The sequence below is a fragment of the Moschus berezovskii genome, chromosome 12, assembly GCF_049115385.1.
Source record: "Moschus berezovskii isolate FMDL1 chromosome 12, NW_MosBer_1.0, whole genome shotgun sequence".
In the NCBI taxonomy this organism is placed as follows: domain Eukaryota; kingdom Metazoa; phylum Chordata; class Mammalia; order Artiodactyla; family Moschidae; genus Moschus; species Moschus berezovskii.
Window position 1 is genome coordinate 78,316,197 of NC_142471.1, and position 144,179 is coordinate 78,460,375.

The 144,179-nt window shown below is 42.8% G+C and overlaps 2 protein-coding genes and 2 long non-coding RNA genes across 9 annotated transcripts in view; 3 read left to right on the plus strand and 1 right to left on the minus strand.

Moving 5' to 3' along the window:
* Positions 1–3,427: 3,427 nt before the first annotated feature.
* Positions 3,428–75,176, minus strand: GPAM (glycerol-3-phosphate acyltransferase, mitochondrial). Of its 6 annotated transcripts, none has more exons than XM_055424664.2 (21): positions 74,789–75,176; positions 43,879–44,009; positions 42,532–42,654; positions 38,535–38,608; positions 36,182–36,295; positions 34,265–34,411; positions 27,146–27,242; positions 26,358–26,494; positions 23,692–23,791; positions 23,168–23,380; positions 21,302–21,415; positions 20,116–20,201; positions 16,638–16,753; positions 14,955–15,025; positions 13,704–13,968; positions 13,021–13,157; positions 11,745–11,822; positions 10,940–11,080; positions 9,436–9,625; positions 7,914–7,972; positions 3,428–7,228 (listed from the first exon to the last, which is right to left on the minus strand). In XM_055424664.2, the coding sequence occupies exons 2-21, from the start codon at positions 43,978–43,980 to the stop codon at positions 7,112–7,114; spliced, it is 2,481 nt and encodes an 826-aa protein (XP_055280639.1). In that variant the 5' UTR covers positions 43,981–44,009; positions 74,789–75,176; the 3' UTR covers positions 3,428–7,111. The 6 variants fall into 6 exon arrangements, with proteins under 6 accessions (XP_055280639.1, XP_055280636.1, XP_055280638.1 ...); XM_055424661.2 differs by lacking the exon at positions 74,789–75,176 and adding an exon at positions 63,283–63,466; XM_055424663.2 differs by lacking the exon at positions 74,789–75,176 and adding an exon at positions 46,284–46,423.
* LOC129555349 (uncharacterized) lies at positions 62,836–74,803 on the plus strand. The gene is made up of 5 exons (XR_008685738.2): positions 62,836–63,002; positions 63,119–64,838; positions 65,565–65,649; positions 70,879–71,194; positions 72,024–74,803. It is a non-coding gene; the product is annotated as an uncharacterized LOC129555349 (long non-coding RNA).
* Positions 75,177–78,594: 3,418 nt separating the features above from the next.
* On the plus strand, positions 78,595–101,270 carry LOC129555953 (uncharacterized). Its single transcript, XR_008685856.2, has 3 exons — positions 78,595–78,766; positions 94,030–94,225; positions 101,199–101,270. It is a non-coding gene; the product is annotated as an uncharacterized LOC129555953 (long non-coding RNA).
* Positions 101,271–136,943: 35,673 nt separating this feature from the next.
* The window catches only part of TECTB (tectorin beta), an 18,154-nt gene continuing 10,918 nt past the window's right edge, over positions 136,944–144,179 (plus strand). Inside the window, exons 1-4 of the mRNA XM_055424659.1 lie at positions 136,944–137,019; positions 138,228–138,418; positions 140,056–140,198; positions 140,304–140,376. Coding sequence (XP_055280634.1) covers positions 136,944–137,019; positions 138,228–138,418; positions 140,056–140,198; positions 140,304–140,376 — 483 coding nt within the window. The remainder of the gene's footprint in view (positions 137,020–138,227; positions 138,419–140,055; positions 140,199–140,303; positions 140,377–144,179) is intronic.

The following is a 144,179-nucleotide window of genomic DNA, read 5'->3' on the forward strand; positions in this document are numbered from 1 at the left end:
TGGAAGCAAACTTTATGTAAAACCTGACTTGCTATTTAGAGCCTTCCAGCATTACAAACGTGTGGGCCTGCTACCACCATTACTGTCTTAGGATTGCAGATTTAGAAGTGATTCATGCAGTGTCCTGGAGGGAGGGGATAGCTCCTGACTCCAGGTGGAGGGGCCAGGACTGAGTCTGCAATGAGGGAGGCCAGGCTGGAACTGCCTCCTCTTCTTTCTGCACAACAGGCAGAGATTTTCCAACTCCGTGAATATAGTGGAAGACTTCAGAGCAAGCCCAGCCAGTCTGCCCTGTGTTCAAAACCCCGGTCAAAGAAACGCCATCTCCAGATCCTGTTCCAATATTATTTATTCTCTCTTCTGGACATGGACCCTCAGAGAAGGCTGAGTGCCTCTACTGAGTGCTTGTAAAACAGTTTTGAAAATCAAGTTTGGAAACCAGCCCCACAGCCTGCCAGCAACACGACCTCGAGAAACTGCTTAGTTTCCTCTTAGGGTCTTTAGGATCCCTCCTACATGATCAGCATGGTACCCAGCCCACATGATCATAAAAACACAAGCACACTGTTGGTTTGCAAACTGGCCCCCATACACAGAAAGCAAGGAGAGAATAGAGGAAGAAGCAGACCGCCAATCGGTAGGTGGCAGGTTTAGCAGGCAAGAGAACTTATCAATGAAGATTGTCATGGACAGCACAAGATTAGTGGATCTCCACCCCCATGGGCCAGAATCTTGTTAGAGGCTTTAACTGGGTTCAGTCACGTATTCACTCAGTTCAGTTGGTCTTGACAGCATCTTACTCTCTCAAGGTCACATCCTTGTCACAGCTGCCAGCATGGGAATAGTAAGCAGCATGGACATTCCAAGGAAAAGGAGGGGATGAGGAACCTCCTATCGCTGAGATATAGCTCTGCAATCAACCAATGATCTCCTCTCCGTGATCCCCTCGGAACCATTGCTGAATTTTGGCTCTGCACCATGACAAATCCACAGCAAATGGTTGCAAATTTTAGCCATCTTTTCAACCTCAGAAACTCTCCTTATGCTTAACTCTGGGCAAATGAGAGCTTCTGAGAAATCCTTTGAGCTGGACACATCACCCGAGTGACGTGGTTGCTCTCTGAACTGTACGGCAAAACCCTCACAATGGACTTTTAAAGATGAAATTAGGTGGGATGAAGGGAGAGAATCCTTACATTCTTTCCCCCGAGCCCGGATGAGACGTACTGCTTTCTGCTTTACTCCTCTGGGCCTGTCAGCTGTTCCAGGACAAGGGCAGAATTTACAAACCCAGGAAAACTTGTGTCACTATGACAGAACAAATCTGATCTCTGCCTTGACAGAAGCCTTCGGCAAACTGCCTCACCCTGAGCCTGTTTCATCAGTGGTAAGATGGAGCTAATTAATGGTACCAACTCTAAAGGATCGAGATGATACATAGAAAGTGCTGAGCACAGTGCCCAACTCTGCACCCACAAATAAGTCCCGGGTACCAGCATGTCCAACATGTTGTTTTGCTGGAGCCAATTAACTTCCTTCCACTTTCACATCCTTACGTAATTTGCCAAGTGCCACGCCAAACACAAGGACTGCCCTACTTCACTGGATGGGACTTGATCATTTTACTTTCTCGTGCTTTTTCATTTGGTTGGTGGTTACGGGACTGAAGTGTAAAACAATGCTGCTTCTGTTCTAGATTCTATTGTCACTTACTGTGTGAGCACCAGTGGTATTCTCTTCTGCAAAACATGGGTGCCGAATACTAGGTGACTCCTAAGTTCCCTTTCAGAGCTAAATTTTCTTTCCTAAATATGAAATGAAAATGAAGGTGGAAGTGTTAGTCACTTAGTCTTGGCTGACTCTTTGCAACCCCATGGAATGTAGCCTGCCAGGCTCCTCTGTCCAAGGGATTCTCCAGGTATGAACACTGGAGTGGGTTGCCATGCCCTCCTCCGGGGATATTCCCAACCCAGGGATTGAATCCAGGTCTCCTGCTTTGCAGATTGCTTCTTGACCATCTGACCCACAGGGAAACCCTAAATATGACATGGAGAAAACAAATACCACAAAGTTACAGCACTTTTAAGCTTACAAAACACTTCTGCATTCATTCCACCTCATTTCATCAAAATCCAGTTGTCCCCATACAACACAGAGGATACCCAAGTTCACTGGGGCAAGGTGACTAGCTCAGAGGCTTCTAGCATGTGCCGAGAGAGCCAGAGTCAATCCTTTAAGTTTTCTGTTCCCCAGACCCCATGCTCTTTCTGCTATATTCCTTTTCTTTAAAAATAATAAAAACTGATCTGAAAGGCTATATAAAATCCACACACAACTTTGACAAGTTTTCCTTTTCCTAGATTGAGGGCTGAGAACCATCCAGATGCCAAGCTTTCTGGTACAAGTCACACAGTGCAGGAGCTACGCTGGCATCTACAGATGGCAAATAACGGCCATCCTGTGGACATCACAGGTGCTGTGGGTAACACAATGCTTTATATTTGGAGGTCAGAATTTTACTAGCTGGGTGTGTACCAGACAGACTGTAAGGTGTTTAAAAAGGGAATAAATAGGACTAAAATTAGTGAATACAGGACTAAACATGAAAAGACCAGGCTTCAAAATTAATATCCAGTTAAAGACAGGGAGTGGCTGTAAAAGTGGGCATTTTGCTTTGATCAAGGGAAGGCCATGTTTCTTGCTGTTGGCAGCAACAAGAAAGTTGCTAATGCAACGGAAAGAACGAGTACACCCAAGGGTGAGGGCACAGCCATGGCAACACCACCCCAGAGGAGACCAAAGGGGCCAAAGCACAAAGTGCAGATGGAGGGGCTGGCACAGAACAGATGGGAGGGCCCCGGGTGTTGCTCGGGTCCACAGCTCCATCGTGCACTGTCATGGACCCCAAGGGCATGGCTGGTGTCGGCAGGCACCCACTGAACACCCTTTCCAGGGGGCCACTGTCGACAGAAGGCTGCATCTGAGCAATCCAAAGCATCCACTGAAAACAGTGCTCCAGTAAAGAACTTGACCTATTTGTCAAAAAAGTAAACTATTTTGAGCAACTATTATGAACTAGTGGGAAAAACCCAAGACTTCCATTCATACTTTTATAAACAAACACATTAAAATGATAGAAGCACCATGTTTAAAGGAATATTCACAGAAACCCAAAGAATATTTCTGTGATGTGAATATTTTACTGAGAAGGGCAGTAGCTAAGCTGTAGGTATCTACAAACCCAAATGCTTGATCAAATTTGAAGAGCTCTGGCTCAATAATAAAATCATGCATTGCAGGTTCACAAATTTATTTAAGATTGTTTCCTATAAGCATTTTAATCATGGTCTATGTGAAGTCAAACAAGAAGTGTTTGTATAATGAATTATGTAGGGAACTTTTAACTACAGATACAAGACATCAAGAATATATTCACTTTTTGGTTTATTAAAACAAAGCTACATCTCTGTGCTTATTACAATATATTAACAGGCGTAAAAATCAATCCACATTTCCAATCAGTTTCATTCACAACATCACACCATGCTATTTTATGGTACTTTATAATCAATCTTTTTACAACAATCTAACATTTCTTTGTACAACAGGCAAACAGTTTAACACCTTCCATCAAGGCATTTCAGAACTTCAGATGTTTAGAAATAAAGTCAAAAGTCTCTTTCAAATGCCATCATTTTGTATTACACTGAAATGCCAGATGCCAAGTCTCAAGTTCCTAAAATGAGTGCTTTAAAAAACAGATTTACATCCAAATTAAGTCTTATAGACCTCAGCGGTAGGTCCTGTCATTTCTAAACACTAGAACTATTTGTGGATAAAAAGCTGCGTTTGATTGTGCAATATCTTCTGCTAGGTCTGACTTAAAATCTTAATTTTTTACCCCAATTAATTCTAGTGTTAATTTTGCTCCTTTCAGTTAAAAACCCAGACACATTGAGGGCTGATCTTTCATCAAAGAGCTCTGACTACCTATATGATAGTTTTCTGTGCTTACTGTCTCCAGGGGAGGAAGTACACATTCATTAAACACAATGTTTGATCGTACAAAATGCACACAGAAATGCCTCTGTACCACCTGGCAGTTATGGTCTTGTCCTCTTACAGAAATACATAACATAGTGTTTCCCAAAATGTTTTCTGTGAACCTCAGGAGAGGTTCATAGGGGTGTTCCAAAGGGGAAAAAGGCTCTGGGGTCACAGATTGGGAAATGCTGGGTTAATACAGGCTTGGTACCGGCAGGCCCTGAGCCCTTACTGTGCTAAAGTGCACTGTGAGTTTCTAGGAATGAGGGTTCATGTGCAAATTAATTTTACCAGCAACACTTTTTCTACAAAACACCTAAGAACATCTCATAGAGCACTCATACGCACAGAGAACTCTGGGAAATGGTTTGCTCCTCAGATTGGAAATTCCACAATCTGAGTTTACATTCACTGCGGTCCCTGATGCGTTTTCTCCACTCACCCTTGTGACTTCACGAGATTTCACAGACTCGCAGTCCTTTCTGTTTCTAGTTCTACACACCTCATGCTACTTCCTCCCTTTTCTCTTAAGAGTGAAAGTGCCTTCTTCTCTTTTGAATTTCTTAGGACTTTCTCATTTTGAAAGAGTGTAGCTTCATATTGCTATCATTGGATCTTTTTGTTTGCTTTTTAACTCGACTCACAGTCTGTCTTCCCCTGGAGGGCATGCATTTCAGTATTATAGAAATGCAGTAAACGGTAATAAATTATTTACAAGCACCTAGTTCGTTTAATCTTAAATGAAAGCCATTCACTTTTGGAAAACAAGGAGAATAAATCTTTTAGCAATACAGTGGTATCTGGAAGCCTTACTGGGATGATGGATGTTTGTTCAGTAATGAGGCACTAAAGAATAAGCTGTGCTAAAATTAACTCGAGGGTGAGCTTGTCTGGATGAGCAGAACTTTGGTTGAGATATGTCTTCCTTAGAAAAGGTTTTCAAAGCACCAGTTAATTACAGAAAGCATGCATATTTATTCTCACAGTGAGTTAAGTGGTGAGAGAGCTAGCAAATCATACATTGCATTCCCCAAAGCATCTGAGTAGATTTCTAGAAAACAAACCAACTGAAAGGGAAAATAGAGCCAGAGAAGCCATTGCTCCCTACTCAGGCTGTCGAAGCAGCAGCTCTTAGTGGAAGTCGCAGGCGGGGCAGCAGAGTCCACAGGGAGGTCAGTCCCAACCTTGACTTAGACAGTCTGAGTAACCCTTGGTCTATAATTTCATGGATGAGTAAAAAAGCCTAGTGAAACGTTTGCTTACCTAGATAAGGAACACACAAGGGGATAAATAAGCCTCCCTGGCTGTTCCCCAAAACACAGAGCTCAATCCTATTTAAGATGTAAAATGGAATGTAACACAGTGAAGATCCCACTCCACATCAGAGCTGCTGCAGCACTGACAATGGCTTAATGGGATGTGAGCTCCTATTAAGAAAACATGTTTTAAACGCAGAATTTGAGAAGAGTGGAAGAAAATCACAACAGCATGGCATTATTGCTCCGAGTTTCAAAAATTTCATACAATGTGAAATACCGATCAGTATTTTTCCCTCTCTCAACACACACAGAATACTCACAAGACATTATTAGTGTTTAAAATTCAAGCTGATAAAAGTATAAACTTAATTCTCAGTACCTTTCTATTAAATTATAAGATTACCTGCAGTATTTGTCAGGAAAAATTCCTAATTCCATAATACCATGGAGAGAAGAAGAAATAGTCAGCTATTAGAAAACATTTTATATCACATGATCTTTCAGAAATCACCATCATTACCACAATTAGCAAATAATTATGATCCCTGCTCACAAAAAAGGCACCTACCTGTTATGAACAATTTTTCATAATTATTTGCCACTATATGGCATCAGGGTTTAGGAAAATAACCCACACACATTTTAAAGAACCATGGTTTTCTTTTTCTCAAAGTTAAAAAAATCTACAAATGCCTCTAACCATCTGCCAGTCTGCAGGGCCATCACATATGTGATGTACCACCCACAGGTGGTATTCTACCCAACTTGAGTGGGTACCAGCCACTCAAAAGTGTGCAACCAGTCTGCAGAACATAAGAGGCCTGGGTCATGAGTCTGCAGCCAGAGCACTTGACACTAACACAGGCGATCAGGTCAAGCTAATAAATTAGGACAGTTGCTACCTCCAAGAAACAACTGTACCTGAGAAGCAGGTACTACCTGAGGCAGGAGGTGGGGGGAGGTGTGGCAGGGAAGGGACACAGCCATAAAACAGGAGTTGTTCCTAAATACTTGCTGGTCATTTAAAACTCAATGGCACTTTTTCACTTGAGCAAACATTTTCAAAGTCAATTTTCCGGCGAAGTTTATCTTGAATTTCACCAGCCAAATTTATTTCCTAGTACGAGCTGATTGGTCAGATTACCTCTATTCCTGATCTAAATTAATATTGTGTTTTCACTTAGCTCTTAAAACACTTTCTATACCTGACTACAATGGACAGCACAGTGACACCTATGTGTTAGAATAGCCCATTCATTTTTAAAGCACTTTACAAGGAAAAAAATGTTCCCATTTAACAGTTAGCTATAATTGACATAGATAAAACCAAAATAAAAAAGGAAAAAAAATGAAAAAAACAAAAAACAGTGAATGGATGACGCAATTATTTTTAAAGGAAGCATTAATCAATACATATACCAACAAATTACCTGACAGCATTAAGTGTACTAAACAAGATTCAGTTTTAGAATCAACTACATGTGTGTCCATCACAGTAATAAGTCCCTAACTGTTATATTTAGAATATAAATCTTTAATAAACTCCAAAATTTCATTTTGCAATCTATTGATCATGAACTGCAAACGGAGGCTGGGGCCCCCATGGGTGTGATCTGTAGGCTGTTGTGTCACCTCAGTGTCCAACAATCACAGATCACGGAGGGGAGAAGGCACTTGTCTTCCAGAAGGTTGCATCAGGACAGGTCAGGCCCTGACCACACGATGGCACCGTCCACTCTCGTGCCACAGGCGGAGCCTACAAGGAACTGGTCCCACCCCCTTCACTTGCCAGAGGTGCCCGAAGTTACCTACAGCACCACAAAACTCAGAATATATTCCAGGAGTTTTTGCCGGTTGCATTGAGGTAGAAAAGTGCTGCTGAGTTCTAAAACAGACACTCTCTTTTGTTTGGTCTCTTTGAAAACCTAGGGAGAAAGTTTAGATTAAATTAAAGACAAACAAAAAAGGGTAAGGGGGCGGGGAGCCATCTCTGTCACCAACCCTTACTTGATGTGCAGTAAGGCACATAAAGCCATACCCAGGCTTTAAGAAAATGTACATGTAGGGTGTGTGTGAGCGCAGGGTAGGAAGGTTACGGGGATGGGGGATTATGCGGGCAGGTGTGGGGCTTACTAATGTACTAGATTTCAAATTTTATGTTAGAATAAAGTCACAGAAGAGTTCCTTACAAAGATCACTAGTACCTCCATGGAACTCATGTCCCAAGTAATTTGTGAAGATAAAGGATACCTGAGGATAATTCTAGCAATACTGGTAAAAACACAAGAAAATAACTGAAAATCATATGGCATAATTAACATCCACACCAAAACTGCAGTAGAATCTTGAAACACATGGACACCTTCATTTAGGATGAAGATGAAAACCAGGACAGTTTTGGAACATGCAAATAAATCTGTACGGAGGGGCCTCACCTTCAATATGCCCCTCCTCCTCCCAATCCCCAGAAATGCCTGCATGATTAATTCTGCATAAACGGCTTCTCTCAGGGTCCAGCCCAACACAAAGGTGACTCAGACAGACTAGATCTAAACAGAGAGAGGACAGAAGTGAACACACGCTCTTATACCATAAGCGGTGGACACTCACCCCGATATCCTTAAACATTTTCACAGCGTTCTTCACAAGACAGTAAGTGGCGCTCTCAGCTGTGGAGAAAGAATCAGGTCCTGTCAAATGTTTAGGCCCAGGGACAATGAAAACCCCAATATCCACGGGAAGAGAGTGTAGGAGGCTGGGAGGAGGTCAGAGCAAGTCTGAGGACTGCACCAAGCTCCCTTTTCTACCAGTCGCCTGTGAGGCCACAAAGGCTCTGCTCTTTCTTTAAATTTACTCTGTCATCTTTTGGGGGCAGGGGGATGGAGAGAGGGGTAGGGAGAGAAAGAGAAAAAGGGAGGGAGGAAGGGGAGGAGGCAGGGAAGGACAGAGAGAAGAGGAAGGGAAAAAGAAATGCCCAAAACATCCATCTTGAAGGCTTTTTGTGAGACTCAAATGAGCCAGAATGTAGAAGATCTTTTAAACCGTGCAGGAATGCACAGCTGACTCCTACTGCAGTGGAGCCAGAAACAGCGCAAGCCCAGAGGTCAGCAAAAAGGACCTCGAAACCCAGGCTGCCCTTTAACTAGCTGCATGATCTGGAATAGCGTCCTCATCTCTAAAGTGAGGTGATTCTGGGTCATGATCTCAATCTAGAGATACAGCTATAGATGGACCTATACATCTCTCTATATACCAATCTGTAGAGTTCCAGCTATCCCTAGATAAACATCTAGTGATCGATTATCTCTAGATCCCTCATGGCTTTAAAAATGATTGAGTCAAAGTAGCTGCAGTCCTAAAGCATAACTGTAGAGAATGCTACTCCCACCTCAATCACACCTTTTCCATAAGAGACAGAACCAGGTGCCGGCCAGGGTGGGGCAGGCAACAGAGGCACACACTGCTGCTGGGAGTTCCCGGCTTTAGCACTCGGAACCGTTGGACCACACCTACTAATGCCAAACACACCACACCCTGCGAACAGGCAATTCTCCTATACAGGCCAACATAAATGAGTCCATTTGTTCACCCAAGGACACACTCAAACATGTTCACAGGAGCACTATTCAGAGGAGCTCTGAACTGCAAAACCCAAATATTTATACAGTTCAGTTCAGTTCAGTTGTTCAGTCGTGTCCGACTCTTTGCGACCCCGTGGACTGTAGTCTACTAGGCTTCTCTGTCCATGGGATTCTCCAGGCAAGAATACTGGAGTGGGTTACCGTTTCCTTCTCCAGGGGATCTTCCTGACCCAGGGATCGAACCCGGGTCTCCCGCATTGGAGGCAGACCTCCAATATACAGTGGTATACTACAACACAACAAGAATAAACAGCTACATGCAACAACATGTATGAATCTCGCACAATGTTAGGAGAAAACTGCCAGACATGAGTATATAATCTGCGTAATTCAATTTATACAACACACCCGAAGAGGCAGTAGGAGCAGTCCATGGAGTGAGAGGTCAGAATAATTTTGCATTCCTTTTTTCCAGCTATCTGCAATAAGCAGATTCCTGTAGTCAAAAACGACATAACTTTCAAAAGAAGCCAAGAGAGGGGCACACATACCATACACGGCAACCCTCCTCTCTGTTCTCGTGATCAGGTATTTGTGCAGCTTCTGCAGGAATTCAGGCTCAGGAACGGGACCGCTGAAGTTGTGAATGAAGATGGCGGCAGAGCTGTAGGCCTCCAGCAGAGGCCCAAGGAGCCTCTGCAGGAAGGTGATGAACTGCTGGTGCTCCTTGGACTGGCTCACCTGGGAGGAAGAGAGTGGGAGACCCAGTTGTGATGGGGACAGAGGCACGTCCTTGAAGCACCAGCAGCTCAAGAAGACGGTCCATCACTGTCCCACAGAGAAGCAGCCTACTGCTCCGTGGGCTCAGAATCGCCCCTGGAGATGACCGCTGGTTTTGAAATGTGTTCTTTATTGTAACAGGTGATTTTCATAGTATTTGAGGTTTACGTTCATTGAACAGCTGCCTAGAAAAAACCGGTTGTACTTGAACGACATAATTATGACATACTGTCATCACTGAAAATGGCTGGTCCCCAGGCTGGACCCTTTGAAGCCTGGCTCAGGAGTCACTCAAGTGCACAAAAGGCCACATGCCAGACCCCTGACATCATCTCAGACCCTCCCAGCCCTCATAGCCCGCCACTCCCACGTGGTCTCTGGCCCACAGTCCAGCACCACAGGAAAAGGTGGTGCTGGTGATGGGGTGCTCTGGGAAGTGGGGCTCTCAGTGTCCCCAAAAAAGTGCACATTCAGATAAGCCTCCCTGGGGCAAGATTACTGCCCAATTTTGAAACTAGTTATACCTAAAAGGAAAAAACCCCAAAAGTCACTTGGACTCTGCTGACTCTGTATGCCTATGTATGTCTGTGTGTCTGTGCATGCATGCATGCATGTATGTGTGTGTGTGTATTACCCCACTGCAAAGAAAGCAATCCACTTAGGGTATTCAGAAAAGTAGGGTCATTATTACTAATTGCTAAAATTACAAATTAGACAAAATCGCTTTTTCTAAAGCAGGGACAATCAATCTTTTAAAAATCATATTTTCTGATAGGATTTGTTTAAATGAAGGCAAAGAGCTTGATGTGTGAAATTCTGGGAGCGATGGCAAGATGGAACACGACTCAAACAGTGCAACTGGGCCAGCGGCAGTGGAACATGAACGACTCCTTTCCCTCACCTGGCACGGCACCGCCTTGCCTTGGTGATGCCTGAACAGAACCTCTGCCTCTTCAGCAGTGAGTGCAGGGGTGGCCAGCGGTCTGCACCCGTGCACTCTGGCGAGGGGGTCATGACAGGTATCATCTATGACGTTCATCTTCCTGAAAGTTGAGACTCTTGTCTCTTCTTCCATTATCTATACCCCAGACTGAATCTTTTCAGGTATTAATTCAATTCAGTTTCAGTGTCTTAACTGGGCAGGAAGTACCACGGCCAGTTTGTGAGCTCTCTGAGTACGTCACCAGAGTCCCAGTTTTTAAGCACCTTGTCAATCTGTGGCAACCTGAGCCAACTCAGCACTGTGGTGTCCACCCAGATTCTTCACCCAAGTACCTTCAGGTAGCAATCTCGTTGCTCCTCACCAAAATCGCTGTCTTCATCTTCTTCATCACTTCTCCAAGACAAAGGTTCCGGAAGCTTCTTGTCCCACTGCTGCTCGGCAAGACCAGGACTGATATCTTCCTGATCGTCTTGCTATGTCAGGGAGATGACCAACAGTTACTAAATATGCACAAGCACACAAACACCCGCCCAGCCGGACCCCAAAGTCGTCCTCTCTCATGACCTCCCCTACTCTGTTCTGTCCAGCCATTCATGACATCAATCCACCACCCTCTCCAAACCCAAAATCACTTGGGAGACAGCAGGGGAGGAAAGATGAAAAGAAAGAGTGAGGGTGAAAGCTACCAGACACACCAATTAAAGTACCATCAGCTCTGCTAAACTGGTATCTATTTTCCCAGGCCACATCCTTTATACAAAAGCTGCCAAAATTAAAACAAAATCTCAAAGAAGAAAAATGCACACATGAAAGCAACAAGCACATGGATATGCAGAAGATCTGGTCTTGGAACACAGGCTTCTGGATGCCATGGAACCAAGTCAAGATACGCTCTATGCAACAGCAGTTACATAAAAGGAAGCAAAATAATATTAAACCATTCCGAAAGACATTTACTCTCCCCATGCCTATTCTTCCCATCTCATTGGACATGACTCTCTCTATATATACACACACACACACACACACACACACACACACACACACATCAAATGGAATCGTTGGTAAAGCAGGTGGTAGAAAAGATAATAAAGAGCAAGAAACTAAAGGCAAACAAAGGCAAGCTCGTCTTCTTACCTCCGCCACTATAAGAATGCCATACTGGATAAACCTGCCCACTGTTTCATGGCAAATTTGGTAAAAGGTCTGGCAGGGCTGCAAAGAAAAGGCATTTCAGTGTAAATGTCATGGTCTTCCACTTATTTTTTTTAAAGACAGAAGACAGCGTACAAAGTGGCTGCCAAATACTTCCATGGTATCACCTGCCTCACTCCACTAGTCAAGCACTAAGATTTCCGACGCCACCCTCTTGACAAACTCACACTGTGGACAAAGTCTGAGAAGAGACCTTGTTACCTGACTGGCAGAGTGCCCAACGAGGCACCACCTGCAGACGGAGCTCCTGAGCTGAGTCCCCCCGAGCCCCACCTCTCCAGTATAGTGCGGCCTCAGAAGGGCTATGTGTGCGGCCTCAGAAGGGCTACGTGTCCGGCCCCTACACCTATTTTTTTCCTTTATAAGACAATTTCCCTGTAAAATCTATCTTACAGTAAATGCTGTACACAAGGTGGTGCATGAGGAAATGCAATATGTATTCAAGTAATTTAGAAAAAAGCCCAATTATGAAAGACAACGTCCACCTTGAGAGCCTTATCTACCCTTTTCTCTCCCATCCTGCCCCCCAGATTCATGCGAAACAGGTTCCACAGCAGGACACAAATATAACATATACAGACAATGCTGTGGAGGAGGGCTGTATTCCCAACACCTGTACTCAGAAATGTCCCAGGACACATTCCCATAAGTGGAAAACAACAGACTTTAAAATAAGAATTTTAGGTATTGATGACTTTGAGGGAAAAAAAACATCTCTCTATTGCTTAATACGTATGCCTCATTATAAATGTCTAGAAGTGTTTAAATATAACATAAATGCTCGTTAGTTCTGCTGGGCCTTAATTTCCCCATTTGGAGGAGGGGCTGAGCAGATGAGTTTTAAGACTGTTTCTGATTCTCATCTTCTAGGATTCTCTCATCTATGGGTGGGCATGTTAACCATTTACAAACCCCTGACCCAGTGGCTTACGCATGATAAGAGGTTCTGTGCCTCTGGATCTGAGTGACGGAGAACGCTGAGCCCTTGGAGCCAGCACAGCACAGGAAGGGTTCTCTGGAGCACTGACCCCAAGAGCAAACTAAGACAGTAACAACACAGTGGTCTGGTGGTCACTGAGACCCAGGAGGATGTGAAGCTTCAGTGATAGACCAAAAATTCTCTAAGAGGGAAGCATTTTGTTTTCATTAAGATGCTCAAGAATAAGAGAAGAGGAGACACTAAAGAGTCTTCACATACCAGAGAGATGGTGCCTTCATTGGAGAGCAGATAGCACAGGCTGGCAGCCTTGCGTACCAGCTGCTCCTGGCTGATCAAGCTGGGAGACGCAGGCCCTCCTGGGCCCCTCTTCTTCAGAACTGCGTAAAGGCTGCAGGCTGAGAAAGTAAAAGCGTCAGCGCAGCTGCAGCCTTAGGTCTCCAAGAAAAACCTTGGAGAGGCTCAGACTGGCTGGACTACCACAAAAGATCACTGATACATCCAAAATAATTTTCTGTGTTCACTGGAGAAATTTAAGTAAATCCCTTCAGAATTTACTTCTTCTGATTCCATGTGATCCCAACGCTGTCAAACCTTCAGAAGCTTCCCCTCTGCTCTCCGTCTCCTCTGCTCCCTCCACTCACTTCACTGCCACAAGTCTCACCTCACCTAGATTTTCAGCTCCTGGGCAGCAAGACATCTGGCCTCTCCTACTTGGTAAATCATGTAATACTATGTATACAGTAGTTCAGTTACTACTCATTGAATAGTAAATATAAAAATAAGCTATAATCAGTGAAATAGCAGATGACAATTTTCTTTCAAAACAAAACTATACCAACACATTCCCTGAAACAAGGGACTATCATCCAAACTGAAGTAGATAACATCACGTGCTTTTGGCCACTTGATTTGCAACGAAAATACTTCAGGGCCTGACATACCTATGATGGCCTCCATGATAAAGACGTGGAGCACCCCATTGCTGTAGAAGTTGAGTTCAAAGACTGATGGGATAGTTGTGCTAGGAGTAATAAAAAACTCATCGTTCTTGCTGGTGTGGGTGATTGTGATACAATTTCCCAGCAGCTGTATGGCATGCATGACTACATCTTCTGAATTTCCTGAGAAACCCAAGTCAAAATCACGAGCCAGGACTTCCTCCTTCATCACAAAGAAGTCTTCCACCAATGTGGAGAGGTCAATTCCCTATAAAAACAGACAGAAGTGGTCTCATGAGAACACAAAACCCACTTCTCAAAAGATGGAGAGAGTGCCCGAAGGATTTTTTTCCCCTTGCCTTGGCTTTCCTGAAGTTTGCTGTCAGGAGAGAAAAAAAAAAAAGGCAAAACACCAGAGTAAAGAAAGTTAGAAAAGTGGTTAAAAAGCTATCCTCCAGGAATGTCAAGATATTTCATGTCCAAAGCAAACTCTAGCCACAAAACATGATGTAGCATGTAAGATCTCAAAGGGAAAAAGCCACCTTCTGAAAAGAAGCAGTACTTATTTTTTAGCAAGAATTTCTCAAATTTCTTAGCGGGTATTTATATATTGGCACTACGTTTGGTGTTCAGAATATGACTGTGACAGAGACAGACATACAGTCTTTCCCATCACAGGGCTTAGACAAGTGTATTGTAGGAAAACAGAGCGCAAGTCCTAAATACAAGTCAAATAGCTTGGAAACCATTAGCAATCAGAATACTTTCTATGTGTCGATAGACATGCCTTATTTCCGTTAACTGTATTCCTCAAAGAATGCCTTACTGTCAGATAAAACAGTCTCTGAGGCTTTTTTCATATAGATGTCTTCCTCCATTGTGTTGTAAGCCCCTGTGGGCAGAGTCCTTAGATCATTTTACTCTTCACCTCACAGGACTATGCTTCCCTGGTGGCTCAGATGGTAAAGAATCTGCTTGCAATGCAGGAGACCTGGGTTCGATCCCTGGGTTGGGAAGATTCCCCTGGAGAAGGGAATGGCTGCCCACTCCAGTATTCTTGCCTGGAGAATTCCATGGACAGAGGAGCCTGGCAGGTTACAGTCCATGGGGTCGCAAAGAGTCGGACACAACTGAGCAACTTTCACTCACAGGACTAGCTGGAAGGGAGCCAAATCTATCAGTGGACAAGCATCTGAAAAGCTGACAGAGCATTTCCCTGCTTTCTGTTGAACTCCAGTGACACTGCAGACATACCTGCCTGTGTCTGTAGAGGAGCAGACAGGCCACGATGTGTGTTGACATAATAGCACAGGACTTGCTAGCAGCTGGAAGGCAAACACAAATCTTTTAGTTGTGCTTTTTTAATATAGCTGAAACTTTTTAAAAAGTACCTAAATCTTAAAAAAAAAAAAAAAGTATTTTAATTAGGAGCATTTAAAACTATAAATGGCTGGATGGCATCACAGACTCAATGGACATGAGTTTGAGTGAACTCTGGGAGTTGGTGATGGACAGGGAGACCTGGCGTGCTGTGATTTATGGGGTCACAAAGAGTCGGACACGACTGAGCGACTGAACTGAACTGAAAACTATAAAAGTCCTCTACCATGTTTCTTATACCTGATTCACCAAAGGGAAATCACAATTTGCTCTGGACCAGTGGAAGTTCATTAGAGATCATTGCTCATATAATAGAATTCAGTCAAAGATAGGTCTACCCTCAACCCAGAAACCGATTTTAACTTCCTCTTTTCAACCTGGACCACAGGCAGGTCAGAGGTAGGAAGGAAGGGGACAGACAGACATCTGTCCATAACTCAATATTCCAAATTTGTAGAAATTTATAATCATATAAATCAAATATGAGAACATCTATGGAATAATCTAAGATAAAGACACCATTTGTGGGTTTTCTGAGATGATAATGAATTCATGAATACTTCATTCATAATTAATGTTATCTCCAGTGTTTAAGAAACAAAAAAGTTCCCAGTACCACATATATTTGGCTTTTAAAAAGTATATTTAAAAAGCTTTCATAATACTTGTTTTATAAATGGAAAATAGCACAAAACTGCAATAACAACAAAATATTTTTATAGACTAGACGGCAACCCATCTGGTCATCTGGGTAGCGGGTTTTATCTTTACTCTCCAGTTTTTCAACATTTAAGGATGTATTATTTTCAGCATTCAGGATTTAAGCAGAGACTCCACCAGACATCCTCAGAAAAGAGGATCTTGGTCCAGAGTAAAACAGTAGCAGCAGCAGCTAGACAGAAAGGAGCAAGATGCGGTAAGGATGCCTCCACACTGACAGCAAGTGCGGAGGGCCTAATCTGATGGGGAGGAGGCACAGGGAAGGGCGAAGAAATCCCAAGCTACTGCTGCTTCTGATCTTACAGCAGCCTCTACAACGTAATACAATGCTGCCGTTTGCAACGTAAGGATGGCTAATTCTGCGTGTAGCTCGCTCCACTCTGATTCACTCCCACTTGCATTATCAGTGTACAACCATCCCACTAAGAAGAGCAGAACCTCTTTAGATACAGAGCCAAACACCCAATGTGTAGTCCCCACAGCCAGAACAAAGCTTTACATGCAAAAGACACACAATATTTACCAAGTAAAAAGGATCACGAGGTCACAGCGGAAAGGGACGTGCAACCACAAACCTAGAAGCTGTACCACAAATGGGTTCAAAGAGACTAATTCATGAGTATCTACTAATTATCTGGCACTGTGTGAGATGTTTCATTCAGTTATCTCAAATCCTCTCAGCATGATCTTCCCTCTAATAACTTACTTAGTACCCTCTGTGTGTTAGTTCTAGAACCAGAAGTAGAATCTAACTTTGGCAGATTCCAAAACCTGTGTGGTTTGCACTGCATCACACTGAATCTGAACTACGGAATGAAAGAGTGGAATTCTACTCACTGAAGAGAATGTGCTCAGCCAGATGTGCAATCAATCTTCTTCGGCAGGACTCATCTGTTGCATTTCTGGACTCGTTAATGGATGTGTCTGTACCTTCATCAGCAGCATCACTGGGTCTAAAAAGTTTTTTGTTTTTTTTTTAATTAGACTTCTATAACCCCAATCTTTCACAAAGCAAATGACATGAGACACAAATGTAGAAAATACTTTAAACTACTATTCTAAATTTAAACCACAAAGACATTATTTCTATGAGTTGTTTTACTCAAAAATATACTTCATTATAGGCTTCCCTGGTGGCTCAGATGGTAAAGAATCTGCCTGCAATGCAGGAGATCCAGGTTCGATCCCTGGGTCAGGAAGATCCCCTGGAGAAGGGAATGGCTACCCACTCCAGTATTCTTCCCTGGAGAATTCCATGGACAGAGGAGCCTGGTGGGCTACAGACCATGGGGTTGCAAAGAGTTGGCCACAACTGAGTAACTAACACACACATACCTCATTATATTTAAGACACTGTCCTGAACACAACATGTTATTTATTTATGACTAAGTAATCTCTTGGTACATCACTTTCAGAACTCACTGGCAGAAAGAATGCATAAAACAAGAAGCTCCATTTTAAAACAGTTTCAAAAATTCGATATTTGAACATATAAAAAGAAAGGCTTAATATTTCTCTAAGTGACCGTTTGATGTGAATTCTGGAAAATTCACATAAACTCTTCTACATGTTACATGAATGGGCAATATGCATAAGCTAAACTACTACCAAAAAGAACTTTCAAGTATTCAAAAACAGAAATCAAATAAGAACTCATATATGATTCACAAAATCAGGATTTTAAGATCCAAATAATCAAAAACCTTCAAACACATTATTTCAAGATCCTTTACTAGACCAAGAAAAAAATTACTCAAGTGAGGAAGTAAAAACAAGAATATAAACATCCTTAAGAAAGTTAACCAATTTTTTCCATGTAATATAAGAAATCCGTGTGTGCTGAGTCACTTCAGTCATGTCTGACCTCTTTGCAACCCTATGGACTTTGTAGCCTGCCAGGCTCCTCTGTCCATGGGATTCTCCAGGCAAGAATACAGGAGTGGGTTGCCATGCCCTTTTCCAGGGGATCTTCCTGACCCAGGGATCGAACCAGTATCTCTTATATCTCCTGCAGTGGCAGGGCAGTCTCTTTACCACTGGCGCCACCTGGGAAGCCTGATATAAGAAATAACAGATATTCAGTTCAGTTCATTCAGTCGCTCAGTCACATCTGACTCTTCGTGACTCCATGGACTGCAGTGTGCCAGGCCTCCCTGTCCAGCACCAACTCACAGAGTTTACTCAGACTCATGTCCATTGAGTCGGTGATGCCATCCAACCATTTCATCCTATGTTGTCCCCTTCTCCTCCCACCTTCAATCTTTCCCAGCATCAGGGTCTTTTCAAATGAGTCAGTTCTTCGCAACAGGTGGCCAAAGCAATGGAGTTTCAGCTTCAGCATCAGTCCTTCCAATGACTGATCTCCTTTAGGATGGACTGGTTGGACCTCCTTGCAGTACAAGGGACTCTCAAGAGTCTTCTCCAACACCACAGTTCAAAAGCATCAATTTTTTGGCGCTCAGTTTTCTTTATAGTCCAACTCTCACATCCATACATGACCACGGGAAAAACCATAGCCTTGACTAGACGGACCTTTCCTGGCAAAGGAATGTCTCTGCTTTTTAATATGCTATCTAGGTTGGTCATAACTTTTCTTCCAAGGAGTAAGCATCTTTTAATTTCATGGCTGCAATCACCATCTGCAGCGATTTTGGAGCCCCCAAAAAATAAAATCAGCCACTGTTTCCACTGTTTCCCCATCTATTTGCCATGAAGTGATGGGACCAAATGCCATGATCTTTGTTTTCTGAATGTTGAGTTTAAGCCCACTTTTTCACTCTCCTCTTTCACTTTCATCAAGAGGCTCTTTAGTTCTTCTTCACTTTCTGCCATAAGGGTGGTGTCATCTGCATATCTGAGGTTATTGAGATTTCTCCCAGCAGTCTTGATTCCAGCCTGTGCTTCTTCCAGCCCAGCGTTCTTCATGATGTACTCTGCATAGAAGTTAAATAAGCAGGGTGACAATATACAGCCTTGATGTACTCCTTTCCCTATTTGGAACCAGTCTGTTGTTCTATATCCAGTTCTAACTGTTGCTTCCTGACCTGCATACAGATTTCTCAAGAGGCAGGTCAGGTGGTCTGATAGTCCCATCTCTTTCAGAATTTTCCATAGTTTGTTGTGATCCACACAGTCAAAGGCTTTGGCATAGTCAATAAAGCAGAAATAGATGTCTTTCTGGAACTCTGTTGCTTTTTCCATGATCCAGCAGATGTTGGCAATTTGATCTCTGGTGCCTCTGCCTTTTCTAAATCTAGCTTGTACATCTGGAAGTTCATGGTTCACATACTGTTGAAGCCTGGCTTGGAGAATTTAGAGCAGGACTTTACTAGCGTGTGAGATGAGTGCAATTGTGCGGTAGTTTGAGCATTCTTTGGCATTGCCTTTTTCTGGGATTGGAATGAAAACTGACCTTCTCCAGTCCTGTGGCCACTGCTGAGTTTTCCAAATTTGCTAGCATATTGAATGCAGCACTTTCACAGCATCATCTTTTAGGATTTGAAATAGCTCAACTGGAATTCCATCACCTCCACTAGCTTTGTACGTAGTGATGCTTCCTAAGGCCCACTTGACTTCACATTCCAAGATGTCTGGCTCTAGGTGAATGACCACACCATCATGATTATCTGGGTCATGAAGATCCTTTTTGTATAGTTCTTCTGTATATTCTTGCCACCTCTTCTTAATATCTTCTGCTTCTGTTAGGTTCATACAATTTCTGTCCTTTATTGAGCCCATCTTTGCATGAAATGTTCCCTTGATATCTCTAATTTTCTTGAAGAGATCTGTAGTCTCTCCCATTCTGTCGTTTTCCTCTATTTCTTTCTTTGACTTGATCACTGAGGAAGGCTTTCTTATCTCTCTTTGCTATTCTCTTGAACTCTGCATTCAAATGGGTATATCTTTCCTTTTCACTTCTCTTCTTCGCACAGCTATTTGTAAGGCCTCCTCAGACAGCCATTTTGCTTTTTTGCATTTCTTTTTCTTGGGGATGGTCTTGATCCCTGTCTCCTCTATAATGTCATGAACCTCCATCCATAGGTCATCAGGCACTCTGTCTATCAGATCTAATCCCTTGAATCTATTTCTCACTTCCACTGTATCATCATAGGGAATTTGATTTAGGTCATACCTGAATGATCTAGTGGTTTTCCCTACTTTATTTAAGTCTGAATTTGGCAATAAGCAATTCGTGATCTGAGCCACAGTTAGTTCAGTCTTGTTTTTGCGGACTGTATAGAGCTTGTCCATCTTTGGCTGCAAAGAATATAATCAATCTGATTTCAGTATTAACCATCTGGTGATAAATCTTACCTTGAGGGAAGTATAGTTGGCAACAATGCTTGCTCCAAAGAAAGTGGAGCAGAAACAGGTTTCTGACTTTGGCTTTCTAAATATTCCTGGGAAAAGTAAAACACAATCATTTACTCCCACTGTCTCATTTCCATAAACATATATAAAATATAACTTCATCTTTAAAAAGTAAAAAGGGAGTTAATAAAAATGAGCCATACTACTGATACATAACATGAGAAATACTATCTATAGCCTAAACTATCTTCAGAAGTGCAGAATGACTCATAGAATGTTGTTAAGCATGAAATCTAAGAACTGAAGCTCCAAAGACAGGATGATGCTTAAGCAAAATCATTTAAAAATTAAGGGCAAAATTTAACTTTTCTCACATCTTCGTGAAATTAGTTGGCATTCCCAATATTATTAACAGTGACAATTGACCAACCATACCCTTTTAAAGGAAATCTGACAACCCGAAGGTCATATTATATTCAAAAGAATCTCAATTCAAAAGCAAAAACAAGAGAAGCTCTGCAGCAAAAAAAAAAAAAAAAGTGGTAAGAAATGACAAGGTCCTTAACCAGAAAGCATATAGCATAGCAGTTAGACTGCCTTAAAATAAAACCAAGAAGTGGAACAGAACGAGAGGCAGGACCTCTGTGCCTTATCTTTGGGTTCCCAACTCCCCATCCTTGTTTCTCCTTCACCAACTTGAAAATCTTAAGAATTTAAAACTGCAGGACCTCAGAAATCCACCAGCCCCAGACTTCTCCATGGGGATGTCACTCTTCCTCTGAATATGTGAGTATTAGACCCCACTCAGTGGAACAGAGCATCACCCTGGACCATCAGTGTTACCCAGCTGTGAGACGTGTTTTTAAAAATATCTCCTAAAGCAATTTCAAAATATAACATATAAAATATTGATATATGTAAAGCAATATGCAAAATTCTCATGAATTATAAAAGCATTATGAAACTGGTGTTTCCCAAAGACAGACGTTTAGTCCCCTTTGTCAACAGGCATATTTCGGTGGAAAAATTCAGGAAATACTACTCTTGTCAGAGTCTTGTTCTACAAGAGAAGAAACTGAGGCCCTAACTCACATGGAAAAGAGGTATCAGAGGCTGGTCTGGAGCCCGGATCTTTCGACACTGAGCTAGACCAATGCTTCCACACAGCTTCATCTCAACAGACACTCACCTTTAAGGAAAATGGTTGTGCAAAATCCACTCTGACACATCCGTAGTTCTTTCGTAACATTCTGATAACGCCTCTTGCTATGCTCCAGAGGCTCTCATTCTTTTTGGGTTTTCCCTAGTTGGCAATTTTGAAAGAATAGTATGGTAAGCAATAAAGCTAACAAATATGCAAATATTATTATCCAAAGATAAAGTTTATGAATTTTTTTTATGGGAACTGAAGGTTTGTCTGGAAAAATAATGAATGAAGAAGGAAAATACATATCCATTTGCTGAGATCTGTCAGAAAATGTTGAGCACTCAAAGATGCTAAAAGATGTAATGATATCACTGGGAAGGTAATTTGGCCAATGAAAAAGGAAACATTTAACACAACTTCTTTTAATGCATTGTTTATATCATTTACAAAAATACAACTGCAAACTACTGAAGGATAAAGATGACATAATAGCCTGAAACTCTGTTCTGCAGTTCTCAGATAAAATCAAAGAGATCACCTTATTGTGATCTGATGATCATGATGGTCCAAATTCATAACATTAAGCAACCAAACACCAAATTCAGCCCCAGAGTGGCCTGTAAGCCAACTGTTCATTCAGTGAGAGTTTCCTGAATATTTAACATGCATAAGGCACAATGATAGCTGTAGAATGGACAGAGGACTCAGATATGACATCATCAGACCCCATCAGGGTGAGGGAGCATATGTTCAGGATGCACACAAGCAACACAAGGAAGGGGTCTCACAAGAGAGGGAAAGATAATCATCCAGGTCTATCACTTTATTTTTTATTAGGCGTCCTTGAGTTTCCAGTATGTTTTGAGCAATAAGCTTGATATAAGTACCATGACCAGGACTTTCACACTAAGTAAGAACAAAACTAAATCCCTCTGGAACTTGCACACTGCTGGGAGGAACAGTAAGTTGGTAAAGCCATTCTGGAAAACTGTTTGGCAGCATCTACAAAACTGAATGTACCTATGTTTTATGATCTATCAATTCCACTCCTAGGTACATACTTAACAAAATGCATACATATTGTCATCAAGAGAAAGGTTTAAGAATGATCACAGCCAAACCAGGAAACCAAACTTTTTTTTCAACAGTAGACAAATTGTATATTCATACACTGCAATATTACACAGCTGTAACAATGAACAAACTCTAACTATCTGTAATAAATTGTTGCTTGAGCAAAGGAAACCAGAGACAAAAAGTCCACACACTACATAATTCCATTTATATAATGATCAAAATCAGACAAGCCAATCTATTCTGTAGGAAGTAAAGATAACCGGCTACCCATGAGGGGACAGCAATGAGAGAAGGGATAAGGGGGTTTCTAGGGTTCTCGACCTCAGTGCCATTATGTAGATGTGTTCACTTTGTGCTAATTCAAGCTACATGTGTATGATGGATGCATTCTTTCTTAACTGTTCAATACAAAGTTCAACAAAAAAATTGCTGCCACTTTTCAAATTAACTTGTAGCTGTTTTGCCAACATGATCCCATGAATTCTTCAGGTTTAACTTAAAACTCTACACATAAGCAATAAGCCCTGGCTAGACCAAGCCACATGTACCCTTCCCAGGGCAAAGATGATAACTCAATATCAAGTATTCTTTAATTTCCCAACTCTGTGACTAAGGCTGGTGTTGACTAATCTAACCATGGCAACTCCTCCAAATCTAAGAAGACATGTTAGCACTACCAATCAGTGTGTGATAGGAGATGAAAGCTCAGCCTACCCGTGTGTTATAAAATTAGAGAGTATCAAGAATATTCTCAACTAATTCTAAAAGCACTTATCTAAAAGCAAAAGGCTAAAAGAGCAAAGATGACTTTTGTGCAGGTGGTCGTCTTACCAGTTGTTCGCCATTGTAATGACCCTCAATAATACGATCGTAGGAGATCCCAACAGGTATTATCAAGATGTCCGGGATGGTATTGGTAGAGAGAGTATCTACCACAACTGACAAAAGTCCTGCCCGAGCACAGGAGATTTTTCCACTTCTTGAGCGTGTGCCTTCCAGAAAAATTTCCAAGAACTGCTGCTGTCGAAGTAGCTCAACTATATGCTGGCATATAAGAAGAAAGGAAAACATTAACTCATGAACTCAGAATAAGCTAAGCAAAGTTAAATCTTAAAAACAAAAAACCCTTAAAACTTCGCTACAGACAAAATATTTTACACAAATAATAGCAAAAGAGCATTTCCAATGTTATATTTTGGTGACAACAAAAAGTAATCAGCAAACTCATACCCAAGCAATAATCACTGAAATAATTACTCATACAACTGTTTTTTTAAAATCTCAATCAAGTCTCTCTTTCTTCTACTATAATTGCTACCATAACAACTTTAAGGATAATTAGAGATCACACATACCCCATGGAGTAAAGCTCTATAGAGAATATCTTTCCGTCCATCTGGCGTCTCATCTAGCCTCCGTCGTATGAAAAAGCCTCCAAGCTTATGGATCAAAGTACTATAAATTTAAGAATGCATTAATTTAAACAAAAATGTAAAAAGAAGACTCAAATTCCAGTGTGGACATAAGCCACAGGTGTTGTTTGAAGTGCTGATTATGAAAACCTGGACATTACCCATATAGATGACACATTTCTGTCATTTACATTATGCATTAGCTTTCAGAATATCACTGTGTATAATGAAGCTTTGTTACATCTGTTATATGCCAAAGGAGTTTCCATGATATATTATCCTGCAAGGTGCTGGTACAGATTTTAATAGGATTATAAAATACTTCTCAATTTTAAAACCCCATCCAGGGTCTCAAGACACTGATCTTTAGGCATCCCCAAATTTTCCTATGGCACATTCACTTCAAGATGAATGTGATATTAAAAAAGCTCCTTTGGGGAAATTTTCTCAAATAAGTTATTTCTTAGAGAGTATCCCAGTGAGATAAGGATAAGTTTATCAAACTGGAACCAAGCATAACCATCCTCCCAAAGCATGAAATAAAAATTTGCTTCATTTATACACACATAGAACAAACAATTCTTAACAACCCCATGTTTCTGCCTACAAAACTGATGAATTATTTTGATAGGAGGCAGAAATTTTGCAATACTTGTCAACCTTTCCAATCTCAGAGCCTCCTCCTCTGTTCAAATACTGTAATATTAATATAAATATTAATACACAGTTTTGGCACCTTCTATAGCTGAAACTGCAATACTTTGGCCACCTCATGTGACGAGATGACTCACTGGAAAAGACTCTGATGCTGGGAAAGGTTGGGGGCGGGAGGAGAAGGGGACGACAGAGAATGAGATGGCTGGATGGCATCACCGACTCTGTGGACATGAGTTTGAGTGAACTCCGGGAGTTGGTGATGGACAGGGAGGCCTGGCGTGCTGTGGTTCACGGGGTCACAAAGAGTCAGACACGACTGAGCGACTGAACTGAACTGAACTGATAGTCAGCATAAGGAGGACAGTAAGATATCCCTAGAAAACTTAACATCTTTGAAAGTTAACTTAACTCTCTGAAAGTTAAACTTTGCAGAACAAATTCTTAGGGAGATGAACCATCCACAAAAATAACCCATCCTGAAAAGTGGTTTGTGACTGTACAGATTGACGTGTAACAGAAGAACACTGCAAATAAATAGGTCAGATTATTTAGAGTCTGTCTTGGCTGAAGGAATAATAAGCTAACGTCATAATAATAATAAGCTTAACAATAAGCTAATAAGAGGTCATGAAAAGTGAAGAAATTATCAGTGTTTATTAGGCAATTCCCAGAGATCCACCTTGAGAACCAATCCAACATAGAGGGAATGAGTACATAAGTTGTTCTGATTATAGAAGAGGCAAACTATCATGCGCAAGCCCAGATGAAACAGCCTTCTTCATGCTCAGTCTACACCTAAACACTTTTTTTAAAAAGTGCAAGTCGCTCAATCACGTCCAACTCTTTGTAACCCCATGGACTATACAGTCCATGGAATTCTCTAGGCCAGAATACTGGAGTGGGTAGCCTTTCCTTTCTCCAGGGGATCTTCCCAACCCAGGGATCGAACCCAGGTCTCCTGCATTACAGGTGGATTCTTGACCAGCTGAGCCACAAGGGAAGCCCAAGAATACCGGAGTGAATAGTCTATCCCTTCTCCAGCGGATTTTCCCAACCCAGGAATCGAACTGGGGTCTCCTGCATTGCAAGTGGATTCTTTACCAACTGAGTTATAAGGGAAGCTCCCTTTCAAAAAAGAAACATTTTTTTCGATGACCTTCTAATTCAACTTTCCAGGTTCCTTGATACTGGGAAGAGGTACCCATGAGAAAAAGCACAGATACTCTGATCCTTGGAAAAGCATGATACTTGGAAAAGTCTGTAGCATCATATCACAGTGGATTAGAGTTAGCTGTTTGTCTATATCCCCACTGTTTTATGTGAACTATTTGAAAGCAAGGACTACGCGTCTTGTTCACCCTTGCCGGGGGCACATGTGGGCAAGGATCGGCTGACTGCATGTGTGAATGGCTTCTCCTCACTCACGTGAGTCGGATGAGCTACAGAACTCTGAACTGAGGGATGAGGAAGGAACTCCTTGGACTGTGAGGCTGAGGATCAGACTCCCTGGCATGCAAAGCAGTGGCCGCCCCCTTGTGAGGCCCTGCCTGCATGACCCGCCAGCCTGCTCCCCTCGGGTCACTCTCCACACTCATCCTCCTCTCGCTCCCTATTCTGCACACTGCTGACCTGAGTGATGCTTTGTGCTCTGAAGCTGGAGACTAAACACTTCTCAAATCTATGGCCGCTTCGCTGAGAGAACTATTACACCTTTCTTTAAGCCTTCATCATCTTCTGTCTGAACCAACACAGTCAGAATTGATCTATAAGTGTTAGTTGCTCAGTCTTATTTGTACTTTCCAAATTTTCCACAATAAACATGCATTCTTTTAAAACAAAGCTAAAAATCCTAATGTCCTCATTACAACAAAGTGTATCTAAAGTTATAATAAAAAAATAAAAATTCAAAACATAATCTCCATACCTTAACTTTCAAAATAAGGTGATCTTACCTGAAGATCGGGATGTTGAGATTATTGCCTGAAGCAATGTACGGCGCTTTGATGTTATGGCAGAAGAGAATGAAAGTGAGCAGGAGATAGTCAATGTGTGATCTATGAACGGGCAGAAATATAAGCGGCAAATTCATCTAGCAAAAGGAAAAATGCCAAATTTAAAATTCAAATGGAAAGTTGAATTACAAATTCAAACACTAGCTAATTAGTGACTCATTCTGTAAAAACATTTTTCACTAAATAATAATGGCAGTTAATATTTCAATTATATACTATCAATTATATACAAATATACGATCAATTATATAAATACAACTGCAACAACGAAAAGAATCAGGGAAGGAAGACAGCAATCAAGAGTTCAAAGTGACTCTGTCATATATCTTCTTAGAGGAAGCCCTAATTATATAAAAAGAATGTAGGTTTTGGACACAAGGTTGGTTTGGTTTGAAATTCTAGGGAAATGACTTATTGGCCATAACTTGGGACAGTCTCTTAATCTATATGTGCCTTTATTTCCTCATTTATAAAATAAGGATTGTTCTATCTGATTTTCAGAATTATTGCAAGGTAAATTACAGAAGGAATCCTGCCTATTGCTGATAGGTCCTTCTTTACACCACTTATCCCCCCAAATACAAAGCTACTGTAGTTATCTCACATGGGGAAAACTTGCAAATGTGTGGGACTGCACAAGAGTATACAAAAAAACATTCCCAAAAGAATCCCAAAATCACTCTGCAAAATGTGGAGAAAAAAGAATAACAGATTCACATAATTCTTGCCTCAGTTGCAGCTTTAACCATCTCAAGTTGACCCTTGTGAATCTGAATATTCCAAAAGAAGCTGTTGAACAGTTTCAGCAGCACCCATCCAGTCAGTCTGAAAGGAAGTATACACATATTTATATATATATACACACATACATAGTTTGACAGCTATCTACCTAAACTTTTGAACCTAAAACCTAAGAGTGATTGTAACTGACTTCATGTTATGAGCACATGTGCATGTATATGTGTGAATGTGTACACCTGAACTGTGGACTTAAAGAACTGATTCTACATACAGAAACTACTCATAGAAGCATCCATTTGTCGTGTACTAAAATCTTATATTTTACTCTACTTGCCATACCTTATACTTCAGAAGCTATAGTCAAGCAAATAGTTAGGTAAGTAGAGTGATCCCATTACTGAATACAAATCACTCCCTTTAAGACATAAGCATGTGTAGAATCATCAAGAAAAAAAGAGGGTGGGCTCAAACAAATAAAATCAGAAGTGAAAAAGAAGAAGTTACAATCAACACTACAGAAATACAAAGGTCATATGAGATCACTACAAACAATTATATCCAAATACTGAAATGGAAAACCTAGAAGAAATGGACAAACTCCTAGAAATGTACACTCTACCAAGACTGAACCAGGAAGAAATAGAAAATATGAACAGACCAACTATCAGAAATGAAACATAGTCAGTAATAAAAAAAAAAAAAATACTTCCAGCAAACAAAAGTGCAGGACCAGGTGGCTTCACAGGTGAATTATGCCAAACATTTGCAGAAGAGTTAACACAAATCTTTCTCAAACCATTCCAAAAAATTGCAGAGGAACATTTCTGATTCTCCCTACTCTATGAGGGCAGCATCACCCTGACAGAAACACCAAAGACATCACAAAATAATAAAATCACAGGCCAGTATCGCAGATGAACTAGATGCAAAAATCCACAACAAAATATTAGCAAACTAATTCAACAATATAGTACATTAAAAGCACCATACACCATGAAAAGCAGAATTTATCCCAGGATGCAAGAATGATTCAACATCTGTAAAATCAATGTGATACATCACATTAACAAATTGAAGAATTTTTTAAAAATCATATGATCATCTAAACAGACGCAGAAAAAGTTCCTGATAAAGTCCAACATGCATTTAAAATTAAAAACTCCCAACAAAGTGAATACAGAGGGAACATACCTAAACATAAGAAAGATCATAAATGACAAGCCCATGGCTTACATCAGACTCAATGGTGAAAAGCTGAAAGTGTTTGCTCTAAGATCAGGAGCATAACAAGAATGCACTTTCCCACCACTTTAATTCAACACAGTATTGAAAGTCCTGGCCACAGCAACCAGAAATGAAAAAGCTATGAAAGAAATCCAAAGTGAAGACAGCCTCTTGATGAAGGTGGAAGAAGAGAGTGAAAAAGCTGGCTTAAAACTCAACAATCAAAAAACAAAGATCACAGCATCTGGTCCCATCACTTCATGGCAAATTGATGGGGAAACAATCAAAACAGTGACAGACTTCATTTTCTTCGGCTCCCAAACCACTGCAGATGGTGACTTCAGCCATGAAATTAAAAGACGCTTACACCTTGGAAGAAAAGCTATGACCAACATAGACAGCATATTAAAAAGAAGAAACATCACTTTGCTGACAAAGGCCCATCTAGTCAGTGAACAGTATCAAAAGGCGAAAAGATATGACACTGAAAGATGAACTCCCCAGGTCAGTAGGTGCCCAATATGCTACAGGAGAAGAGTGGAGAAATAGCTCCAGAAAGAATGAAGAGGCTGACCCAAAGCAAATATAACACCCAGCTGTGGCTGTGACTGGTGGTGGAAGTAAAGTCCGATGCTGAAAAGAAAACACTGCATAGGAACCTGGAATGTTAGGTCCATGAGTCAAGGTACATTGGAAGTGGTCAAACAGGAGATAACAAAAGTGAACATCAACACTTTAGTAACCAGTGATAGACCGGGAGCTGACTGTGGCTCAGATCATGAACTCCCTATGGCCAAATTCTGACTTAAATTGAAGAAAGTAGGGAAAACCACTAGACCATTCAGGTATGACCTAAATCAAATCCTTTACGATGATACAGTGGAAATGAGAAATAGATTCAAGGGATTAGATCTGAGAGACAGAGTGCCTGAAGAACTAAGGATGGAGGCTCGTGACACTGTACAGGAGTTAGTAATCAAGACCATCCCCAAGAAAAAGAAATGCAAAAAGGCAAAATGGTTGTCTGACGAGGCCTTATAAATAGGTGTGAAAAGAAGAGAAGAGAAAGGCGAGGGAGAAAAGGAAAGATATACCCATCTGATTGCAGAGTTCAAGAGAATAGCAAGGAGAGATAAGAAAGCCTTCCTCACTGATCAATTCAAAGAAAGAAACAGAGGAAAACAACAGAATGGGAGAGACTACAGATCTCTTCAAGAAAATTAGAGACACCAAGGGAACATTTCATACAAAGATGGGCTCAATAAAGGACAGAAATGGTATGGACCTAACAGAACCAGAAGATATTAAGAAGCGGTGGCAAGAATACACAGAAGAACTATACAAAAAAGATCTTCACGACCCAGATAACCACGATGGTGTGATCTCTCACCTAGAGCCAGACATCCTGGAACGCAAAGTCAAGTGGGCCTTAGGAAGCACGACTATGAACAAAGCTAGTGGAGATGATGGAATTCCAGTTGAACTTTTCAAATCCTAAAAGATGATGCTGTGAAAGTGTTGCACTCAATATGCCAGCAAATTTAGAAAACTCAGCAGTGGCCTCAGGACTGGAAAAGATCAGTTTTCATTCCAATCCCAAAGACAGGCAATGCCAAAGAATGTTCAAACTATAGAACAACTGCACTTATCTCACATGCTATCAAAGTAATGCTCAATATTCTTCAAGCGAGGCTTCAACAGTATATGAACCGAGAACTTACAGATGTTCAAGCTGGATATAGAAAAAGCAAAGGAAAGTGAAAGTCACTCAGTCATGTCTGACTGTTTGTGACCCCATGGACTGTAGCCCAATAGGGACCTCTGTCCATGGAATTCTGGAGGCAAGAATACTGGAGTGGATTGCCATTCCCTTCTCCAGGTGATCTTCCTGACCCAGGGATTGTACTTTAGTCTCCTGCATTACAGGTGGATTCTTTACCATCTGAGCTACCAGGGAAGCCCAGAGGCAGAGGAAACAGAGATCAAATTGCCAACATCCAGTGTATCACAGAAAAAGTAAGAGAATTCCAGAAAAATACTTCTGCTTCATTGACTACATTAACCCTTTGACTGTGTTGATCACAACAAACTGTGGAAAATTCTTAAAGAGAAGGGAATACCAGACCACCTCACCTACCTCCTGAGAAATCTGTATGCAGGTGAAGAAGCAACAGTTAGAAATGGACATGGAACAGACTGATTCCAAATTGGGAAAGGTGTACGTCAAAGCTGTATACTGTCACCTTGCTTATTTAATTTATATGCAGAGTACATCATGTGAAATATCAGGCTGGATGAAGCACAAGCTGAAATCAAGACTGCCGGGAGAAATAGTAACCTCAAGATATGCAGATGATACCACCCTTATGGCAGAAAGTGAAGAGGAATTAAAGAGCCTCTTGATGATAGTGAGAAACAGTGAAAAAGCTGGATTAAAACTCAACAATCAAAAAACAAATATCATGGCATCTGGTCCCAACACTTCATGGCAAATAGATGGGGAAACAATGGAAACAGTGACAGACTTAATTTTCTTGGGCTCTAAAATCACTGCAGATGGTGACTACAGCCATGAAATTAAAAAATGCTTGCTCCTTGGAAGAAAGGCTATGACCAACCTAGACATCATATTAAAAAGCAGAGACATTACTTTGCTGACAAAGATTCATACAGTCAAAGATATGGTTTTTCCAGTAGTCATGTATGGATATGAGAGTTGGATCATAAAGAAGACTGAGTGCTAAAGAACCGATGCTTTCAAATTGTGATGCTAGAGAAGATTTTTGAGAGTCCCTTGGACTGCAAGGAGATCAAAACTGTCAATCCTACAGTAAATCAAATCTGAATATTCATTGGAAGGACTGATGCTGAAGCTGAAGCTCCAGTACTTTGGCCACCTGATGTGAAGGGCCAACCCAATGGTAAAAGCCCTGATACTGGGAAAGATTGAGGGCAGGAGCAGAAGGGGTGAGAGAGGATGAGATGGTTGCATGGCATCGTGGGCTCAATACAGTTTGAACAAACTCTGGGAGATGGTGAAGGACAGGGAAGCCTGCGTGCTCTAGTCCATGGGGTCACGAAGAGTCAGACAAGACTGAGCAAGTGAATAACAACGCAAAGTGAAAAGGAACAAGTGAAACCGCTACTGTATACAGATGGCAAGACACTAGGGAAATCCTTAGGCCATCCAAAAACTACCAGAACTCCTCGATGAATTTGGTAAAGCTGCAGAAAACAAAATTAATATACAGAAATCAGGTGCATTTCTATGTACTAACAACAGACTATCTGAATGGAAATTAAGAAAACAATCTCATTCACAAATGCATCAGAAAGAATAAAATACCTAGAAATAAATCTAACTAAACAAGTGAAATATCATACTTGGAAATATGTAAGACACTCATGAAAGAAACTGAATATGACACAAGTAGATGGAAAGATATACTGTGTTCATGGAATGAAAGAGCTAATATTGTTAAAACGACCATATATCCAAGGCAACCTAGAGATTCAATGCAATCCCTATCAAAATGCCAAAGGCATTTTTCACAGAACTAGAATAAATAATTCTAAAATTTGTATGGAAACACATCTGAAATAGCCAAAACAATCTTAAGAAAAACGAAAGTGGAAGCATCACACTCCCTGATTTTAAACTATCCCACAAAGTTACGGTAATCAAGACAGACAGCATGTACTGGTACAAAAACAGATGCATAGGTCAATGGAACAGAGAACCCAGAAACTCACACTTATATGGGCAACCAATCTGTGACAATGGAGGCAAGTATGTACAATGGGGAAAAGAGTCTCTGTAATGAATGGTGCTGGGAAAACTGGACAACTACATGCAAAAAATCAAACTGGACTACTCTCACACACCACGCTCAAAAATAAATTCAAAATGGATTAAAGACTGAAATCTAAGACCTGAAACCATAAAACTTCTAGAAGAAAACATGAGCAATATACAGTTTGCAATCAGTCTTAGTAATGTTTTTTTGGATACGTCGCTTCAGGCAAGGGAAACAAAAGCAAAAATAAGAAATAGGATTACATCTAATTAAAAAGCTTTTTCAGAGTGAAAAAACTCAGCAGAACAAAAAGGCCACCTATTAATGGGAGAAGATAATTGCAAAAGATATATCTGATAAGGGGTTAATACCTAAATATACAAAAAACTCACACAATAACAACAAAAAACAATCTAATTAAAAAATGGGCAGAGGATCTGAATAGACATTTTTCCAAAGATACACAGATGGCCAACAGGCAGATGAAAAGATGCTCAACAGCACAAATCATTGGGAGTATACAAATCAAAACTACAATGAGTTATCACCTTACCCGTTAGAATGGCTATTATCAAAAAGACAATATATAACAAGTGTTGGAGAGAATACAGAGGAAAAGGAACCCCTGTATATGGCTGGTGGGAATTTAAATTGGGGCAGCCACTATGGAAGACAATGTGGAGATTTCTCAAAATATGAAAAATAGAACTATCATAATCCAGCAATCTCACAACTGGATATTTAATTGAGGAAAATGAAAACACTAATTAGAAGCCATATATACACCCTTATATTCACTGCAGCATTATTTATAATAGCCAAGATGTGGAGGCAACCTAAGTGCCCATCAATAGATGAATGGATAAAAAAAGATGAATGGATAAAAATAGATGAATGGATAAAAAAAGATGTGGTATGTACACACACTCAAAAATACACAATGAATTATTACTCAGCCATAAAAAAGAATTAAATTTTGCCATTTGTGACAATATGGCTGGACTTATGCTAAGTGAAAAAAGTCAGACAGAGGAAGATAAACACTGTATGATTTCATTTACATGTGGAAACTAAAAATCAAGACAAAACTACAAACATAACAAGACAGATACAGAAAAAAACAGGTGGTTGCTAAAGGAGAGGCAGGTGGGGATGTAAGAAATAGGTGAGGGAGATTAAGAGGTACAAACTTCACTTGTAAAATAAATGAGTCACAAGTATGAAATGTACAGCGTGGGGAATTTAGTCAATAACTGTGTAGTATCTTTGTATGTTGGCAAATCATAACTAAACTTATAGTGGTATCATTTTGAAATGTACAGAAATACTGAACTACTATGTTGTGTAACAGGAACTAGTATGGTGTGGTAGATCAATTACACTTCAAAGCAAACTCAGAAAAAGAGACGAGGTTTGTAGTTACCAAAAGGTGGCGGCGGGAGGGGAAGGGTGGTGGTAGGAATTAGATGAAGGCAGTCAAAAGATACAAACTTCCAGCTATAAGATAAATAAGTACTAGGGATATAATATATAACACAATAATATTAATTAACACTGCTGTGTGTTATATATGAAAATTGTTGAGAATAAATCCTAAGAGTTCTCATCACAAGGAAAAAAAATTTCATTCTATATCTTTAATTTTGTATCAATATGAGATGATAAGTGTTCAGTAAACTCATTGCGGTTTTCATAGTGGATGTGAGTCAAATCATGCTGTACACTTTCAACTTACACAGTGCTGTCTTTCAGTTATATCTCAATGAAACTAAAAGAAAATAAAAAGACATGGGCCGGTGAAACCTAACTCACAACCAGCATAGAAGGCAGCAGCAGTAATACAATGGCTGCTATCAACTGACAGAGACTAAGGTACCTTGAAGCATGCCAAGCACTACTCCTGAGAGTTAAATAAGAATATAAGGAGGAGTCAGTTTTTAACATCAGAATATGTTAAAAAAAAAAAAAAAAAACCACAGCTCTTTTGGACCAAGAGCATTATACTAGGAAAGTCCAATGGTTCAGTCCTGTCTGCTCAAAACCAGGTGACCCCTGATTCAAGATTTTTGCTTTGCCTTTTAATACCTGATCATTGCTGGTGAAACGGTGGCAACCATTTCTTGAAGGATCTTTCTGGCTTTCTTTTTCACCTTATTCACAGCTTTTGATTGCTGCTGAGCAGAACCATCAGGGTTTAATTCAGTAGCCACTTCTGCAATTGCCTCTTGTACTCTGATTTCAAAATGGAAAGACAGACAACGTAACTGGCTCTATCCTACCGTCTGTATTACTTTCTAAACTACAGATACAAAATCACAAAGCAAAATTTACTTTCTTTTTAAAATATGATAACACAGAAGAATAAACTCAAGTTAGAAGTGCTTTCTTTGGCTGTTTATTAAATATTAAGTATATTATATTCCTAAATCAATGACTCCCTGAGGAAGCTGGAAGGCAGATTTAAAATTTTAATTCAAATTCACTGGGTAACAACTATGTGAATTTTAATGTTCCAGCTATGCTGCGAGGAACACAAAGTTACACTCTGGCAGAAGGGAAGAAATGAAAGATTATCCTTCTAGATATATAATTCAGAGGTACCCCAAACCCATTGCCAAAGTAACATGATTTTTTCTTTTACTTATTATTCATTTACATTGTGACTCTATGAGTGGGATATTTGTAAAACTCTCTAGGAGGGATTGAAGGTGGACATAAATAGTCACAAGTGTTTTCCAAATCAAGTCAGTAATTTTAAAAGGCACAGCTTTGGATTTAAACAGCACAGACCAGTAAGCTATAAGGTAAAAGGGAAGATTTAATCCAGTCTTATAAATCTCCCACATAACTTAGGGAAGAATGCATGAGGTTTAAACCTCCTAAAAATAACTTCTATCATCCTAGTTACAAGTCAAAACATCCGGATGAAATGAAACACACTTGATGGGCTCTACCTAGAAAACAGAACATAGAATAATACAAAGGAGTTTCTCAATTGCTTTTTTCTCTCACTGCTGCTGATTTTAGAATAATGTACAGCAAAACTCCCCATCGTTCATTACTACAAAAAGACCAATTCCACAGAACACTGAAACACCATCCCTAAGTCGATCCTTGAACAGCATTTGTATCAATATGGCCAGGAATGCTTTCACAAATAATTCACAGAGTTATTACACCACCATGATCAACTATTCACTGTTCATTCGATAAATATCAAAGTACCTACTACATGCCACTATTGCTCAGCCCTTAACAATTGTACCACTGGGCTTACATTTCTAAGCATTTTCCAATCCACTCTGGTCTCCAGCTCCCCAAATCCAGATAGGTATCTAACATGGGCCACAATAATGAGGTGGAATAGAGATCAACCTTCACCCAAACTCCCACAGTTTAATGGCTAAACTTTGTAATGATTTCCTCACTCCATCAGAGTTCAAGTAGATTTCTCCAATTTTTAATCAAGATCCTCTGAGGGCAAGGACAATTACCTTATTCTCTTAAAATTTATAATAATGACTTTACCTGGCATGCTGTGATTCATGGGGTCGCAAAGAGTCGGACACGACTGAGCGACTGAACTTGAACTGAATAAAAGAAATTGTGCCTAAGTGCTAAACAATTATTTGACAGAAATACGAAATGAGCTTCTCTTCTGGCTGTAAAGTAGGAAACACATCGTCCCCAAAATTCACATTACAAAACACTAAACAGAGAATTCTGGAAATTTGCCTATCTGAACTCCACTCGCCTTTAATGTTAGAACCCTATTCAATTATTCATGCCTAAAACAAGGCTGCTCTTCCCACATGGCACCAAAACCATCTATTCTCCTGCCTTTCCTTGCTTTCTTCTGGAGCTTGAACACTTAATGCTTGGAAGCACAAACTCCTCTTGGGACAGAGTCCCAGAGAAACTAAAGGTTAATAAAGGAAATTACTTCCCCACTCCCACCACCCATCCCTGCCTTTCCCCTTTACAACAGTATCCCACCCTTACCGACTGCTGTTCAGCACGTTTTCAGTTACGTTGGTGGCAAACATGCCTTTATGGACGTCTCGCTCTTGAACGAAAAGCACATAAGAAAGACGTCTTGCCAGCCACCCTCGGTGCCTGCAACATGAAAATGATTTAGCAGAGAAGTACTCTAGGAATACCTATTATACAGAAGCTTCCCTCTTGTAAAAACAAATCCTCGTTTCACCTGTTCCAGAGATTTAGGGTTTTCCTGTAGTAAATTCTCCTTAGTAAGCAGTTCAGGATGCTATGAAGACAGTTTTATTTCTTTTCTTTCATGTACTCTCAGCTAAAATTTAAACTTGGAATTTGTGTATCAATGCTTGAATAGTACTGCTCTGCAAACTAATAATCCAAATATAAAAACAAAAGAAATGTAAGCATCTTACTTTATTAATACCACTTAAAAAACCAAATATGTTGACTGCTTTATATATAAGCTATATAGCTTATAGCTACAGCTACAGACTATAAAGAAATAATCTGGGAATCTTTTCCTACCACAAAGGGCTAATTTTCTTTTTGTTGCCACTACAGTAATTCTTCTAAGGTGATCACTGACTCTCAGATTGAATGGATAAGGCTGATCAGTTGACAGAAGTCAAGGTTAACTAGACAACAGTCTGAACACTTGTACTCTGGTCTTATGGAGCCAGAAGCTCTGAGTTTTCTTGCTGTGTTTTTGTTTTTGGCTTTTTTATAAAACACATTCAACATACCTAAGAAACAGGACAGACTTCCAGCAGTGACAATGACAATGTGTTATCTGAATGGGGGTTAAAGACAGGGATCTCAGAATAAGAATGCTGTAAGATTTCATTATGCGATGACTTGAAACCTTTTGTAATGATTATATAAGGCCTCATTATCATTTCCTCCATAAAGATATCCATAGAGACAGCAGAAGATTTCAATCACAAATTAATTCTGAAACCATACCAAAAGTCTTCAATCAAGAAAAAGCAACTTGGGGGAGGACTGCTTATGAATCCATGTTCCTTCAACTCCCCTTCCTGGCATTGTTTCCTTTGCCTCAGTTCTCTGGACAACTTGGCCCAATATGTTAAGTGTTAAATCCTAAAATCTTTCAGTGAACAGGTTCAAAATTATTACTGGAATGTACAAAGTCCACACTCTTGAAGAAATCCCTTTGCAGCAGACTGAAAACAGTGTGTGTGTGTGTGTGTGCATAAAACTGTTTAGGCTTTGCTCCCTGTAACACGGAGAAGGGCTAAATAGCCGATCCACCTGTACAGGTAGCTTATTACACTGAATAGTTTCATATTGCCTAGTCAATATAACATGCTAAAAAGTGTGTGTGTATCTCACATGTTGTTGTTTTTTTATCCTTAACCGCCCTCCAAGTGAAGACAGCAAATGAACTCCTCAGTTCTGTATGTAAAATATCTACTTACATAAGGAAGATATTGAATGGGATTCTTTTACTCAGGATTTTAATCATGTCAACCAAAGGGAAAAAAAAATTGCTCTTTCCTTTTAACTTAAGAAAACAAGAGAGAGAGGAAAGGAAGGGTAGCATAGAAATTGGCAAAACCACATCTCTTGATTTTAGTTCTATTTAAAAAAAATTAAAAATTTAGCTAACATATATGCAAGCATATGCTCACTTATAAAAAATATCATTAAAATACGAGCAGTAACATTGGAAAGCCTTAAAATTTAAGTATCTGACTTCTTGGACCAGTTTTTTCATGAAATTTCACGTATTTCTCATCTCCTGAGCCTCCAGGCATTTACTCCTGGACCTACAAGGACTGGGAGTGGTTTTGGCTCCCGTTCTGCTCCTGTCTTGCAGACATTCACCCTCCTTCCTCATCCCCCAGCCTAAATCCACGGAGAATAAAGCCTCTTTTTCTCTCACTCTGATGCCTGGAATTTGGAAGTAAGAATTCTAAGAAAAGACTTAAGCCAGTAATAAATCAAAGAATATTCACTCTATAGATCAGGTAGATTTCAGAAAGTTATACTTTTTAAGTATAAAATAATAATATATCATAAGACATTCAAACCTACACCTCTCCTCCGACAAATTTCTATCACATTTTGGCACATTTCAGCAGCAACATCAATATATGAATAAGTTAATGAAACCTATAAGTAATATCTACAGTCTCATGAAAATATTATATAATATAGCAGTAGAACAATAACAGGTCTCTCAGGTTCCAATTTTTAGATAAAGTATCATGTTATAAGTTAAAACCCTATTAACTCTTCAAAAAAACTTAAAGAGATTCATCTTAAAGTGCATTGGTTAGTTATTATGGAGTCTGTCTCTTGACATGCATTAGAAATAAAAGAAATTTATTTTTACCTTGTGTGCGTTTCATTGATATAAATAACATTCCGCAAACCCAAAGACGGGATACTGGGGTTGAAAAATCTATCCTATATAAAACAAAATAAAAACAGACATAAATAGACAACTGGATTGTTGATGAAGGACTCAAATTACTACTTCTTGAGGACTTTCAAAAATCTGAGATGAAGAAAAATGTTTTATTGAAAAGTACTTTTTAGCTTTCAAAGGTCACAAATTCAAAACTACTCCTCAGCATCTTGCAAAGGAAATAGTGTCTCTCCCTTTTCCGAGCCCTCCACTCTCAATCAGAAAGAGTTAAAGTCAAGATGGCTTGTCACTGAAAGGAATACTGGAAATTTCATTGTTTTCAAAATACAAAAGTACTATGCTAAGTAGTTCATCAGGCACTCTATCTATCAGATCTAGTCCCTTAAATCTATTTCTTACTTCCACTGTATAATCATAAGGGATTTGATTTAGGTCATATCTGAATGGTCTAGTGGTTTTCCCTACTTTCTTCAATTTAAGTCTGAATTTGGCAATAAGGAGTTCATGATCTGAGCCACAGTCAGCTCCTGGTCTTGTTTTTGCTGACTGTATAGAGCTTCTTCGGTGTTGACCATCTGGTGATGTCCATGTGTAGTGTCTTCTCTTGTGCCAACCAAGGTCCGTCTAGTCAAGGCTATGGTTTTTCCCGTGGTCATGTATGGATGTGAGAGTTGGACTGTGAAGAAAGCTGATAGCCGAAGAATTGATGCTTTTGAACTGTGGTGTTGGAGAAGACTCTTGAGAGTCCCTTGGACTGCAAGGAGATCCAACCAGTCCATTCTAAAGGAGATCAATCCTGGGTGTTCATTGGAAGGACTGATGCTAAAGCTGAAACTCCAAAACTTTGGCCACCTCATGCGAAGAGTTGACTCACTGGAAAAGAGTCTGATGCTAGGAGGGATTGGGGGCGGGAGGAGAAGGGGACGACAGAGAATGAGATGGCTGGATGGCATCACCGACTCTGTGGACATGAGTTTGAGTGAACTCTGGGAGTTGGTGATGGACAGGGAGGCCTGGCGTGCTGTGAGTCATGGGGTCGCGGAGAGTCGGACACGACTGAGCGACTGAACTGAACTGATGCTAAGTAGTAGTAGTGAAAGTCGCTCGGTCTATGCTAAGTACCATGTATTATTTTGAGATTACTAAATCTTCCAATAATCCTGACACATAAGAATTATTATCCTCATTTTACTTTTTTTTGCCTTTCTCAGTTTAATGGTATTTTAATATTAAGAGACATTAGAAGCCTCTTTTTAGGAACTCTCTTTGCAGCCAATTTTGGTTTTAATTCACTCACTTTACTAGCTGAGTGGATAATAATGTATTCTAAATCAACATCTTATCTGTGGCAGTCAGAGAAATGACTTCTGCTCATAATTGCTAACATATTCTTAAGTTTATTTAGAGATTAAGAGGAGCATGATTTTGAAACTTTTCTTAATGTAGTAAATGGCTTTATGAAGTATATGAAAAAGTACAATTGGAAGAATGGAAAAATTATAAGTGAATATCTTCACATTCCATCATAATCAGACTAGCAGTAGAGGAAGGAGCTGAATCCCATCTATGCCACTGATCAGGTATATGACCTTGAGCAGGCTTTTCCTCAATTCTCTCATCTGAATAAGGAGAATTATAATAATAGGACTTTTGTGAATATAAGAACAGCTTTTATTTTTAATATTACTTGTCTGTTTTTATATATTTATATATATTTCTTTGGGCTTCCCAGGTGGTTCGAGTGGTAAAAAATCCACCTGCCAATACAGAAGATGTTAAAGATGCAGGTTCAATCCCTGTTTCAGGAAGATCTCCTGGAGAAGGGCATGGCAACCTACTCCAGTATTCTTGCTGAGAGAATCCCATGCACAGGGGAGAATGGCAGGCTACAGTCCATGGGGTCGCAGACAGCTGGACAGGACTGAAGCATCTCAGCATGCACACACATATATTTCTTTTACATATTAAATAACTTGGCAAGGACAAATCGTTCACTCTAATAGTAATTCTTGAGGACTATAACATACATTATCTCATTCGTCCTCAGGGTAACCCATATCCCCATTTTACAGAAGGAAAATCGAGGCTGACAGAAGCTTAGTAGTCAACCCCAGATCTTGCTTCAAAGTATGGGGTCTCTCTAGTCCCCTAAAATGATTGTCTACTTAATGAGAAAATGTATGACTAAAGGTCACCCTTTTTGTGAGTAATCTTGGAAGATAATCCAGAAATAGTTTTGCTAAAATGATAAAGTCCATAATTTTAACAATGTGGGCAAAAAAGGTAAACCTTCCACAAATAAATGCTGAGAAAGCATAATGTACCCACAAAAGAAGATGTCAAAATACTTCAGTGCTATCTCTTTAGAGAAACAGAACTTCAGAGAAAAGGTAGCAGAAAATCACTATAAAAATACTGTCAAACAAAAATTATTTTATATAAACAGGCCACGGAAGAACTTAAGATCAAGTTCAGCACCATCAGGTACTACATTTAAGCAAAAATCATTTATCTATTATTACTACTCATCTCTCCCCACCCCAAACCATTTCCACCACCAAATAATTTCTGACTGAAGAACACATTAAAGTATTGGTTTGATCTTTTAACCATTCAAAATTAGAATTAGAAGAGATGCCAGATCTAAAAAGAAAAGTCACATGACCTTCTACTTAAATCTTTATTTCTACTGGCCTATTAATCAGAACTGGCCTTACTCCTAGACTAGAAATTTCCATGATCCTTCACATCCACCAAACTATTTCAACAAGATATGTGTGATTTAAGAGGAACACTATTTATATCATGATGTTCTTGAGCAGACCTGAATATTTAACATAAACTGCTTGTTAAACAAATCTCTCCCAGATTAATAAACGCCTTATGCCAGGCTAGAAATTCTACTTCCTGCCCAGCCAACCCTGAGTGGAATACTCACATAGCACCAGTAATTTCACACAGGTTATAAGCAACCTCAATAAATGGCAGGGTTAATAAACAGCACTTAAACATTCTAATAACTAGCCCACCCCAGAGACAGTTTACCATCCAGGTGACTCTACTGCCTGAGATCACAGCCATATTAGAGTCTACATTCCTGTACTAGCCCATACTTCTTGGCAAAATGCCCTCAGATGCATACTTATCCAATCAACTCAGATACTACACTGTAATGTGGAAGATTTTGCATGGCTTTTTTCCACCAAAATACAAACAACAAACCCATCACACCCTTTCTTAAATCTTCATGCTAACATTTTAGTGACCATCCTTCACTATCACAGAGTCAAAAGAAACCCCCTCGCACTTCCCTCCACTATGGGAACAGACAGTAAAAGGGTAAAGCCACAGTTTTACTTTCTTTCTCTGTCCCACTCACACTCACATGTGTGTGTATGTGCATATGTGTATGAATATGTCTTTCTGTCTTTCTCGTTCATCTTGCTAGCATTTTAAAGTTCAGTGCTAAATTTCAATGTCTTGAAATTACGTGAAGGATCCCACTAACTCTTTGGAAGAATTATCTGAAAGTAAGACCTACACTCCCCCTAAAGTCATACTAAGACAAAAACAAAACAAAACAAAACATTGCCTGGCAACAACTATTAGACCAATGTTCATTGAATAAATGAATGGAAAGAAAAATTAAGTCAACATTTTCACTTGGGATATTTGGTTCATAAACGTGGATCTAAGTTCTAAAAATGAATTAAGTCCATTAAGACTAAGCAAAAATAAAGTTTACACAAAGTTGGAAATCCATGTCACATATTTCACTCTGTTTTTTGGGGGTTCCCTGGTGGCTCAGAGGGTAAAGAATCTGCCGACAGTGCATCCCTGGGTTGGGAAGATACCTTGGAGAAAGGAACAGCAACCCACTCCAGTATTCTCGCCTGGAGAATTCCATGGACAGACTCTGTTTATTAAAGGTCAACAAAGGTATTAAAGGTAACATTCTTACCCAGCTCTGAGGTGTACAGGAATAACAGCACCTTCCCACAAAGGGCCTCTTCCGGCTCATTAGGCTTTCTTTCCACTTCAAGGTTGCAGATCTGAAGACAGTCGGCCTGAAACCACACTCACCCTAATAAATATTAAGGAAAAATAGTGTGTGAATGGCAAGAAAATTCTACTTGTCTACATGATCTCTAAACTCTAAAATCTCTTAAAACTAAGCTGTTCGAGACAGAAGAGAAATTTCTGACACATTTCCCTTTTGGTAGCCCGCATTTCTGTTTTTCATTCCAAGGACTCCGTCCATGACCGACACCTGGAACAGAGCTTGGACCATAAGCAAAAGCTGAGCACCTAAGAATAGCAATAGCTGGCAACACTCAAAGCAGCATTCAAAGGTTTAAACATTAAGTTGTAAAAGGTCAGACAGCCTTCTGACAGTAACAGCAGGAATAAAGTCAGACCCGTGGAGCCCTATGCTAACAGTTCATCTCCCTCCCTCTTAAATCACACACTCCTACAAAAGAACTACAAAGGCCTTACTTAAGAGTAAGCAAGTTGTTATACTATAGATTAAAATAATTCACTTTAAATGAAAAACAAGGTCAACTTATATAACATTCCTTTGTCCTAACAAGTGAAATTAAAGTCTAGAATTGAAATTACAGCCACACTATCCAAGTGTCAAATTGTGCTCTTCTGTCTAAATAATTTTCTCTTAACTTTGAATTCATCAATTGCTCAAATCCCAGTGATATAACATTCTCAAAAAGAAACCAAAGACCACCCAAAACTCCAACCCCCTAAAAAAGAGTTTTTGTTTTTTTTAATCTAAAGCAGACTGAAGAAATATCTGAAGAAATACTGAAAACATGCCATGTTAACACTAGAGAAAACAATACAAGAACAACAACCAAAAAACCACCAAAAAATGCCTTTTGGATTGGGATTCATACTAAAGTTTCCTATTTTCAATTGTTTAAATAAATTTTATTTCCACTACAAAATCCACACTTCTGATATGTAATTATGGAAAACAGATACAGAATTTTTAAAAAATTCTGGTTAAATTACATCACCCAAAAGACCAAACAGGCTTTTTTTCCTCTGCAAAAGTGTCTTGCTTTTTAACATAATCACTGTCCTTACACTTCTTACCCATTTTTTCCTTCCCAATAACATAATACCATAAGAATTTTTAAATATTAGATTTCATAAACTAACCTTCAAACAGTTGGAGGCAGTTTCTGCAGCTATTAATGTCTATTTGAATTTATGCTTCCAGTACACCCATCTTCATTAACACTGAGAAGAACTTTAGGCTGAATGCTTTTAACCTGTATCTTAAACTTACCCATTCCTCCGTGGCATGCTTACACCGACCAATGCTGTATTCAGAAGAATTTGGCAAATAAGATACATCTATCGTGCCAAGGGTCAATGCAGATTCATCCATGTCACACAGTGTAACTCCCGAATCATGTGCTGTAAAAAATGTATACTGTTTCAGTTAATGAGGGATCCAGAGAGTAAATAGTAGAACTCAAAATTCTGATTTCTATGTTATTTTGCTTCAGGGTAGCATGTCAAATGAACTAAGGAGGACTTCTTAGTCATTGTATAAAACTGGACTTTGGTGTATATGTATGAACTCAGGTCATCCGGATTTAAAAAAACATTTGTATCTTTAGACTTCATGTACAAAACAGCTATGAATTCACAGGGGTAGTTATCACCCTATTTCAGGTATGTGACAAATAATTATTTTATTTGTGTTAAGTGACTAGTTCCTGGAAGGATGAAAAGATGCATTTATTAATTTAAAGTTACATGTATGCACACAAGTAGATAATTTTTGAAAAATTATGTGCTGGGAATTTTTGGTCATACATACCATGCAATGTAAAATGGACAAAGGTAGTGAGTGCACCTCTAACGTTTCCCACTTAAACTGAATTAAGCTTCTGATTTTCTTGAGCTGCCTTAAATGAAATGGTATTTGCACTTTTAATATATCTGCTGCTAAGTCACTTCAGTCGTGTCCGACTCTGTGTGACCCCATAGACGGAAGCCCACCAGGCTCCCCCGTCCCTGGGATTCTCCAGGCAAGAACACTGGAGTGGGTTGCCATTTCCTTCTCCATTAATATATCTACTAAGCTCTAAAATAAGAAAACACTGTTCTAAAATATCTGATTTATAAGTTTTCATATCTTTGCAATAAGCCTTTTCCCGCCCTCAGAAAAAACGTTCACTAACAGCAAGGAGATCCAACCAGTCCATTCTAGAGGAGTTCAATCCTGGATATTCATTGGAGGGACTGATGCTAAAGCTGAAACTCCAATACTTTGGCCACCTCATGCGACGAGTTGACTCACTGGAAAAGACTCTGATGCTGGGAAAGGTTGGGGGCGGGAGGAGAAGGGGACGACGGAGAATGAGATGGCTGGATGGCATCACCAACTCTGTGGACATGAGTTTGAGTGAACTCCGGGAGTTGGTGATGGACAGGGAGGCCTGGCGTGCTGTGATTCATGGGGTCGCGGAGAGTCGGACACGACTGAGCGACTGAACTGAACTGAACTGAACAGTAAACTGCTAAAAAAAAAAAAAAAAGATATTAAAATATAAGAATTTTCTAACCTAATCCTCAAATTATTTCAGCTTTTGATTACTTCTCACCTGGCCTTAAATCAGCCCTTTAAAACCTTAAAAACTCATGTCCAGGTTAACAGAGTTCCTTGGAGGGCAGATTCCCATTTCTTTACAATCCCCATATGGATTAACAGTGGTAACTGTAATTCTCAGGATAACTACACACATTCTTAACAATTTTACCAAAGTAACAATCTAACAAATAGGCGAGGGGAAGGAAGAGTAAACCAATGCACTTGGCATGAAAGCTCTTCTATATTATAAAACTCAGCTATCAGTTTCAGGTGCAGAAAGTTGCTACGACAGGGGGAGTCGGTGGCTGCCTGGGAAAATGAAGGCTTGGGTGGCCCCAGTGATGAGGGGAGGACGAGACGGGGAAACAGTCCTGTGCCAATAAGAAGCCCACACTTCGCTCCTCCCTCCACACGTTTGTCCAAGGTTGAAAAGTGCCCCGACCCCACCCCTCCCAAAAAGAAAAGCCAGGCTATGCGCTGAGAGGAGCCAACTGTGGGTTTTGAAAGCGAGAGAGGCAGGAGGGCCGACCCTGAAGCCAAATACATCCGAGTTCGAATCCCGCTCTGTTTACCATCTGTGGTCACCAACCAAGATGGGTTAACATCAACTTAGACAAGTTGGTTAATTCCCATGCCTCGGTTTCCCCATCTGGCAAATGGGCATGATATGATAAATCTTACCTCCTGCGTTGCGGGAGTTCTGCATAATACCCCTAGGGCGCCTGGCACTGTGTCTGACGCCCAGTGAGTGCTCAGCTCAATCAGTGGTCATCTGTCATGGGGCTGTCCCCTGCACCGGCTGCTTTCAGCGTACCCCTGCAGCTTCAACGCCAAAGCCAATGCCTCCACGTCCCCTTCGGGTGTGCGGGGGGACTGAGCCCAGAGGGACTTCCCTCCCGCCGGGGGGAAGCCCTGCAGCGACCCGGGTCCCCGGGAGAGAACGAGTTCGACCCCCACGCCGGCACGAGCCGGGCCCACCGCTCAGGGGAAACCGGGAGAGAGCTCGAGCTCGAGAGAGCGCGCCGAGGCGAGCGAACCGCCGGGCAGCTGGCGGGAGCCGCGCTGGGCCCGGCAAGAGGGCGACCGCGCACCTGTCCCGGCGCTCCCGGCCGCAGCAGCCTCGCGCAGCCCGTTCCCGCCCCGGCCGCTCGCGCCCGCAGCTCCGCCGGCTACGGCGCTGCCGCTGCCCGCATTTCAAGCCTCAGCCGGCGCTGCGGCGGCGTCGCGCGCCGATGACGCAACGCGGGGACGAGCGTGACGGGCGCAGCCCACGGCCGGCCAGTTCCGCGCGGGCCAGGGCTGGGGCCCCAGGCTGCGGCGACTCGGGCGTCGTGCACCGCAGGGGCGGACCTGAGAGTAGCAGGTGTGCTCGCAAGTGTGTCTGTGTGGTGTGTGGCCAGGCGTGTGCTGCCTAGTCGCGCGGCGAGTCTGCCTGGGCGTGGAGTCACGTGTGTGTGCTCCTGTCAGCGTCGTGTGAACGCTGCTCTTCTGAAAGTTTGCATCTCCTCCCGGAGCACGTACGTGGGCCGTGTGAGTTTAGTTGTATAGGTGTGGGCCGTCTTTTTTGTGAGATTTGTAAGACTGCAGAACTTACTGGGCATGAGAGAGGTGGGAAGTGGAATGGCCCTGTTGTGTAATTTTCCCAACAGGGACTTAGTGCCTTTTCCCTAATGAAAGAAAATGACGAATTCAAATAGAAACAAATCAGGCTTGGAAGAACCTGAGTCCAAATTTCCCGGCCTTTAGCCCTTGAAACACAATAGCAAGGAGCATGAAGAGTTTTTTTTCACAATATCTGTCTTGCCATTGACAAGGCCGGTGGTTATAAAGAGATTAATAATTTTTTGATAGAAGGTAAAAGATAACCTTTTACCTGCACTTCAGCAACAGGCATGAAGTGTGAACTAGCAGATCGGGAGGGGTGATGGGCTTCCCTGGTGGCTCGCACGTAAAGAATCCACCTACAATGCAGGACACATGGGTTCAATCCCTGGGTCAGGAAGATCCCATGGAGTAGGGAATAGCAACCCACTCCAGTATTCTTGCCTGGAAAAATCCCATGAACAGAGGAGCTTGGTGGTCCACAGTCCACAGTGAAGCGAAAGAGTGGGACTGGACTGAGCACCCACATAGGCAGCAGATGGAGATACAAAGATGATTAAGGCATAATCCGTGTCCTGGCGCCTCTGCCACCAGTCCTTACCTCCTCTGCACACATGAACCCTAACCCTCTCTGACAGACAATCTCTGTCTCTGTCCACCCATCAGAAACCATCCAGAGCTCCCCACAGTCCAAATGCCTAAGCCTAGCATCTAAGACTGTCACAGAGAAGCCTCTTCTTTCCCCACCGTTCTCCATCAGGAGCCCCTTCCCTTAGCCTCTCTGATTTTCCCTCATCAAGCCCTGGGCACTGGTCCCCCTAACTGTGCTCACACCACTCTCCCCTAAATCTGACAATTCTTTGCTAAACTAGGTCTCATCTTATCCGCCCTCCATACTCACACTGTCAAGTGAAATCTCACAGGTTTACTGTGGGACCGCACCTTGGGTCTTTCTTTATCAGTTTGTGTCATTCTTCCACAAGATTATGAACTCATCATCAGGGCTTGATTCTCAGGTGACACTACAATGTATTCTTATAGGAAACAGTAAATACTTGTCGAAGCTGAGGAACAAGAAGTAAAAGAAGCATTACTTCCCTTGCACTTTCTACTGTTTATAAATACATCCCAAAGCGCAGGGGTGATGATTCATTTAAAAACAGATTTTGAGCTTCTTGAAGTCAAGGACCCTGTTTTTATTCAACCCCTCTACACACACACACTTCAACTCCTCTACACACACACACACACATACACACACACCCCTTCGCCCCAAGGACCCTGTTTTTATTCAACCCCTCTACACAAACACACTTCAACCCCTCTACACACACACACTTCAACCCCTCTACACACACACACACACCTTCGCCCCAAGGACCCTGTTTTTATTCAACCCCTCTACACACACACACTTCAACTCCTCTACACACACACACACACACCCCTTCGCCCCAAGGACCCTGTTTTTCTTCAACCCCTCTACACACACACACTTCAACCCCTCTACACACACACACACACACACACACACACCTTCGCCCCAAGGACCCTGTTTTTATTCAACCCCTCTACACACACACTTCAACTCCTCTACACACACACACACACACACACACACACACACACCCCTTCGCCCCAAGGACCCTGTTTTTATTCAACCCCTCTACACACACACACTTCAACCCCTCTACACACACACACTTCAACCCCTCTACACACACACACACACACACACCTTCGCCCCAAGGACCCTGTTTTTATTCAACCCCTCTACACACACGCACTTCAACCCCTCTACACACACACACACACACACACCCCTTCGCCCCAAGGACCCTGTTTTTATTCAACCCCTCTACACACACACACACATACACACACACCTACACACACACCTACACACACACACACACACCTTCGCCCCAAGGATCCTGTTTTTATTCAACCCCTCTACACACGCACCCACTTCAACCCCTCTACACACACACACACCTTCGCCCCAAGCACACACCTAAGTATTCAAGGCCAATGTTGACTAGAACAAGATGAATTCTCATCCCCAAATATCATGAAATTTTTGTACAGATTACTGGCCTCTGACATGAAAGAAAGAAAAGGAGGGAAGAAAATAGAGGAAAGTCACAGGATTTGAAGTCACTGTTAAAGAGAAAGTAATGAGACATGAAGTACAGCATCACAGGAATGAAAATGTAAGCTAGAGGGGAAAATTAGTTGTCTTACATAGACTTCATTTGTATGCCACTCTTCTGTAACACCCATTGCACAAGAGTTTACTGCACCCAAAGGAGATGTGGATTGTGAAACACAGATTACTTAATGAGGATTGTTTTGGAAACAAGTGACAACCTTGGCAGTCTTTCATCAACAGAACAGGAATAATTTCTAGTAACCCAGATGCCGTCTAGCCAGCTAAGGCAGAGCAACAAGAACTAAATTTCCTCTCCTGCTAACACAACAACAACAACAACAAAACAAGCAAAATATATTTAAAAGGCAGGTGTGCAGGACAGTGCTCCATAAGGGAAGGGAAACAAATGAGGTTAAGCACTATGAGTGCCTCAGCTTACTGCCTAGAAAGAGTTGCCAGGCTATAGTGCAGACAGAGTAATCCAGGAAGAGCTAGGCAGATTTTCTGAGTTGAGGAGTTAGAACCAGGAGACCAGGAAGACCAAAACAGTTGGAGTTGGGAGAAGAGTATCAGAGAGGTGTTCTTGCTCCCACAAGGCAGAGGGAAAAGATGCCCCCAGTGAACCTTCAGGACCAGGAATATAGGGCTTGATCCTGGCCCCTAGACTGGAAAATCTCATAATTTGCAACTCAGAAAGCCCCTCAGTGCTCTCAAGAGTCAGGTGCATCTGACTCTTTGTGACCCCATAGGCTGCAGCCCGCCAGGCTCCTTTGTCCATGGAATTTTCCAGGCAAGAATACTGGAGTGGGTTGCCATGCCCTCCTCCAGGGGATCTTCCTGACCCAGGGATCGAACCCGTGTCTCCTGCATCTCCTGCATTGGCAGGCGGATTCTTTACCACTGAGCCACCTGGGAAGCCCCATGCCTCAGTTCAGTTCAGTTCAGTCGCTCAGTCGTGTCCGACTCTCCGCGACCCCATGAATCACAGCACGCCAGGCCTCCCTGTCCATCACCAACTCCCGGAGTTCACTCAAACTCATGTCTACAGAGTTGGTGATGCCATCCATCCATCTCATTCTCGGTCGTCCCCTTCTCCTCCTGCCCCCAACCTTTCCCAGCATCAGAGTCTTTTCCAGTGAGTCAACTCGTCACATGAGGTGGCCAAAGTATTGGAGTTTCAGCTTTAGCATCAGTCCTTCCAATGAACACCCAGGACTGATCTCCTTTAGAATGGACTGGTTGGATCTCCTTGCAGTCCAAGGGACTCTCAAGAGTCTTCTCCAGCACCACAGTTCAAAAGCATCAATTCTTCGGCGATCAGCTTTCTTCACAGTCCCCATGCCTCAGTAGTGGGGTAAAAGAGAAGGCAATGGCAAGCCACTCCAGTACTCTTGCCTAGAAAATCCCATGGATGGAGGAGCCTGGTAGGCTGCAGTCCGTGGGGTCGCTAAGGGTTAGACATGACTGAGCGACTTCACTTTCACTTTTCACTTTCACACATTGGAGAAGGAAATGGCAACCCACTCCAGTGTTCTTGCCTGGAGAATCCCAGGGAAGGGGGAGCCTGGTGGGCTTCCGTCTATGGGGTCACACAGAGTCGGACACAACTGAAGTGACTGAGCAGCAGCAGCAGAATAAACATTGCTCTGGTCCTACCTAACAAATAAAAGGCAGTCCCCGGAGGATCAAACTTTCCAAAGACAAAATGTCCCAAAGCAAAGCACAAGAATACTTATAGGAAGTTAGAAATATGTAGCATCCAACAAGGTAAAATTCACAATGTTGTCCTTCCAATCAAAAGTCATCAGGCATGCAAAATGAAGCAGGAAGCAATGAACCACAGTGAGCAGAAAAGTTAATTAATTGAAAGAATCCCAGAAATGACAGAAGTGATAGAATTGGTAAATACAGACACTAAAAAATACAACTACATTCTGTAAGTCCAAGAAAGTAGAGGAAATATTAAGCGTATTAAGTAGATCTGGAAAACCTAAAAAGACCCAAGGAAACTGTGGCCAACCCAACTCTTGAAGGTAATCTGTGATAAGTTAAAGATGTATACTCCAATTCTTAAAACAACTGCCATAAACGCAAAATAAAGAGTTATAGCTAGTACATGAAGAAAATAAAGCAGAATCATTTTTAACAAGTCACTCAATGAATCCAAAAGAAGGCAGTAAGTGAGTAGAAAGGGGGGGAAATGGATTGATAAAGAGAAAACACATAGCAAGATGGCAGATTTAAATTCATGCATGTAAGTAATCACCTCAGTTAAAAGGCAAAGATTGTCAGACTGGAGAAGAAAGAAAGAACCAACTGTATGTCATCTATTAAAATCACTTTAGATGTAAAGACAGATTGGTTAAACAATGAAAAATAAGCCTTCAATTAAAATAAATAAAATTTATATTAAAAAAAATAATGTACCATGCTAATGCTAATCAAAAGAAATATGGGTATCTATATTACTATCATAAAAAATACATTTCAATACAAAGAATATTACCAGAAATAAAGAGGATCATTTCATAATGATAAAGGAATCAATCCAACAAGGGGGAAAATGATTTTAAATATTTATGCATCTAATGCAGAGCTTCCAAATATATGAATCAAAAACTGACAGTCTTGCAAGGAGAAATAGAAAAATCCATGACTATAAACAACAGTTCAACCTCTCTCTCCATAACCAAGCAAGTAGGCAGAAAATCAGTAAAGATGTCAAACCTTATACAATACCATCGACCAACCTGGCCTAGTTGACATTTATAGAACACTACATCCATCAACAGAATATCATTTTTTCAAGTGAATACAGGATGTGTTTTAGTAAAACTTGCCATAAAACAAGACTTAATAGATTAAAATAGACTTAAAATAGATTTAAGGATTCAAATCACATGAAACGCACTCTGACCACATAGAAATTAGAAATCATTAATTTAGATGTACCTGGAAAATTCCCAAATATTTGGAAACTAACATGTTTTAAAAAAACAAAAACAGACCAAAAAACACCCCATGGTTTGAACAAATAAGAATGAAAATTAGAAAGTAGTCTGAACTGAATGTTGGTGAGAACACCCCTTTTAAAGGCTGGGACTCTTAACACCTTGAAATACCACCTTGAAATCAGTGATTGGAGTTGAGACTTGTCTTCTCTTCTAATACAGATAGTTTACTGCTATAAATGTTTCGCTAAGTATTGCTTCAGCTACATCTGTCAAATTATGACACGTGCTTTTTTTTCCTCTGCGAGAGTATTATAAGGAGCAATGTCAATTGACTTGCCAAAATTCAGTGATAAAAGATCTATGACATTCCATGATCTCAGATATAACAATTACTCTGTCAGAAACTTTTATAGGAAATAAAGTTTGTCCTGTCTTACTCTTACTGAATCCATGCTGTTCTCATCATCTGCTTTCTTTTTTAATAAATATATATAGAACTCCTACTGCCTGCCAGGCAGCATAGAATGAGACCATCTAGAAGACAAACTCCTGTTTGATCATTGTGTCCCAAAAGCCTCAAAAATCAGCATCAAGTTCAGTAGACTGTGGCCTCTAGAACTCTGTTGATTTGAGGCAAACACTGAGACCTCTCTGTCTGCTATCCATTCCTTGCAGGTTCCTGGCTATTAGAAGCCTGATTTTATTCAGGGTGATCTTTTGTCCAGCCCTGAGAAAATAGTGAATCAAAGTATCTGAGTTAATTATGATAATCTTGCTTTCTAATATTCTAACTGTTCCTGCAGCCAAGATGGTCTTATGATCCAGTTCTGGGCAATGACACCTAAGAGAAAATCAAACTTGAGGATTTCTGAAAAAGCGTTTCTTTCCTGGTAAAAGGTAACCGATACATTTGGCATGTTTCTTTTTCAATCTTTTCCCTATTTGCTCTGCAACTTATTATCCAAACCCCACACTACCAATCACATAAGACTGGTTTTTAAGCCACTTAAATCTTGTTTTCTGTTGCATGTTCTGTCGCTCCGTCATGTCTTACTCTCTGCAACCCCATGAACTGTCACCCACCAGGCTCCTCTGTCCATGGGATTTTCCAAGCAAGAATACCAGAGTGGGTTGCCATTTCCCTCTCCAGGGGATCTTCCCAACAAATTGCATTCCTGACTCATCTTTAATTTTTAAGCAGTCCTGGCTGCTAGAATAACTCAGGTATATGGAGGGGAAAGAGTGTTGAGAAATGGTCCCTGCTAGTGTATCACCCTGGGGAATGAAAATGGATGTGACCTTGGAGCTGCCATTTAGAAAGTACCTTAGGCCAGGAGAGAATGGAACCCTCCCCTCCCAGATTCACATTTACCACATTTATGACAGAACCGGTACTTCAATTTGACTGAAAATGGCTTCACAATAGACTAAGCTAAAATCTTCAAATAGGCCAGGCAGGAGGCAGTCTAGCTTCTGGAAGAGTTGCCTTGGCAGCTTCCTTCAACCTTGGCAAAAGCCTTCAAGCTTCTGCTTGACAGAGCTGATAGCCCACCCCCACCCCAGGAAGGAAGGTGGGCGGAAACTAGGCAGGGTTCCTAGCTTTGGGTCACTAGCAGGGCCTCAGACCCTGATGGCTCAGCAGGTAAAGAATCCTCTTGGGATGCCAGAGACACGGGAGATGCAGGTTGGATCCCTGGGTTGAGAAGATCTCCTGGAGGAGGAAATGGCAACCCACTCCAGTATTCTTGCCTGAAAAATCCTATGGACAGAGGAGACCAGTGGCCTACAGTCCTGAGGGTCACAAAGAGTCAGACATGATTGAGTGACTATGGATGTAGGGCCTCAGGGCAGGACACCAGCTCTAGAGTTGGAAGTGGGACACTGGATCAGTAACTGCTAGAGCTGGGTAATTAAGGAATTAGCTTTACCAGTTAGTTTTTTTTATTTTTTTTTCTTAAGAAAGGAAAATTACTTCCCCTTCTTCTAGGAGTGTAGCCAGGCTCTGTGGTTTAAGTCCCAAGGTTCTATTGAAGGAGCCTAAGTCAGTGCCATTAGCAGTTTTTTGTTCCTAAAAGAAGACAAAATCTGAAGGGACCTTTCCCTGTGCAATCAAGCTGGATTGGGTGAGAGGGATAGGTTGTCTTGAGTCAGGGGGGGTGGGGTGGGGAGAGTCCACAAGGCATGGACACTGCAATGAAATTCCAACAGCACCTGGTCACCTGTGACCAATATTAGATAAAGTAATGGGAAGGGCCTCTCCAAGTGAAGAGCAGCTACGCTGAGGTGAGGGTGTGAGAAGGATGGGAAAGAAGACCAGAAAAGATCTTTCCAAGAAGAGGAGACTCTACCTACCACATCCCTGAAGGAAGACAGAGTTTGGCAGAGAGAGCTGGACAAAAGCCAGTGCGGGCTGGAGGGAGTGAGGGGGAGGGTGGTAGCGGGAGGGGTTGGGAAGACAGAAGGGGCCAGATAGAGCAGGGCTTTTTAAGCCGTAGTAAGAAGTTTGGAAAATTAGAAAGAAAGTGATGACGTGTCACAAATGTTGAGGAGGAATCCACATGCCCTTTACCCTATAAAGATTAGAGAAGAATGCATCAAAACAAACCCAGGTCTCTAGACTCAGCCTGGAGAGAGAAATGGGCTTTGATTCAGGAGCTTCGGGGTAAGCAGAAGCCTGCCTGGTGCAAATTGGCCTCAGAGCATCTACGTAAGAGGTAAATCAGTATATTTTGTAAGCTGCCACTCACTAGGCATTTATTACATGCCAGGCACTCTTCTCAGTACTTCACAGGCATGATTGCAAGCAATTCTTTGTATCAGTCATGGTACAGTATGGGAAAGAGCCCATGCCAGACAGCCACTAGCAAACTTTAGAATTCTACTGAGAAAGTTCTTAGAAGAACTGAAAGACCAAAGGGGCCAGTGAGACAGCCCTTGGCAATAGAAGATCACTACATTCCCTGGGGCTGGAGTGACAAAGCCAGGTGCTAACAGAGCCAGGAACCAGAACCAACCAGGCAACAGCTGGGACCAAGGAGAGACGGGCCACCTAAGAGGAGCCGAAATCACACTGGAGATGTCCCTGGAGAAAGAGGCAGCCACCCTCCCTGGCTTTTGCCCCTTTCTGGCCTCCCGTCACCTGTCAGTCCTCCTGGTGGCTGAAGTAAACTCCTCCTGGAGTCTAAGGAGTGAAGGCACAGGGGCTACCTCCCCCACTCACTCCCCAGCCCCTCCCCAGACAAGGAGTAGAGTCCAGAAGGTGGTGATTGGATCTGAAATCAAACAGGCAAATAAGGTGCCCATCCTCCCGGCAGCCCCATGAGCTATATATCCCCATTTTCCTATAAATCCCCATTTTCCATATGGGAAAACTGAGGCATGGGGAGAGGTAAATCTGGCATGTGGAAGAACCCCAATTTGAAATCAGATCCCTCCGATTCTAGAGCTCCAGTGTATGACTGATATGTTATTTAGTCAGTGTAGATGAGAGCTTGGGAGTTAGGACTGGGCCACCAGATCCCAGGTCTGGAAAGCATATCTTTGTGTTAAACCCCACTCTGTGAAGGAGCTGAGGATAGTGATACTCAGAGGGGGTTGGCTTAAAAACTGAGCTGCTGCCAGGCGGGATATCAGTGGACTAATCCCGAATCCTTCCAGCAGAATGTCTGAGAATTATGCCAGGACTTCGAAGACAGACCACCTAGGTTCCAGTCATGAAAGTGAAGTAAAAGTCACTCAGTCATGTCCAACCGTTTGTGACCCTATGGACTATACAGTCCATGGAGTTCTCCAGGCCAGAATACTGGAGTAGGTAGCCTTTCCCTTCTCCAGGGGATCTTCCCAACCCAGGGATCAAACCCAGGTCTCCCACATTGCAGTCAGATTCTTTACTAGCTGAGCCACCAGGGTAGCCCAAGAATACTGGAGTGGGTAGCCTATCCCTTCTCCAGCGGATCTTCCCGACCCAGGAATCAAACTAGAGTCTCCTACATTGCAGGCGGATTCTTTACCAACTAAACTACTAGGTTCCAGTCAGAGTTCTGCCATTTAGCAGCTGCATGACCCTGGGAAAGTTATTTAACCTGAGTCCCTATTGTCTCATTTAAAAAGTGGGTTTGCTACATATGTACACCTATGGCTAATTCATGTTGATATATGGTGGAAATGAAACCAATATTGTAAATCAATTATCCTTCAATTCGAAATAAATTTTAAAAAGTTTCTAAAAGTGGATTTGCTAACATTCCCTTACTGGGTTCAGTTCAGTTCAGTTCAGTCGCTCAGTCATGTCCGACTCTCCGCGACCCCATGAATTACAGCACGCCAGGCCTCCCTGTCCATCACCAACTCCCGGAGTTCACTCAAACTCATGTCCACAGAGTCGGTGATGCCATCCAGCCATCTCATTCTCTGTCGTCCCCTTCTCCTCCCGCCCCCAACCTTTCCCAGCATCAGAGTCTTTTCCAGTGAGTCAACTCGTCGCATGAGGTGGCCAAAGTACTGCAGTTTCAGCTTTAGCATCAGTCCTTCCAATGAACACCCAGGATTGATCTCCTTTAGAATGGACTGGTTGGATCTCCTTGCAGTCCAAGGGACTCTCAAGAGTCTTCTCCAACACCACAGTTCAAAAGCATCAATTCTTCGGCGATCAGCTTTCTTCACAGTCCAACTCTCACATCCATACATGACCACAGGAAAAACCATAGCCTTGACTAGACGGACTTACTGGGTTACTTTGAGGTAAAATGAAATAATGTATACAGATAATTAGCATATTGCCTGCCAAGTGGTGAGATTTACTAGATAGCAGCTATTATTATCGGAGAAGGCAATAGCAACCCACTCCAGTACTCTTGCCTGGAAAATCCCATGGACGGAGGAGCCTGGGGGGCTACAGTCCACAGGGTCGCAAAGAGTCAGACATGACTGGGCATCTTCACTTTCACTTTTCACTTTCATGCATTGGAGAAGGAAATGGCAACCCACTCCAGTGTTCTTGCCTGGAGAATCCCAGGGATGGGGGAGCCTGGTGGGCTGCCGTCTATGGGGTCGCACAGAGTCGGACACGACTGAAGCGACTTAGCAGCAGCAGCAGCAGCTATTATTATGATGATTGTTTTTGGTCTCCTCTTGCGTAGACTCCAGAGACAAAAGAGATATCCTATTCCTTTGAGCCGAAATCCTGGCAAAGTATTTGTCCTGAAACCTTCCAAACTCATTTGAGCCATTAAGGTTACTTTGTTCTGGGGAGAATGTCATGGTATTGGTCAGGATGGGCTAGGTTGCAATTCAGTAACAAATGTCTCAGAGTCTTGAGACAACAAAGATTGTCTGCCTATGCTCCATGGAAACTGTGGGTTATTAGAGTGGCTTATAAGGTCATTGAGGGAGGCTCCAACTTGACATGTGCTTCCTCGATTGCTGAGGCTGGGACCAGAGAGTGTAGGGAACCATGCACTAGGCCTTAATTCACATCACGTCTGTTCCCATTTCACTAGATAAAGCATCATATGTAACAAGAGAGTGAAGAAGTGTAATCCCACCATGTGCCCAAAACAAGGTAACCAAACGTTTATGAACAGCCCCAGTGACTATCAGAACAACCTCAGTGAGTCTTTTGATTGGGCTGGATAAAGCAAGGCCCCAGTCTGGAATGAAAAGATTCAGGAGCCTCTAACAGGCCAGAACTACCCTATATGACATTATAAACGTTTGTCTTTTTTGAGAAATGTTTTTGCTGTGGTAAAAGTCACACAACATAAAACTAGTTTAACCATATTTAACAGTACATTTCAGTGGCACTAAATACATTCACAATGTTGTACAACTCTCATCATCATCTGTCTCCCAAATTTTTCACCTTTCTAATCTGAAACTCTGTCCCCATTAAATACAAAGTCCCCATTCCCCCTTTCCATCCCCCACTCCCCCATGCCAGTCCCCGGCATCTACCAATGTACTTTCTGACCTGATGAATTTGACTATTCTAGGTACCTCATATAAGTGGACTCAAACAATATTTGTCTGTGCCTACTGTGTGTTCAGTTCAGTTCAGTTCAGTTCAGTCGCTCAGTCGTGTCCGACTCTCCGCGACCCCATGAATCACAGCACGCCAGGCCTCCCTGTCCATCACCAACTCCCGGAGTTCACTCAAACTCATGTCCACAGAGTCGGTGATGCCATCCAGCCATCTCATTCTCCGTCGTCCCCTTCTCCTCCCGCCCCCAACCTTTCCCAGCATCAGAGTCTTTTCCAGTGAGTCAACTCGTCTCATGAGGTGGCCAAAGTATTGGAGTTTCAGCTTTAGCATCAGTCCCTCCAATGAACATCCAGGATTGATCTCCTTTAGAATGGACTGGTTGGATCTCCTTGCAGTATAAGGGACTCTCAAGAGTCTTCTCCAACACCACAGTTCAAAAGCATCGATTCTTCGGCGATCAGCTTTCTTCACAGTCCAACTCTCACATCCATACATGACCACGGGAAAAACCATTGCCTTGACTAGACGGACCTTGGTCGGCAAAGTAATGTCTCTGCTTTTTAATATACTATCAATAATGCAGTTTTTAGGTTGACTTAATGTGTGCCCTACAATTAGGTTTTTTTCTTCTCCCCTCTGCTATACAGTAGGTTCTCATTAGAAATCTATTTTATGTATAGCCGTGTGTACATGTTGATCCCAGTCTCCCAGTTTATCCCCCTTCTTTTCCCTGGTGGTGTCCATACATTCTTTCTCTACATCTGTGTCTCTGTTTCTGCTTTGCAAATAAGTTCACCTCTACTATTGTTTCTAAAAGTGTGTCTTCGTTGTGCCTAGAATTGCACCTCTGAAGACGTGTCTTTTAGGAAAACCTTTTCTTCCTAAATATTGCTTAAGACCACTTCTCTGAAAACCACTGTCAGTTGTTGGAACATATGATCCAAGATGGTTTGTGGAGCGGAGTTGCTGACTGAAAACAAAGCATCTTGTCTTCTGAAAGAGGGATCCTAATGTGGGCTAGATTGTACTTGCCCAGACTTACCCAGGACCTTTCTACTGTTGCATAACCTGCTGCCAGATTATTGGATAGTGATGGCTTGTTGAGCAAGCTTAAGCTCTGGGTGTAAGCCTTTTCTCAGCTTTCACAACCAACCCCATGTCCCGCTGGATTGCTTTCTAACCTGAAAATTTTTTCTTGGCATCTTTTCCTAGCTCAAGGCCCTCCTTCATTCTCATTTCACACTCTGTCCTTAGCAGACCAGGAACCTAGGAGTTGTTCTTAACTTGTTCCCACATTCGATCCAATACTAATATCTGGCAGTTTTACCTCAGCTTTCAAACTCATCTCCTTTTATGTTCCTGTCTACCCGAACTGTGTTATTTGAGGACCTCACCATCTTCCCTGGAAGCATAACAGCTAACAACTGGGACACCTCATGTCTGCTTTGTACCCATCACCCTCCCAAAGACGCCACACATCAGCCAGGATGAACATTTGAAATTACAACACAGACAATGTCAAACACCTCCATTTCTCTGCCTGATCCCCACTCCAACTGATGAAAATCTTTTCAATTATTCCTTTAGAACTGCCAGTGCCTGGCACATTCCACCTTTGTTAATCTCACCACCCTCATCGCCTTCCACCTGCCCTCTTTTTCTGTGACTTCAGTCACCATGGCTTTCTTTCGGTTCCTAAGAAAAAGGGACTCTGCTCTTTCTTTGCACAAACTACCTTCTCTGTCAGCAGTGGTCTCCCCCACAGCCCTCTTTTTCCTCCCACTCATGCTTCATAACATAGTTCAAATCTCACCCCCTCATGAAAACCTTTTTGACCCTCAGACTAAGGCAGGTCCCCTGTCATATGCTTCTTCTCCAGAAGAAGAACATATCACAATATAATGAACATTAATTAATTGTAGAATTAGCCATATATTATTAGCCATCGTCTCTCCCTCTTAAATGTCTGTCTTAACATCTCCCATTCCCCTTCCTTTGTATCCCTAGCACCTAATAGTGCCTTGTGCAAAACAGATGCTTAAGATCTATTTGTTAAATGTCTAAATACAAGACACAATTAATTAACAATTAATAAAGGAGGTGTGAATGGCTACTACACCTGTCAAGAGTCCTGGACACAGATAGCTCCAGGGACAGAAGTATTCAAGGAGAGATATATGAACCTAGAGTTTGGGGGGATCAGGACTCACGTGTCTTGGGGAAGCCATGTACCCAATAGGAAGGTAGGAAGCAGACTTCCCATTTCTCTCCCACACCCACTTCCTGAGCCGTAGCAGTGGGAACAACATAATGCAAGGGAGACCAGGGACCCAGCTCCTCAGTGGTAACAGCGACGCAGCGGGAGGTGGTCCACCGTGGCTAAGAGTGCCGCAGCTGAGGGTCAGGCACAGTGCACGCGCGCCCATGCACTTGAAAGAAGGAATTGGAAACCACTTGAGAAGGAGAGCTAGACATGGCTGCAGACAGACTTATTTTTATTTTTCTTCTCCTAGAATCAGTCTTTGTCAAAAAGGAAAAAAAAATCATGAAGAGGACGAGGAGAAACAAAACTACTCTGCAGTTATTCTTTTTTTCTAATGAGTTCAAAGTCAGCTAGAAACTTACTTATTAAGTCTAATTAGGGGAAAGATCAATTGTAGTTAAACTAAGGCTCACTTTTAGAACACTTTTAAATGAATTTACTTTCATTACTTTTGGGGACATAGACGTTCTAAGATTTTCTTTTGGGAAAGTTATTCTCCTGGGTCTTCTACACATACCCCTTAAAACTGTCTCTTTTAACTTACAGTTTCCCCAAAAGAAAATCTGTCCAAAGTAGAGAGTGTTATCAACCCAGTTTCCAATGATCTAAATTACCTGATATAAAGTGAAACCCCAATAAGCATAATACAATTGACTGTGGCTTTAACCAAATATTTCCTGCTGGTCATCATCATATTACTCCATAAAATATTTGAAATTTGTTACAAGGATGACCTTCAGCATGGAGTAAGGTATTAAATAACAGGCTTTCCATAATGAGGGTCATGGGTTGAAATCCTCTCTCCTAGGTCCACTTCGTCATTCTGCTGGCTTGGTGTGGGATTAAGTCTGACCCTTCACTCAATTAAGATGATTTATATATCACCTGTTCCTGTTGCATATTCAATTTTGCTTAGAAGATGGCAAAACATTTCCCCCTTTATGAATTTATGTTATGTGCTTTTTACCCAGGTGGTCTCTGTTCTAGCCCTGTGTTCCTGTCTTACCTCTGTATGTAAATTTAGCTCACATACATGAATTGTAGAATTCCTAGTAGCCACTCAAGGATACAGGTGGGATTAAACAAACCTTAATATACACAATGTTGGTTTTCCTATAGATTATTTATAAGTGATTTTCTTAGAGAACAGGCCATCTAAATTTCTAGGTCTCCTGCTCATTAATTGTTGAATAAATATAGTCTAGGCAAAGGGTGAATTATATCTAAAGTCCCATCAGCTGGTCAACTCCTGGAATGAAAGAACTTTGACCTCCCAAAGATAAGGTTTAGCTATTTTTAAGCTCTACAGGGCGATAGTATGCCTTATGTACACAGCAGAAATTTCTTAGTGATAATAATAGCTACAATAATAAAATTATCTTCTTGGTAAGTCACCACACTTTATAAACCATGTGATTCGGCTAAATTCAAATTAAGTAGTGTAGTCATCTGGCTCTCCTCTGCACGTGACCTGCAATCTGTTTTTATTTATGAAACCAGAACTGCCACCTTTAAAAATCCTGTCATTAATGAGTTCTGGGCTTCATGGTTACAACATGGCCACTTTTTGGACACATCCAAAATGATAATTATTCTGAGCTATTAATTACAGCTGGACAAACTATATTATCCAGAACAATGAAGGGTCTTGGGATGCTGAATATAAAACTTAATATATGTTTTTAATCTGTGCGTGCTCCATTTCGCTAACCTGTAAAACGAGACTAATAATTGTGCAGACTTTATAGAGTTACTCTGAGGAATGAGAGTTAAAATCCGTAAGGCTCTAGGACGATGTCTGTGAGAACTATATATTATTTGCAGTCATGATAAGAATTCCCAGGAAAATGTGCAGGTCCTCTAAAAGGAAGGCTGCATTTGATCCAATTATCAATCCCACTTGCTTTCACAGATCATGCTTGATAAACGTGATCTTTGAGAATCACCAGCTTCCCCAGCTCCAACTCAACAAATTTTCTTTTTCCACTTAGAAAAGTTCTAGAATTTTCCTTTGAAACTCACACTACAGATTGAGTCAGTAAAGTCTTTAAAGCAGTAGTTTGTAACTTCTTGAAATCAGGGAACACTTTGAGAGTCTAATGAAACCCTAGACTCTCCTTTTAAAAAAAAATGTATATGTAAAAAGTTTCTATTCCATTTCAGGGGGCTCATGACCCCCATCCATGATCATCCTTGGACCCCAGATGTTACGAATGAGTGTTTGAAATCATGGCTCAGAAGAGAGCCACCTTCATATGTTGCTCTTTTAACAATGTCTGAAACAAAATGAGACAGAAACCCAGACTTGCACTTACAAGGAAGTATTAACTACTGTTAGCCCGGGGAGAAGGGGGTCAGTAAATAAAGGGCTTTGATGAGGGTAAAGATGATGGAGGAGGAGGAGAACGAAGAAGAAAACACGAGAGGGAGGAGAAGTCACCCCAAGTGAATCAAGGCTGATAAACTAAATGCACACTTTTACCTGTAAGTGCTGGCAAATACTGTATGACTGTTATTATTGGCAACTCAAGGCAGTTTATCTGATTGTATCACAGCTTTCTTTTCAACCTCAAACAGGTAAAATATTATCACTAGGGTTCTTCACCCCTGTTCCTTGGCTCACATACAAAAGAAATGCTAATTATGGGAACTGAGCTATGAATTTTGAGTGAGCCTAGGGACCAAATGATTATCTGGTTGTCTTTTAAGTTGTGGGAAATTTGTTAGGGGGGTTTAAAATTACATTAACTGTTTTTTTACCTTAAGTGCTCCACCTGGAGAAGCATTCAAGTCTCCTGATAAAGAATCATTTCAAGGAGGTAATAGCATCGGCCAGAAGACCTTTGGGGTGAGTCAAAGGTACTATAAAGAGAAAATCCCAAGCAAGGTGGGTGTGCCCAGCTGGGGTGGTGTGATGGGTTTGCCACTCTGACTCCAGCTCACTGGGGCCCCTACTCTTCTCCTGTTTCTAACAGTGATGAATGCCAGAAACCAAAAAGGAAGAATAATATATTTACAACGAAGGTCACAGAACGAGGCCAAGGACACGGTTACGTTTCTGCCCCATTACGAGCTTAGATTGCATCCATGCCTCTAAAAGCCATCTTGCCAGGGTCTGCAAGCAACGACATATTCTTACCTGTGCTGACCTCTGCTTCTTTGTCTTCTACCATCATCACCCCCAAGGCCATCACTTTGTTCTTGGGCCATCCCAAGCTCACCCCTGGCTCAGGGCTTCTGTATTTATTGTCTCGGCCAGGAACATTCCTTCTCTAGATATTTGCATGGCTGACTCATTCTTATGTTTAAGTCTCAGCTCAGGTAGCAACTGAGCTGACTCTGTCCCCTGCCTGGTCACCTTCCTTCATACTATCCTGTTTTATTTATAGCACTCGTCACTAGCTGGAAATAACCTCTTGATTTGTTTTCTTCATATTGTCTGTCTTCCCCATTAGAATGTAAGCTCCATGAGAGTGGGGATCATCTATGCCTTGGTCACAGCTGCAGCACCCGAGGCTCAGTGCAGAGAAAGCACTAGACATATATATGTTGGCTAAAGGAATGAATGATCATCATAATAGCTACATTTATTGAGCTCCTTCTCTGAGCCAGGTACAGAGCTGCAACTTTTTATAAATAAGCTCTCACTGAATACTCACAGCTACTCTCCAAGGTCTTTCTTATCCCCATGGTACAGATTAGGTGTCAGAGAGGTGATGAGGCTTTTCCAATGTCAAAGTGAGTGAGTAACTGTGACCTGATTTGAACCAAGGTGTATTTAACTCCAATGCAGACACTCTAAATTAGGAATCAGCAGGCTTTTTTTTTTTTTTTGTCTGTAAAGGGTCAGATCATAAATATTTAAGGCTTTGCAGGGTCTCTGTCACAACTACTTGACTCTGTTGTAGAAAACAACCATGACAAGACATAAACAAAGGGATGTGGCAGTGTGCCAGCACAACTCTGTTTACAAGCGGGGGAAGGGTTTGGCCTATAATTTACAGACCCCTCCTTTAAGTCATAATTCTAGCTCTGCTTTCCTAGAAGGGGATTTAACAAAAGAGGAGGAGGAGAGTAAAAGAAAAACATCACAATGTGTGCTCCTCAAATAAGAAAGACAGCAAGTGGATTAAGGCAAAATAGACAATGAAATTCTGGTGGGAGTTATGACTCTACTGATTCAACTTTTCAACTGAATTATAATCATCACTGAAGATAACAGGGGAGTTTGATGCAGACAGGGAAGCCTGGTGATCTGACCCTGCTGCAGTCCATGGGGTCGCAGAGTCAGACATGACTGAGCAACTGAGCAACAAGGCATTCTGTTTGAGCCACGGTCCCATTCATATTGCAACAACAGGTGATCTCACTTGCCAACATGCGAACAGACCCACATAACCTCCATCCCGGCAGGCCCAAGGTAGGCAAGACTGAAGGACAAAGTAAGCCAAGGCATTCTGATTGCTAAAACTCTTCCTCTCTCCACCACTGAGCCTGAAAGCTTCAGTCTTTTCTTTCCAAGCAAATGTCTGAGTTCACTGGAAGAGGTGAAAAACCCAGAGACATCTCTTGAAGCCTCGTTGAGGAAGTGAACATACGGGGTGCCCAGTTGTTTAATCAGAGTGGCTCTCGAGACTGAATATCAGCATTAAAGCAAAAGATCAACTGTCCAGAACCTTGAGCCTGGGTTGAAAGGTAAGAGCTGAACTTTGGCAAGGTGGGAGGCAGGAACAAAGGTGGTTTCTATAGTGCTTAGCTGGTGCATGAGCAAAGGCTGTGTGGGCTGGAGCTGTGGAGGACAAGCCCTCCTCACTGCACAGTTTTTCTCTCGGGCAGCCCTAAGGCATTAGGAACACGGTAGATAAAAATACTTATTTCTCTCTTGCCCTGAAGAAAGAATCCCTCTGGAAACAACATGATTCTTATCTTAGACCAGTAGGTAAATTTTTCTCATTCTGTATGCAATTTTCAAAACGTGGGCTTTAAATGTTTGAAGAATGACAAAGATTCAAACCTTAGCGTCCTGAACCTTCTCTTCTCCAAGGCCTGCATGTGCGCTCTCTTGTGAAATCCACTTCTCAAAAGAACGCTGCTGAGTCAGTTTAACCAGAGTCCCCACCTTTGACCTCTGATTAGGTTCCTTATCCTCTGCCATCCGCCCCAGGTGATATCCGACACCTTAAGACTTTCAGCAAAGAATCCTATTAGGTCAGTTCTCCCAGAATCCCCCTCATCCATGATATTTTCTCTTGGCAGTTTTCTACCCACTGACTCCCAACCTGCTCCTTAGCTATAAATCCCCATTTGCCCAGGCTGTACTTGGAATGAAGCCCCGTCTCTCTCCCCTACTGCAAAATCCCGTTACAGTGGTCCCTATATTTATCACAGTGCTGTTGAGTATTTTTTTTTCTTCTAACACAGAAAGGCAGCTCCAGCATGGTAGAACCAGCATCTGAAGGGGAATCTAGAGATGCAAGATCTGCATTAAAAAGCAATGATGTCCTGGGTAAGCAATGATGTCCTGGGTACCTCTTCCCAATCTCTTTCTTTTTCTGAGCCTATTTTCTTATCAGCAACATAGCAAGTCAATTTCATACCTTTTCATCCATCTTTGTGTTGTCTAACATCTACTATATGTATTGTTATTAATCATATTAAAGATCCTTTCTTCTGCTGCTGCTGCTGCTAAGTCGCTTCAGTCGTCTCCGACTCTGTGCGACCCCATAGACGGTAGCCCACCAGGCTCCCCCCTCCCTGGGATTCTCCAGGCAAGAACACTGGAGTGGGTTGCCATTTCCTTCTCCATAAGATCCTTGCTACTTATTTATAAAAATTGATTTCTATCGATTTCTATCAAATACTTGGTATTTACCAGAATTGTGCCGTATGCTTCCCATATGTTCTCATATTTAATTCTCACAACATCCCTATGAGGAGGAACGCTTCTGATTGCAGACTCACCAGTATGACAGCTCAGGTTCACGAAGGTAACATAAATTGCCCAAGATCAACTGGAGAGTAAGTGGCAGAGTTGGAATTTGAGCGTGAACCTTTTTTCTTTGAGAATTGCACTGCCTTAATGTGCCCTGGAGCCCCTGGTCAGGGTCTAAATGGAGAGGAAAAATGCAGATTCAGACTCTCTTACCTAACTTTTTATTACTGCACCACAATTTCTCTCACTGGGTCAGTCTACAAAATACCAGGGTGTTTTTCCTGGAGGAGATAGTGCTGGACCTGCCAGGGATGTTCAATGCATGGTCTTTGCCCTCTGAGACACTTAAAACCCAGAAGAGATGATAAAACCCATGACTTGATCCATGCCCCAGAAGTCCTGATAACCCACAAAGTGAGGGGTTCTCTCATCCTCAATTCCTTATAGTCATTTTTGTGCTAAACCAACAGCAAATAATGGCATCTGCAAATCTCCAGTTATTGGAGAATCTTTTCTCTTTGCTAAGGAGAGGCAGTCCCTTTATGGATGGACCAAGTCAACAGTCTAGTGATACAAGCACTCCTTGAAACAAACAGTTAAAGGTTTGTTTTTTGAAATGACGTATCCATATTGGCTTGACAGGGAGGAGTGGCAGGCACATGGTAGAATAAGCGTAGATTCCCAGAAACAGAAGAGCAAGGCTGGCAAAGTTACTGGTTTGTGCAGAGCTGACGCTTGGGGTGGGGGAGAGAAAAGAGGAATGATTTTAATTATTGAATGTCTACTATGATCTATGTGCTTTTATATACGCTAAGCATTAGGTCCTCACAGTAATGTATAAAGTTTCTATTTTACAGATGAGGCTAGTAAGATAGACAATGGGAATTTGCTATATGACTCAGGCAACTCAAACTGGGGCTCTATAACAACCTAGAGGGGTGGGATGGGGAGGGAGATGGGAGGGGGGTTCAAGAGGGAGGGGAGACATATATATATCTATGGCCGATTCACGTTAAGGTTTGGCAGAAACCAACAAAATTCTATAAAGCAATTATCTTTAACTTACAAAATAAATACATTTTTTAAAAAGAACATCATTTCAATAAAAAAAAAAAATCCCTAATAGGACTTCTAGCTCTTTTTTTTTTCAATCTTTACCTCAGTGCCTGTGTAGACACCTTCCTACTCTAATTCAGATTTTCATGAAGCAGATGGCACTAGAATACCAGTTTATTTAGGCTATAAAAACCAATACAGGGCAGAGCATACAGTCGGAGCTCAATAAAATAGGATGAATTAACAACAGGAGATGGCAAGAGTGAACATAGACATTCTAGGAATCAGTGAATTAAAATGGACTGGAATGGGTGAATTTAACTCAGATGACCATTATATCTACTACTGAGGGCAGGAATCCCTTAGAAGAAATGGAGTAGCCATCATGGTCAACAAAAGAGTCCGAAATGCAGTACTTGGATGCAATCTTAAAAACGACAGAATGATTTCTGTTCGTTTCCAAGGCAAACCATTCAATATTACAGTAATCCAGGCCTATGCCCCAACCAATAACGCTGAAGAAGCCGAAGTTGAATGGTTCTATGACTGATGCTAAAGCTGAAACTGCAATACTTTGGCCACCTCATGCGACGAGTTGACTCACTGGAAAAGACTCTGATGCTGGGAAAGGTTGGGGGCGGAGGAGAAGGGGACGACCGAGAATGAGATGGCTGGATGGCATCACCGACTCTGTGGACATGAGTTTGAGTGAACTCCGGGAGTTGGTGATGGACATGGAGGCCTGGCGTGCTGTGATTCATGGGGTCGCGGAGAGTCGGACACGACTGAGCGACTGAACTGAACTGAACTGAACTGAATGTGGTTTCTCAAACTTAGATGTCATCTGATCCAATAGTTCCCCAGTGGGGATATTTGGAAATATCTGGAGACACTTCTTGTCACAAAAGAGTGGAGGTGTCCTACTGGTATTCAGTGAGTAGGATCCTGCTAGCATCCTGCAATGCACAGGACAGGTCCACAAAAGAATTATGACCCTTAACGTCAACAGTGCCAACGCTGAGACATTCTAATCCAACCAAACGTGTTTCACTAGGAATCCATGACCCAGAGAGATGAAGAGACTTGTCCAGGGCCATACATCAACAGCTGGTTGATGCCATCCCCTGGCACCTTCTACAATTGTTTCTTGCCAGACCTGAAGGATACCTAGCCAGAAGGCTGCCTGTGGTGAGAGACGGTTCAGTGGGAAGGAAAGGTCATGTTGGCATAATGGCCCAGGTAAACCAAACATAATCACACCAGTTCAAAAGGACCACAACTCTTCAGTCTGGATTGTCCCCTGAATAAGCAGCAAGGGAGGTTCTGGAACTATGAGACCAAAACTCAGAATATTCACCTGGAAGCCTTTACTGCCCACCAGCTTCATCTTCCCACTCCTTCCTTTCCTTAGGGTTACAAACCAAACACAATCAAGTAAAAAAAAAAAAAATAGGCAAGTTAAAAATATTAATGATTAAGTGGTCATATTAGGTCAAGTAGAAATTGCCAGAAACTGAGTCTCTCTAAAACATATTAGTCATTTGCATTGTCACCATCAACAATTTTTTGACCTCTTATGTGTCAAGAGACATGCTGGGACCCAGGGGAGAGATGGGCAGAAGGAAAAGAGGGTCTCCACCAGAAACACACAGAAGTTATATCCTTGACCCCAAAAAGCACTAAGTCCAAATGAGAGGGTCTCCTTTGCAATTGCCAGCACAGAGCAAAGCCCACATTGCAAAATGGGTCAAACAAAGCACTTCTTACAGCTAACTAGCTAAACCCTGTATGAGTCACTCATTTTAAACACCTTTTAACGCAAACATTCAATGTTAGCCCAGGAACCTGGACTTTACCACTTATATAATATTACTGGGATTTGGTTTGCCTGGTGGACATTTTCTCCTATCCATCAAGCTTCGGGGGGCGGGGGAGTGGGATTTTCAATGCTCTAGATAATACCTGGAATGGCAGGGTAACCAAGTGCAATATGAGACTTCATCTAACCAGAGCAGATGCTTGGACCCCAAGGCCCTCTAACCTAAGAATGTAGACAGAGGGGCCCCCAAAAGACAACTTTGAGCTAGAGTACCAGCATCTTTTCCAGTAAGTTTCTAAGCTGCATCTCAGTGGAAGATGGGGATCTCAGTTAACACAATTCTGCAAGATCAACTTTTATCTTGAAATTTTAATGAAAAATTAAACATCCTGATAACAGTGAGTACTAATGGCTTTTATTTCCATTGCAACTACTTTCTGAGACGGATAATTCCCTTTTAGATTTTCATGAGTTTGACCCAGAAATTGGATATTCAAGGCATTAAACATACAGGAGCCTGGGCCGCCAAGAAAACAGTAGAGTCTATTTAAGGATTAGGCTGCCACAGGCAGCTAAGTGTCTTGGGGAAGTGAGTGGAATTTGAATACAGCAGCTCTGCCACTCTGCTGCAGACTGGAAAATCAGATACTAAGGCGGACGCCCCAGGGGCTCCTGCTTGGGTTTGGACATAGGTGCTAATTTCAGTGATGAGCAGCTTTGGGGGCAATGATTCCCAAGCCTTGAACTATTGCTTTTTTATTCAGCCCAGTCAAAATATTCAAATTCAACTCAGCAGAAATTGACAGTCTACAAACATCATCATGTAATGAAAGAAAAGAATGTTTTAACAGCCCAACAAGCAGGACTGACAGCTTCTCAGAACAATGGGAAATTTCTCAAATTGAATATCCATGGCCATCTCAAAGAGCTGCTACTTTGTCCTCAGTTCTTATGGCACCACAGACGAGAAGAACCTCATAGATCAGCACCTATCTGCAGTCTGGAGTCTGGGTACTGTGAGCAGCCACTGGAGTTGTGTGAAGAACTAGGCTTGAGACTCAGCTTAAACAGAAGAAATTCCAGGGCAAGGGTAGGGAGGAGTGAGGGGGTGAGAATGGGAGGACAGCAGTTTCCCTGAGAATCAGCTGCTCTGCTCTCTGGAGGCACTCTGCACACTGTGATGCCACAGTACATTGCTTGCTTAATTACCCATCTCTTCCATTGGGCTTTGAGTTCCTTGAGAGCAGTGTCTGTGCCTTGTTGCCGCAAGTCACAGAGCTAATTAGATGTGGTTGTGTGGCAAGGGGGCACTGGAAGGAGCAATGGCAAAGCACAAGGGGCACACAGTGCTGCTTCAAGGAGCCATATGATCTGAGGGGTTGGAGGGCACATTTTCTATTATCTAATCATGCATGCAGTTTCTGCCCAGTGGAGTGAAAGGGGCTCCACCTCCATCCTACCTGGCAGACTCATCCTGAGTATCAGCCCACAAGATAATTAAAATGTGCCCAGGAGGAACTTGGTGGGGGTCATGATTGCTGCTGCTCGGGGCAGGTGCCAGGGGACCGCTGAACGATGGCTCAGGTTGGATCCCCTGGTCCCTGAAGCTGTTTGGGCAGGAGCAGGGCTCCAAGTGGGAGCAGCCAACCTCCTGCCCACTTGCCGCTCGATCCTCCTGTTTCCCCACTGCCAAGTCTGAGAAGGGTTCTCAGTTCCAAGGTTTACACTGTTCCCAGGCCCTTGTTCCTCATAGTCACATTCTGGAATTGACTCAAAGAAAAGCATCATTGACACTGTTACCAGGAGCTCCCAGGGTTAAGCTCCACAACAAGCTCCCCTTCCCTGCAGAGAAAGTCCAGCCCACAGGGAAATGGATGTTGCTTTCTTTCAAGACTCATTTTGGGTGTTTTTGTTTTTTTTTTTTTCAGTCAACCTGATTTCTGGCAGGACGCTGAAGCCCAATAGACAGAGCCAACCTCAGCTGAACTTCCTGCCAGCCCCACCGGCCACTGGATGGAAGCCAGATGCAAAGCTCACCCAGCAAATGCGCTGAGAGAAGGGGAGGATAGAGTAGGGAGACAACACAGGGGCCCAGGAGTGATGATTGAGCGTTTTCATTAGCTGACTCAGTGTGACAACCAGGAGCCCCGTTAAACATCTGAAATATTGCTCAGCGGCTGAAGAACCAGGTTCCACATTGATGGGATTAGCGAGGGTGTGGGTCCTGGGAACTCAGTGGTGAAGGTGAGTTTCCCATTGCAAACATCCTGCCATTTTCTTCTTTTGACCTGTTGAGGAGAATTGACCTCAGGGTTCAGTTCAGTTCAGTTCAATCGCTCAGTCGTGTCCGACTCTCTCGCTATTTAAAATCTTATTGGAAATGGTCTTGTCTACTCCAGTACTCTTGCCTGGAAAATGCCATGGATGGAGGAGCCTGGTAGGCTGCAGTCCATAGGGTCACTAAGGGTCGGACACGACTGAGTGACTTCACTTTCACTTTTCACTTTCACACATTGGAGAAGGAAATGGCAACCCACTCCAGTGTTCTTGCCTGGAGAATCCCAAGGACGGGGGAGCCTGGTGGGCTTCCGACTATGGGGTCACACAGAGTCGGACACGACTGAAGTGACTTAGCAGCAGTCTATTATTTGCGGCATGGCATCTCTTTTCCTTTCTCAACACCCAGTCTTCTGTGACTCTCCCACCAAACGGGGTCTGAAATCCTGAATCCAGGTGAAGACAGTTACGTGCCTTAAGATATCAATCCTACTGCCTGCTGCCTACTGCCATACCTGCTCGCTTCAGCCATCACTGGCTAAAACACTGATGGCCCTGGGAGGCCCTACAAAGCCTTGTTGTGACCAGCAAGCAACAGGTGGGAGTTGGCTAGCAGACAACTAAAAGCAAAAGAATGAAGCCCCAGCTAAGGAAGAGGGGATGGAGGGAGAATTGATTTGTTTCTAAAGGTCATGGACACAGGGTCCCCAATGGGAAGGTGGAAAAGAATTGAAGATGTTGACACTGTTCTTTCAGGAACCTGAGACTGACCATTTCCTTTCATCACTCTCTGCAGGCTCAGGCTTCCCATCACCTCCCGGAACTTCTGGCTTTGTCTGGAAAAAATGCTAACCAGCTCCTTACAAGAGCTGTCACTGAAGCCCCGGCCAGAGGGCTCACAAAAGACACTGTGTGTAGCGGGAAAGGAACATGCTGCTCCTGGGAGGCTGAATCGGTGGGGAAGGGGGGCAGTCTTGAGCACACTGATGGGCAGCCAGAGAAGATGATGTGCCCACCCCGAAATACTCACCCCTCCCCCCGCTTTCCTCCCAGCCTGTCCGTGCTTGGAATTTCACCACCAGAGATGACCACCGCAAGCGGGTTAATCATCCAGGATGGAGGTGTAGGAACCTGGGGGAGAAAGACACAGAGAACCTGTTTTCTGCACCCCCAGTCACCCCTGCCATCCCTGGGAAGGGGTTAGGGATTTTCAGCTGATAGAAACAATCCCAGGGGAGAGAGGATGCTGGACTCCAGCGATGGAGCAGGACGTGAGGGTGCTGGCAAAAAGGGATTCTAGGAGACCGGCCAGCTCTTCCTCGGTCCTCCTTGAGTTTGGGCCCCACCTCTCTCCATCTGTGGAGGCAGCCAGGTAGAAGAGCACTGGACAGGGTGTCAGGAGGCCGCTGTTTCATCTGCCTCAATCCTGCTGCAGGTCAAGGAATCGTCAAACACCAGAGAGCAGCAACTCAGTCTTAGGAATCATTCAGCTCATCAAAGAGGACTTTCTCCACTAGCTCTCCACCCCCATCCGAATCAAGTTCTTTGTTCTTTTTTCTCATCACAGATGGGGACAACCTATTTATTTGTGTGATCGTTTTGTTTGTTTACCATCTCTCATCCCCCACCCTGTTGAACTGTAACCTCTCTGAGGGCAGGGAGCTTTCTCTGTCTCAGTCTCCACTACATCCCAACGCCCCTCACATAGTAGTAGGCACACACTGCTATTTATCGAAAGCAGATTCTTTATTACCAAGGTAACCCCAAGGAAGAAGTCTTAGAACCATTTTACAGATGAGGAAACAGGGGCTTAGACGATTTAAATAGTAAGTGGAAAAGGCAAATGTCAGCCGTGGATCTGAATGGCCCTTCCCCCATGCTCTACTACCTTTGTAACAAAAATTACCAGATGACCAGACAAGAGAGATACCCTTAAGCTGTGGGCATTGGCTTAGGCTTTTCGGGCTGTGATGCTGTAGGAACAGACGCCCAAGACAGCTGGAAAAGAGGAGGTGGGAGGAGGGAAAGGGGTCTCTTGAGAACAGAGAGCAGCTCAAAGCCAGAGTCCCCAGGTAGGTGCCTGGTCTTTCCACGTCAGGCGCTAGATCAGGATCAGGGATCATACCTCTGTGCACTGGGCTCATCCTCTACCTCTTCACATTTCCCTGAAAATTATGAAGTGGAAGCAGGATTCACTTTGATGAACTTCTCAGACCAATGACTCTGAAGAGTCTCAAGAAATCCAGCAGATTCAGTAGAGAAAGCTCCCTGGGAACCACCAAGTGTCAGCAGGAAGAACAAACTTCCATCCTGTGGGGCAGCTTTGTGGGACCAAGCCCTGATACCCTCCCACAGCAGCTAACAGAGCAGGGAAAACAGACGCTTGAGAATGAAGACAACACAGATGGAAACATTTGGAGATTAAGACAGCCACCGAGACAGGAGAAGGGCAATGCACTTGGCATGGCTATTTCTTCATCTAAAATGCATAGGGAAAGATCAGTTTTAAGAATAACCATTTGTTGTTTAGTTGCTAAGACATATCCGACTCTTTTATGACCCCACGGACTGTAGCCAGCCAGGCTCCTCTGTTCATGGGATTTCCCAGGCAAGAATGCTGGAGTGGGTTGCCATTTCCTTCCCCAGGAGGTCTTCCTGATCCCATATCGGGATCGAACCCATGTCTCCTGCATTGCAGGCAGATTCTTTACCACTGAGCCACCTACCATAAAAGGCTTCTATTCCACTTAATGCCAAAATAAAAAATTTTTTTAAATGTTTGCATCATATCCCCCCTCCTCAGCCACCTCCAGAGAAACCTAACAATTAGACAAGATAGAATCCATCCTTTCATCTCTCTTTCATCTTCACTCGAAGAATGGTTGGTGAAGTCCCTGCTCACACCACAAGGAGCCCTGCTTTCATCTGTAGCAAAGAAGTTCTTTGACATCAAGCCCTGTCTGCCTATCTCAAGCTCGAAAAACACCACAGAGGTGGGACTATGATGAGGACAAGAATGGACAAAGCACATCAAACATAGATCCCAGACACAGTGGGAAACAAATTCTCCTAAACAAGGAACTCAGCCCACTCTTCTTCTCTGATGCCAACATCGCAAGGATCGGTACCACCAAGAAATGCCTCTGAAGATCAGACGTGACAATGTTTCAAGCTGAAGCAAATGGATTTCTCAGCAAGTGTGCAAAACCCTCTCAGTAGTGAGCCAGGGAGGAGGATGACAAAGAAGCCAAGGGAGCAGCTAGACCTGGAAGGATTTCATGGGGACAGAAGCACGCAGACCTAAATGGCACATCACCTACCACTGCACTCACACCTCTCCAGGTGCAAACATCTCATGCCTTGGCTCTGCCTTTCCGTAGAATTCCAAGATTCTGACATCTCTTTCCTTCTGCTTCCTTCCTCCATGGCCTCTGCCTTTCCCGGGCAGTTCTCCACCCCAGCCCGGCCCCAGCCCTCCCACCCCAGCCCCGTTTCCTAAGAAATCAGAATCCGCTCCCCCCACCCATTTTTTTTTTTTGTTTGTTTGTTTGTTTTAAATACCTGTATCCTTGACTCTGTGCTGATTGAGGAATTATTTCCAAACAGCTGATGAGGAAAGCCGAAGGAGACTCTGGAGAAGACTGTCCCAGTCTGAGTTGGGGATGAAAGAAAAACTCTGGGTGCTTGTTTGTACGGCCAGAAATGGAAGGACTTTGGGTGCTCGGTAGTAACCTCGGGGAAAAAAAAAATCCCCAGGCAGCAACAAACTCTCCCAACACAGTTTTGAAACACCACGGGAGGAGGAAGCCCTCTTTGATCAAATAATAACCAGCCAGAGATAAGGCCCGCTAGGCCGAGCCCAGCCGGCCAATCACATACTTCCTTCCCACTGCAAGGACAAACAGATCCAGGCTTCTCACTCACCCTGGAGTGAGTTTCAGGGCTTGTTATAATTTAATGATGCTGCCACTGGTCTTCTTGACTTTGCCTGGCAGGGCTTTCTGACCAGGAAGTGAAGCTCGCAACTCAGGAACCTCACTCTCAGTGGAGGCACCCGGCCAGGGGGCTGCAGCCGAGGACCCTGCATGATCACGTGACACCCAGCTTCCCACGCTGATGCTCCCACCTTGCCCGAGACAGTCCTCGCTGCAGCTGGGGAGCGGCTGGGGTCAGCAGGGGGTGAGCATATTTGACTCGTTGACTGTGACCCAAAGAGGCGGTGGAGACCCCTACGACTCACCTTCATGTGTTGGAGATGCTTCATTTCTTAGGGGTCCTTTGTTAGCAGTGACTTTGAGCTTTTCTCCATCCTCCAGCCTTCCCAATCACCCTCCCCTTCCAACGCTATCACTGCTCCCTTAGTTCCACAGAGGTATATATAGAGAGAGAGGGTGGGTTCTGGAAATTTAACAGGCCTTGGAGTGAATAACGGCCCTCCAGCTCTTTTCCAGGTCACTGTGAGGTTCTTACAGGCCCTGAGAAGGTATAAACAAACCCTTCAGTAGTATTGTTGTATTAGAGGTTAATATCTAAAGGAACACAAGGAGCACCCTCTTTGGCTTTTTTGTGTTTTTATTTTTTGATGTGGACCAGTTTTTAAAAGTTTTTATTGAATTTGTTACGGTATTGTTTCTGTTGTATGTTTTGGTTTCATGACCTCAAGGGATGTCAGATCTTAGTTCCTCCACCAGGGATTGAACTCGTACCTCCTGCGTTGGAAGGCAAAGTCCTAACCACGGGACCATCAGGGAAGTCCCAAGAACCCTTTTGTTAGTAAGTAACAGTTAGCATCGATATTAGGGCATTTCATCACCCCCAACAGGAGCCCCTTTCCACTAGCAGTCATTCCCCCTCCCCTAGTCTCCCCATCAACCATTCACTCAACAATATTTATCCGCCGTCTATCACTGGAGGAGCACCAGGGGTGAGCTCTCCACCCTCATGAAACAATGTTATAGCACAGGAGGCAGGAGCTTAATAGAGTCCTCAGGGCATGGAGCCAACAGCAGGGCGGTAAAGGGGGCTTGTCATGGAGGATCTGCTCCCCTCCCAGGGCAACAAGGGAGAAACCAGCAACGGTGCAAGGGCAGTGGACTCAAGTCAGAGGGCCCTGAGCAGCCAAAACTTCCCCAAGGGAACTCCCTGCAGATATCAGACTAGCGGGGGAAGAGGAAAAGCAAAATTCTATCTTCTTTCCTACAAAATAAAAAAAGACTTTTATATATATTGGGCTTCCCTGGTGGCTTAGACAGTAAAGAATTCACCTGCGATGCAAGAGACCTGGGTTCAGTCCCTGGGTTGGAAAGATCCCATGGAGGAGGACATGGCAACCCACTCCAGTATTTTTGCCTGGAGACTCCCCATGGACAGAGGAGCCTGGCCTGCTACTGTCCATTGGGTCACAAAGAGTCAGACACAACTGAAGTGACTAAGCATAGCATATATATACAGTCTTATGAAGAATAATTCCCATACGATGCAATTCTCCCATTTAAAGTATATCATTCAATGATTTCTAGTATATTCACACAGCTGTACAGAATCAGTTTTAGAACATTTCATTACACACACACACCCCCCCCAACCAAAGAAATTTTTTCTCATTAGCAGTCATTCCCCATTCCTGCCCTCCATTCCCACCTCCGCCAACTCTTGGCAACCACCAATCCACTTTGTCTCCCACAGATTTGCCTATTCTAGACGTTTCACATAAATGGAATCATACACTATGTGGCTTTTGTGACTGACTTCTTTCACTTGCCACGATGTTTTCAAGGTTCACTTCATTGCTTTTTATTACTAAATAATATTCCATTGTACGAATATATGACAATTTGTCTTTCTATTCATCCATTGATGGACATTTGGATTGTTTCCACTTTTCTTGCTGTTACAAATAATGCTGCTATGGACATTCATGCTCACATCTCCACTCCCTTTTTTTTTTTCCTCAAATTCACAATCTCATAACAGGGGAATAAGAAGGAAACAAAGCAAGTGAGAGAACTAGCTTTTGACAGACATCTCTCTAACTGGAAGGTGGAATCGCACAACAGTGGCTGAGCCTCCTATCTGTGTACATTTTCACAACACGTAAAGCACTGTCATATAGTCTCTCTCGTGTAATCCTCTCTTCAACCCTAGGGATGAGGGAGGTTTCATTTTCATTGCCATTTTAAAGATAAGATCATAAAGAATAAGAAAATTGAACAACTTGCCAAAAGTCACCCAGTAAAGAACTGAGCCAGAACTGAGTTCTCTGTTCTTTCTACTCCAGCTCTTCACACACAAAACAGGCTTTATTCTTCTTTCATATACTCAGACTTGGCTTCCAAGATGCATAGCTCAAGGGCGTAGGGGTGCAGGGGAAGAAGAGAAATGAAAGAAAAAGAGATTTGGCATTATTTATGGAGAAAGTGAAGACAGCTGATCGCCGAAGAATTGATGCTTTTGAACTGTGGTGCTGGAGAAGACTCTTGAGAGTCCCTTGGACTGCAAGGAGATCCAACCAGTCCTTTCTAAAGGAGATCAGTCCTGGGTGTTCATTGGAAGGACTGATGCTGAGGCTGAAACTCCAGTACTTTGGCCACCTCATGCGACGAGTTGACTCACTGGAAAAGACTCTGATGCTGGGAACGGTTGGGGGCAGGAGGAAAAGGGGACGACAGAGAATGAGATGGCTGGATGGCATCCCCGACTCGATGGACATGAGTTTGAGTGAACTCCGGGAGTTGGTGATGGACAGGGAGGCCTGGCGTGCTGTGATTCATGGGGTCGCGGAGAGTCGGACACGACTGAGCGACTGAACTGAACTGAACTGATGGAGAAAGTGGAAATTAGGCCAACAAATAGTTGTCATTGTCTGCATTTTAAAAATTTGCACTTAAGGCTCAGGAAGACTAAATATCTTATCTAAAGGCACAGAACTAGTGAGCCAGCCATTGCTGATTTGAAGGCAGCTATGTGATTTGCAAACACAGGCCAGGTTAGCTTGTTTTCTTCCTAACATCCAACCAAGAGCGGTAGAGATCTTGGTTACTCAGGTGGCAGGACTAACTTTGGAGAGAGCACTGCAGTGAGGGCGGGCCTGGGTGATAAAGAGGCCACGCACAGCAGGGAGTGCAGAAGGGGATCAAAGAACAGAGAGTCTGAAGATGCAGAGAAAAGACAACTACGGAGGGAAGAGCAGGAAAGCAAACAGAGAGAATGTGCAGCAAGTCCAGTTGAAAGGCTGGCCAAGTTCCCAGCTTGTCCCACGGCCAGGAAATTTTCATCCCAACCCTTGCGGTCACTTGATAAACAATATGAGCAGATGTTCTGGGTGCAACAGGGTGGGAAAAATATCAACCGGGGACAGAGCTAGAGAATCCATCCAGCTTCTCATCCCCTGCCCAGTCCCAATCAAAGAGCCCAGTCCCGCGCCACCCAAGAGGGATTCCCTCAGAAGCAGGTGGGCAAAGATCTCTATGGGGGAGAGATGAGGTCAAACAGACCGGGTGAGCACAGGTGATGGCCGGACACAGCTTACCTCCCTCTGAGGTGGAGATTCCAATGCAAAGTGCTTCTCGCCTGGGAGCAGGGATGACGGCGGCGTGAACAGCAGGGGTGTGGGCATGCCGGAAGTCTGGAACCAACCAGGCGTCTCGTGGCTTTGGCCCTTGACTCATTGCAGCAAGACCATGCCAACTGTACTTGGTTTCCTTGGGCCCATGATCCGCAGAATTCAGTACAAAGCAGGTAAACCACTGTCAGGAAACGTGGATTAGAAAATCTCTTTAAGGTTAGGAAGCAGACCTAACCTAGTCCCAGGCCCCTCAGATCTCTGAGCCGTCTACCAGATCCACTTCTGGAAAACGAAGGGCTATCTTTGGAAAGTCTGCATCATGGACTAGGTCCCAATAGATGCTTTCCCTGTCACATTTTCTTTTTACAAAAACCTATAGGGTAGAAATGGGCTTCCCAGATGACTCAGTGGTAAAGAATCCACCTGCCAAAGCAGGCAATGCATTCCCTGGGTTAGGAAGATTCCCCTGGAGAAGGAAATGGCAACCCCCTCCAGTATTCTTGCCTGGAAAATCCCACAGACAGAGAAACCTGGCAGGCTACAGTCCATGGGGTCGCAAAGAGTCAGACACAACTTAATGACTCAGCATACACGCATGCATAAGGTAGGAATATTTATACCCATTTCACAGAATAAAGGGGTACCCTGGTGATTCAGATGGTAAAGAATCCGCCTGCAATGAAGGAGACCTGGGTTCGATCCCTGAGTCGGGAAGATCCGCTGGAGAATGGAATGGTGACCCACTCCAGTATTTTTGCCTGGAGAATTCCATGGATAGTCCATGCAGTCACAAAGAGTCAGACACAACTGAGGGACAAACACTTTCACAGGATGAAAAAGTAGAGCTCAGAGAAATTAATTAGTTCACTTGAGGTCACACACTTAATGGGGGGCAGAGCAGGAACTTGAGCTTAAGGCCATCAGACTCCAAAGCCCATAATCTGTCTATTTCTTGTTATCACTCTTTTCTTAGGTTCATTTTTTTCTGTTTCTCACAAGCTGCCACTTATTCCCATTCTTCCTCAGTGTTTTTTCTAGCACTCCCCAAATCGTGTGTGTGCTTGTGATACCTAACATATGCATCTAAGTTCAAACTCATACATATCTGCGAGAATATATATCTGTGTACACACATTCACACGTATGCCTCCTTGCTTTTAGCTGTGTGTGTTCTGTTGCCTTCATAGAAGGGAACAAGTGCCTTTTCTTTTAACTTCCTTGAGGCTGTGGATAAGTCGGTCCTGAGATGCCTGAATGGTTGTCAGCTGTTAGAAAAGACCCTGATGCTGGGGAAGATTGAAGGCAGGAGAAGGGGACGGCAGAGCATGAGATGGTTGGATGGCATCACTGACTCAATAGACATGAGTTTGAGCAAGCTCTGGGAGTTGGTGAAGGACAGAGAAGCCTGGCGCGCTGCAGTCCATGGGGCTGCAAAGAGTCCGACACGACTGAGCGACTGAACAACAGCAACGCTGAGCAGAGAAACTGGCTCATGTGAGCAGGCAATTTCCCTGCTTCAGGCATCTTCTGAGGATGGGGTTTTCCCAAGGCATCTTCCTGGGATGGGGTTTTCCTAAGGGTTTCTGAACCTGACACTCAGGCTTAAGATTCCCAAAAGCAGAATTTTCAACAAACAAGGAAAGATCAGAGAATCCTGGCCCAAACCTAGAACCAGCAAAAGGCAAACACTGGTCCACAGTGAAATGGTTCTACTAACCTCAGATACGGCACTCCTAACTTCTGTACCGAACTACGTGATCTTGGGCAAGTTCTTAAGCACTCTACCCTCCTACTATCTTTATTTATTTATTTTTTGGTTGCGTGCTGCAGCTTTCAGAATCTTAGTTCCCCAACCAGGGATTGAACCCCGGCCCACAGCAGTGAAAACTCAGAGTCCTCACCACTAGACCACCAGGGAATTCCCTCATCTCCTCATCTTTAAAACAGAGGTGCTTCATAGGATTGCTGTAAGCATTGGCTGCGTTAAGATATGTAAGTTCTTAGAAGAGAGCACAGCATGCGCCAAGCTCACAATAAATGTTGATAAAGTACCCTCTCAGGTCCACTGGAGACTCCTGACACCTCTGCTCATGGAGCTTCAAGCCGTGGCTCTCCACTTCTCAGGCCAACCTGTCTGGTAGTAGTCAGGCCAGACAACTCCTTCTGAAAGCTTTGGTTCACAGGAGCAAGTTTGCACTCTGATTTTAGCCTCTTTCATTTCAACAGCTGATGGAATAGTCCTGCCTTGAATATGAACTTTCAGTGCCTCTGCAGTGTGTCCATGCACTGGGATTGGTTCCCTGAAAGCACAGACTCTGGAGACAGATGGCCAGTCTTCCAATCCCAGGGTTGCCACTTATGTTACTACAGTCATAGTAACTTTGTGCCTTTTTATGCCTCAGCTTTCTTATCTGTAAAATGGGGATAATAATGGTGCTTATAGGATCACTGTGAGGATCAAATGAGTTAACTTATGAAAAGTTCTAAAAACAGCTCCTAGCATATATTAAGGTCTATGTTAGTATTATCATCATGACTCTTATTTTTACTGTAGAATTTGAAATATTTTAATTGTGGTAAAATAGTTATTGCATATCAGTTAGCATCATTTCTATTTTTTAAAAAATTTATTGAAATATCATTGATGTACAATATTATATCAGTTACAGGTGTACAGTATGGTAATTCACAATTTATTATTATTATAAATTATTGGCTACATTCCCCATGTTGTAAAATATATCTTTATAGTTTACTTTAAGTATAATAGTTTATACTTCTTAATCCTCTTGGCCATGTGATGCGAAGAGTCGACTCATTGGAAAAGACCCTGAGGCTGGGAAAGATTGAGGGCAAGAGGAGAAGGGAGCGACAGAGGATGAGATGGTTGGATGGCATCACTGACTCGATGGACTTGAGTTTGAGCAAGCTCCAGGAGATGGTGAAGGACTGGGAAGCCTGGCGTGCTGCAGTCCATGGGTTCACAAAGAGTTGGACACAACTGACTGAACAATTTCTTAATCTCCTACCCTTATTGCCCCCTTTCCCTCCATCGTCATCATTTTTAAGTGAGAGTTCAGTAGGATTTAGTACATTCACATTATTGTGCAAACATCATCACATCCTCTCCACATGGGAACGTTTTTCATCTTGCAAAACTGAAACTCTGCACCCGTTAAACAGCAGCACCTCATCTTCCCTCCTCCCAGGCCCTAGAATTCATTGTGCTATTGACTCTTTCTGCTTCTATGAGTCTGACTATTCTAGGGACCTCACAGAAGTGGAATCATACAGTATCTGTCCCTTTGCAACTACCGTATTTCCCTTAGCATTAATGTCTTAAGGGTTCATTTATGCTGCAGCATGCATCAGAATTTCCATTTTAAGGCTGAACCATATTGTATGTATAGACCACATTATGTTTATGCATTCATCCATCCAGGGATTCTTGAATTGCTTCCATCTTTGGCTCTTATGAATAATGCTACTATGAACAGGGGTGTATAATATCTCACTGAGTCCCTGCTTTCAATTCCTTTGGGTTTATACCCAGAAGTAGAATTTCTGGATCATGTCACAATTCTCGGTTTAATATTTCTGAGGAATTGCCATATTATTTTCCATAGTAGCTGTACCATTTTACATTCCCAACCAACAGTGCTCAAGGGATCCAATTTCTCTACATTCTCCCCAACACTTGTTATTTTCTGGAGTTTCTGTTTGTTTTGTTTTTATAGTATCCATCCTAGTTAGTGAGAGATGGTATCTCATTATGGTTTTGATTGGCATTGTCCTAACAATTAGTGATGCTGGGCATCCTTTACTTATTGGCCACTTGTATATCTTCTTTGGAGAAATGTCTGTTCAAGCCCTTTACGCATTTTTAAATCAGGTTGTTTGCTTATTTGTTGTTTAGTTCTCATCATGATTCCTAAGCACTGACCCCTGTAATTTATATTATTTGGAGCTTGGTAGCATTCAGAAAACAAAAACTGCTTGTTTTCCAAATAGCTTACGGGGTAAAAACCAACTTCTTAAAACTGCTGACAGAAAATGAAAAGAAAGTCCAAGTTATTGAATTCAGTGCCTTTCCTTCTTTTTACTTGTATAAACTCTGAGACATCAGGGTATTAGCATGAAATAGTGTTTGCCACCAAAAGAAAAACACTTCCTGCTGATAAATAGATGTCCAGGGAATTTTATACAAATGGCCAATATGCTGAGGGAATTAATACAGATATTGAGCCATAAGAATGTTAATAATAATATAAACTGAAAAGACTGACAAAATTCGACTGAAAAGGCCAATAATTGCAACTAATAAAAGCTACCACCATTTCCAAATCTAAAGTGCAAAAAAAGATGCAAGGTCTGTGTGTGTGCAAGACAGATTTTGTATGTTTGTGTGATGTTATGTATAGATTGTGCAAGAAAGAAAGACTGTATGTGTACATGTTTAAAAAATCAGGTGATATAATTTAATTCTGGAATAATCGGGCAATTCAAGAATTGGTACTATTTGGTCTTTTGTCACCTTGTTATTTAAGCAAGCATTTCTCCCTTGACATATTAATAGATTCTGAACATATGAAAATGTCACTGAATTTCATGGCAGAAAACCAAATGCACCAAATATTTCCTGTGTATTCTGTGAAAGCAGAAAACACATACAACCAATACATTTCTTATTTTTCTAGTTAGACTGGAAAGTATGGGGGCAGAAATCATGCCCTGGGGCTCTTTAATTTTCCTCCACATTGCCTAGCAGAGATCTTCCACATTATAATATGAACATGATTGCGGCTAGCTACTGGCTAAGCACTCTATGTAAAACTCTAGCAGTCCTGCATAATAGATATCATTATGTCCACTTGACAGATAAGAAAATTGAGGCTCAGGAAATTTAAATGTGATAGTATTGTGGACATGTTTTAAAAGAAGAATAGTGTCCTTATTCTTCAGAGATTTCACCAGTGAAATTATAAGAGGTTAGGGATTTGCTCCAAAATAATACAAGAGAGGGGAGCTGCATGAGGCTAAAGGTGAAACAGAATTTGCAGTGAGTTGATAATTGTTGAAGCTGTGTTATAAATGTGTTGATGGTCTATTATGTGATCTACTACCTCATGCTTCACAAAGGTTAACAGATACATGGTAATGAAATGAATAGCTTCATCCACTGTTTGCACCCCACCATGTATATTAGCAGGATTCCAGTCATCAGGAGCCCCACACAGTCTCACAAGCCTCTATAGGTTTTTTTTTAATGAGTCATCAGTCTACCAGGCCCTTCAGTATTGTCAGCTTGTTGATGATCCGTCTAATTACTGTGCCTGGCATGGAGCCTGGTAGTTGATAGGTACTCGGTGAATGTGAAATGGATGGAGGCAACATGTGGGCGTGGGGCAGGCTGAAATGATGCAGAACGCCTGGCGCACGCACTATCATATTGCCTAATGGGAACATCCTAAGCTCTCCTCCAAGGACCCTTCTTTGAACCACCAGCACACATCACCCCACACAATCTCACACTGCTCCGTCACTCTCCTTTTGTTATTGCCTTGGCCATTATTTTATGCACTTTCCCTCACTAAGGTGTGCATGTTTGGTCCTCCCAGCTAGACACTGAGCTCCGAGGGATGGAAACCATGTTCCTCAGATCCCTGTAGCCTCTGGCTGAGCGTGGAACCTGACACAGGGGGTCCAGGTAAATACTGTACCTCATGGTAGCCACAGAGGTGCACAGCTCAGCTGCGCTACAAGAGAACCTGCTGCAGGAGCATGGTTGACTGACAGCCTCTAGGTTCCGCCCCTTGGACCATGGCATGTTCCAACCAATGCCACACTTCTGCCAGGCTGCTGCTGGCCAGTGGCTGGGCATGGCGGGGCCCTAGAGCCAGTCCCTTCCCGCCCACTGTGACATTCTTTCACCAGCTCAGCAGAGATGTTCCAAAGCTGCTCTGTGGTCTGAGGCTTTTCCTACCGAATACTACCTTCCCCCTCTCCTGCCACAGGGCTCAGACCCGCATCCTGGTCCAAGGCTTGCCTATGTCTGCTCCTTCCCCCTTTATCCTTCAGAAGTATCCCCCTAATAAATCTCTGGCATATCTACTCTTTTAGCATCTGTTTCTCCAAGGACCCAAAGTACCTGAGCTCTGATAATCTCCAGGGACTTTCACAGTTCCATACATGTGTAAAAAATGCTGTCGACCTCCCAGGTGACATCAGAACTGATGTAAATAAATTAAATAAATTGCACACTGCACTAAGCTGCTCTCTTCTATGCTAAAGTCACAAGCTGCATAGTGAATCAAGGTTCCCTATCCAGTGACATGTGACCATGGAGACCTTGAGCAGAGCACTTTACCTCATGGTGCTTCAGTTTATTATTATTACTATTCTTTAAGTGAGGCTAATAAGATCTTCCTTCTGTTGAAATAAATGTCTAGGCTCAAGATGGAGACACTCTTGTCTTGGATGCCACATCAGCAACCTGAATCTTAGGTAATATTCATTTCCCTGTAATGTTCCACTTATACAACCGCTCACCACTCCTCAAGCACCAAGCCGCCTCTGGGCTCTATATTTATTTCCTTTTTCCTTATTAAGGAAGGCCATAGGTGGGCATAGGATGAGAGGGGAAGGAGAAGGGATTTGCAGAGCACAGGAATTAGAACCCAGAGGTTGGAGCGGGGTGGGGAGGTGTTCCTCATTGGAAATATAGAAGGAGGCTTGGAAGAGATGTAGGTAAGTTTTACGATGCCTGGCATCCAGGTTACACCCTAAACCTATATGACCCTGGGCACACCACCCACTCTCTTGAGCGTCTCCATATCAGAAAGGGCAATTGGTGGCCTAAATGACCTCCAAATCCCTTTAAGTGCCAACATCTATGATCTACCCCAGCCAGCATCTTCCTCTTTTACTTCTTGTGGACCCTCTCCTGATGCCTCTGTAGGAAAAATGTCTTAAGGTGTTAATGTAATGTGGTCCTTGAAGAAAGGAGAATCTTTTAAACATGAACTTTTACTTCTTAAGGAAAGTTAGTTTGGGGGATGAAGGAGCATAACAGAATTGATTTCTCTATTCTATTCTTTTCAACTAATCCCTGAACCCTCTCTCCTGCTCCATCCTCCTCTCTGGCACCTCTCCTTCCTGGAGCCCAGACATTGGCTGTCCTTTTTCTTCTCTTGCTCAAGTGACTCACCTGATGGGCTGTGAGGTCAAAGCCCCTTCAGTTCCTACAGTCACCAAGTGGCCTTGGCTTTTAGCCCTCTGGCCTCCCACCAAGCGGAAGCTAAGATTATCCTCTCAAGAGATTTCTTCCTGGCCGTGCTGTTCCCCCTGGTTGAAGAAGATGGATTGAGCCAGGCAAACGAGACATGAACTGAAGGCATTCATTGAACAGTTGGCTCTCATCCTGCTGCTGCAAGTGGCCAGGCAGAGGTCAAGGTTCCCACCCCCACCCCCAACCATTGTGCAATGACACACCAAGGAGAAGTACATGGCAAGCACTTGGTGACTTTTGGAACCACAAACAGTTCTGGTCAATGTGATCTGAAGACTTATTGGGCAACCATACCACCCTTCCCCCTTTTTCTGCCTTGCCACGAGACTCCCTGATGACCCACTACCTGCTCAAACAGGCAAGAACACCAGCTTCTCAATTATAAGAGACCACCTCACCAAGCATAGTTCAACCAATTGACCACTTCCTGTTAGCAGACATGAGCAGAACCATAGCCTCCTCACTAATCATTTCCAGATCTTTTCAAACAAAAGCTTTCTTTCAAAAGGCTAATCTCACCACTGGACTGAGATATGAGGTATTAACAGTGGATGCTGGGCAGCTGAAAATACCCCGTAAGTGAAAGAGTACTGTGGTGTCATTTTGATCACTCTGTTTAACATTTTAAAAAACAAACATTGTTTTGTGTTCATGCATTCTGTGAAGACCTCTAAATCAATAGTCTCTGAAATTCTGACTAATTCAGACATTCTGTAACCAAAAGATCAGAGAGTTAAAATCAGACAATCAAATCACTAATTTATTGAGTATCTACATTTCACAAAGCACTGTGCTATGAGCTGATACACAGAAATATAAAACTTAGCTCTTGATTTGGAGATGGTGAGTTGGTCACTGAAGGTTTAAAGACATAAAAATCACAAACCTACATAAAAATCATTGAGGGAAAATAGCCAGATGTTATGAACTCCCACTGAAATGAACATGTGAATAGGTACCTTCCTGGATTAAGCATATGATTGTGAACATGGCCCCACCAAGTTCAATAATAGAAAGAAAGAAAGTGAAGTTGCTCAATGTCTGACTCTTTGCGACCCCATGGACTGTAGCCTACCAGGCTCCTCTGTCCATGGGATTCTCCAGGCAAAGGTACTGGAGTGGGTTGCCATTTCCTTCTCTAGGGTATCTTCCCAACCCAGGGGTCGAACCCGGGGCTCCTGCATTGCAGGCAGATGCTTTACCATCTGAGCCACCAGGGAAGCCAATAATGAGAGTTGGTAATTTTGCACGGAGCAAGGAGAGATAAAGGACAGATTTATTTAATACTGAATTCTATATGAATCTCAAATCAGTTAGGAGGGCAATCATAAATAGTGACTGTAAAACTCACAGTAAAGATTTAAACAAGTTCTCACTCAATAAGAATTCCAAAAGTAGACAGTTCACAGCTGGAGATGCTATCATGATATTTAATCAACAGTTTCTACTTTGCTTGTGGATTTGTCCTCATATTTTCAAAATGGCTGCTATACTCTAGCCATCACATCCACATTCTAAGAAGGAAAAATAAAGGGTAGTGTAAACAGCAAAAGTTTTATCTTTTTATTTTCTTTTTATTTGGGAAGAGAAGCCTTTCTCAGATATATGCTTTCATTCTCTTGATCAGAAGAAATAACATGACCACACCCAGCAGGCTTCCCCTGTGGCTCAGATGGTAACGAATCCACCAGCAACGTAGGAGACCTGTGTTGGGAAGATCCCCTGGAGAAGGGAAAGGCTAAGAACTCCAGTATTCTGGCCTGGAGAACTCATGGACTGTATACTCCATGGGGTTGCAAACAGTCAGAAATGACTGAGTGACTTTCACTTTCACACCCAGGAGCAAGGGAAACAGTACCTTTCATTTTCCAGGTTCCATAGTAGGGAAAAGCAAGGAAGAAGGTGATTTAAATAGGTTTCACTGGACCAATAGCATCTTCCGTATTCTATCACATAATAATCATGTTATGTATGAAACATACTGACTTTTAAGTGGTCATATTATAAGAGATTATTTCCCTGGCCTCACTGAATGTGCAACATGGCCCAATTTTTACTGGAATTTTTATTAAGAATAGCTTTTAGACATAATTATATTTTAGGAATATGCTTTTGAAGAATAGTTATATATATTTTATAGTCATTATCTCTGAATTGTGAAATAATAGACTTTTACAATTTCTTTGTGCTATCTGGGGTTTTTATTTCATTTTATTTTTTCCAGTTATTTTATTATTGTTATTTTACAATAAGAAAAAAAATTTTCTTAAATAAGAATACTCATGATGGTTTATGGCATAGTCAAATGAAAAAGCAGTATGTGACATGTTCCCAATTTTCATAAGCATATATGAGAGAAATAAATAATATGTACATGAGAGAAGTAAAAGCCTGGAGATTTCTCTGAGTGCTGGGAATATGGATTGTTTTAATTTTCTTCTTTCTGCTTTTTTGCATTTTCCAAAATAATCACAGTAAAAAATACTAGAAACAAACAGCTATCTCAGGTTAAGCAGCTCTCAGCCTGGTCTTCAAGGAAAGACAGCCTTGCGTATCACTGAACAGGATTTGCGAATGAAAATTGCAGCAAAAAAAAGAAAAGCATTCACCAGAGGAACAAGCCTGGTTTGTTGACACCAAAAAGGATACTGGAAAAAGCTTCCCCCACTCCCCTTTTTCTTTTTCCAAAAGCACTTTCTGCTGAGGAATATTAAACCCTCTTAACATCTTCAGGGGATTCTCAAGTCCGAGGCTCAGAGCCCGACAGAGGGGTATCTGTTCCTTTCTGGTGCACCAGCTGTGAAACATGGCGGATTGTTTTTCAGCAAATATGGCCACTGGAAGGGACATTTTCCCAGCCTTTCCCAGGAGCAGGAGAAGCTGGGGAGCAGAAAGATGGCTGATGGCTCCTTTGCCCTTCACATGGCCCAGTCCATATTCAAATCCAGCAGCCATTCCCTTCTCTCTCTGGTTCTCTTTCTTTCCTGCTTTCTCCCAGAAAGCAAAAGGCCATCTACAATTCTCCTGAATATGCAGAGGCAGAGGCTGTAATCCCAAAGGCCTGGGAAATGAACAGTGCTGCCCCACTGCTCCATCTCTGTGACAGAGAGCCCATTCCTCAGGCATTCATTCATCCTTCCCTCTACTCACTCTTCCATCCAACCACGCAGCAACAGTGCCTGGTCTGGGGGTACAGTAACAAGACAAACAATACATGGGACTTCATATTTGCAGGGCACAGGGGCGTGGGGGGCCAGACAATAAGAAAACAGGAAATACAGCAATACATACTTTCATAAGAAATGTAAAGAACTGTATTCATACTGTGTAAGAATATAAAGCAGGGTGAGTTTCTAGAGAGTCACAAAGGAGCAGGGTAATCAGGAAAGGGTCTTTCAGGAGATGATACTTGAATTGAACTTGAACACTGGGAATGGGGGAGCCGTGAGAAGGGCAAGCATGCTGCAGACAGGCTGCAGCCAGAGGTGAGATCAGAGCACTGTGAGCTCGGGGCCTTATAGGGAGGAGGATAAGCAGCCATCAACAGGGTAATGGAGAACCAGAGTGAAGGGTTGCCAGCGGCCATCCAGCTCTCGGCGACGATTTTTCAGCCCTGCTGAATGGGAACGCAGAAGACTTTTCATAAAAAGTTTCTTATTTCCTAGAAGCATCCAGTCTCAGGAGGCAGAAATGACACCTAACACAACTATGGAAGAATTCAGGGCCAAATTGTGTGGCTCTGGTTCTACACAAAGGCATCTGGAGATACTGAGATCAATGTGAACAGAAGCGGTCAGAGGATTTCATGACTGGGGTGGGGAGTGGGCTGGACACAGGTGAGGGGAAGGTCAATCCCACGGTGAAGACTGTGCTGCACACATGCCCCTCCCCCCACAGCAAATGCCTTCACCCCTTCACTGCTCTCTTTTCTACTCACTGGGGTCTCCAAAGCCTTCTCAAACTAGCATTCAGGCAGATGCCTTCAGTTAATCAGAGTTAGCACAGGAGGAGAAATTGCAGCCTAAGCCAGAGACAGTGGGTCAGGGGAACTGGGGGGAGAAAGTACCTCCCAAATAGAGCGGCCTAAGGATCAGATGGGAGTTTCCCAAGTGAAGTTGGAAAAGATAGTGGTCCCAGCTCGAAGCAGGGCCCGTGTGAGGACTAGGAGTTGGAAAGGGGCAAATGATTCTATGTGGCTGAGTTTATAAAGTGCAGGGGGCAGAAGAGGCTGGAGACATGAGCACAGAGGGTGGTGAAGGTCATGGGAAGAACTGGAACTTGACAGGACAGCAGTGAATAGTCTTTGAAGGGCTTACACAGTGGAACACGGGGAGATAAACAATATCCTAGTCTAACTTCAACCATCATTCTAACTGCTCTACAAACCAGGGGCAGTGCAGGAGAGGGGGGCTGTTGCAGGCTGTTGAGTGGGGTGGGGGGTTGGGCTAGAGCAGTCTGGGGAAATGGAGCTAAGTGGGTGACTTGGAGGAAATTTAGGACAGCGAATTGCTCGAAAACAGTGATTAGACGTGAGCACAGAGAAGAGGGTAAGAGTCCGGCTTCCTCACGTGAGTCCACAGGTCCTCCCACTGATGAGAGAGAACTGAGCTGGGTGTTCAGATCTGCAACACCCCCAGGAAGCATCAGTGACTGAAGTTTTTGCAAAAGATGTCTACATCTCTACTGAGAACTTTACACACCAGACACGCAGCTGCTTCTCACTTCCGCTTTAGGTCTCAGGCAAACCGTACACAAAGGCCTGTCTGCCCCAGGCATCTCCTTGTATGGGCACCAAGCAGTAGCCCAGCCTTTGAAAACCACTTGATATTGTAGTTTGCCAATGGATGGTTTTTGCAGAGGATCACCCTAAGACTCAGAAAGGATAGGGATGTCATTCAAGGTCACACAGCAAGTTGGAGATGAGTAGAGAGTTAGAACAAACCAGTCCCAATTTATTAGACCGCTTGCTGCTCAGACTCCTAACCAACCCAGCATCTTAAGTTATTATGCTTCTTCCTGCCTTAGCATGTTTAAACAATAGTGCCACACCCAGGAGAAAATAACAAAGCTCTCACCCTCTGTGTGTTGTGTCAGCATCTCTACTAGACTCCCTTGTACATTATAAACACCCTTCAGGGTTTGCCCTGGAGAGAGAGATGGGTGAGCAGGGATTCACAACATCTACATGCATCCCAGTTCCTCCAGATTCTATGTCTTTCTTCTTTGACGAACTTTTGAAACCTGAAAGAAGGTGGAGCGGGGTGTGTTCAGATTCTGAAACATGACATTGGAATGGACCTCACTTCTGAGAGCGAGCTGTGAGCTGAGGCAACACCTCTGACTCTTCTTTTCTAGACACTCCCCCAGCAGGCATGAGAGCACCTTCTGTGGGCGGGACTGCCATCAGCACTGCACACTTGTTACCCGTGCACTTCTGTTCAGGCCTCTGCACTTTATGCAGACAGGAAGAAACAAAAAAAGATTTTGTAAAGTTTGCCTTCTCCTGAACTCTAGGCCCCATCTGACTGACCTCCTTGTGTGGGGCATGCAAATTCAAAGGAGCTGACTTATAATGTGAAGGGAAATGATGAGACATCTAAAGATCTGGGGGTGGGAAAGATGGGGGGAGGGTGGGTCCTAGCATCTCAGAGGCTGGGAAATCCCCACTGGGGTTGAGCCCACAAAGTAGAGAGTGAATATTGACAAGCCAGACAATATAGGCTTTCCCCATCCTCTGCATCATGCATTCATTCAACAAATATTTTCACAACATCCTATAAAGCCTTCTGGATGCTGGAGCAATACTATCAAATTTAGAAGATCAAAATCTGTTCTCATGTAGCTGATGTTATGGTGGGGAAGACAAATGATTAAGAAGAACAGCGGATGTTCGGTAATGATATGTGCTGGGGGCAAACCCAAATCAAGGAAGGAGACAGATGGGGAGGGTAGTGTGGGAGGAGTAGAGGGGTGGTGTCGGGGCAGGGAACACAAGGGATTCTCCTACAGGTTTTAGATGGAGCATGGCTTGCTGACATCTTTTTTTTTTTTTAACACAAAATCAAGCAAGAAGTAGTTTTTTTTTTTTTTTTTCAAGTATGGTTGATTTGCAATGCTGTGTTAATTTCTGCTGTACATCTGCTGTCATCCTGATTTTTGGAATTCTAGCCTCCAGAACTGTGAGACAATGAATTTGTGTTATTTTAAGACAAAAAGAAAGAAATGAAGGAAAAGGAAAGGGAAAGAGAAAACTCAGAGAACAATGAACCATCGTCATTATTCTCATCCTTCTGTAGATGAAGGTAAAGCAGCATCCTTCAGGCCCCAAGTGAATTAACTTGTTAATACCACTGTTAAGAACAGGGCTCCTCATGGGCTAGAACTTTCGCATAGTTCAGTAAAGCCTTGTCCCTGATCCTGACCTTGGCCAGAACGAGAGTGGTTCCCACTAGTGGTTTGCGCCTCTTGGTGCTTAGCCTGCACAACCTCTATTGCAGCTGTTTCTTTACTTATTACTTCATCTTCATGGTGAGTGCTTCAGAGTCGTGCTGTGTTTATCTTGAATGTTAAAAGCATACATCACATATTTAATATTTGGGGTAATATTAAGGAAATCAATCCTGAATATTCATTGGAAGGACTGATGCTAAAGCTAAAGCTCCAATACTTTGGCCACCTGATGCAAAGAACTGACATTGGAAAAGACCCTGACACTGGGAAAGATTGAAGGCAGGAGGAGAAGCGGGTGGCAGAGGATGAGATGGTTGGATGGTATCATCGACTCAACAGACATGAGTTTGCGCAAACTCTGGGAGATAGCGAAGGACAGGGAAGCCTGGTGTGCTGCAGTCCACGGGATCACAAAGAGTTGAACGTGACCGAGCAACTGAACGACAATTGCATTGGATGATAAGTTTAAGATACATTCAGTATCAGACCATCTCTCCCACCCCAGCTGCTATCACTCTGGTCGAGCCCTAAGTGCCTGCAATGTTCTGGCCCCTGGTACCAACCACTCTGACCTCATATCCTGTGACTTCTCCCTAAGGCACTGACCCAGCCACATTGCCCTCTGTGCTAGTCCCTCCATCTGCCAGGAAGGCTCTTGTCTCTAGAACTTTGTGCTTCTTCTTCCCTCTGCACGAAATAACTCCTCCCCAGTCACTGATGTGGCTCCTTCCCCAGCCTCCTCCAAGTTTTTGTTCAAATGTCCCTTTCTTGGTGAGGCCTCCTCTGAACTCATCTCCTGAACTTCCTGTCACCTTCTCCTTCTCACTATTAAATATTTTACTTATTCATTTATGAACATCTCCCTCCATTAGAAAGGTCTACAGCAGAACTTGAATATAGGTGCGTGACAAACACGTGCTGAATGAATAATCAGTGTGTCTCATCCATAGCTCACTGTATCTATACTGCATGTCACTCCCTTGACCTGACTGTCAGTTCCAATTTTAACTCAGGCTCTGAGACCAGACAGCATCTTTCATAACTAATACTGTTCAAGCAGCAAAGTGTAGTTGGAGTAAAGCATTCTTTGCTCGTGTGAATGCCAAGTGTCCCAGAGCCCACTTGACTCTGCTTACCCCAGACCCAGAAAGACAAGTCCTGGACATAAACCCAACCCATCAAGTGTTACCAATAATCATCTCAGCAATGCTGAAAAGTCTAATATGTTTTCAGTGATCTCTGAGCTTCTCCTTGAGTGATGCTCTCAAAAGAGGCTTTTCCTCTCCAGATTCTTCTTCCCTAGTCAGACACACAGGCACACAGAGAAGTATGGAATGATGGAGCAAAGAAGCAAGGCAGGATTCAGGGTCCAGAGGGTTAAATTCTAGTCTAGCCTCTTATACTTTGTAGCCATGAGTTTGCATAAGTCCCCTGTAGTCTCTGAACTTCAACTTACAAAACAGCATCTAATCTTAATCAAATCCATATGCTCCTTTCTAGCTCTGAAACTATTAATCTCCTGTGAAATCAAAGTCTCTGTAAAGAAGATGCCAGAAAGATCCAGGACTGCAACTTCTCTCCTCTTCCACTTGATCTTTCTCTGCTCTCCATCTCTTCCCTCTGAACAGACCATCTTCAGTCACACTCAAGGGCAATTTTGATTACAAATTTCTTGAAAGGGTCTCCTGAGCTTCAGGTAGATCATCTCTGAAATGCAATAAGCATACTGACCTCTTGGGATGAAATAAACTCATATACACAAAGCAGCCCCCTCAGTGCATGACAAAGAGCAGGCTCTTGGCAAACATTCATTCTCTCCCTTTCAGGGCCCCTCATGGTTGATCTGGATGAGTCCAAGGTAAGAGAGAGTACACCAGATCATTAACTCTGGCCTCCATCTGATCTCTTCTCCATCTTCTCTTCAGAGATAACAGGCCAGGCCAGTTTGCCTTGGCCTGTACACTTCCTCCCAAGCTCAGTGAAATCATCATGATGTCAACAGGCATTTTCGTGGATCACTCACAATATTTATTTAACTTACATGCAGAGTATATCTTGCAAAATGCTGGGCTGGCTGAAGCACAGGATGGAATCAAGATTGTTGGGAGAAATATCAATAACCTCAGATAGGCAGATGACACCACCCTTATGGCAGAAAGTGAAGAGGAACTCAAGTGCCTCTTGATGGAGGTGAAAGAAGAGAGTGAAAAAGCTAGCTTAAAACTCAACATTCAAAAAACTAAGATAAAGGCATCTGGTCCCACCACTTCATGGCAAATAAATGGGGAAATGATGGAAACAGTGACAGACATTCATTTTTTGGATTCCAAAATCACTGCAGATGGTGACTGCAGCCATGAAGTTAAAAGATGCTTGCTCCTTGGACAAACCTAGACAGCATATTAAAAAGCAGAGACATCACTTTGCTGACAAAGGTCCATATAGTCAAAGCTATGGTTTTTCCAGTAGCTTTGGATGTGAGAGTTGGACTATAAAGAAAGCTGAGTGCCAAAGAATTGATTCTTTTGAACTGTGGTGTTGGGGAAGACTCTTGAGAGTCCCTTGGACTGTAAGGAGATCCAACCAGTCCATTTGAAAGGAAATCAGTCCTGAATATTCATTGGAAGGACTGATGCTGAAGCTGAAACTCCAATGCTTTGGCCACCTGATGCAAAGAACTGACTCCTTGTAAAAAACCCTGATTCTGGGAAAGATTGAAGGCAGGAGGAGAAGAATAGAGGAAGATGGTTGGATGGCATCACCTACTCAATGGGCATGCATGTGAGCAAGCCCCGGGAGCTGGTGATGCACAGGGAGGCCTGGAATAGTGCAGTCCATAGGGTTGCAAAGTCGGACACGACTGAGCACCCGAACAATAACAACATAATGGCTTGGTTTTTTGCAACAGGCAGTCTCTCATTTAATTGTCACAACAGCTCTCTGTGAGACAGATATCATATCCCCATTTTAAAGATGAGGAAACTGAGGAATGGGGTGTTAAGTAGCTATTCACAAATTAATGAGCGAAGACTTGGAATGAACTTCTAGTTTCCAGATGCTCTGTTCCTTACTCCTTCCCAACACTGTCTGGTGAAATGGGTTGGAAGGAATGAGTGGCTGCCTGGGAAGCTGGGCAAACAGGGGCCAAGTCGAAGGAACTAACATCACCCTGGCCCCTGACTTACTAAGGGGAGAAAACTAACACACCTTAACCTGTTAGGCAGCCACATGTCTATGGTATTACTTCTTATTTCTAATTTCTCAAGTGATCTTATAGGAAATGGGGGTTCAGAGAAATTAAGAAACCGGCCTGAGGACACCCAGACAGTGACTGGTGGAGTCAGGATTCCCACCCAGGCCCCCCTGGCTCCGTGATACCCCCTGCTGCTGCTGCTGCTGCTAAGTTGCTTCAGTTGTGTCCGACTCTGTGTGACCCCATGGACTGCAGTCTACCTGGCTCCTCCATCCATGGGATTTTCCAGGCAAGAGTACTGGAGTGGGGTGCCATTGCCTTCTCCGATGATACCCCCTATCACTCTGTAATCATTTCCAGTAATATTGGATGCTGGGTCCTAGGGGTGAAGTCTAACAGCTGCATTATTTGAGCACTTACCCTGCATGAGCCCTGCTCTGAGTCTCATCATAGGAACCAACAGCGAGGATCTGACCTCGACTTCCCCTCCTCTCACTCGAGCGAGCCCACCAGGTGCCCCCTCTCAGCAGCTGCCCCACTCACCAGGCCTTGAGAGTGCTCTGTTTCAGTGTCACTGTCCACACCTGCTCAGAGACAAAGGACGCCTCGGGGCAGAGACTGTCTGGGTCCTTCTTTGACCCCCATGGCACCTGGCTTAAAGCATTTCTTAAAGCTTGAGAATGAACGGTTTTCCTCTCAGTACAGTGGGAACTGTATGAGAAGCACATCTTACTTCATTACCAGATCGCTGTTGTCAATCCTGAGATGAAGTGGGCTGTGAAATTCGCAGTTAAGCAGTAAATACTCAGGTTAAGAGTGACTTGAGAGCTGAAACCGTCTGATTCAAGGTTGAGTCCTTATCCATGACCTCAATGCACAAACTTTGGCAGGTCTAATAACCCTTTAAAAATGTATGTAAATATTTTTGAGGACATTCATTTGTCCACCACAAGAATTTATAGCTTTACGCAGATTCCCAGAGTGGATGAAGACCCCCCTCCCCAAGTACACAGGACATGCTCAGTCATCCATCTAACTGATGCTGAATGAACGCTTCCTTAATAACCATTTGCTACCTGGATTAATGGTCTTCCCAGGTGGCTTGGAGATAAAAGAACCCGCCTGCCAATGCAAGAGATGCGGATTCTATCCCTGAGTTGGAAAGATCCGCTAGAGGAAGAAATGGCAACCCACTCCAGTATCCTTGCCTGGGAGACCCCATGGACAGAGGATCCTGGAGTGGCTGTAAGTCCATGGAGGGATCACAAACAGTTGGACATGACTAAGTAACTAAACAATGACAACCTGGATTAATAGCTAAAGGAAGAGAAGTGTGCAAAGTACAGACTATTTATTTCACTGGTCTTAGGTAAAGCCTTTGGGGTTCTCCTCGGTGACCAATTTCTTTTTCTCAGTCCAAGTATCATGTAAATCAACACTCACAGGCCAAATCTTAAAAGTGATAATGTTACACAAGTTTTGGACTGGAAACTGGGAAACCTGAATTCTGATTAAAGTCTTTGCTTAATCAGTCAGAGTAGCCAAAGATAAATCCTTGAAAGCAAGGTGATTAATGGCAGTTCTTAACCTGTATTCTGTCATAACCAAATGACAGATGACTTTCCCATTGGAAAACAGGTATGTGTGGTTTTTTTAATGTACAAGAAAGTAAAATATGACAATAATCCCCACTCACTCTGCGTGCATTAACAGCATGTTCCAGAACAGTCTTTATGACACCACACACCTGCATCCTTCCAGGTCCCTATGCTTCTCACCCTCTTCCATCCTTCCTTTTGTTTCTATCCAAGAAAGCATATGAGCAGGTGAGCAACAGAACTTCCTCCCAACTTAATTTAAAAGTTAATCGTTTCCAGATGCAAGTGCTCTGGTGAGTGTATGTTACAAACTGATATGATATCCCTCCAGCAGACTGGGAGCATACAGAGCAGAAGAACCACAATGTGTGGGTGGAGAGGCCGTGACTTTATAGTCAGGTCACTAGGTCACTGAAAGCACATCTCAGCTTTGATGTTGGGCTGTGTGACTTCAGGAAGTTAAGTGACTTCTCTGTTTTCTTCATCTGAAAAATGGCAATGATGGCCCCTTACTCATAGGATTGTGAGGAAAAACCTGGTGTGGAAAGGATTACATCGTCCTGTGCTCAGCCCATGGAAATGAATTTTGGTGCCTGTCTCCTCCTATTCCCCTCTCTGGACCTCAGTTTCATGGTCATCAAGATGAGAAAGTTAAATTAGATTGAGGTCAGAAGATATATGTTGGCCTCCCTCACCTCCCGCCTCTAGCGTGGCTCCCAGTTACTTTGGGAAGAGTCATTCCTAAAACAGAGGAAAGAGAGAGAAACCCTGTCAGCAAAATGATGCAGCAAAGATGTGCTACTTGAAAACGGGCCAATATTTTTAATTGAATCTTCGTTGCAGCTATTTCTCCCTGAAGAATAGGAAAGGTCTGCTTTCACCCCTCTAGTGCCCACAAAGGGAACACACTGTCCAGGCTTTCCATACCCTACAGATAGAATTAAGTAGCTACAAACCCTCATTTCTCAAATTAAGGGACCAGTATTCTTGCAGGAATATGGCAGGAGCTGAGGACACACAAAGGCACAGGGCAAGCAACTCATCTTCCTGAGACACCAGTTTTATTCTAATTTATTTTTCAACTTTATTTTTTCATGCTAAGTTTCTAAAGTGGCTATATAAAACCTTAGTTTTGCTTTTTTAAAAACACACAGAGAAATAATGCAGTGTCAAAAGTTTTTATGGCTGTTTAAGACTGGGGCTGGAAGAAGCACAAGCTGGAAACAAGATTACCGGGAGAAATATCAATAACCTCAGATATGCAGATGAGACCACCCTTATGGCAGAAAGTGAAGAGGAACTAAAAAGCCTCTGACGAAAGTGAAAGAGGAGAGTGAAAAGGTTGGCTTGAAGCTCAACATTCAGAAAACAAAGATCATGGCGTCTGGTCCCATCACTTCATGGGAAATAGATGGAGAAACAGTGGAAACAGTGTCAGACTTTATTTTTTTGGGCTCCAAAATCACTGCGGATGCTGATTGCAGCCATGAAATTAAAAGATGATTACTCCTTGGAAGGAAAGTTATGACCAACCTAGATAGCATATTAAAAAGCAGAGACATTACTTTGCCAACAAAGGTCCGTCTAGTCAAGGCTATAGTTTTTCCCGTGGTCATGTATGGATGTGAGAGTTGGACTGTGAAGAAAGCTGATCGCCGAAGAATTGATGCTTTTGAACTGTGGTGCTGGAGAAGACTCTTGAGAGTCCCTTGGACTGCAAGGAGATCCAACCAGTCCATTCTAAAGGAGATCAATCCTGGGTGTTCATTGGAAGGACTGATGCTAAAGCTGAAACTGCAATACTTTGGCCACCTCATGCGACGAGTTGACTCACTGGAAAAGACTCTGATGCTGGGAGGGATTGGGGGTGGGAGGAGACGGGGATGACAGAGAATGAGATGGCTGGATGGCATCACTGACTCGATGGACATGAGTTTGAGTGAACTCTGAGAGTTGGTGATGGACAGGGAGGCCTGGCGTGCTGTGATTCATGGGGTCGCAAAGAGTCGGACACGACTGAGAGACTGAACTGAACTGAACTGAAGACTGGGGAGGAGGCATGATCCATGCACGTATTCCACCGTGAGGGTGAAAATTGGAGAAACATAGGACAGGACAATCTCCCTCAAATCTCCTGTGGTCGCATAACTGTGTCAGGTCCAGGCCTTCCTCAGACTATGAGAGCTTACTAAAAGCAAACAGATTCATTAAAATATAAAGCTGGTGGTGGGGGTGGGGAGTGAGGGTGAGGGGAGATTCAAGTTCACCTTGAAAAGAATTAGCTCTAAAGGCAACCAAAGCAGGGACAGCTGACAAACTAAGTGCTCCTGGCACCAGGCTGTAGGATCCTGGGGGAACATTTCCATTCTGTGCCCTCGATGCAAGGCTTTCATGGACATCCCACAGCCTGTGTCGGGTGCCTTTATGATGTTGAAGGCAGGTAGGGAATGGGTTCATCCTTCTTATAGTGTGTGAAAGGAAACCCAGAAGCTATAAATGTTGCCATGGAAAGAAAGCTCACAAGTCAACTAAGCATCAAGGATGACAGAAGTCTTACCATTTCTAGGCACTGCTTAAATTTTGAAAACAATCCGTTTTCTTATGTACAACCTGGAAGTATAGGAAAGCAGAAACCAGAAGTAAAAGTCACCCACAATCCCTGTTTTAGTCAGTCTAAGCTGCTATATCAGAATACCAAAGACTGTTGTTTAGTTGCTAAGTGGTGTCTGACTCTTTTGCAATCCCATGGACTGTAGCCCACCAGGCTTCTCTGTCCACGGGATTTTCCAGGCAAGAAAACTGGAGAGGGTTGCTGTTACCTTCTCCAGGGGATCTTCCTGACCCAGAGATCAAACCCATGTCTCCTGCACTGAACCACCAGGGAAGTCCTACCAGAGACAGGGTAGGTTACAACAATAGAAACTTATTTCTAACAGTTTGAGAGGCTGGGAAGTCCAAGATCAAGGCACTAGCAGATTCGATGTCAGGTGATGGGTGACTTCCTGGTTCATAGAGGGCTATCTTCCTGCTGTGTCCTCACGTGATAGAAGAGGAGAGAGTTCTCTGGGCACTGATTCCGTTCATGAAGGCTGAACCCTCATGACCCAGTCATCTCCCAAAGGGCCCACCTCCTAACACCATCACACTGGAGGGGTTAGGATTTCAACATAGGAATTTCAGGGGAACACATTTAGTCCATAACAATCTCTTCTCCCAGAGATAACAGCTGTTAGCATTTTATATAGTGTATACATATATAATATACATATGTGTATATATATATAATGTACATGTGTATGTACAATCTAAATTTGGGATCATATTATACCTAATGTTTTATAACCTATTTTTTCACTAAGCATTAAATTATGAGCACTTTTCCACATAAATATTCTGCCTTCTCAAAGGTCTCCAGAAATATCCAATCTGCTTTCAAGAAAAAAAACAACAAAGATTTTGTTTTATTTCTAACTAGTAAGAGACAGATGCTCCTTCTTAGATATTTTTGAACCCCAAAATTGACCATTGTAGGGAGGTGACCACCTTCCTCGAGGCCCCAGGACTTTACCCAGATGGCGCCTTAGGAAAGTGACATCTGTAAGAAATGAGAAGGCATAACACTCAGCCTCCAATGGCACTTGGCACCGCAGTTGCTGAACCAACTCACCACTTCCCTGCATCTTTCACTCACTCACAACCTTCCTGAAAAAGTGGAAGCAGCCCGTGTAGAGGAGGCCCTGAAACCAGCCAAGAGGAAATGCTCACCGTGTTCCCCCAGCCCCTGCATCTACACCAGCCTCGCCCTCTAGCACTTTTTCAAATCTGATAAAAATCGCATTTTCCTTCCTTTCAGTTTCTCATGTTTTCTTCTAACACAGGAGGCTGTTTCAGAAGTTGGAAGATGGCCACTTTTACCCCGAAGCTCCCCTGCCCTCCCACCCAACCCTGAGAAGAGTTTTTCTTTTGGAAGCCAATGCAGACCTTTCTCTATTTTGGCCTTGGGACAGAGGAGGAAGGGGTGGTCATGCTGGGACAAGGTAACAGGCCAAACCTGTCAGCTGCTCCCTCAGGACCCTCTCTTTCTCCCACCACTTTGGGAGGTTAAAAGGGGGCTTTTTGAAAGGCAGAAGAAAACAGAAAGCCTTTTGGAACAACGCTTTAACTGTTACCAGATCCCTCTCATAATATTGGGACAGGAGCCAGGTGAAACCAGACTGGAATGTTCCATATGTTCCCACACATTTCCCCTCCACCCTGCCCCACAAAGTGTATCCACTTGCAAGAAAAAAGAAAAACACCCAAGAGTAGCATTGTAGTATTGTTCACCACACTTCCTGGTCCTCAGCTACCCCAAAGTGGGCAGATAGGATAGGCTTGCAGAAAACCAGATTGCTTCTCATACAAAACACTGCCAGGTTTGGTTTTTTTTTTTTTTTTTGCATATGTTTGTTTTAAGGCATATTCCTCCTCCCTTGGTAGACTTTTAAAACCAAGTCAAAGCACCAGATTGATTTGTAAAATAATAAAACATTGACTCTATTAAGTGTTTTTAGAGAAACTTTATTCCAAATTCCTTATTTTGCTCATGGAGACACCAGGAGATGTGCTTTGTTTCAGGGTCAGATATGGACGTGGTGGCCAAGGAGGGAGGTGACTCCTCAGCAATTGTGGAGGAGGCCAGGGCTGTGATAGTGACCTTGGCAATGAACAAGCCTTCTCCACCACCTCACCACCCCAGGAGAGAGCTTTGAAAGAATTTGCTTTTTTTAAAAAAGAATATATTTTGAAAAGAACATTAAAACTTCAAAACTGTGTTGGATTCTTGATATCTATTTTGCTGTTTAGTATTTATATTTGAATTACAGATAGGTCAAGAGGTGACACAAGATTTTTAGGGCTTCAAGCCCTGCAGTCTTAACACAGCCTGTTCTTTACCACTTCACCAGGCCTCAGCTCTTCCTACATCAAACATTGCACTCCTGCCTCCTGCCTCAAACAGTCACATCCACAACCCACTCGTGGGGGCAGGGGGGGGCATGCTGACTTTCTGTAACATGTTCCTCCTTCAAGAGGCTGCCCGTGATATTTTTGTGGACCTTCTGCTGTGGAAAGTGCTGGAAACTGGTGGCAGGAGGAGAAGTGGAAGGTGCACGGGGATTTCCCCTGTTGCCCTGAATGGGAGGGTTCAGAATTAATTCTACACAGAGAGAAAGGAAGGTGGGGCCAGGATCTCTGAGTGCCATCCTCCCACTGCACAAGTGAGGGAACAGAAACCCAAGGGAGGACGCAGATCACCTGTGGGCAGAGTCAAAACTCAATCCAGGAATCTCTCTCCGATCCCGGGCATTTGAGAAGAAACCCGCCCCATGAACCCTAGCATCTTTTAAAGGGTAAGCATAGGACTTACAGCTCAGGAATGGCACTAGGGGGAAATTTTTAGACTCTGACAGACAGAGTAATTAAGAGGATTTCCACCAGAATGATCTAGGCTAGGGGCTCTTCCAAAGGAAGCCTGCTTTCTCACTCCTCCCATCCCATCCCCTCCAAACCTCCCGAGGTGGGGAGAGAAAGTTGCCCCCATGGTTCCAATACATAAAACCCCCCTCCTCCAGTCACTCTGGTGAGAATCCACAGTAAGCCTGATTCCTCAACCCCTTCTTCTCTCCCACTCCCCTGGACGCTCTCTGAAGGCATCTGGTGAACAAAACCACCAGAAAAGTTCACCCAGGAGTATGCCCTAAAGATGTGTCCTAAGACCTCTTAAAAGTTGTCTAACCCATGAGCCAAGTCACAGGCTAATGTACCTCCAGCCTCTGAATGAAGCCTATTGTTCAGGCCTCCGAGCCAAGCTGACTCTGACATGTCAAGACCTGGAGCTTCTGGGTTTGAGCTTCTATGAAGATAGGTTGGGGAAAGGAAGCAGAGGAAGGTGAAGGGTTGAGATCCCCAAAATGGTGACAGCTATTGGCTGACACTGGTTGGGTACAAGGCACAAGAAGGAAATGACTTTCCTTAAATGAAAACCAGAAACTCCTGGCTGAAACAAGAGCAAGGAAGGAAGGTCTCACAATGCAAGCAACCTTGACCATGGCCCTGGGTTCCCAACTTCCATGTCACCCCTGCCCTGAGAACCAGCAGGTGTGTGTGTGTATAAGTTACTCAGTCATGTCTTACTCTTTGTGATCCCATGGACTGTAGCCCTCCAGGCTCCTCTGTCCATGGAATTGTTCAGGCAAGACTACTGGAGCAGGTTTCCATTTTCTCCTCTGGGGGATCTTCCCAACCCAGGTATTGAACCCAGGTCTCTTGCATTGTCGGAGAAGGCAATGGCAAGCCACTCCAGTACTCTTGCCTAGAAAATCCCATGGATGAAGGAGCCTGGCAGGCTGCAGTCTGTGGGGTTGCTATGGGTCGGACATGACTGAGCGACTTCACTTTCACTTTTCACTTTCACACATTGGAAAAGGAAATGGCAACCCACTCCAGTGTTCTTGCCTGGAGAATCCCAGGGATGGGGGAGCCTGGTGGGTTTCCGACTATGGGGTCACACAGAGTCGGACACGACTGAAGTGACTTAGCAGCAGCAGCAGCAGCTCTTGCATTGTGGGCAGATTCTTTATCATCTGAGCACCAGGAAAACCCTTTTAACACTCAGGCCCAGAATGGTCATAAAAGTCTTGGTTCTCTTCAGTTCCTTTCAGCAGAGCCAAAACATGTAGCATTTTCACTTAAAAAGAAAACAAATAAAAGCCTTTGGAATACTAAAGAAAAACATGAAATAAAGGAATATTAAAAAAAACTGCAGAGTGACAGTCAACACATTCTACAGTAAAGTGTTCTATCTCCATTGAGGTCATGAAATAGTTTGCTGACAGCCAAATACACTAGTAATTGGATGCAATCTCAAAAATGACAGAATGATCTCTGTTCATTTCCAAGGCAAACCATTCAATATCACGGTAATCCAAGTCTATGCCCCGAACAGTAACAATGAAGAAGCTGAAGTTGAACGGTTCTATGAAGACCTACAAGACCTTCTAGAACTAATAGCCCAAAAAATGTCCTTTTCATTATAGGGGACTGGAATGCAAAAGTAGGAAGTCAAGAAACACCTGGAGTAATAGGCAAATTTGGCCTTGGAGTACAGAATGAAGCAGGGAAGAGTTTTGCCAAGAAAATGCACTGGTCATAGCAAAAACCCTCTTCCAACAACACAAGAGAAGACTCTACACATGGACATCACCAGATGGTCGACACTGAAATCATTGATTTTATTCTTTGCAGCCAAAGATGGAGAAGCTCTATACAGTCAGCAAAAACAAGACTGGGAGCTGACTGTGGCTCAGATCATTAATTCCTTATTGCCAAATTCAGAGTGAAATTGAAGAAAGTGGAGAAAACCACTAGACCATTCAGGTATGACATAAATCAAATCCCTTATGACTATACAGTGGAAGTAAGAAATAGATTTAAGGGACTAGATCTGATAGAGTGTCTGATGAACTATGGATGGAGGTTCATGACATTGTACAGGAGACAGGGATCAAGATCATCCCCAAGAAAAAGAAATGCAAAAAAGCAAAATGGCTGTCTGAGGAGGCCTTACAAAGAGCTGAGAAAAGAAGTGAAAATCAAAGGAGAAAAGGAAAGATACACCCATTTGAATGCAGAGTTCCAAAGAATAGCAAGGAGAGATAAGAAAGCCTTCCTCAGTGATCAATGCAAAGAAATAGAGGAAAACAAAAGAATGGGAAAGACTGGAGATCTCTTCAAGAAAATTAGAGATACCAAGGGAACATTTCATGCAAAGATGGGCTTAATAAAGAATAGAAATTGTATGGACCTAACAGAAGCAGAAATGGTATGGACCTAACAGAAGCAGAAGATATTAAGAAGAGGTGGCAGGAATACACAGAAGAACTGTACAAAAAAGATCTTCACGACCAAGATAGTCACGATAACGTGATCACTGACCTAGAGCCAGACATCTTGGAATGTGAAGTCAAGTGGGCCTTAGGAAGCATCACTATGAACAAAGCTAATGGAGGTGATGGCATTCCAGTTGGGCTATTTCAAATCCTGACAGATGACGCCATGAAAGTGCTGCACTCAATATGCCAGCAAATTTGGGAAACCCAGCAGTTGCCACAAGACTGGAATAGGTCAGTTTTCATTCCAACCCCAAAGAAAGGCAATGCCAAAGAATACTCAAACTACTGCACAATTGCCCTCATCTCACACGCTAGTAAAGTAATGCTTAAAATTCTCCAAGTCAGGCTTCAGCAATACGTGAACTGTGAACTTTCAGATGTTTAAGCTGGTTTTAGAAAAGGCAGAGGAACCAGAGATCAAATTGCCAACATCCACTGAATCATCAAAAAGATAAGAGTTCCACAGAAACATCTATTTCTGTTTTATTGACTATGCCAAAGCCTTTGACTGTGTAAAATACAATAAACTGTGGAAAATTCTTCAAGAGATGGGCATACCGGACCACCTGACCTGCCTCTTGAGGAACCTGTATGCAGGTCAGGAAGCAACAGTTAGAACTGGACATGGAACAACAGACTGGTTCCAAATAGGAAAAGGAGTATGTCAAGGCTGTATATTGTCACCCTGCTTATTTAACTTATATACAGAAAACATCATGAGAAATGCTGCGCTGGAGGAAGCATAAGCTGGAATCAAGATTGCCAGGAGAAATCTCAATAACCTCAGATATGCAGATGACACCACCATTATGGCAGAAAGTGAAGAACTGAAAGCCTCTTGATGAAAGTGAAAGAGGAGAGTGAAAAAGTTGGCTTAAAGCTCAACATTCAGAAAACTAAGATCATGCCATCTAGTCACATCACTTCATGGCAAATAGATGGGGAAACAGTGGATACAGTGGCTGACTTTATTTTTCTGGGCTCCAAAATCACTGCAGATGTTGACTGCAGCCATGAAATTAAAAGACACTAACTCCTTGGAAGGAAAGTTATGACCAACCTAGATAGCATATTAAAAAGCAGAGACATTACTTTGCCCACAAAGGTCCTTCTGGTCAAGGCTATGGTTTTTCCAGTGGTCATGTATGGATGTGAGAGCTGAATTATAAGGAAAACTGAGCATTGAAGAATTGATGCTTTTGAACTGTGGTTTCGAGAAGACTCTTGTGAGTCCCTTGGACTGCAAGGAGATCCAACTAGTCCATCCCAAAGGAGATCAGTCCTGGGTGTTCATTGGAAGGACTGATGTTGAAGCTGAAATTCAAATACTTTGGCCACCTTATGTGAAGAGCTGACTCATTTGAAAAGACCCTGATGCTGGGAAAGATTGAGGGCAGGAGAAGGGGATGTCAGAGGATGAGATGGTTGGATGGCATCACCAACTCGATGGACATGGGTTTTGGTGGACTCTGGGAGTTGGTGGTGGACAGGGAGGCCTGGCCACCACCAACTCCCAGAGTCTACCCAAACCCATGACAGGGAGGCCTGGTGTGGAGAAGGCACTGGCGACCCACTCCAGTACTCTTGCCTGGAAAATCCCATGGATGGAGGAGCCTGGTAGGCTGCAGTCCATTGGGTTGGAAAGAGTCAGACACGACTGAGCGACTTCACTTTCACTTTTCACTTTCGTGCATTGGAGAAGGAAATGGCAACCCACTCCAGTGTTCTTGCCTGAAGAATCCTAGACACAGGGGAGCCTGGTGGGCTGCCATCTGTGGGGTCGCACAGAGTCGGACACGACTGACGTGACTTAGCAGCAGCAGCATCAGGGAGGCCTGGTGTGCTGCGGTTCATGGGAGTGCAAAGAGTCGGACACGACTGAGCAACTGAACTAAACTGAAATACATTCACTCACCCAGTGATACAAATGTGTGTCCTGCATTTCATTACCTCCAATTCAGTGCTCATAGCAGACATCACTAATCAGTCACAGCACTTCATCCAAATGTTGACTCTATTAATCTGAGAATCTTTCTCAACACAGACTTCTATACAGCCAATACTGGCATTGGTGCTAGAGATAAAGCTTATCTGCCATCTCTGCTCTTGCCAAGAGGGCTGAAAAAACATTGCAGCACCTAGTTCAGTTCCTTCCCTTTTAGTTCCATTTGTCTTCTGACCAAGAATCTACTTGATTTCTTTTGGGGCAGGACATAGTGTAACAGTCACTTTCAATCAATTTCTAGTGCCTCCCTCATTGAAGTGCAACCTTTTCCCATGGTGCCACAGACCATAGAACCTGGGACCTTTCATTAGGTCTCTTTCTAGGTTAGACAAATCTTGTCCAGACTGGGCAACCCCTAGAGTTGGAGTCCTCTCTGCCTTCCATCCTCCACATCTCATCCCTCATGGACTGCCCACATTAGTACTGATGGGCCCCAGCCAGAATGGGAAGATTCAGGCTTCCCCAGATCTCAACCCAGACATCTCCAAGTCGCAAAGGCATGCTCTCGGTGTCTAGTAATTCTTTGCAAGATACCCTGAGCATCTTGGTCTTCCTTGATGGCTCAGATGGTAAAGAGTTTGCCTCCAATGCTAGAGACAGGGTCCAATCACTGGGGCAGGAAGATCCCCTGAAGAAGGGAATGGTTACCTACTTCAGTATTCTCGTCTGGAGAACTCCATGGACAGAGTGTGTCTTCAGTTCAGTTTAGTCACTCAGTCATGTCCGACTCTCTGCGACCCCATGAATCACATCACGCCAGGCCTCCCTGTCCATCACCAACTCCTGGAGTTCACTCAAACTCATGTCCATCGAGCTGGTGATGCCATCCAGTTATCTCATTCTCTGTCATCCCCGTCTCCTCCCGCCCCCAATCCTTCCCAGCATCAGAGTCTTTTCCACTGAGTCAACTCGTCACATGAGGTGGCCACAGTATTGGAGTTTCAGTTTTAGCATCAGTCCTTCCAATGAACACCCAGGATTGATCTCCTCTAGAATGGACTGGTTGGATCTCCTTGCAGTCCAAGGGACTCTCAAGAGTGTGTCTTAGTTATATGTTATTTTCAAATTTGTTTTGTTTCACTTAAAGCAGGAGTTGCAAACACAAATGTCTTCAGAGTTGAGACAGGAAATAGGAATGCAAGAGGCAGAAGCAAGTGAAAGCACAGGTGGAGACTCTCCGTGAGTGGCAGTGAGAACTGGAGAGTTTGTGATCTGTCAGCCAGGCCAGGGGCATCTCTGCAACCACAGCTACCGCTGTGCACAGCTACCACTGCGGGCCCTGTATTGCCAATTAAAAATGGTTATCTGAGTTCTTAAAATGTGGGCTCAAATTCATAAAGCCCGATGAGAGCCAAACAAGTCATGTCACCTGCTGGCTAAATTGGCCAATGGCCTGCCTGCTCATGACCTCTGATCTAGGGAGTGCTCTTCTGTAAATAGTTACAGATTAGGTAAGTAGTGGGAAGTGACCCTGGAAAGGAAATAGGGAACAGCCATCAACAGAATGGAAACACTTGAGCAAGAGCTGGGGGGTTATTAGTCCACGGCACATGATGGAGGAACTGTGATTAATTTACTAAGAGGGATGTAGAGGAAGGAAATAAAACCAGAAGCACAAGTTAAGGGGGGGTCATTGAGGGACCTTAATATTGATATCTGGGGATTTGATTTGATCCTGGAAATTCACAAGGAGCCATTAAATATGTTTGAGCAAGAAAATGATTGGCATTGTCCTGCAGAAAAATCTTTGAAAATCTGGCCATCCCTAGAATCTCCTTTTCTGAAGGATAAGACTGCCTCCCTCCCCTTAATTAAACCAGTAGACTACAATCAAAGGAAAGCAGTGGAAGCTACAGCCCCTCTGGCAATACAGGCACAGCTGAAACCCAAAAGCAAACTTGCCGACTTTACTTTGTTCTTTTTCCCAAAAGCCACTTTCTGGTCATTCTCTCACTTGCAATGTGTAAGCCGCCTCTAAGGGCCACCTAGGAGTTACTTAATACGGGCTTCGAAAGGCCTGGGACAATGGGGATGACGCGATCGGCTCCCTTGAAACCTTAAATGTAGAAAAACAGGGATTGCCCAGCAGGATAATGGTTTCTGTGTATTCAGAAAAGGAGGCCCTGGTGCAAAGTCACGGGCTTGAGTGATGCGGAGGAAAGAATTCCGATCCCCGCTCAGGATAAGCTCAGGGGCACAGGGGAGAGATTGCTATTTGCATTTTTTCCAGTGGCCATTTGATAGGGACCCTCTCCTGGACCCTGATGAAAGATTCGGGCGTGTAGTTTATGGTCACAGTGCTGTTATCCCCACCTCAACCCCTTTCACCAGCTGGAAAATAAAGATGTGTGCTTCCCCCACTCCCTGGATGGCTACGAGGCTAAGTGAGGTGATTCTCCAAGGCTCCGATTTCCCAAATTCCTCCTGGGAGATGAGAAACAGAATCTGTTACTGCCCCTCTCCTACTCAGCAGTGTGGGGATGGGGGCACCCTTGACACAGAGGAATATCTGAGGTTGAAACTATTCGCAAGTGATCCTGAAAGTCCAAGACATCGAGTCATTTGCTCTTTCTAGTCAAGTGAATTGAGTTTCAAGTAGTGGGGGACTAGGTTATGGGATCTGATTCCATAGTTAGTGGTGGAGCCATCAACAGGTCACAGTGCAATGCAGTTTATTGTCACGTGTGTACTAGTTAATGACAAGTTGTGGAAAGTGCCCTGAACAGAGAGTCAATTGTTGGTGAAATACAGAAGTTTTATTTAAAAGGTGAAAGTGAATAGGGCTTCCCTGGGGGCTCAGATGGTAAAGAATTTGCCTGAAGTGCGGGAGACCTGGGTTCCATCTCTTGGTTGGGGATAATCTCCTGGAGAAGGGAATGGCTACTCACTTCAGTATTCTTGCCTAGAGAATTCCATGGCCAGAGGAACCTGGAGGACTACAGTCCATGGGGTTGCAAAGAGTCAGATACTACTCTTATCATTATTGAGGAAATCATATTCTTATGCAAGTATTATCAAAATGGGGATTTAAGAAGGTGTGGGGGACTTCTTTGGTGGTCCAGTGGCTAAGACTCTCTGCTCCCAATGCAGGTGACCTGGGTTCAATCCCTGGTCTGAGAATGAGGTCCCACGTGCTAACTAAAAGTTTACCTACCATAACTAAGACCCAGCATAGCCAAATAAATAAATAAGTAAATATCTTTAAAAAAAAAAAAAAGAAGTTTCTGAGATCCATCCCTAAAGATTATCAAGGTTCTACTACAGTAGAAATAAGAAAGATCAGGATACCAAAAATTCATAAATAATAGACTCTTAATGATTTTTTTAAATGCATAGCTTAAAAACAGTAATAACAACAACAAAAGAAAGAAAATAGAGAATAGTGTAGGAGTTGCCTCAAGGGGATAGAATTATGCATTTTCTCAGCTTAATATTTTATAGACTTTCTAGATATTCTGCAAAGAGAAAATATTACTTCTATGGAAAGAACAAGTCAAAAGGAAACCAAAGGGGAGGGAGAAAGAAGGTAAGAAACTTGAAAGAAGAGGACAGTAGAGGATGCGGTTCCATGTCTTAACCTAACCTGAACTTAGCTTTAACCTAACCCAAGTGTGCAAGCTCCAGCTCAGAGTCACTACTTAAGCCTTGTCTCTATTTGCACGTTCAACAAACTGTAATGTGCACAACAGTCCAGGCTTCCCGCAAGATAGAAACACCAGCAGCCACAAGGCCAGCTTTAGTGCCAGGAATGGTGATCTCTGTAGTGTGCGTGAAATTACAGTTTTTAAAAATGGAGCCATTTGCCCAAGGATGCACAGAGAGTTAAGAGCAGAACCAAACAGAGGATGGGGGCTGGGTTGGAGGAAACTCAGGCTTCCCAAGACCAAGGGCAGACCACGATGTCCTATGGTTACCTTGGAGTGTGCACAGAGCAGCAAATAGATTTCCTATCAATTTTAACCATCTTTTAAGTCCACTGGGGAGGACAGATGTCCACAGCTTTTTAATCCAATGTAAGATGTAAGAGAATAGGGTTGATTGCAAACCCAAAACTAAAGCTATGTAAATAGTATGAGGTAACTAGTGAAGGCCATAGGGTGCAAAGGTCAAGGCAGGAACCCACAGAACCATTCAGCATTTGCAATACTTGAAACAAGTGCAGGTCTGGCCAGGTAACTGTCCAAATTGCTCAGATTCAACTTACTGAGCTACTCTCTTGTTTTCAAAAGGAAAAAATATATATTATTGTACTATATACTCCCATAAAATATCTCACAGCTGGAGAAATATTCAGTGACCACAAAAATCACTTAATCAGCTGGCTCCATAAAGACAACTAATGACAACAAAATCATGTGGGAATGAAACCAGAAAGACAGCTCCTTGGTGTCCCAATCTTGAAGGTGAGAGGTGGTAGGGATTTGGACTAAATACATCCTGTAAGTTCTAACCATGCATGTTCTTTTGCTTTGACCCAATTTCCCAATCGATGAGGAACTGTGGGCTGACAAGACAGAGTTGGTGGATAAATGGTCCCTTAGGATGGGAATTAAAAGTAAACTCAATGTCAGAAAAACGACTGCAGGCCAAAAGTACCTTAAGGTCTAAAGCTCCCAGAGTGTTGAAGACAATGGTGTGGATGTCGTGCAAAGGAGACTCACAATTCCATATACACGGGGACCTCTGAGCCTATCCAGTGGAAGTTTTAAGGGTTCAGAAGAAAGATATCCTTTATTATTTTTTTACTGGAGTATAATTGCTTTACAATGTTACATTACATTCTGCTATAACCTACCTGAATCAACTGTGTGTGCTAAGTCACTTTTGGTTCAGTTGCTCAGTCATGTCAGACTCTGCGACCTCACGGACTGCAGCACGTTAGCTTCCCTGCTATCACAAATTCCCAGAGTTTGCTCAAACTCATGTTCATCGAGTCGGTGATGCCATTTAACCATCTCAGCCTCTGTCATCCCCTTTTCCTCCCACCTTCAATCATTCCCAGCATCAGGGTCTTTCCCAGGAGTCAGTTCTTCACATCAGGTGGCCAAAGGATTGGAGTTTCAGCTTCAGCATCAGTCCTTCCAATGAATATTCAGGACTGATTTCCTTTAGGATGGACTGGTTGGATCTCCTTTCAGTCCAAGGGACTCTCAAGAGTCTTCTCCAACACCACAGTTCAAAAGCATCAGTTCTTTGGTGCTCAGCTTTCTTTATAATCCAACTCTCACATCCATACATGACTACTGGAAAATCCAAAGCTTTGAGTAGATGGACCTTTGTTGGCAAAGTAATGTCTCTGCTTTTTAACATGCTGTCTAATTTGGTCACAGCTTTTCTTCCAAGGAGCAAACGTCTTTTAATTTCATGGCTGCAGTCACCATCTGCAGTGATTTTGGAGCCCCCAAAAATAAAGTCTCTCAGTTACCATTTCTTCCCCATCTATTTGCCATGAGGTGATGGGACCAGATGCCATGATCTTAGTTTTCTGAATGTTGAGTTTTAAGCCAACATTTTCACTCTCCTCTTTCGCTGTCATCAAGATGCTTTTTAGTTTTTCTTCGCTTTCTGCCATAAGGGTGGTGTCATCTGCATACCTGAGGTTATTGATATTTCTCCCAGCAATCTTGATTCCAGCTTGTGCTTCATCCAGTTCAGCATTTCGTGTGATATACTCTGCATATGAGTTAAATAAGCCGGGTGACAATATACAGACTTGATGCATTCCTTTCCTGATTTGGAACCAGTCTGTTGTTCCATGTCAAGTTTCAATTGTTGCTTCTTGACCTGCAGACAGATTTCTCAGGAGGCAGGTCAGGTTGTCTGTATTCCCATGTCTTAAAGAATTTTCCACAGGTTATTGTGATCCACACTGTCAAAGGCTTTGGCATAGTCAATAAAGCAGATGTTTTTCTGGAACTCTCTTGCTTTTTTGATGATCCAACGGATGTTGGCAATTTGATCTCTGGTTCCTCTGCCTTTTCTAAATCCAGCTTGAACATCTTGAAGTTCACAAATCACGTATTGCTGAAGCCTGGCTTGGAAAATGTTGAGCATTACTTTACTAATGTGTGAAATGAGTGCAATTGTGCAGTAGTTTGAACATTCTTTGGCATTGCCTTTCTTTGGGATTGGAATGAAAACTGACCTTTTCCAGTTCTGGGCCCAATGCTGTTTTCCAAATTTGCTGGCATATTGAGTGCAGCACTTTCACAGTGTCATCTTTCAGGATTTGAAATAGCTCAACTGGAATTCCATCACCTCCACTAGCTTTGTTCGCAGTGATGCTTCCTAAGGCCCACTTGACTTTGCATTCCAGGATGTCTGGCTCTAGGGGAGTGATCACATCATCATGGTTACCTGGGTCATTAAGATCTTTTTTGTATAGTTCTTCTGTTAGGTCCCTACCATTTCTGTCCTTTATTGTGCCCATCTTTGCATAAAGTGTTCCCTTGGTATCTCTAATTTTCTTGAAGAGATCTCTAGTCTTTCCCACTCTATTGTTTCCCTTTATATCTTTGCATTGCTCACTGAGGAAGGCTTTCTTATCTCTCCTTGCCATTCTTTGGAACTCTGCATTCGAATGGGTATATCTTTCCTTTTCTCCTTTGCCTTTAGTTTCTCTTCTTTTCTCAGCTATTTATAAGGCCTTGTCAGACAACCATTTTGCCTTTCTGCATTTCTTTTTCTTGGAGATGGTCTTGATCACTGCCTCCTGTACAGTGTTACGAACCTCCATCCTTAGTTCTTCAGACACTCTGTCTATCAGATCTCATCCCTTAAATCTATTTGTCACTTCCACTGTATCATCATAAGGGATTTGATTTAGGTCATACCTTAATGGTCTCGTAGTTTTCCCTACGTTCTTCAATTTCAGTCTGAATTTGGCAGTGAGGAGTCATGATCTGAGCCACAGTCAGCTCCCGGTCTTGTTTTTGCTGACTGTAAAGAGCTTCTCCGTCTTTGGTTGCCAAGAATGTAATCAATCTGATTTCAGTATTGACGAGCTGGTGATGTCTGTGTGTGGATATCTCTGGCGTTGTTGGAAGAGGGTGTTTGCTATGACCAGTGCGTTCTCTTGGCAAAACTCTATTAGTCTTTGCCCTGCTTCATTCCGTGCTCCAAGGCCAAATTTCCTGTTACTCCAGCTATCTCTTGACTTCCTACCTTTGCATTCCAGTCCCCAATAATGAAAAGGACTTCTTTTTTGGGTGTTCATTCTATAAGGTCTTGTAGGTCTTCATAGAACCATTCAACTTCAGCTTCTTGAGCGTTACTGGTCGGGGCGTAGACTTGGATTACCATGATATTGAATGGTTTGCCTTGGAAACAAACAGAGATCATTCTGTCATTTTTGAGATTGCATCCAAGTACTGCATTTCTGACTCTTTTGTTGACTGTGATGGCTACTCCATTCTACGGGATCCTGCCCACAGTAGTAGATATAATGGTCATCTGAGTTAAATTCACCCATTCCAGTCCATTTTAGTTCACTGATTCCTAAAATGTCAATGTTCAACTCTTGCCATCTCCTGTTTGACCACTTCCAGTTTGCCTTGATTCATGGACCTAACATTCCAGTTTCCTATGCAATATTCTTCTTTACAGGATCATACTTTACTTCCATCACCAGTCACATCCACAACTGGTTGTTTTTATTTTTTTTGCCTTGGCTCCATCTCTTCATTCTTTCTGGAGTTATTTCTCCATGGGTGTTCATTGGAAGGACTGATGCTAAAGCTGAAACTCCAATACTTTGGCCATCTCATGCGAAGAGTTGACTCACTGGAAAAGACTCTGATGCTGGGAGGGATTGGAGGCAGGAGGAGAAGGGGACGACAGAGAATGAGATGGCTGGATGGCATCACTGACTCAATGGACATGAGTTTGAGTGAACTCCTGGAGTTGGTGATGGACAAGGAGGCCTGGCGTGCTGTGATTCATGGGATTGCAAAGAGTTGGTCACAACTGAGCAACTGAACTGAACTGAACGATATCCAGTAGCATATTGGGCAACTACCAACCAGGGGAGTTCATCTTTCAGTGCCCTATCTTTTGCCTTTTCATACTGTTCATGGGGTCCTCAAGGCAAGAATACTAAAGTGGTTTGCTGTTCCCTTCTCCAGTGGACCATGTTTTGTCAGAACTCTCCACCATGACCTGTCCATCTTGGGGGGCCCTACACAGCATGGCTCATAATTTCATCGAGTTAGACAGGCTGTGGTCCATGTGATCAGTTTGGTTAGTTTTCTGTGGCTGTGGTTTTCATTCTGTCTGCCCTCTGATGGAGAAGGGTAAGAAGCTCATGGAAGCTTCCTGATGGGAGAGACTGACTTTAGTTGTATCCAACTCTTTGCCACCCTATGGACTACATACACTGCCAGGCTCCTCTGTTCATGGGCTTCTCCAGGCAAGAGTACTGGAGAGGGCTGCCATGCCCTCCTCCGGGGGATCTTCCCTGACCCAGGGATCAAACCTGTGTCTCTTATGTCTCCTGCATGGTAGGCAGATTCTTTACCATGAGTGCTGCCTGGGAAGCTCTTATATGTATACATATATCCCCTCCCTGTTGAACCTCCCAGTCACTCCATCCCACCCCTCAAAGTTATCACAGAGCACCAAGCTGAGCTCTCTGCACTATATAGCAGGTTCCCACTATATGTCAATGCTACTCTCCCAATTTGTCATACCCTCCTCTTTCCCCTGTGTATCCACACGTCCATTCTCTACATCTTCATCTTTATTCCTCCCTGCAAATAGGTTCATCTGTACCATTTATCTAGTTCCGTACATATGCATTAATATACAGTATTTGTTTTTCTCTTTCTGACTTATTTCACTCAGTATAACAGACTCTGGGTTCATCCACATTATTTGCAGTGAAAGATGTCCTTTAAATGAAGCGAACAGAACTCCATAAAAGAAGGTGCCAGATAAAACTGCCCTCCTACAAGGACTTGGAGATATGGTGATAATGTTTCAGCAATAGTGCCCATTTATTGAGTGCTTACTGGGTGCCAAAGTCTTTATCTACCTTCTCTCATTTTGTCATTACAACACTCTTTGGAGGCAGGTGTTAGGATTACTGTCACTTCCAAAATAAAGGAGGTAGAAGAAAAGAGAGGTTAAGAAATGTATCCAAAGACACACAGTTGGTTTCTCTCACTTTCGTACCCTGGCTCTAACTACCACACATACCTTCCTATCAACACGCCCCTCCCATCACTCCTGGAACAATTACATCATGCTCGGGTACCCAGGCTGGGCTGCTTTCTCCCAGTCAGGATGAGACTAAGACAGCAGTCACTGTATTTTATGTCATCATCTAACACATATTTAGTTAGCTGAATGCTGCTGCTGCTGCTGCTGCTGCGTCACTTCAGTCGTGTCCGACTCTGTGTGACCCCATAGACGGAAGCCCATCAGGCTCCCCTGTCCCTGGGATTCTCCAGGCAAGAACACTGTAGTGGCTTGCCATTGCCTTCTCCGAGCTGAATGCTAGACACCAGATAATGGAAATTTGGCTGCAGATAATCCAGAGATGGGCCCCCTGCCCTCACAGCACTTACAGCAGAGTAGGAGAGAGAAGCAATCAACAAGAAACAATAATGTGATTGTGAAAGCACACACTTGATAGCTTCAGAGTGCGTAGGAAATGATGATGCAAGGGATTTTTGTTTTCAGGCCATTTTGAGCTACTGAGACCATTTTTGGGAGTAAGTGAGGTGAAAACATTCCAAAAACAAAGATCATGGCATCCAGTCCCATCACCTCATGGCAAATAGATGGGGAAGCAATGGAAATAGTGACAGACTTTATTTCCTTGGGCGCTAAAATCACTGTAGATGGTGGCTACAACCATGAAATTAAAAGATGCTTGCCCCTTGGAAGAAAAGCTATTACCAACCTAGACAGCATATTAAAAAGCAAAGACATTACTTTGCCAACAAAATTCCATCTAGTCAAAGCTATGGCTTTTCTAATAGTCATGTATGGATGTGAGAGTTGGACCATAAAGAAAGCTGAGCACTGAAGAATTGATGTTTTTGAACTGTGGTGTTAGAGAAAACTCTTGAGAGTCCCTTGGACAGCAAGGAGATCAAACCAATCAATCCGAAAGGAAATTAGTCCTGAATATTCTTTGGAAGGACTGATGTTGAAGCTCCAATACTCTGACCACCTGATACAAAGAACTGACTCCTTGGAAAAACCCTGATGCTGGGAAAGATTGAAGGCAAGAGAAGAAGGGGACGACAGAGGTTGAGATGGTTAAATGGCATCCCTGACTCGATGGACACGAGTTTGAGCAAGCTCTGGGAGTTGGTGATAGACAGGGAAGCCTGGCATGCTGCAGTCCATGGGGAAGCAAAGAATCAGACACAACTGAGTGACTAAACTGAACTGAAAATCCTTTTCATAATAATACTGAGGCATTAATTGCCTTTTTAACTGAGCTGACATTTACACTAATAGTGCAAAAACAATGGTGGATAAAACTGGTGCCTTAGCAAGTGCCTGTAGCACCCAACAATATCAAAAGTCTTTGTAATCGTCAAAGTAATACACTCCTAGATTTGAAAAAAAGCCGTTTTTCCCTAAAGGATAATTTATCCTTAATGAAGCAGTGAAAAGTATTAATTTAAATAACCAACAGTTGAGTACTTAACTTTTTAACATTAAATTAATATTGCATATAACAGAATGGGAAGCATGCATAAAGCACTTCTGTTACATACCAAAGAGTAATGATTATTTTGAGGAAAATCTGAACTAGTCAGTTTTTCAGGGAATAGCACTTTTACTTGAATGAACAACTGGCAGACAAACTACAGTTATTCAGACTTGGATCTTTGGCAGGCATTTTCTCTAAAACAAACTAAGTGAACTTATCTCTACAGGAAAATAACTGATAATATTTGTTGCCAATGACAAAAGTTGAACTTCTGCTAGAAAAGTAGAATTTCCAAAATCTACTAACCACCATCAGGATCTCGACAGCTTCTTGATAGTCACTGAATTTTCAGAAGAGATGTTGGTGATCTTAATGAATGTGATTTTTAAAAAATACTTATAATGAATGTGTCAACATTTGGAAAATTTGCAAAACTCCGTGAACTAAGATTTTTGAAAAGACCAATGCAAAATGTTATAAATCGTGCATAAGTAAAAATCTCTTAAAGTGTAAGATAGACCAATGAATCCAATGTTGCAGAGTACAAAAGAATTCATTTATAGTTTTCAGATTCCATGTTGTGATTCTTTTGCAGTTCTGTCCCACTCTTTGCGACCCCATGGACTATAAAATCCATGGAATTCTCCAGGCAAGAATACTGAAGTGGGTAGCCTTTCCCTTTTCCAGGGGATCTTCCCAACCCAGGGATCGAACCCAGGTCTCCTGAATTGCAGGCGAATTCTTTACCAACTGAGCCACAATGGAAGCACAAGAATTCTGGAATGGGTAGTCTATACCTTCTTCAGCAGATCTTCCCGACCCAGGAATTAAACTGGGATCTCCTGCATTGCAGGCGGATTCTTTACCAACTGAGCTATCAGGGAAGCCCCATGTTGCAGCTAACTTATAGGAAATGACAATTCAATGAGTTTTGGTGTTATATGAGAAAAGAACATCCACAACTATCTAAAGACTCTATTAAAACCCTTCTCTCTTTTGTAACTGTAAACCTGTGTGATGTCAGATTTTCTTCTTATACTTCAACCAAAACAACACAGCACAAAAGACTGAATGCAAAAGCAGGGACAAGAATCCAGCGATCTTCTACAAATTTAGATGTTAAAGAGACTTATGACTTTCTGAAACAGAACAACTATGAAATTGTTTTCTTTTCAAAAATATGGTTATTTTTCACTAAGAGACATTATTTATGCTAACATTTAGTGTTTACTATTGTTATATTTGGGCTTCCCTGGTGGCTCAGTGGTAAAGACTATGCCTGGCAATTCAGGAGATGTAGGTTTGATAACTGATTCAGGAAGATTCCCTGGAGAAGGAAATGGCAACCCACGCCAGTATTCTTGCCTGGGAAATCCCAGGGACAGAGGATGCCTGGTGGGTAATAGTCCAGTTCAGTTCAGTCGCTCAGTCATGTCCAACTCTTTGCGACCCCCTGAACCACAGCAAACCAGGCCTCCCTGTCCATCACCAACTCCCGGAGTCCACCCAAACTCATGTCCATTGAGTTGGTGATGCTATCCAACCATCTCATCCTCTGACGTCCCCTTCTCCTCGTGCCCTCAATCTTTCCCAGCATCAGGGTCTTTTCAAATGAGTCAACTATTTGTATCAGGTGGCCAAAGTATTGGAGTTTCAGCTTAAATATCAGTCCTTCCAATGAACACCCAGGACTGATCTCCTTTAGGATGGACTGGTTGGATCTCCTTATAGTCCAAAGGACTCTCAAGAGTCTTCTCCAACACCACAGTTCAAAAGCATCAATTCTCCTGCGCTCAGCTTTCTTTATAGTCCATCTCTCACATCCATACATGACTACTGGAAAAACCATAGCCTTGACTAGACGGACCTTTGTGGACAAAGCAATGTCTTTGCTTTTTAACATGCTGCTTGGTTGGTCATAACTTTCCTTCCAAGGAGTAAGGGTCTTTTAATTTTATGGCTGCAATCACCATCTGCAGTGATTTTGAAGCCCCCAAAAATAAAGTCAGCCACTGTTTCCCTATCTATTTGCCATGAAGTGATGGGACCAGATGCCATGATCTTTGTTTTCTGAATGATGAGTTTAAGCCAACTTTTTCACTCTCCTCTATCACTTTCATCAAGAGGCTCTTTAGTTCTTCTTAACTTTCTGCCATAAGGGTGGTGTCATCTGAATATCTGAGGTTATTGATATTTCTCCTGGCAATCTTAATTCCGGCTTGTACTTCCTTCAACCCAGCGTTCCTCATGATGTACTCTGCATATAAGTTAAATAAGCAGGGTGACAATATACAGTCTTGACGTACTCCTTTTCCTATTTGGAACCAGTCTGTTGTTCCATGTCCAGTTCTAACTGTTGCTTCCTGACCTGCATACAGGTTTCTCAAGAGGCAGGTCAGGTGGTCTGGTATGCCCATCTCTTGAAGAATTTTCCACAGTTTATTGTATTCCACACAGTCAAAGGCTTTGGGATAGTCAACAAAGCAGAAATAGATGTTTTTCTGGAACTCTCTTACTTTTTCTATGATCCAGCACATGTTAGCAATTTGATCTCTGGTTCCTCTGCCTTTTCTAAAACCTGCTTGAACATCTGGAAGTTCACGGTTCACATATTGCTGAAGCCTGGCTTGGAGAATGTTGAGCATTACTTTATTAGCATGTGAGATAAGTGCAATTGTTCAGTAGTTTGAGTATTCTTTGGCATTGCCTTTCTTTGGGATTGGAATGAAAACTGACCTTTCCCAGTCCTGTGGCCACTGCTGAGTTTTCAAATTTGCTGACACATTGAGTGCAGCACTTTCACAGCATCATCTTTCAGGATTTGAAATTGCTCAGCTGGAATTCCATCACCTACACTAGCTTTGTTCATAGTGATGCTTCCTCAGGTCCATTTGACTTCACATTCCAGGATGTCTGGCTCTAGGTAAGAGATCACACCATCGTGATTCTCTGGGTCATGAAGATCTTTTTTGTATAGTTCTTTTGTGTATTCTTGCCACCTCTTCTTAATATCTTCTGCTTCTGTTAGGTCCCTACCATTTTTGTCCTTTATTGAGCCCATCTTTGCATGAAATGTTTCCTTGGTATCTCTAATTTTCTTGAAGAGATCTCCAGTCTTTCCCATTCTATTGTTTTCCTCTATTTTTTTGCACTGATCACTGAGGAAGGCTTTCTTTTCTCTCCTTGCTATTCTTTGAAACTCTGCAATCAAATGGGTATATCTTTCCTTTTCTCCTTTGCTTTTTGCTTCTCTTCTTCTCACAGCTCTTTGTAAGGCCTCCTCAGACAGCCATTTTGCTTTTTTGCATTTCTTTTCCATGGGGATGGTCTTGGTGCCTGTCTCCTGTACAATGTCACGAACCTCTGTCCAGAGTTCATCAGGCACTCTATCACATCTAGCCCCTTAAATCTATTTCTCACTTCCACTGTATAATCATAAGGGATTTGATTTAGGTCATACCTGAAAGGTCTAGTGGTTTGCCCCACTTTCTTCAGTTTAAGTCTGAATTTCGCAATAAGGAGTTCATGATCTGAGCGACAGTCAGCTCCGGGTCTTGTTTTTGCTGACTGTATAGAGCTTCTCCATCTTTGGCTGCAAAGAATATAATCAGTCTGATTTTTGTGTTGACCATCTGGTGATGTCCATGTGTCGAGTCTTCTCTTGTGTTTTTGGAAGAGGGTGTTTGCTATGACCATTGCATTCTCTGGCAAAACTCTATTTGTCTTTCCCCTGCTTTATCCTGTACTCCAAGCCCAAATTTGCCTGTTACTCAAGGTGTTTCTTGACTTCCTACTTTTGCATTCCAGTCCCCTATAATGAAAAGGACATCTTTTTTGGGTGTTCATTCTAAAAGGTCTTGTAGGTCTTCATAGAATCATTCAACTTCAGCTTCTTCAGCACTACTGGTTGGGGCATAGGCTTGGATTACCGTGATATTGAATGGTTTGCCTTGGAAACGAACAGAGATCATTCTGTCGTTTTTGAGATTGCATCCAAGTACTGCATTTCAGACTCTTTTGTTGACTGTGATGGCTGCTCCATTTCTGCTAAGGGATTCCAGTCCACAGTAGTAGATATAATGGTCATCTGGGTTAAATTCACCCATTCCAGTTCATCTTAGTTGGCTGATTCCTAGAATGTCGACGTTCACTCTTGCCATTTCCTATTTGACCACTTCCAATTTGCCTTGATTCATGGACCTAACACTCCAGGTTCCTATGCAATATTGCTCTTTACAGCATCGGACCTTGCTTCTATCACCAGTCCCATCCACAGCTGGGTATTGTTTTTGCTTTGGCTCCATCCCTTCATTCTTTCTGGAATTATTTCTCCACTGATCTCCAGCAGCATATTGGGCACCTACCGACCTGGGAAGTTCATCTTTCAGTGTCCTATCTTTTTGCCTTTTCATACTGTTCATGATGTTCTCAAGGCAGAATACTGAAGTGGTTTGCCATTACCTTCTCCAGTGGACCACATTCTTTCAGACCTCTCCACCATGACCCGTCCGTCCTGGGTGGCCCCACACGGCATGGCTTAGTTTCACTGAGCTAGACAAGCTGTGGTCCATGTGATCAGATCAGACTAGTTTTCTGTGATTGTTGTTTCAGTCTGTCTGCCCTCCAATGCCCTCTCTCAGCACCTACTGTCTTCTTGGTTTTCTCTTACCTTGGACATGGGGTCGCTTCTCTATAACCTCATGGGTTATAGTCCACGAGGTCGCAAAAGAGTTGAACGTGACTCAGATACTAAATAAAAACAACAAATTATGTTTAAATACATTTTAAAATATTTTTTAAATTTATCAGATTTAATTTCTAATATGGCAAAATACCAATGGACATAAACCACAAAAACAAAGCTCTTCAACAATTTTTAAGAGCGTGAAGGAATCTTGAGACCAAAACTTTTGAGAACTGATGACTTGAATCTATGTGGTCAATAATAAAATTATTAAAGAGAGGAATAACCACTTCAATACCTAAGTATTGCCATTCCAAGGCTTCTATGTTTTGTTCATTTCTCCTATTTTATTCATATAATAAATATTTATTGCCTGATATGATCATTATTAACTACTACTTTTGCCAATAAGGCCTACAGAATTTTTTGCTTTTCTTTTCATCTTACAAATAGAATTGAATTCATAAGCACTTTAGTTAATGCCTCCCCCATAGTCACACAGCATAGGGTCATCATTCCGTTCTGTCCGTTCCGTTGCTCAGTCGTGTCCGACTCTTTGCGACCCCGTGGACTGTAGCCTACCAGGCTTCTCCGTCCATGGGATTCTCCAGGCAAGAATACTGGAGTGGGTTACCATTTCCTTCTCCAGGGGATCTTCCCGACCCAGGGATCGAACCCGGGTATCCCGCATTGGAGGCAGCTGCTTTAACCTCTGAGCCACCAGGGAAATCCCAGGGTCATCGTTAGGCTTTCATTATTAACTGTGTGATGTAGGCAAGATTCTTAACCTTTCTGGGTCTCAATAGCCTCACTTGTACATTGGAGATAAATATACATACCCACCTCATTGGGTTGTTGCAAAGAATATATTTGTTAACACATGAAAAGTGTTTATAATAGTGCTAACCTCGTAAATGTGGCACAACTATCAGCTAGGATTATAAGATAGCTTACTAACTAACATCATTCAACTTCAAAAATAAATCCCTTTCAATAACATGTTTACTTTGAAGATAAGGAAGCCAGTCATTAAAGGGCCTGTTGAATGTCTTGGACATAACAATCTGAGGGACTTCCACTTATAACCCTCTTCTGAAGGAAAGGCAAGGCAACATTGCCTTATGCCTGAGCACCATACTTAACTAATTTGAACTTGACTCTCTAATCTCCACTGATTGGACCAGAGATTGGTCAATGTATGGGCTGGTTTGCAACCACTGAGACAGTTGGCCTGGCAAAAGAGCTCCACCAATAAGGAACTAGCTGACCAATCATGTCTTCTCCTGGGATTGTCCTGGAATCTACACAGGTCTCTGCAAGCAGAGAAACAGTGGGCAGAATGTCTTGGGAACTAGAAGGAGACGTGGCAACATCGTGCCAAGATTTACTCTTCTGGCCTGATGATCATCAAAACCTTTGCCAAGTCTAATAGCCCCATGACACCTCCAGCCCAGGACCCCAACTTCTTCTGTCCCCTAAAGGCCAGAGTTCACCAGCCTGAACTCTGAGACCTAAGGTTTGCCTGCTTTATTCAGAAAGCCTGGCCTCTCTGAAATGTGTGTAGTCTTTCTACTGAACCGTGTTCTCATTATCTCTGTGGGGCCTGCCTGCTTTTTAGATTTCAGCGGTAGAGGGAAGAAAAGGGAAAATGAGACCTTTTCAGTTGGTTTGTTTGATGTTTTTTTCCCACACAGTCGGCTGCCATCAAAAAGCCATCATACTGTCTGCAGTTCTTCTGCTGGGCCAGAGCCCAGGAGATGGCTGCCAGCAGGCACTTCTAATGCAGCCTGGGCTGACAGGCATAACCTTGCGATGTTGCCAAAGGAAGCAGAGGTGGGCATAGGGGATGAAGGAAGGGCAGAGAGTCTCAGCATCACATCTATTTCCTGGACAGATATACAAAAAACTAGAGAGGATACCAAAACGTCCCATTCTCAACTAAGTTGCTGCTTTAAATATTTTCCTTATAGAAAATTTGCCACCACTGTGTATAAGCTAGTTTTTCCTGGTACATCACTGGGTTCATTCTGCAGAGCCCCTACTCAGGCTCAGGAACCTTCTGTGATCCTTTCCCTGCATAGAACCAGTGCCGAGGCTGGTATTCACTGAGTATATGCAGGGCAGTGGATTCAGGAACAGTGTCGCATGTCCAAAGGTGATTTCTTCTCACTCTCTCTGCCAAACCTGAAGATTTTCAGGGAGTAAGATACCTAACCCTTTCTAGAATGAGGTAAGGAAAGAAGTCATTCTTTAACAACCCAGAATCAATGCTTCTGAGAGCAGCTTTTCAGAAGTTAGGACAGTCTAAGATCCAGTGCATAATCTCAGCTTATTTCCCAAAATTCTCTAGCTGGGGGCCCTTGAACCAAGTCCAAGGCCTTTGATTTGTGTTCACTAGGCAGTCAGTTAAACAATATTTACTGAGCATTTATTAAAGATTTCAGGTCATAAACTGATAAGGTTGGAGTTGTCTCTTAAGCAGATTGATCTGTCAATAATTTGCCTGGTTGATGGACATCAAGGAACACAGATGTGACTATTCTAGCAGTTAAGTTTGGATGTTGTGGGGCATGAATAAAAATGGTGACAGGGAACATAGAGAACCATGGAATAGTGGCATAAACCCATTAATAGGCAAATATCATGTGGTGGCTGTAGAAGCAGACAATCATGGGTCACATTCAAGCAGCAGCATTTACTCCAGCAAGTGACGTAATCATCCCAGGATTCAGTCTTCATATCTATAAAATGAGAATAGTAAAACCCACTCATAGCTAGAAAGATAGGTAGGTAAATAGAAAGAAAGATAAACAGATGGACAGACAGACGGGTACACACAGACTCTTCCCTAAGGTAACTCTATGTATTTGACTGCTATCTGTTCACCAAAACCCATTTTTCCTTCTCCCCGGGCAGACAGCTGAAGTTATATGCCACATGACTGAGTTCTAGTCAATAAACTGTAAATAAAAATGATGTGTGTTTTTCCCAGGCCTGACCTTTACAGATACCCGCTTGGAGCTCCTCCATACTCTTTTTCCACCTGTTGGCTTAATACAGAGATCTCTGAGGACTCAGAGAACCGAGCCATGAGATGCAAGAAGCCCAATCTATGGACAATCACAGAATGACTACTGACCAACTGGGAATAATGGTCTGAAACTTTACATGAGAAATGAATTTCTATTATATTCAGTCACATCAGTCATTCGTTTGTGTCCAACTATTTGCAACCCCAGGGACTGCAGCATGCCAGGCTTCCATGTCCATCATCAACACCCAGAGCATACTCAAACTCATGTCCATTGAGTGATGCCATCCAACCATCTCATCCTCTGTTATCCCCTTCTCCTCCTGCCTTCAGTCTTTCCCAAAGTCTTTTCCAATGAGTCAGTTCTTCGCATCAGGTGGCCAAAATACTGAAACTTTAGCTTCAGTGTCAGTTGTTTGAATATTCAGGTTTGATTTCCTTTGGGATTGACTGGTTGGATCTCCTTGCAGTCCAAGGGACTCTCAAGAGTCTTTTCCAACACCACAGTTTAAAAGCATCAATTCTCCTGAGCTCAGTTTTCTTTATGGTCTAACTCTCACATCCATATTCGACTACTGGAAAAACCATAGCTTTGACTAGATGGACCTTTGTTGGCAAAGTAATGTCTCTGCTTTTTAATATGCTGTCTAGATTGGTCATAGCTTTCCTTCCAAGGAGCAAGCATCTCTTACTTTCATGACTGCAGTCACCATCTGCAGTGATTTTGGAGCCCAAAAAAATAAAATCTATCACTGTTTCCATCGTTTCCCCATCTAGTTCCCATGACGTGATGGGACTGGATGTCATGATCTTAGTATTTTGAATGTTGAGTTTTAAGCCAGCTTTTTCACTCTCCTCTTTCACTTTCATCAAGAGGCTCTTTAGTTCCTCTTCACTTTCTGTCATAAAGGTGGTGTCATATGCATATCTGAGGTTATTTATATTTTTCCAGGCAATCCTGATTCCAGCTTGTGCTTCATCCAGCCTGGCATTTTGCATGATGAACTCTGCATATAAGCTAAGTAAACAATGAGAAAATATACAGCCTTGATATACTCCTCTCCCATTTGAAACCAGTCTGTTGTTCCATGTCCAGTTCTAACTGTTGCTTCTTGACCTGCTTACAGATTTCTCAGAGGACAGGTAAGGTGGCCTGGTAGTCCCATCTCTTTAAGAATTTTCCACAGTTTGTTGTGATCCACAGAGTCAAAGGCTTTAGTATAGTCAATGAAGCAGAAGTAGATGTATTTCTGGAATTCTCTTGCTTTTTCTATGATCCAATGGATATTGGCAACTTGATCTCTGGGTCATCTGCCTTTACTAAATACAGCTTGAACATCTGGAAGTTCACGATTCATGTACTGTTGAGGCCTAGTGTGGAGAATATTGAGCATTACTTCGTTAGCGTGTGAGATGAGTGCAGTTGTGCGGTAGTTTGAGCATTCTTTGGCATTGCCTTTCTTTGGGATTGGAATGAAGACTGACCTTTTCCAGTCCTGTGGCCACTCCTGAGTTTTCCAAATTTGCTGACATATTGAGTGCAGCACTTTCACAGCATCATCTTTTAGGATTTGAAATAGCTCAGCTGGAATTCCATCACCTACACTAGCTTTGTTTGTAGTGATACTTCCTAAGGCCCCTTTGACTTCACATTCCAGGATGTCTGGCTCTAGGTGAGAGATCACACCATCATGGTTATCTGGGTCATGAAGATCTTTTTTGTATAGTTCTTCTGTGTATTCTTGCCACCTCTTCTTAATATCTTCTGCTTCTGTTAGGTCCATACCATTTCTGTCCTTTATTGTGCCCATCTATGCATGAAATGTTCCCTGGGTTTCTCTATTTTTTTTAAAGAGATCTCTAGTCTTTCCCATTCTATTGTTTTCCTCTATTTCTTTGCACTGATCACTGAGGAAGGCTTTCTTATCTCTCTTTGCTATTCTTTGGAACTCTGTATTCAGATGCTTATATCGTTCCTTTTCTCCTTTGCGTTTTGCTTCTCTTCTTTTCTCAGCTGTTTGTAAAACCTCCTCAGGTTTTGGGCCTGATCTGTTTCTATTCTTGCGCTGAACCTGACATTATAATCCCTCAGTAAATTATCATTATGCCTGTTTTTGTTATTTTACCAGAAATACAAAGACCTACAAGTTCTCAGGTTAAGAAGACAAGATACACACAACAGCACACAGTATACATGATGCAGACAACAGAAGTCCAAAGTCCCCAGGAGGGAGCTCTGAGACAGCCTCACATAGCAGGCAGCACTGAGTTTGCCTTTGGAGACTGGCCATAAACTGTCTGGATAATGCAGACTCCATTCATTCACCAACATTTTAAGAAATCAACAAAAAACTCCCCATAATTAAGTATCTACCCCTGTAGTCTGTAGAACACTTCAGCTCTTACCTAATATTTCTCTATTCTCACGTCTGCTGCCAATGATGTTCAATGTGGTCTGGCCCAGGTTGCTATGCCAGCCACCTGCACCTTCTGAAATCATCTAACGTCCGAAAACTCTGACTCAAGAAAGGAAGGATATGCACTTCAGAATTTTTGAATCCCTTCTTCTTGGGTCTATCACAGCCCTGAATTTATGGCTTTTAGAAAACCACTGGTCAACCACTGATCAATGAGACCATAATTATGTGTGTGCATTGCTCAAGATTTTTGCCTTGCTCCCTGCAGCTATTGGGCTTCCCTGGTGGTTCAAATGGTAAATTATCTGCCTATAATGCAGGAGACCTGGGTTCTATCCCTGGGTAAGAAAGATCCCCTGGATAAAGGAATGGCAACCCACTTCAGTATTCCTGCCTGGAGAATCCCATGGACAGAGGAACCTGGCAGGCTACAGTCCACAGGGTCACAAAGAGTCAGACATGAGTGAGTGACTAACACTTTCATTTTCTGCAGCTATTGATCAATAAATCCATTTACATGACCATTTCCTTCTGGCTGTATAAGAAAAGAGCTTTATTTCAGAAATCAAAAGACTGATCAATCTAATGAAAATGTTTTCTTTTTTGGTCATCACCATACACAGAAAGTCTACAATATAAACTTATTGCTCTAATTTTCCTCTGTAAATAATGAATTATAGATGATAAGATGGGGATTTTGCCATGATTTATTAGTTGCTTTAATCAAAACTATTGCCTTTTAGTCTTTTAAAAAATGTATGTATCGGCCATGCCATGCAACTTGTAAGATCTTTGTTTCCCAGTCAGGGATCAAATCATGTCCCCTGCAATGCAAGCATGGAGTCCTAGCCCCTGGACTGCCAGGAATTACCCTGCCTTTTAGTCTTTAAAACAATTTGGAGTGCCTATTTTATAGGAATAGTAGAAACTACCTTTGTAACTTCCCAAGTTTTCAATTTTCCCCAAATGTTGAACACAGACATTGTAATTCTCTAGGTTCAGAAAAGCACAATGTATTCACTGAGAATCAGACTTAAACATATTGTTCAGCCAGTTTATTAGACAAATGGGGTCTACATATGCAGCATCAGGGAAAACAGAAAAACAGGACTACTCAGAAGTTGGTACATGAGACCATTTAAAACATGTAATCACAACGTCCAGCATGTATTTTGCAGGAGAGTGCTAAGCAGGCTGCAGGATTTTGAAACACTGCCTTCCTTACCTCAGGATGCTATTTGGTTCTTAGAGGAAAGGGGCAACGCTAGTGGGCACATACACTGCAGTTGTACAGAAACCACTTTGACGCAATAAGGAAATGATTCTCTCTTCAAAAACACTTAAACAATGATGCCTGCAGAAGCTGCTGTAATCACACTAGGTACTGAGAACTAGTATTGACTGCAAAGATCTGGCTGAAGGAAAATCAGAGGCACACAGTGTCAGGGCTTCAAGGGGAGTCTGCTAACTAGCCAAATCGAATTGAGAACACATAGAAATCCAGAGGGCCTCTCTGGTGGTTCAGTGGTAAAGAATCACCCTGCTAATGCAAGAGATACAGGTTCAGTCTCTGGGTCAGGAAGATCCCCGGAGAAGGAAATGGCAACCCACTTCAGTATTCTTGCCTGGGAAATCCCATGGACAGAGGAGCCTGATGGGCTACAGCCCATGGGGTTTCAAAAGTGTTGGACACAACTTAGGAATCAAATAGCAACAACAACAAAGAAATCCGGAATAATATCTTCAATAGAGGTTTGTGTCTGACGGAAATTGCTTTATAGTTTGAAATGTCCTTTGACTTCTCCCAAAACACAACTTTGTGTCATTCACTCATTCAAAAAATATTTTCTAAATCAACTATTGGCTAGCTACTGTGCTGGGAGCTAAGGATTTAATTTTAAGCAAACACCCAGATATAACCTTTGCCTTGATGGAGGTTTCATTCTGATGAAGGAGGTTCATTCCAAAATCTGAAGTCATACTATGATAAATGCTATGTAGGAGGTGTGCATTAGTTCTAAAGATGCAATTCTGTCTAAGAAGCAATACAATTGCTTATACTGCAGATAACTGAATGGGTTTCAACTCATATGCTAATTCTAACTGATTCAAACAGCGTCTGAAGTACAGTGTTGATAATGCTTCTGAGGTCTTGTTTGAGGTCAAAGGGGAAGATTTTCCTGATGAGTGACTCTGGCATGCATACAGAGGGGGAAGCGACTTTATGTGTGCCATGTATCTGATGTACCTGGTGTCCATCGAGAACATCTAGGCATTTGAGAACAAAGTGATATGTGGTTACAGTTGCACAGTTGTGTAGCAGTAGCAGACAAGATCACTATATAGGTTCTTTTCTTCTGCTGCTTCTTACTTCCACCCATCTCTGGCTACCTGAGAACTGGACTGGCCAGTATGTCTACACTAACTCATCACAGACAGTAAGGAAGATGAAACTCACTCCACCTCTGGCACAATTACATAGATATCAGACTTTGTGAGACTTTGTCAGGGAGCTAGGAAGAAGCCACAAGTGGCTCATTGGGTAAGAGAAGGCCCCCCCATGAAGTTTTTGAAAAGAAAAATCAGTCAACCAAAACATGGATCCTAGAGGGCAAGTCTGTGAATCAGTGTGAAGTTTCTAAAGATCCATGGGACAATTACTCTAATTTTAATTATAAATCTATAACCAGAATGGGGGTTTCCCCGGTGTTACCAGTGGTAAAGAGTCCACGTGCCAATGCCGGATATGCAGGTTTGATCCCTGGGTTGGGAAGATCCCTTGGAGCATGGCATGGCAACCCACTCCAGTGTTCTTGCCTGGAGAATTCCGTGTACAGAGGAGCCTGGTGGGCGACAGTCCATGGGGTAGCAAAGAGTCAGACAAGAATGAGTACATAACCAGAATGACACTAATTTGCCAGAGAAAGAAAACCCAGACTGGCACTATCTACCAAGGATGGAAATGCTGACGATATGAAAGCCCAAGCAAGAGGAAATGTGCTTCAAGTCAAAAAGGAAAGCTTGCTTGGGTATCTGGGAGAAGAGCTTTAAAATAAAAACTATATGATGGTTGGTGAATGTATTCTCTCCATCCTACATCAGAGACTCCTTCAGTGCCACACCCCTGCCCTCTGCCTAGAATATTCTGTCCCTACACACACATGCATACAAGCATGCATGCACACATGCACACATTTCATCAGCATCTACCCCAGCCTCTTATCCTTCAGGTCCCATCTTAAGTCTCTTCAAAGAGATTTCCTTGATCATCTAAATTAGATGCCTCTTCTCTGTCTCATTATTCTTTATTTTTAAAGCCTTCTTGTGTCCTTTTTCAATATCCTTACATTTACCCTAAGTAGGAGATGGATAGGTAGATATTCATATATATGTATTTAATCACTGCCTGGTACATTACAGACACTCATTACATATCTGGTGAATGAAAGGATAATTAGATGATACTCTGAGAAGTTTTAAGAACAGAACAAATTATTCGCCTTGAATGTTTTAGACCAGCAATGATATCCCTAATCCTGATCATAGGAGAAGCTGTTTTAATTCTTCAGTCCTATGATTGGAGGAGGGTTCTAGTCCTCAGAGAAAGAAAGTAAAGCTTTATGTCCTGCTTAGAGATGAGTCAGATAAGCCTGGAGAGGCCAATTTGTATGTAAGAACTTATGGCTACAGGGTCTGGGGAGTGATGGGGGCGGTGGAGCTTCTTGTTCTGATTTTCAGAGGTACTGTCAGAAGAGGGTCTTTTCTCATTAAATGCATTTGTTAAGAGAGAAACACCACTTTCTTTAGAGAACTGTGAGAGGCGTAGGCCATTGAGGCCTGCAAGGGAACACCCACTCATTTGCAAATTGGCGAAGAGAGTCTCCCACAAAGTAGAAGAAGGCTTGATTCAGGACTTAAAGGAAACAATGGAGTCCGTTCAACAAAGCCAACATTTAAAGAACCCAAAACAGTGTGCTTTAAAAACTGAGTTAACAAAGCAGCCTTTTAAATTTTACTGCACGCTTATCGGTTTTATTTTCAAACTACCGTCTGTTACCCCAGTAAGAGTTTACTGGTGTATCATCATGATTCATCACCTCTAAGATTCCTGAGCTGGGAATGACAGCGTTAATTGGAATTCTGCAAATGGCAACACTTTTGCATCTGGATCAGTTTGCACCAATCATGCAAGACCTTTGAATAGAACTGGTACCTTCTATTGCCTGGCAATTCCCAGCAGAAAGACACAAGGAGAGAAAAAACATCTTTCAGATGAACCTGCCATAAACCCCTTTTGAAGGGGCTCTTTTAAGATCCTGATATTTTAAAAATCTTCCCATCCATTTTGTGTTTTATGGAGACATAGCCATGGGCCTCAGTGGGAGATATTGCTTTGAGGTCATCTCCCAGTGGTACCCCTCTCACTCCATCATCTCAGGAAGGGAGAAGAGTGGTGAAAGCAGAGAGGGGATGGGGTAGGGCCATGGCATGGTGGGTACTTACCAAGAAAAAAAATAGGAGCCTCCTACCTTTTATCAGAGCAAGTATCAAATACTGTTTGGCCCAAGTACGTTTTGTCCCATTCTGTTTCTTATGCAAATTAAACATCTAGAGAACAGCCTGCCACAAAAGTTAACTCTGCTTCCCTGACTTCATTCAACTTGCCCTTGAAAGGAGTATCATGTACCTGATTGTTAGCTGGATCCCCCCTCCGAGAAATTGTAGGCAAGATCTTATCATTATCGGGCTTCTTTAGAAATCAAAAGCACCTGCCCTTTGTGAAGGTGGGCTTCTAAAGAAACATTCCCATTAGAAAAATACCTGGAGTTCATACGGGAACACTATTGACACGTCTTCCCAGCCTGAAGGTACCAACCTCAGACAAACAAACTAGTGAATGTGGGTCAAGCACTTGCTGTGTGCCAGGCACTGTGCTAAGCAATTTAGAGGCATAATTTCATCAGGCCCTTGCAACAGCCACTGGAGATGGGGAGCCTGAGTATACAGATTTGGAAACTGAAGGCTTGGAAAGGTCAAATTCCTTGCCCAATATCACACAATTGGAAATGTGACAGAGCCACAGCCTCTAATTTCAGAGCCCGTGCTCTTGGTTACCTATGACATAATTCAGCACTAATGACATTAACATGTACCATCCAGTGACAATCCACTCCTAAGAGGTTTCCCTCTTCAGATTTTCCAAGTAGAACTGCACATAAAACCAAAGTTTTCCCTGATGTTCTGCCCCTGTAGAGGACAGTAAACCATTCTAGGACTTCCCATTGGTCCTTCCCACTGGTGGTCCAGTGGTTAAGAATCCACCTGACAATGCAGGGGATATGGGTTTGATCCCTGGTCCAGGAAGATTCCACATGCCTCAGGGAAGCTAAGCCCACGTGCCACAACTACAGAGCACGTGCTCTAGAGCCCACATGCAGCAACTACTGAGCTCACAGGCCAAAACCACTCAGCGCCCAGGCACCTAGAGCCCAGGTTCCGCAACAAGTGAAGCCACCATGATGAGAATCTCACACAATGCACCTAGAGAGTAGCCCCCACTCACCACAACTAGAGGAAGCCCACACGCAGCAACAACCACCCAGCACAGCAAACAACAAGGAAATAAATTTTTAAAATAAATAAATTCAATCTTATTTTTTTAAAAGTAGTCACTCTATATAAACTGATTTATATTTCTTTTAATACTCTGAGTAACTGTTATCATAGATATGATCATAGCCATTCAGGAAAGGAGGAAATTAAGGCTCCCAGAAACTAAGTAACTTGCCCAAGAACACACAGCTAGTAAGCGGCAGAGGTGGGCTTTTGGTCCAAGGCATCTTGTAGGCATCCACCAGATATTTCCACTGGGATACGGGAGAGGTCTGTAGTTCCCCTGAAACCCTTTTCATGAGTGAATTCTGCCCTTCTTCATGAATTCAGATGATCCTATTGATTGGACTGGGCCAAGGTTGGCTGAAAAGAATTCATGTCAGTGTATGGCAAAAACCACCACAATATTGTAAAGTAATTAGCCTCCAATTAAAATAAATAAATAATTTTTTTTTTAAAGAATTCTCTTGAAATGGAAACAAGGATCCTAACGTACATGGAAGATCAACACTGAATTATCAGTGACCAATAATCGTTTGTATCCAATCAGAGGGGCTGTCCTTATGCAGTTAGGCTTCCTTGTTACTTACTCTGTCAAGCATGCTGACCCTCCCTTTTCCCTCCTCCCATTGCATGTTCCCTGTACAGATTTCCATCCCTCTGTGCATCCCACCCGCCCACCCACCCATCCACCCACCCAGTTCCTAGTTCTGCTAACTTGCCTTTGTCTTCCCGGGGCCTCATCCCTGGTATACTGTAGGTACTCAACATATGTTTTAAAAAGTAGATGGAGGAAGAAGCTCAGAGATAGCACTAAGTCCTAGGAAAGAGAGACTCAGAATCCACGCACGCCTGTGAGATTCAAGTGCCATTTGTTTGTTGCTCAGGAAGTAAAGCCTGTAATGAGTTGCAGAGACCAGTAAAAACATGCTGATACTTCCAGGTCACAATGAACTGGATCCCAGTATTAGAAGCATTAATGTGTTCCCTCCTTTTCCCCTCTTCAGCCCATTCAGTCTTTATGTAAAAAAATACACTCATTGCGTGTGTGTTATACAATATAGACATGTCTCATGTTGCATGACTCTACCATGGGCACTTCATGGTACTTCCTTGGAAAAGAAAAACAACTCAGAGATGCATACTGGTTGCTGGAAATTGTTACTTATCATTTTGTGTCATCTATTTCTTTACCTAGCAATTTACAGTTTACTAGAGCCTTTACATCTTTGCTCTTCCACCCTCTGAGTTGAGGTTGGGGCTGAGACTTCCATTTACAAAGAAGGAAGCTGAATCACAAAAATCTACATGGCTATTTCCTCAGTTAGGTATCATCTCTGTAAGCTATGCCATTGATTCAACAATAGGTTTTGATGATATAAAAATCTCTGCTGCTGCTAAGTCACTTCAGTCGTGTCCGACTCTGTGCAACCCCATAGACGGCAGCTCACCAGGCTCCCCCGTCCCTGGGATTCTCCAGGCAAGAACACTGGAGTGGGTTGCCATTTCCTTCCCCATAAAGATCTCTATCACATTGTAAATACATATTGCTTATAAGACACACCTCAGTGTTTCTGAGACTTTAAATTACATGCACTCAGAGGGAGAGACACATATCTTAAAACTAAGGAAATGTAAGGTTAACGGAACAATGACTTAACAAGCATTCTAAATCTGAGGCACTGTGTACAATTTACCTTCTCAACTACATTGTAAAGTCCTGCCTGCAGGGCATTTTTCCACACTTTTTACATCTGTCTTCTCAAAATGCTTAATATAGTGGCTTCTGTACCGTATGCTCTCAGTTGGTTGATAAAAGAGTCTATTTCCTCTAAAAACAAAAGCTAAAAGAAACCCTTATTTTTCATTCTTAAATTTCCTGGTGCTAAAAATTCCAAGAGAATATATTTGGAAATTTGCAGGAGCAGCATTTTATCTGTTGTTTCTGGGGAGATCTTCTTTGGTGACTAAGAACTGAGTCATTAGAGAAAGACAAATGTCCTGATATCACTTATATGTGGAAACCGAAGTATGATATAAATGAACTTATTTACAAAACAGAGTCACAGACACAAAAACAAACTTACGGTTCCTGAAAGGGAAAGAAAGTGGGGGGAGATAAACTAGGAGTTTGGGATTAACACATACACACTACTATATAAAAAAATAGATAAACAACAAGGTCCTACTGTATAGCTTGAGGAACTATATTAAGTAATTAACCATAATGGAAAAGAGTATGAAAAAGAATATATATATAAATCACTTTGATATACACCAGACATTAACACAACACTGTAAATCAGCTATACTTCCATAAAAAATAAAAAGCATTTTAAAATTGTCTTTCTAAGTTCCTTCTTCCAGTATGATCACTTTGAGAGACTAACAAGACTTTAGAAAACTCAGGTGTCTACAAAGTTGTATTTTAGAATGAAGTTCTAGATGAACTTCTAGATGAAACTCTAGAAGTTCAGGGTTTATTATAAAATATTAGAGAAAAAAATCTTTAACATGTTTGCATGAACACAGCCTGTTTTTTCTTTAGTATCAGGTATAACACTGTGGGACTTACATCTTTCTACATTCGCAGTTTAGATCACCTACACATAAAAAATAAGAAAGCAAGAAATAAACCTAAGAAAACAAGATGTAAAAGAAGAAAACTGCAACCTGGAACCATGCATAAAATAGTTTGCCTCTGATCAGTTATTTTTTTGTATGAGGAGGGAAAAAATTCAACTTTTTATTTCATTCCTGGTTTAAAAATTAGTTTTTTAAAAAGTTTCTCCAACTCTGTAAAGCAAAAGAAATTAGCCTCAAGTGGCTGTAACTGAGCTTCCCATCGGATTATTGTGCAAGATTGCCTTTTATTTCCCCCCACAGTGGATAATGCGTGCTCATTGTGATTTATCTGGAGTAGGTTTCTTTTACACACTCGGGCTATATAAAGTCCCGCTAGGACTGGGAACAGAGGCTTGAGGAGCACCTGAGGGGCAGCCTCCAGTCTGGGAGAATGAAACAGCTGGGAACACGAGCAGCAGCGTGTAAAATTGACGCTTTCTGTGGTATGAACCCTATGTTTGCCTCCCGGCCCAGATGAGGAGCCATTAGAAATGGGAGACAGGATCAATATCCTCTGATTGTACTCCTTCTGTTCTCACCCTTGATTTTAATTTCTTGCACATATCTCTGACCTAGAATGATCAAGGCTCAGGCCCTGGCAGGACCGTGAACGTTTGGCCAGCTTGATTCGGCCACCTGGCGAAAGCAATGGTGATGAGGGCCTTTGTCCTGTTGGCTGTCTTCGCAGAAGCCTCGGCAAGATCTTGCACTCCAAATAAAGCAGGTATGCTCTGGTACTACCCCATTTTCCTGGAAAGGAATATTTCCTGATGCTCATCTTCCCAGAGCTCAAAGCTCTGTACTTATATTGTTAGGAAAATGCTGTTATGTAGCCAAGTAGTCTTCTCTAGTGACTCAGATGGTAAAGAGTCTTTCTGCAATGTGGGAGACCTGGGTTCGATCCCTGGGTCAGGAAGATCCCCTGGAGAATGGAATGGCAACCCACTCCAGGATTCTTGCCTGGAGAATCCCATGGATGGAGGAGCCTGATGGGCTATAGGCCATGGGGTGGCAAAGATTCGGACATGACTGAGAGACAAACATACACACAGAAGCACTTAAGCACCCCAATGCCCATTCGATTTTTCCTGCAGAAAGTACAAACATATTGGGTAAACTTACACTTTTTAAAATTGTGAAAGTGTTAGTTGCTTAGTCGTGTCCAACTCTTTGAGACCCCATGGACTGTAGGCTCCTCTGTCCATGGAATTCTCCAGGCAATAAAATTCTATCGAGTAGCCATTCCCTTCTCCAGGGGATCTTTCCAACCCAGAGATTGAACCCATGTCTCTCACATTGAGGGTGCTGCTGCTACTAAGTCACTTCAGTCATGTCCGAATCTGTGTGACCCCACAGACGGAAGCCCACCAGGCTCCCCCGTCCTTGGGATTCCTAGATAGATGAATAAATAGAGATAAAATCTTCACCTTTTTCCCCCCTATTTTCCACTTGATTATTGATTTTCTATGCTGTGCCATAAATTACTATTTCATAGCATTATGCATAAATTGACATTTTAACTTAAATGTGCTCATTTCGTGGGATTAAAAAATACATATATAAATTATGTAAATATATATATATAATCTGGTTTCATACATATATATGAAACCAGATTGAAATATACACGTATTTCCAATTCATTCAATCTGGTTTCAAAAATACGTTCCTTAAAATACGTTCAAGTTTAAATGTGGACCAGTTTTGAATACATGTTAAGAATAGTGTGGATTTACACAGAGGTTGCAAAATCTATAAATGGGAAACTTTAGTGACTGATGTCGGGGGGAACTTTCATCACAGCTCATGAAGAATAGTGGGGAAAATATTTTTAACCAACTGCTTTGCATGCTTAGCTTAATAGGAGCCCACCATATGTAGATTAATGTGATTACCAGATCCTATTTCAAACCTTGTCTCTCGTCTTTCCAGATGTCATTCTCGTGTTTTGCTATCCCAAAACAATCATCACCAAAATCCCTGAGTGCCCTTATGGATGGGAAGTGCACCAGCTGGCGCTTGGTGGGCTGTGTTACAATGGGGTCCATGAAGCAGGTTACTACCAATTTGTAATCCCAGATCTGTCACCTAAAAATAAGTCCTATTGTGGAACCCAGTCTGAGGTAAGTCCAAACTACACAGGGAAGAACTGCTAAAAGCAGGCAAGTGGGCCCATCTGCTGTCCATCCTTAAAAGGATTCAAAATTCACCACTTTCCAAATAAGGGTCAGTCCCTATCCCCAAATCTCCTGAGATGTGAATGTTATTTAAATTCTTCTCTTCTGCCTAGTTTAGGTGACTCTCAGGATTTAAATTTTATTCTTCTATTTTGTTGCCTAAGCAGCTAGACCACCTGCTGCGAGCAGAGCAAACTATTTGTTTGGCCAAAAAGTTCATTCAGGGTTTTCTGTAACATCGTACAGCCAACTCAATGCATTTCCCACCCCCGTGTCACTTGGAGCTCTGAGTATGTGCTCGTTGCTGCCACTCTTTCGGGGCTGGATAGGTGGGCCATCTTCTACTCAAGACTTTGAAGTGGTGACAAAGTGCATTTGGAAGGCATCTTAAAGGAGAGACCAAAGTATAACACAGCCCATAACTGGGTCTTGTGAAGTACCTAGGATAGGTCATCAGAATGAAAAGGAACCACAGACATCCTCTTGCCATGGAATGGAGGAGAAATTGGAGACTTCTCTGTCACAGTTCAAGGCCACAACCAGTAGCAATACAATCAGGAAGAAAGGCTAGGTCTAGTATTCCTACTGCCTTGACGATAGGAGAGGGTACATCTACCAGGTCTCAGATCCTGGGGCCATATTCGCTTCTCAAAGGCCCCACAGTGATTCAGCGATGCAGTGATCTAGTGGGGAGAATCATGGGCATGATTAACAAGAACATCTCGCTTTTTAATATCCTGTTAAATGAGCTAGAAATCATCTGTGTGGTCTCAGGCAGATCACTTCTCAAGTGAATATTAGAGGTCCCCTTTAATTCTAATATTCGGTGATTTTAAAGTCTAAGAAGTCAGAGGAAAGAATCTCAGAATTAGTGCTTATGATTGGAAAAAGGAAAGACCAAGAACTAGGCAGTAATGTTTCAGAGCTGGGAGATAGGTGAAGGTGTCACATAAGATTACTTGGGCAGGGGAAATAAACAAAAAGTTGATGTTGGGAGACAAGAGCTTCTTGAACCAGTTCAGTTTGGTCAGAAGCCTGATAGGTGTATGGATTTTTATTTTAAGTATACCACATTCAACTTCCATTCCGTTCTGTTGCTCAGTCGTGTCCGACTCTTTGCGACCCCGTGGACTGTAGCCTACCAGGCTTCTCCATCCATGGGATTCTCCAGGCAAGAATACCGGAGTGGGTTACCGTTTCCTTCTCCAGGGGCAGCCCTTTACCCCCATGATGTGAATGAAAGTTCTTGGGGAAATTATGGATGATGGCTCAGAAAAAAGTCCATGGGGAGACATAGGTGTTTGCCATTGATATAACTCCCATTCTTCTTTGTCGGTGAGCTGATAATTTTTGTAAAGAGTTCTTAAATCTGTTAGATTATTTTAAACAATCTTGAACAGATTTAAGAACTCTTACAAAAATTATCAGCTCACCGACAAACAAGAATGGGAGTTATATCAATGGCAAACACCTATGTCTCCCCATGGACTTTTTTCTGAGCCATCATCCATAATTTCCCCAAGAACTTTCATTCACATCATGGGGGTAAAGGGCTGCCCTAACTGCCTTCTTCCTTTCTCCAGTACAAGCCCCCCATCTACCACTTCTATAGTCACATCGTTTCCAATGATAGCACCGTGATCGTCAAGAACCAGCCCGTGAACTACTCCTTTTCCTGCACCTACCACTCCACCTACCTGGTGAACCAGGCTGCCTTTGACCAGAGGTAAGCTGCTCTAAGAGAGGAGGGCTGGCTGCCTTACGTGTGTTCTGCAGTCCCTGTCAACCAGGCATGTTTCAGTCCTTATGCAAAATTCTCTCCCCTTTTCAGAGTGGCCACTGTTCATGTGAAGAACGGGAGCATGGGCACATTTGAAAGCCAATTGTCTCTCAACTTCTATACTGTAAGTGGTCTCCAGGTCCCCACTGCTGCCCTGTGGCCTTTACAGGAAATGATAAGATGTTTCCACAGCATTTGTTCTTCTCTAAGCTGTATATGAAAGCCCATTCTTGAATTGGAGTTGAATCATAAGCTTTGGTCTAGTGTTAAGCCTCTTTGAAGACTGGATGCAACAGACATTCAGATTCATAGACTAGATGGAAGAAAGGAAAGGTGTCACAGAGAAATAAGGTTAATCTTCCCATTTCACAGATGAGAAAATTGAGACAAGAGAAATCTTGTGAGTTACCAAAGGTCAGTAGGCGGTAAAGACAGCAACAGTCTAATTCCTAACCAAGATTAGTTTCCACTACAACCCACTCTAGAGATTTAAATTTAGGATCCAACTCTTGTTAAAACATCGCGCACAGTGTAGTGAGCTTCCTACCTGGAACAGCGTTAAGGGGAAAGGTTAGGGTAGCTGCTGCTGCCTGGCTCTTTGGTCTCCAAAGCCCTTTGCTTAGTGGGTCTCCTCTTTGTCTAATTTTGGCATGCTGCCTATGTTGACACTGAAGCTAAAGGCACTCAGAATAAAACACTCCAGAGAAACCGAGTATGCAATGGCCATTAGCCCAGCTGTCCTCCTTTTACAGAGGTGCTTTGTCTTTTAGACCTGCAACTTCCAGTGAGGAGGCAATAACCCAGCTGGCTAAAGGAAAACACAGGCAGAAATCAGAAATAGAGACCTTTACGTAAAAGATTAGAACCGGAAGATAGCCTTAAAGGCCATCAAGTGCAACCTATTCATTTCATAAAGGAAACAATTATCTTACCTGGAGCTCCACTGACTTTGAACTCTTGGAACTCACTTTACCAGCTCCCTGAAACTGAAAGTCACTCAGTCATGTCCAACTCTTTGCAAGCCCATGGACTTTAGTTCATGGAATTCTTCAGGCCAGAATACTGGAGTGGGTAGCCTTTCCCTTCTCCAGGGGATCTTCCCAACCCAGGGGTCGAACCCAGGTCTCCTGCATTGCAGGCAGATTCTTTACCAACTGAGCCACAAGGGGAGCCCTGTTCCCAGTTCTCTGGAAGCTATTAATCTGCTGAACTTAGAGGGTGAGACATAGAAGGGATCCTAGAATAACCTAACTCATTTTACAGAAAAGGATCTAAAACCCAAGGAGAAAATGATCTGCCCAAGACCCACTTGTGGTCTAGAGCAGTTCCCAGTCTGGAACAAGGTCTTCTAACACTGGTCTCCAGGGCAAACTTACTATGCAGGGAATGAAGCTAAGTGTCATGACCCCTAACATTTTATTGTTGTTCAGTTGCACAGTCACGTCTGATTCTTTGTGATCCCATGGACTGCAACACCCCAGGTTTCCCTGTCCTTCACCATCTTCAGGAGTTTACTCAAACTCTTGTCCATTAAGTTGATGATGCCATCCAACCATCTCATGCTCTGTCATCCCCTTCTCCTCCAATCTGACATGCACAGGCCCTTGTCAAGGCCCTGTGTCTAATTTTGTATTCAAAGTTTTAATTCTTTTCTTTCAAAAGGGCTCTCTAAATAAACTTCAAGGTCCCATAAAACCTAGATCTGCCCCAGGCTACACACCACTAGTGATTAAGTCCTGCGAAAAGGAATCCATACAACCCCTTGACCTATATTGGCAGGGGCTTGGTGCAATGTGGATCACCAGGGTGATGAAAGAATGGCAAAACCACTGAAGTAACTGAGGAAGGTTCTCCAGGAAGGAAAATAAGCTACACACATGACAACAGACCCAGGGGACATGTTGATGATGGGTTGTCTTTACTACTGAGTCCCTGTCTGGAAGTACAGGATTGTTGCTTTAACCAGATGAAACTGTAGATATGACCCCATGAAGATTTTATGACAGGTGGAAATGGAGAGGAACCATGATTGTGAAAATGCATCATTCACCATCAGGTATGTGGAGTGAAGTTTCAGACATGAATATCAAACCTTAGATCTTTTTAAAGAGAACACAAAAATCAGGAAGCATGTTCTCAGCATCACCAGGCCATCCTCTGGGCTAGACAGACTGCTTCCTTGAACTGCTAGAAGTGAGTTCTTGCTAAGGCCTTCCCTCGGGGCCAACACAACCCTTACAGGACAAACGAACCTTGGCAATGAGGGGACTCTGAGGTTACAGCCGAGATTTTGGTAGATTAACATTCCCACAATGGGCTTGGATTCCGGTGCCTTACCCATGTGGCTGGTATTTTTCTTCTTCTCCCTTCTTCCACTTGCAGAGCATTCTTGTGTGCTTCTGAAGAAACAGCTGCTCCTTGCATAAATTTCCATCAAATTAGCAGAGACAGAGCAGTCCCCTGCCTGGGGCAGTGGAATCAGCGCACTGCTAATAGCCCAGGATTCCAAGAGCTTCAAATGCCAGGCTCCAAAACCACCAGTTCCGCTCAGCCTGCTTCCTCTCCTCTCTCTCCATCCTCTTCTACTTGTTACTGTGAGTGGCTCTGTAGTTGGTATTCTTGGTGAAAAGTTTTTTTTGACTCTCAGTCCCAAATAAAGGAAGGCAGTCAACTTGCAGAAGTAGCCTAACATTGAGGTTAAGAAAATAGGCCTTGACGTCAGACCACAGGTTGGAAGCTTGGTCCCCTATTTACTGTAGTATGACCTTGGGCAAGTTAGTTAACTCCTCTGAGTCTCCACCTACGAATTTGTTCAATGGGGATAATAACAGCACTTACCTGAGGTTTGTTATAAGGGTTAAATGAAATAATCCTTATAAAACACTTTGCACAGTTCCTGGCACAAATAAGTGTCCAAGGAAGTAGTCATTCTCATAACTGTCAACTTTGGCCTCATTTTTAAAATATCTATCTATTTGGCTATGTCTAGTCTTAGTTGGAGGAGAAGGCAATGGCACCCCACTCCAGTACTCTTGCTTGGAAAATCCCATGGACGGAGAAGCCTGGTAGGCTGCAGTCCTTGGAGTCACGAAGAGTCGGACACAACTAAGCGACTTCACTTTCACTTTTCACTTTCATGCATTGGAGAAGGAAATGGCAACCCACTCCAGTGTTCTTGCCTGGAGAATCCCAGGGACGGGGGAGCCTGGTGGGCTGCCGTCTGTGGGGTCGCACAGAGTCGGACATGACTGAAGCGACTCAGCAGCAGCCTTAGTTGCAGCATGTAGTTCCCTGACCAGGGATTGAACCCAGGCTCCCTGCATTGGATGATCAGAGTCCCAGCCACTGGATCACCAGAGAGGTCTCCAAACCTCATTTAAACTGGAAACTGAGAGCTCCTAGCTCTAGCATGGTTACTTTTATAGGGTTGAGCATCAATCTCAGAGTGGGATTCGGTTGACTTTTATTCAATCAAAATGGTATAGGCTGTTGCTTTTAGTTAGAAACAAACGACAAAGCTGGGATGGAACAAATGTAAGAAATAGAGACCAAAATCATAGACTTCCAGAGTCGGAACAAACCTCAGAGGGGACTAATGTAGACCTTCCATCTAATGCCCCAAACCCTCTGCAAGACTGCTGAGGGATGAACTCCCTATCTCTTCCAAGAACGATGACAAATTGGGCCTTCCTATTTTAGGTCAACATGTGAAATCTGACCTCCTGAACTCTGGCCCATTGGTCCCAGTTCTCTCCTCTGAAATGACACTGCTGAAGGTCCTTCAACTAGCTTGAGCCTGTCTTTTCCAAACTAATTATCACCCCACTCTTGGTGGTCCATTCATCATCTTATTCACTCTTCTCTGAGGATGATCCCCTGGGTTAATGCTCCCACTAAAAGGTGGAGCCCAGAATTTGCCAAAACAAA

Bases quoted from the DNA above. Each gene is read 5' to 3' on its own strand.
- GPAM (XM_055424661.2), bottom strand. From the start codon at position 63,334: ATGGCCTTGGGGGTGATGATGGTAGAAGACAAAGAAGCAGAGGTCAGC. The intron at 23,792-26,357 runs GTAAGATCACCT...TTAAATTTATAG, and splicing joins CTCAACATCCCGATCTTCAG to TACTTTGATCCATAAGCTTG. The intron at 15,026-16,637 runs GTGAGTAGAATT...TTTGCCTTCCAG, and splicing joins GGCTGAGCACATTCTCTTCA to CTGCTAGCAAGTCCTGTGCT.